This window comes from Nyctereutes procyonoides, unplaced genomic scaffold (genome assembly GCF_905146905.1).
Source record: "Nyctereutes procyonoides isolate TBG_1078 unplaced genomic scaffold, NYPRO_anot_genome, whole genome shotgun sequence".
Lineage (NCBI taxonomy): Eukaryota > Metazoa > Chordata > Mammalia > Carnivora > Canidae > Nyctereutes > Nyctereutes procyonoides.
The window spans coordinates 5,777,674-5,912,958 of record NW_026575020.1 but is presented as its reverse complement, the minus strand read 5'-3'; the positions used below and the strand labels follow the sequence as shown (position 1 = coordinate 5,912,958).

The 135,285-nt window shown below is 38.4% G+C and overlaps 1 protein-coding gene across 1 annotated transcript; it reads right to left on the bottom strand.

Annotated features, from left to right (window-relative positions):
- Positions 1 to 28,749: 28,749 nt before the first annotated feature.
- On the bottom strand, positions 28,750 to 130,547 carry NPEPPS (aminopeptidase puromycin sensitive). The gene is made up of 23 exons (XM_055329311.1): positions 130,230 to 130,547; positions 119,396 to 119,480; positions 74,670 to 74,747; positions 66,440 to 66,561; positions 62,688 to 62,795; positions 61,268 to 61,468; positions 60,727 to 60,823; positions 60,584 to 60,617; positions 59,610 to 59,724; positions 57,332 to 57,496; positions 56,180 to 56,284; positions 55,689 to 55,749; positions 53,345 to 53,454; positions 50,519 to 50,582; positions 48,473 to 48,612; positions 45,388 to 45,522; positions 43,586 to 43,805; positions 38,415 to 38,557; positions 37,933 to 37,989; positions 34,276 to 34,383; positions 33,614 to 33,769; positions 33,265 to 33,312; positions 28,750 to 30,427 (listed from the first exon to the last, which is right to left on the bottom strand). Exons 1-23 carry the CDS (start codon positions 130,485 to 130,487, stop codon positions 30,275 to 30,277), a joined length of 2,763 nt encoding a protein of 920 aa, XP_055185286.1. The 5' UTR covers positions 130,488 to 130,547; the 3' UTR covers positions 28,750 to 30,274.
- Positions 130,548 to 135,285: the final 4,738 nt, after the last annotated feature.

Sequence of the window (135,285 nt, the reverse complement as noted above, 5' to 3'; positions counted from 1 at the left end):
CGTAAAAATGGGGCTAGGAATTGTACATATTTTATCTAGGGCTTTTGAGAGATCTTAAAGTAAGTCAATACATGTGAAGTTCTAGGAACACTGCCTGGCATGCTATATATGTCATATATACATTGGCTATTATGTCTTAACCATGTATTTTGTACTAAGTGAGTGGTTCTTGGTCTTTGGCCTGTTAGGAAAGAAAGATTTTAATTCATTAATCTCGCAAGCAAATGTAAAGTTTGACAGGTGCCAAAGAGTGACCCAATCAGGGCTCAGGGAACGTTTACCTGAGAAGGGGAAGAGTTATTCAGGTGGAGAAGGGAGCATGTGCAAAGGCCCTGTGATAGGAGGGAGTACAAGGATCATAAGGAACTGCAAGAGGATCAGTAGCTCCAAAGCACAGAGAACAAAGTTGGAATGTTGAGTAGATGAAAGAGCATATGAGACTTTGCATTGCCACGTGTATGATTTTGTCTGTCTATATCCTAAGAGCAAAGGCAGCTACTCAAAGCTCTTAAGATTGGTGTTATAATGTGGAGATTAGACTGGAAGGAGGGAAGAGGAGATGAGGGAGACCATTTAGGAGGCCATTGCAATAAGAGACGACACATGGAGAAAGGAGAAAGGTAGAAGTAATAGTGGAAATGGGAATAGATATCAAAATGAATTGAACCTGGTGATTGGAGGTGGCACTCATGCCTACTGGATTCCTGGCTTGCACTATGGAATGGAGGGTAAAGTGATACCCTTGCAGTGTTTCCCAAGTAGGAGTAATAGGCAGCCATGTGGTTTGATAGCATGGAGAGGTACACAGGGGCTTCAAGTTATATCTCTTGAGCTGTGTATGGTGTCCATGGGTTTCAATATGTTATTCTCTGTATTTTTGAATGTCAAGAATATTCACATATAGAGGACAAATTCTGAAATTAAAGAGAAAAATTGGATTTCAGTCTTACTCTGCCGCTTCTTGCTGTATGATTTGGAACCTTTTGGGTCTGTGAAATGAGAGAATGTGTGTCCCGCCATTGGGTGATCTGAGCGTAAATGAGAGCCTCTCCATGGAGTGCTCAGCACAAGTTGGGAGATGTTCACTGATGTCTTTGCTGCAAGTGTATTGGTGAAGGGACAACACCTGCTGGCACCTCCCTACCCAGTTACCCATCCCACGGGGCATTTGAATGAGAAGACCCACTGCAAGGGGAGAGCAAAGCAAACGTACCCAAGAGGGGTCAAACCCTGGCCTCTTCAGTGCTGGGGAAGAATGGAGGTGAATATGACACCTGGAGAACACAGTGCCCCCCTGCTCAGTGATGGGGCAAACTCCATTGCCATTTTCCTGACTTTCCATACCACACGCCTTTCAAGTAATTTAGAAAAGAGATCATTTGAGGGGCGCCTGGGTGGCTCAGTCAGGTAAGCATCCAACTCTTGATTTTGGCTCTGGTCTTGATCTTGGGGTCATGAGATGGAGCAGCATATTGGGCTCTATGATAAGTGAAAAGTCTCCTGGAGGATTCTCTTCCTCCCCTCTGTCCCTCCCCTTATTCGCACACCCACACACTCTGTAAAGTAAATAAAAATAAAATCTTAAAAAAAAAAAAAAGGATATGATCATTTGCAGAAAAGCAGCTGAGATTTACTGCTCTTTCCTCTTCAATCCCCAGGGCAGAAATACCATCCTCATAAAGCAATCCTCTTGCTTCCCTACAGCCCTTCCCTTTGCTCACCAGGCTCTAGCCTTATTGTTCCTTGAGCACACATCGATTTGTGAGTCTCTGGGACGTTGGTGTTTGCTGTCCCTGACGCCCGATCACTCTTCCCACAGTTGTTCCTTCCCATTCCTCTTCGTTCGGATGTCACTTCTTCAGAAAAGGCGTCCCCTGAGCACCCCATCTGAGGTGGTTTCCCCAGGTGCTCCGTGTGACAGGTTGCTATTCGATGATCTTTAGAACTCCTCAATCTCCAAAATAATCTGTTGCTCGTGACTGTCCCCACTCTGGCTAGAACGCGCGTTTCACAAGAGCAAGATCTTGTCTGTCTTGTTTGTTGCTTAAAATTGTGCTTCACACCATAGTAGGTGCTCAAATATGTGTAAAATGGATGAAACAGTAAGCATGCAACATGTCCCTATGGCCTATGAGAAGTGACTGTCTAGTTGTGTTAAAGGTGTTTTATAATTTACCTCACCCTCTTTTCCAGTGTTATCCATACTGGCCTCCATGTGTACCGTTGGTCCAATCAAGCCAATCGTGTCACAGTATCCTGCAGAAGTAGTTCATCACTCTCCTAGGCCTGTCCGCCACCTGGAATTCCCTCTTTAATCCTGTCTTCAAGGTGATACTCTTATTAATTTGTTCGACTATATTAATTTTGGGTCTCCCCTCCCCCAGCCATTTCAGATATAGCAGGCGACTATGATAATGGCTGTAAGAAAGGTATGAACCTGGGGATCCCTGGGTGGCTCAGCGGTTTAGCGCCTGCCTTTGGCCCAGGGCGCGATCCTGGGAGTCCCAGGATCGAGTCCTGTGTCCGGCTCCCGGCATGGAGCCTGCTTCTCCCTCCTCCTGTGTCTCTGCTTCTCTTTCTCTTTCTCTCTCTCTCTGTGTCTATCATGAATGAATAAATAAATAAATCTTAAAAAAAAAAGAAAGGTATGAACCAAATGCTGGAACTAAATCTCAGAGTCCTGGAACTAAAATCTTAGAAGAACGGTGCCTGGGTGGCTCAGTTGGTTAAGTGCCTGCCTTGGGCTCAGGTCGTGATCCCAGAGTCCTGGGATCAAGCCCCACGTTGGGCTCCCTGCTCAGCAGGGAATCTGCTGCTCCCTCTCCGTCTGCCTCTACCCCTGCTCATCCTTGTCCATGTATGCTCTCTCTCTCAAATAAATAAAATCTTTAAAAAAAATAAAAAAATCTCAGAGGAGGAAGAGACATGTGGTTCCTGGCTTAGTTAAGAGAAAGCTTAGTAGACAGGGAGAATTTGAGTTGAACCCTGGAGTATTGGAGAGGATTAAGGATTGCAGGAAGGCTTCTCCAACCCAGGTTAATCTCTCTGCTTACTCATGTTATCTTGGGAAGGTTTATTTCCCTATGTCTCAGTCTCCTCATCTGCAAAATGGGGAGAAGAGTCAGCCAGGGTTGGCTTATGGGGATGAGACCTATACAGTCACATAGGCACTTAGAAGAGCTGGCGCCTCACTTGGTTTAGTGTTCTGTTGGCACCATATGAAGTTGTTAAGAATTTTTTAACAAGGGGCCCTGAAAGTTGTGTTCTGATTGTGTTTCAAAGGGTTATTGAAAAGTCCTAGGAAGTTAATACATGAACGTTTTTTAGAACAGTGAGGGCCTGGCCTGTAATGAGGGTTTGGTAAGTGCTAACTATCATTTTTGATATTGGCATTGGTGTTCTCAGAACTCTTGTAACAGTACTGCTCACAGTGCACCTTGGGTTAGCATTTGAATGACCCACAAATATTTTTGAGTGCTTGCTCTATTAAGGTACCAGATGGGTCACAAAGATGAATAGCACAGTGCTTCCTAGCCTAGCTCAAAGAACAAAGCATGTGTTTTAAACATACTAATTAGTAATAAATAACATGTCAAATGAAGACTATAGTGATTTTAAAAGTTGGTTTTGGGGCCGTTCCTTCAGATAGTATTAGTAGTTTTGGGGGGGTGTGTCCCAGATTCTGTTCCCCAGGTGATATCAGTGAACAGGCAAGCTTTGTAACCCCCCGGCATGAGCTCTAAAGAGGCCAGGTGGAACAGAAGGGAAAAGGTTGGCATTGGAGTGGATCAGACAGGGATTCAAGTGCCATCTACTAGCTCTGTTACGCTGTTTAAATTCTTTAGCCTCTCAGTTACCTCATTTGTAAACATTAAAACCATACTTTAAAGATTAAATTTTTGGGGTGCCTGGGTGGCTCAGTGTTAAGCATCTGACTCCTGATTTCGATTCAGGTCATGATCTCAGTGTCTTGAGATTGCCCTGTGTTGGGCATGGAGCTTGCTTGGGATTCTCTCTCTCTCTCTCTCCCTCTGCCTCTCCCCGCCTGTGCCACCTCCCTCCTTCCCACTGCCCATGTGCACATGCGCATGTGCTCTCTCTTTCTCTAAAAAAATAAAACTTAAAAAGATTAAATTCTTCAATGCTTGAAAAAGCTGAGAACATAGTGGATACCTAATTATGAGTTATTTCCTCTGGCAGGGAAGATGGTATCCCAGGAAGGGGCAGTCACAGAGGGCTTCCTGGAGAAGATAATTTACCCCTACAAGTAGTATATTTGGTTGGAAGAAAGGCTTCTGATCACACAGTCTAGCAACAGTCAAGATATTAGGTGGCCCTATTAGAAGAATGTTAGACCACAAAGTAATTGATGGGAGGAGTTGGTGGCTGATAGTTACAGAGGAAAGGAAAGCTGGAAGGTGAGGCCTGGGTCTCCAGCTTGAGTGAGAGTGGGTCATTTTGGGATGCCTGGTGGCTCAAGGGTTGAGCGTCTGCCTTTGGCTCAGGGTGTGATCCAGGGGTCCTGGGATCAAGTCCTGCATTGGGCTCCTTGCATGGAGCCTGCTTCTCCCTCTGCCTATGTTTGCCTCTCTCTCCGTGTGTCTCTCATGAATAAATAAATAAAATCTTAAAAAAAAAAAAGAGTGGGTCATTTAAAAAACAAGGTCAGGTATGGAAGCTCACTTGATGCAGCAAGGTGGGGTAGAGGCTGAGGGAGGGGTCCTGAATCCAGTTTTAAAAACTTTTAGTTTTTAAGGTCACAAAGAAGCATCCAAGGGAAACTATACCCTTTTGATTGGGACTTTGGGGCAAGGCTGATGCTTTCGGAATAAGAAGTTAGAAGTGAAGAGCAACAACAAAAAAGAAGTTAGAGGTCAACAGATGGGAAACAATCATTGAGTTCCTAAGAGTACATTATGTCTTGAAGGACGTTGTATAAAGACAAAAACAAAAGGTTTGGGGAATGGGAATGGGGTTCCAAACTCATAGGCAATAAAGGAAGAGAAGGAACACCAGAAGTAGGAAAAGAAATGGGTGAGTGGACTATAGTTGTAGGAGTCTGAATAATGCCCACTCTGCCGCCCTGGGATGTCCAAGTGCTAATCCCTGGGACCTGAAGATGTGTCACTTTATGTAACAAAAGAGACCTTGCAGATGTAGCTAAATGAAAAATATTGAGATGGGGAGATTTTCCTGGCTTATCTGGGTAGGACCCAATATAATAACAATGGTTTTCATAAGAGGGAGGTAGGAGAATGAGTCAGGGAAGGTGAAGTGATGACAGTAGAGGCCAGAGTGATGGGCCAGGAGCCAGAGTATGTGGGCAGCCTCTAGAAGCCGCAAGAGGCAAGGAGCAGCTTCTCTCCTGGGGCATCTAGAAGAAACACAGTTCTGTTGACCAATATTAGACCTCTCACTTCTGGAACCATAAGAAGATAATCTGTGTTGCTTTAAGCTACTGCTTGTAGTAATTTGTTATAGCAGCGATAGGAAACGAATGCAGGAATAACAAATAGAAACAACCTAAATCTCTAACAATAATAGAGGGGTTAAATAAGTCATGCTATGTTGGTATGATGAATGCTACAATGGTAGTTAGCCATTATAAATTATGCTAGAAGATCGTCTAATCATGTAGAAAATGTTCACAATAGATTGCCAAGTACAGACAGCAAGTTATAATATTATAGGTATTTATTTTTAAACTTTTTAAAAAAGATTTTATTTATTTATTCATGAGACACACACACAGAGAGGCAGAGACACAGGCAGAGGGAGAAGCAGGCTCCATGCAGGGAGCCCCATGTGGGACTCGATCCCAGGACCCCAGGATCACGCCCTGAGCCAAAGGCAGACCCTCAACCACTGAGCCACCCAGGCGTCCCAATATTGTATTTATATTAAAAATTCATCAAGCTCTACACTTAAGATTCATGCATTTTATGTACTTGACTGTAGATATGTGTCAATAAAAATGTTTTACACATTGAATATATATGTCCTGTTTTGTTCAAAGAAGAGAAGCATGTATTATATCTGTGTATCCATGAATAGGAAAAAGACTGGGAATGTATAAACCAAATGTTAATAATGGATGTCTCTGGATGGTAGTACTAGAGATGATTTTTATATTCCTTTTAGAATCTTCTCTGTGCATTCCAATTTTTCTTCAGTGAACAGATGTTACTTTGATCAGAAAAAAATCTTGAAAATTGGTTTTCTTTTTTAAAGATTTAATTAATTTATTCGAGAGAGAGGGAGAGCACAAGAGCAGGGGGAGGGAGAAGCAGATTTTCTGCTGAGTGTGGAGCCAGATGCAGGCTTGATCCCAGGACCCTGAGATCATGACCTGAGCTGAAGACAGATGCTTAACCAACTGAGCCACCCAGGCACCCCTAAATTAGTTTTTAAAAATCAAGGAAAAGGAGTAGGGAGAGTCTTTTAGTTTAGTTTTTTTTTTTTTTAGAGAGAGAGAGCGTGAGCCAGGGTGGGGGTGGGGCAGAGGGAGAGACAGATTCCTTTTTTTTTTTTTCCATTTTTTTTTAAATTGTTATTTATTTGTGATAGTCACACACAGAAAGAGAGAGAGAGGCAGAGACACAGGCAGAGGGAGAAGCAGGCTCCATGCACCGGGAGCCCGACGTGGGATTCGATCCGGGGTCTCCAGGATCGCGCCCTGGGCCAAAGGCAGGCACCAAACCGCTGCGCCACCCAGGGATCCCGAGAGACAGATTCCTAAGGAGGCTCTGTGCCCAGCGCAGAGCCCAGCATAGAGCCTGATTTGGGGCTCGATCTCAACACCCTGAGATCATGGCCTGAGCTGAAATCAAGAGTTGGAGGTGCTTAACTGAGCCACCTAGGTGCTCCAATGGTAAGGAAAAAGTTTGAAGAGGTTATGTGTAAGCTTACGGACAAGGCCCCTGTGCCACCTGGCACAACTAAGCTTCTGTAAACAGTTTCTGAAAATAGATGATGAATTTTTTTTAAGATTTATTTATTTATTTTTAGATAGGAACAGAGAGAGCATGAGCACCAGTTGGAGGAAGGGCAGAAGGAGAGAGACTATCTCAAGCAGACTCTGCCTGGAGCCTGATGTGGGGCTCCATCCCAGGACCCTGAGATCATGACCTGAGCTGAAATCAAGAGTCAGTCGCTTAATCAACTGAGCCACCTGGATGGCCCTAGGTGATGACTTCTTTTGTATTCTATGCTCCCCCACCCCCAAAGCAGAAAGGGATTCAGTACCAGGGACATGGAAGGAAAGAGAAAGGCATAAATGTAGAGCTAAAAGCTTCATGAACCCCAAGTCAGGAGCCTCTGAGAGAAGCGTGGTAAGTGGAGCAAATGATTTAATCAGCCTTCCCCCTACCCCTCCTGTGTTTGTAGGCACACCAGACACCCTCAGCCACTTTCTCCTTTCACTTATTCAGTCCTCCTTTGTTCCCTTCCTTTGTTCTTTTTTTTTTTTATTACCAAAGTAATACGTGGTCCTCACTAGGGAAATTTTGAAATGCATCTAGAGATAAGAAGCATAAATCACCTATAATCCCAAATTATATCCACCATGAAAATACTGGCATATTTTTGCCAACACAGTTCAATTTCAATTGAGAGCCAAAATATTACTATGTAACATTTGTTGTCACCACCTAAAAATGTACTTTTAAGATTTTTAAATTTGTTCAGCTTTTTGTCAGGTTGCATTTAAAAGTAGTATTAGGGATCCCTGGGTGGCTCAGTGGTTTAGCACTTGCCTTTGGCCCAGGGTGTGATCCCGGAGTCTTGGGATCGAGTCCCACATCAGGTTCCCTGCATGGGGCCTGCTTCTCCCTTTGCCTGTGTCTCTGCCTCTTCCTTTCTCTTTCTGTCACTCATGAATAAACAAATAAAATCTTTAAAAAAATAAAATAAAATAAAAATAGTATTAATTGGGGGCGTCTGGGTGGCTCAGTTGGTTAAGCATCTGCCTTCAGCTCAGGTCATGATCCCGGGGTCCTGGGATCGAGCCCTGCATCGGCCTCTCTGCTCAGTGGAGTCTGCTTCTCCCTCTCCCTCTGCCACACCCCCTGGCTTATGCTCTCTCTTTCTCTCAAATAAAGAAAATCTTAAAAAAAAAATAGTATGAACTAAATGTATTTGAGCTGGTTCTGAATGAGTTTTGACACTAGTATTGTAATGCAGAAGTAAATAAGCCCTTTTAACTCTGACTTAAGCTTTTAATATACCACTAGAACAACCTAAAAATTGAAGATCATTGAAGTATGCCCACTAACCCTGAAGCTCACTGAGGCTTCTCTTCCTGGCCAGGTGTTGTAGGGAATCCTGTATTCTGGGCCCAGACTCTTCTAATCTTTCTGTTCTTCTTTTCTTTATTTGGGTACATACTCAGTTTTGATGATCTGCTTTGTTATTTGGGGGAAAACCCAGCTCTTTTCTTCCTGTATGTCTCTTTTATTCTCAAACGACTGCCACACTCACGAACTTCTAACTCCAGATGTGCACCCCCCTCCCCCCGCAGCAATTCTCTGACACCATCTGGCAGTCCTACAATCTCAGTTCTGACACTGTCTACCTGGAGACAGCGTCAGATCCCACAGGCTAAGGGCTCAGTCCCATAAGACTACCCCCACCCCACATCAGATGCCAATTGCAAGTGGTAGGTCCCCAGGTTATCCACGACTTCTGTTCTACTTGGCTACGAATCAGAGGTCCCCATGACCCCTTCCTCAGGTCACAGAACACAGGGAAATGCATACATTAACCAGTTTATCAAAATATATGACAAAGGATACAGATGAACAGCCAGATGAAGAAGTACACAGGACGAGGTCAGGGAGGGTCACAAGTGCAGGAGTTTCTGTCCCTGTGGTTCATGGATGTGTTCACCCACCTGGAAGCCCCCAAACTCGCTACTATTGGGATTTCTATAGAGTTTGCCTCATATGGGCATGATCAGTTATCAGCTCCATTTCCAGCCCTTCTCCCCTCTAGAGAAGGGAAAGGAGGGTGAGTCTGAAAGCTCTAACCTTATAATGGCTTGGTTTTTCTGATGACCAGCCTCCATCCCTAAGCCCATCCAGAGGTACCTCATTAGAACAAAAGATGCTTCTAGTGCTCCTATCACTTAGGAATTTACAAGGGTTTTAGGAGCCTTATGCCAAGAACCAGGGCAGAGCCCAATATACGTATTTTTTTCTATTCTCCCACATTTGTACATTCTCTATGCACACATCTATCTTTTTTCCCTGTTAGACCATAACCCAGGGTTTCCTCACACTCGGCACTATTAATATTTTGAGTTGAAGTGCTTCTTTGTTGGGTAGGGGGGAGCTGTCCTGTGAGTTGCAGGATTTTTTAGTAGCATCCCTGGCATCTACCCACTAGATGCCAGTAGCACACCCTTCTTGAATCATGACAATCAAAAATATCTCCAGACCTTGCCTGATGTCCCCTGATGGAAAAACCGCCCCGCCCCACCCCCTGCAGTTCGGAAATACTGCTCTAGCTCCCTGAGGTCAGAGTTCACGTCTTACAAATCCCTTTATTCCCTAAAATGCACAGCACATAGCATTTTTATTGTCCAGCCAGTATCATTGCCTCATGAAAATAAGAGCTATTATTTATAAAGCCCTTACTATTTTTATTGTTCTAAGCTCTTCACCTATATTAACTCATTTAATCCTCATGACAACGCTATGAGAGAAGCATGGCTATTATACCCTTTCTACAGTCAAGAAACTAAGGCTCTAAGGGGTGTCTGGGGGGCTCAGTCGGTTCAGTGTTGGACTCTTGATATCAGCTCAGATCATGATCTCTGGGTCCTGAGATGGAGCCCTGCATCAGGCTCTGCGCTGAGTGTGGAGCCTGCTTAGGACTCTCTCTCTTCCTCTGCCTCTGCCCCTCCCCCATCCCCTCCCCCTCATGCTCACTCTCTCAAATAAATAAAATCTTAAAAAACCAAAACAACAACAACAACAAAAAAAGTTTCCAAGAGATTAGTGCTCAGGGCCACTCGGGGAAGGGACATCTGGAATTTGAACCCTAACCTAGGCAGTCTCGTGGAGGTTTTCAACCATTTTTCTTTTTCTTTTTTTTAAGATTTTATTTATTTATTCACAAGAGATACACACAGAGAGAGGCAGAGACACAGGCAGAGGCAGGAGCAGGCTCCCTGCAGGGAGCCCGATGTGGGACTCCATCCCAGGACTCCGGGGTCATGCCCTGAGCCAAAGACAAACGCTTAACCAATGAGCCACTCAGGAGTCCCTCTCAACCATTTTTCTATCTACTGCTTTTAAATACAGAAAATCAACTCAAAAAAAAAAAAAAGAAAAGAAAGAAAGCTGGACATTATCCATCTGCCTACAGAATTTGCATAGGCAAACACATGATAAAAATAACGTTTTCTGTTCTTTTTCACAAAACACGATACAGCAAAGCATTTTGCCATGTCGCTAAAATCTTCTAAGTTGTTTGAATGGTTGCATCATAACCAGTCTCTTCTTACTGGCCTTTTGGTTGTTGTTAATATTTTATTTAGACATTGTTATCAATTTTTTGAAGTATAATTTACATGCAATACAGTGCACCCATTCTAAGGGTATATGTTTTGACAAGTGTATAAACCTCTGCTCCCACCCATACAATAATGATACAGAACCTTTTTTTTAAAGGTTTAATTTTAAGTCATCTCTACACCCAACGTGGGGCTTGAACTCACCACTGTGAGATCAAGAGTCACATGCTACACTGACTGAGCCAGCCAGGCACCTCAAGATAACATTTTCATCACCTTTGTTCCTTTCTGTGTGGTGTGTCAAAACTAGCTAATACCATAGTATCAGCTTGGGAGAGCCAAATTATGTACATCTCTTCTCAAAAACTACGTTTAATGACATAACATAAGTAGCTCAGAATTAGCCATGGTGGAAGTATTCCCACTAAAGAAATCAGCAAAGTGCCACAAATCAGGGTTTCCTTTTTTTTTTCTTTTAAGATCTTATTTATTTATTCATGAAAGATGCACAGAGAGAGGCAGAGACATAGGCAGAGGGAGAAGCAGGCTCCCCATGGGGAGCCCCACACAGGACTCGACCCCAGGACCCTGGGATCATCTGACCTGAGCCAAAGGCAGATGCTCAACCACTGAGCCACTCAGGCATCTCTTGCTTCCTTTCTTTTTTGAGAACCAGTTTGCCAGCCAGTACCACAACAAGTACCACAATGTGCCAGCAGTACATACTTTTGTGGCTAGCTTCTTATGTTTAGCATATTTTTGAGATTGATCAATGTTGTTGTGCTTATCAGTAGTTCATCCCTTCTTACTGTATTCCGTCCGTACAGACATATAACAGAGCCAGAGCCTTTATTTTGGTTAACACAGGAAGGAACGGATGAGGTAGGGTAAACAGGTTTAGGACTGGCTAGTTTAACAATTTCAGGGGACCCTGGGTTCTAGGGAGTGTCTCTAATTGTCTACCTGGCCTTGGAATGATTAGGGCAGGGGAACAGTGACCCTTGTAGAAGCAAGGTGAAGTAAGTAGTTGAGGTAAAAAGACTTTGGATTGGTGGGTTTGTGGATAAAAGGTACACTGGACAAATAGTTTACTACCTTTAAGAATTGGCTAGCCTGGGAGGGGCAGTCTCTCCAGATTTAGCAAGGTCTCAAGATGTCAAAGCTTCAGGAAATACATTAAAAACCCCAAAAACCAAAAACCATGGTTAATACGCCTTACTTTTTTTTTTTAAGATTTTATTTATTTATTCATGAGAGACACAGAGAAAGAGAGGCAGAGACACAGGCAGAGCGAGAAGCAGGCTCCCTGCAGGGAGCCCAATGTAGGACTCGATCCCAGGACCACGGGATCACGCCCTGAGCCGAAGGCAGACACTCAACCACTGAGCCACCCAGGCATCCCTAATACACCTTCTTGAAAGGCTAATCTAGAAAAACTCTGAACTCCTGATGGTAAGCATAACTTAGATAAAGCATTGTACTGAAAAGCAAGGAACTAGGTAAGGACAACATACCAAATGGTGGGACCTCCTGGCCCCCTGGTAACCTTGGCCCTGAGATTCTCCCAGCCAAGCTAATGCCCCACAACCATTAGATTGGAGGATTTTTCTTTGGGAAAACTGACAAGCCCAGGAGAAAATACCCATGGATACTGCATTTGTTGCCTAGGGATGCTATAGCAAATTACCAAGAATTGGTGGCTTAAAACAAAAGAAATTTATTCTTTAATAGCACTGGAGGCCAGAAGTTTGAAAGCAAGGTAGCAGCAGAGCCAGGCTTCCTCTGGAGGCTTGAGGGAATATTCCTTTCCTTGCCTTTTTGAGTTTCTGGTGGCTCCAGGTATTCTTTCGCTTGTAGATGCATCCATCTTCACATAACTTTCTCTTCTCCTCTCTGGGTCTCTTATAGACACTTGTTATTGGAGTTAGGGCCCACCCAGATAATCCATGATGGTCTTATCTCAAAATCCTTAACTTATATTTGCAAAAACTGTTTTTCCAAATAAGGTCATATTGATAGGTTATGGGGATTAGGATGTAGATATATCTTTTGGGGGGCCACCATTCAACCCACTACAGATATTAGGAGCTTAGAGTCCCCTGTAAAAATCAGCTCACTATGGTCATGCTCACCAACTGAGAAGCCCTGTTTCATGAACACAGAACTTTCAGACAATTTTAGTGCCTCAGTCTTTTTTTTTTAAAGATTTTATTTATTCATGATAGTCACACAGAGAGAGACAGAGGCAGAGACACAGGCAGAGGGAGAAGCAGGCTCCATGCAGGGAGCCCGACGTGGGATTCGATCCCCGGTCTCCAGGATCACGCCCTGGGCCAAAGGCAGGCGCCAAACCGCTGCGCCACCCAGGGATCCCAAGTGCCTCAGTCTTAATCATGAATGGACTGTCAAGGATCATTTGGTAATTGAAGAAACTCTCTAACATGAAAGACAAAAACCAAACAAAGAAACAAGATTAAAGGGAAATTGGGGAATATGGTAATGGCACGGAGAACAGAACAAAACAAAATCTAAACTTTTTTTTAAGATTTTATTTATTTATTCATTCATGAGAGACAGAGAGTGAGAGAGGCAGAGACACAGGTTGAGGGAGAAGCAGGCTCCATGCAGGGAGCCCGATGTGGGACTCGATCCCAGGTCTCCAGGATCATGCCTTGGGCCAAAGGCAGGTGCTCAACCGCTGAGCCACCCAGGAATCCCACAAAATCTAAACTTAAAAAAAATAGATAGTGGCATGTGGGTGGCTCAGTACGTTAAGCATCTGACTTCAGCTCAAGTCACGATCTTTGAGTCCTGGGATTGAACCTTGCATCGGGCTCCTTGCTCAGCAGGGAGTATACTTCTCCTTCTCCCTCTTTCTCTCCCTCTACCCCTCCCCTGGCTTATGCTCTCTCTCTTTCAAATAAATAAAATCTCTCTAAAGAAAGAAATATTCTCAAAGAGAGAAGGAGATGTTGCATCCATGAAACAAGAACAGAAGTTTATTTAGAAAGAACATTAGGGGGGATGCCTGGGTGGGTCAGCAGTTGAGCATCTGCCTTTGACTCAGGGCATGATCCCGGGTTCCTGGGATCAAGTCCCACATGGGCTCCCCCATGGGGAGGCTGCTTCTCCCTCTGCCTATGTCTCTACCTCTCTCTGTGTGTCTCTCATGAATAAATAAATAAAATCTTAAAAAAACAAACAAATAAATTAAAGAACATTAGGGAATAAAACAGATCTAAAAATACGAAAACCAATAACTTCAATCAAAATGTTGGAAGATAAAATTGAGGAAATAGCCTTAAAAAAAAAAAGCCAGAAAATAAACATAAGGGGCACCTGGTGGCTCAGTTGATTAAATGTCCCACTCTTGATCTCAGCTTAGGTTTTGATCTCAGGGTCATGAGTTCAAGCCCCATGCTGGGTGCAGAGGCTACTTAAAAGAAAAAAGAAAATAATCATGAAAGGATTTTTAAAAGCTAAAGGTAGTCCAGGAGGACTCATATGCAACTCAGAAGAGTTACAGAGAACAATGGAGAGAAAGCGTTGAAGGCATAATTCAAGAAACCATCTCAGAACTGAATGGCCTAGATGTCCAGAATGAGAGGCCCACTGAGTGCCCAACATAATGGATGAAAAAGAAATCATGACATTTCGGATCAGTGAGTAAATAGAAGAAGGTTATCAAAACCTCCAAGAGATAAGAAACCAGGTCACATTCAAAGGAACAATAATCAGAATGGTGCCATGCTTCTCATCAGCCATGCTGGAAGACAGTGGAGGAACACTGTCAAATTATGTACAACCCATAATTTTACAAATGAGCCAAAGTCTGGATTAGTAAAGTAAGCACATTTTCAGACACGTGAAATCTTAAAAACTTTACTTCCTACCCATGGACGCTTTCTCAGGAAACCTCTTGGAGGATATGGCACACCAAACTGAGAAAAAAAAATCAAGGGGATCCCTGGGTGGCGCAGCAGTTTGGCGCCTGCCTTTGGCCCAGGGCACGATCCTGGAGGCCCGGGATCGAATCCCACGTCGGGCTCCCGGTGCATGGAGCCTGCTTCTCCCTCTCTCTCTCTCTCTCTCTCTCTCTCTCTCTCTCTCTCTGTGACTATCATAAATAAATAAAAATAAATACATTAAAAAAAAAAAAGAAAAAAAATCAAGACACAGGAAGACGTGTGATCCTGGAAACAAAATATTCAACATAGGTGAGAAAGGAAGAAAATCCCCAAGATGATGATGAAGGGACATCCCAGGGTGACAGATGGCTTGGCAGCAGGCCTAGAGAGTAATCAGCTGAGATTGGGGCCGGAAGACAGGAGGCCCCAGAAAGGATGTCTCCAAGAAATAAGATGAAATGAATAGAAGAAAAATATACCCTTTTAGTGATGGTGGAGGATGATTTCATTACAGGGACATGGAAAACTGAGCAAATATAAATGAATTTTTTTATTAATAATTAACTCCAGGAAAGTTTTTTTTTAAAGGCCTGAGAAAGAAACAAAACTTAATCATAGTAGACTAAACAGCTTGACTGGGAATAATATTTACAGAGGCATGATTGTGTAAACTGACTATACTAATCTCCACCAAGCCCAACACACATGGGCTTTCCTCCTTGCAGACTGTATGCCAGCCGGCAGGAACTCTCTTTGTTCCAGGTATCCTGGGGCTTCTTTTGGTTAAACAGGAATTGAGTTAGTTAATTCCAATTAGTGAATTAATACATTCACAAATTGAATCATTGAATCAAAATGGCCATCAGAAAATTGGGTCTAAGCAAAAGGCTGTGGACAAAATTATACATACATACATACCTTTTTTTTTCTTTTTAAAAACTAAACACTTGTAAAAGATTGAAGCTTTAAATTTACGTTCTGCTAACTCATTTGAGAACTTTTTTTTTTGATAACTTTTTTTTTAAAGTAAGCTCCATGCCCAGTGTGGGGCTTGAACTCATCACCTCAAGATCGAGCGTCTCCTGCTCTACCAACTCAGCCAGCCACCTCTAATTTAGGACCTTTTGATTTATCCAAACAACATATCACTGTTTATACCCAATGTTCGTCCCATTATAGGGAAGATAAGTCATATATATTTGCATTCAGCATGTTAGACTGACCCTTAACACGTTATATTGCAATTTTTTTTTCTAGTTCTGTTTTTATTTTTCTACTAGACTATGAGTGATTTGAGGGCAGCCTCTTGTTCTTTCTGTGTAAGGTTCTGGCGCCTAACACAGATCTTGGCTGGCAGGCTGGCTGGCTTGCTTGTTTTCTTCCTTTTTTAAACCTAAGATTTATTGAGTCACCACAGAAAATACAGCTTGAGATGGTGACCATTTATGTCCAGAATGTTTGATTATTCACACAGCCCTGTCCACATCGGTCTGCCCAGCACTGAAGTTGTGTGGGTTTTTAAAAAAGATTTTATTTATTTATTCATGAGAGACACAGAGAGAGAGGCAGAGACATAGGCAGAGGGAGAGGGAGAAGCAGGACCCTGGGATTACAACCTGAGCCAAAGGCAGACTCAACCATTGAGCTACCTAGGTGCCCGAGGTTGGTGTTTTTATTATCATCTCTTCCACCCTTCCGGTTTGCCAAAAAGGATCTGAGTTCCAGAGAGTGCCTTGCTCAAGGTCATTGAAGTCAGTGTTGACGCCTCTAGTGAAACCAAGGTCTCCTGACACCCAGTGATGCACTTCCAATATTAATTAATTAATTAATTAATAAATAATTGATTTTTTATTATTTCATGTAAATTTTTAAAAAAACGTGTAATTGACACAATGTTGCATTGGTTGCAGGTGTAAAGTATAAGTATAGTGATTCGCTAATCTGTGCTCACCACAAGTGGAGGACAGCTACCACCTGTCACCACACAGCGCTACTGCAATACTACACTGACTATGCTCCCTGCGCTGGAACTTCAGTCCCCTCGGGGATTTATTCCATAGTTGGAAACCTGTATCTCCCACTCTCCTTCACCCATTTTGCCCATCCCCTACTGATACTTCCCCCCCCCCCGCCCCCAGCATTTATTTACTTACTTATTTGGGAGATTGGGCTGGGGGAGGAACAGAGAGAGAGAATCTCAAGAGAATCCCAAGCAGGATCCACCCCCAGCATGGAGTCCCATGTGGGGCTTGACCTCACAACCCTGAGATCACAACCTGAGCTGAAATCAAGAGTCAGAGGCTTATCTGACTGAGCCACCCAGGCGGGGTGCCTTCCAGTGATGCATTTAAAAAAATTAATCATGGTTAAAATAATTATCATCTTAGCCATTTTTAAGAATATAGCTCAGTAGTGTTAAATATATTCATACTGTTGTGCAACAGATCTTTGGAACTTTTTTTCTCTTTTTTTCTTCAGGACCTTTTAATCTTGCAAAACTGAAACTGTATCTGCTAAACAACAACTCCCCATATTGCCTGCGCCCCAGCCATTGGCAACCACCACCATTCCACTTTCTGATTTTAGATACCTGATGTAAATGGAATCATACAGTGTATTTTTTTTGTGATTGGCCTATTTCACTTAGTATAATGTCCTCAAGGTTCATCTATGTTGTAGCCTGTGTCAGAATTTCCTTCATTTTTAAAGCTAAATAATATTCCACTGTTAATGTATATACCACATTTTGTTTATCCTTTCATCCCTCAACAGATGGGGATCAAGCCCTGCTGGTGGCCCCCTGCTCAGTAAGGAGTCTGCTTCTCCATCACTCTCCATCCTTTCTGCCAACTTGTGCACTCTCCGGCTCGCTCAAATAAATAAAACATTTAAAAAAGATTGTATTTATTTATTCATGAGAGACACACAGAGAGAAGTAGAGACATAGGCAGAGGGAGAAGCAGGCTCCTCACAGGGAGCCCTTACGTGGGACTCAATCCCTGGACTCAGGATCATGCCCTGAGCCAGACAGTCGCTCAACCACTGAGCTACCCAGGCATCCCAATAAAAAAAAAAACCCAAACCATCCTAAATCCTTTAAAATTTTACTGAAAGTTATTACAGAATATATGCAAATAGATATAATGTTAATTGTCAAAATACAACAAAATTATAAGGCCAATATTATCCAAATTCATTATTTTACTTCAAAATAAAAGTCCAGTATGTAAAGAAAAAAAAAAAAGACTCTGGGGTTGCTTTCACCTTTTGGCTATTGTGAATAATGCTGCCATGAATGAGCACGGGTGTGTACATATCTCTTTCCATTCTTTTGGGTGTACAACCAAAATTGTGATTCCAGTAATGCAATTAATTAGCTAATTAATTAATTAATCTATCCATCCCATGTTGAGTTATTTTTATTAAGGCAAGTGTGTATATGTCACTTATTTCCCTTGCAAGCTGGACTGCCTGGTGCAGTGTCTTCTCTCCGTCTACATGGGCTGCTCCTGGGGGCCTGGTCACAGTGTTGCCACCATAGGTGGGGCAAGTCACCTTCCTTCCCGGTGGGGGCACAGCTGCAGTGTTGGGACCACCAGGTGGGATTTCCTCCTGCAGGCGCGTCACCTCTGGCTCCCAGCTCTCCTGCACCTTCTTCCACCGTTCTCTCAGCAAAGTAGCCAAGATACCTCACCTTCTGGGGGTGAGGGTGGGGGGTGGGGTTGGAGGATGCCAGTCACCCAAGCACCACTCAGGAACCTTGTGGGACTCGATCCTGGACCCTAAGATCAAGCCGCGAGCCAAAGGCAGACACCCAACTGCTGAGCCACCCAGGCAACCCTCAAATGTGACTTTTTAAAAAGATTTTATTTATTTATTCATAAGAGACACATAGAGAGAGGCAGAGACATAGGCAGAGGGAGAAGCAGGCTCCCCATGAGGAGCCTGATGCGGGACTTGATCCCAGGACCCTGAGATCACGACCTGAACTGAAGGCAGACACTCAACTGCCGAGCCACCCAAGTGTCCCCCAAGTGTGAGTTTTTAAAAACTGGCATTTAAGGGACGCCTGGGTGGCTCAGCGGTTGAGTGTCTACCTTTGGCTCAGGGCATGATCCTAGGGTCCAGGATTGAGTCCTGCATCAGGCTCCTTGTGGGGGGAGGGGCCCTGTCTCTCCCTCTCTCTGTGTCTCTCATGAATAAACAAATGAAATATATTTAAAAACTTGGCATTTAAATTTTCAAAAAGATTTAAAACATTATGTAGGTCAAAGAGAAAAGACAAGTCTGCAACCTTTGGTGTGTTGTGCTGTGGAGCATATTATGGTAGTCAGTTACCTCCAGGGAAGAGTTGTGTCTGGTTTGTCCAGCCAGAGCTGGGAAGAGGTTTGTGGTAATGGGGCCTCAGCGCCTGTAGAAGCTCTGCCCTTCTGCACCTGGGTAATAGTTCCTATGTTTCAGGAAGGGAAGAAATGGCCCAAAATGAACCCTGTGGTGGTATATCAGTGCTAGGCACATTGGAGAAGTGACCCCAGGCTTTGCATCTGTCCTGAGGTTTTGCTCTACCTACTTTGCAGAAGTGTCATAGGAATAAAATGTCACAGATTTGGAAAGGTGTTGAAATTTTCCTAAAATGTAACACAGGTGCTAAGTGGGATGATTATTGCCATGCTCAGAGGAGTATGATGTGTTTTAATGATAGCAGTTCCTATAGAAGCTGACCTAGGAGATGCTGGACCCAAGCTCTGATTAGAAGAGGCCAGGGTGTCTGAGTGGTTCTGCTCTGGTGGGTTTGAGGAAGCAGAATGCTGATCTTTTCTGGAAGTGGTGTTGGGAATTGGTATGGAGTTGGGAAATACACATGGCCATAAATGGTGTGATCCTGCTCCAAACAACTGAGCTCATCCCTGGGCTTCATGAACCCCGCGCTGGAAATTTCGACCGAAATAAACTTCTGACCTTTCCATCAGTTCCCTGAGGAAGTCAGGGTTTTATGGACTATTTCATCTTCCCACTTAGAGGGGGGGTTTGACTATTCTATTACTGAAGAAGGCGGCCCAGCATATTATTACTACTACAGATATTATGTCAGTAGTTCTCCTATAGTGCTAAAGATCTTTCACTTGTATTCTCATTTTGTTCCTTGGTGACTCTGTGAGGGAGTATTATTATTCTCATTGTACAGATACAGAAACTCATGGTTTCCTGTTGTCCTTTACCTAAAGTATGTAATCTTTTTCCCTTTTTCTTTTCTTTCTTCTTTCTTTCTTTCTTTCTTTCTTTTCTTTCTTTCTTTCTTTCTTTCTTTCTTTCTTTCTTTCTTTCTTTCTTTCTTTCTTTCTTTCTTTCTTTCTTTCTTTCTTTCTCTTTCTTTCTTTCTTTCTCTTTTCTTAATCTCTATGCCCAACATGGGGCTCGAACTCATGACTCTGAGATCAAGAGCCGTACACTCTACTGATTGAGCCAGCCAGGCACTCCAGTGTAGAATCTTTAATGTGGTCGGACTCCCTCCCTAGTTTGGCCCAGACCTACCTCTCCAGATTTCTCTTCCACCACCTTTCCAAGAGTTCTCTTTGTTTCAGCTATTCTGGATTTCTTTTGGTTCCTTAAATAGGTCAGGTTCTTTTCAGCCACAGGCCCATTACATATGCTATTTTTTCTGCCTAGAACACTGTTCCCTCTCCTTTTTGCCTGGCTAGCAACTCCTCATCTTCTAGGCCCCCGTTTAACATCATTTTTTTCTTTTTTAATAATATTTTTAAAGATTGTATTTATTTGACAGAAAGAGCGTAAGCAGGGGGAAAGGGCAGAGGAGAGAGAGAAACAAGATCCTCACTAAACAGGGAGCCCAATGCAGGGCTCTATCCCAGGTCCCCAGGATCATGACCTGAGCCAAAGGCAGACACTTAACCAACTGAGCCACCCTGGCGCCCCTAACATCATTTTTTCATGGGAGACTTTCCTGAGGACATTCCTAGTAATGTCCCCTTATGTCACCCTGTACTTCCTGTTCCAAAGACTCATCACACTTAGTACTTTCACTGTTTCTTCTTGCTAGATTGTAAGCTCTATGAGGCAGAGACCAAATTTTCCTTATTAGATTCTGTAGCCTCAGTGCCTAGTACAATATCGTTTTGAACTGAAAGCTTTTGTAACCACTGCCTGATGTCTGGATTCCATAGCCATGGAAATAATGGATCAGAATCTTGCCTTGATTATTGCCCTGCAGTCCAGTTCCATTGGGCTTTTCTGACAGGCTTTTTCTGCTATTTCAATAACCAATTTCACTAATATTTCAGGGTATTTCATCATTCCTTTGAGTAGGGATCAAAATGCACACCTTCCTTGAGGCACTTGGGTGGCTCAGTTGAGCGTCTGACTCTTGATCTCAGCTCAGGTCACGGTCTCAGTATCATGGCTTCAAGCCCTGCATTGGGCTCCATGCTGGGTGTGGAGCCTACTTAAAAAAAAAGCGGGGATCCCTGGGTGGCGCAGCGGTTTGGCGCCTGCCTTTGGCCCAGGGCGCGATCCTGGAGCCCCGGGATCGAATCCCACGTCAGGCTCCCGGTGCATGGAGCCTGCTCTTCTCCCTCTGCCTGTGTCTCTGCCTCTCTCTCTCTCTCTGTGACTATCATAAATAAATAAAAAAAAAAAGATTAAAAAAAAAAAAGCGTATCTCCCACATCACATAGCAGGTTGTGAGGTTAGAACACAGTACCACTGTATTATTTGATAATTACTAGAAAAGGCTGGTGCTGTTCTCACCTCTTGTGTTGTTTCCATGATGCTCACATACCTCTGAGAACCCCCCGCCCACCATCGTATTTGGGGTGGGCAACTGTGGATCACCAGATGATAGGGAGATTTAAAGTTACCCAGATTGTCCCTCTCTCAGGTGTCACCTTGGTTTGGTGCACACTTGAGTCGTTTATAGATGGATGGCACATTTATTTGTTGGAAGCAGTGAGGCACAGTCAAATTAACGGTGCAAGCACAAGAGTGGAAGTAACACAGTTGCTCAAGCTCACGAGGCAGGCATTCAGCAGGTAAGCAGGGCCCAGTGGGAGGAACTCATGGCCTCATTTCAACAACTGCAGCGAGCTAAAGTCCCTGTTGGTTGCAATCTGTGAGAAGGGCACTTGTTTCTTCTTTTCCTCCCCTGCCCCCCAAGCCAGTTACATCTGTCCTCAACAAAGCTGTGAAACCCATCACTATATAACTTCCTAAATCCAGTTAATGGTGATAACCAAAATTCGTAACTAAACACCCAGGTGGCAGTGGATAGGGTTGCAAATGTTAGTTCCAAATATAGTGCAGTTCATATCTCCAGTGAGGAAAGAACACCGAGTGAATTCATGAACCACTTAAACTAATTGAGCTAGGAGCTTAAAGCCACATTCCTCAAATGGGTGCATTCCACAAAACTGGCATTTAGCATTAGGCAGTCAGGCTGGAAAACACTCAGGAATCAGTGAATCTAAACAAGGAAGAAATGTGTCTCAAGGTACACATTTGCCAACTGTTCATTTGTTCTCAAGTCATCTCTGGTGATTAGCCTCATGACTTAGAGTATAACATCATGGGTCACAGGTCTGAGCCCAGCACACTTAGCTTCCTAAGGAAAAGGCTGAAAATGCATCCCCCGGGTTACAAAGGAGAACATGCAAAAGGAGCACAGGCTGTCTTCATTATTAAAAGAATTAAATGCGGGCACCTGGGTGGCTCAGTGGTTGAGTGTCTGCCTTCAGCTCAGGTCATGATCCCAGAGTCTCAGGATGGAGTCCCACGTCTGGCTCCCTGCTCTGTAGGGAGTCCCTCTGCACCCCCGTTGCTCATGCTCATGTTCTTGCTCTCTCTCTCAAATAAATATTTAAAAAATTTTTTTAAAGGTCTTATTTGTTCATGAGAGACACACACACACAGAGAGAGGCAGAGACATAGACAGAGGGAGAAGCCGGGAGCCCAATGTGGGACTCGATCCCAGGACTCCAGGATCATGTCCTGGGCCAAAAGGAGGCGCTAAACTGCTAAGTCACCCAGAGGTCCCCTAAAAAAAATTTTTTTTAAATAAGTAATTAAATGCATAAAGTAGAGTATAAAAAATAGCTGAAAGAATATTTCCCAAACTCATCTGTAATCAGGACTGCCTTTGGGAGGCAGGTTTATAAGAAGAAGTAGTCATTTATTTCCTTCAAAATTTATTTTTTCTTTCTAAAAAGATTTTATTTATTTATTCATGAGAGACAGGCAGAGACACAGGCAGTGGGAGAAGCAGGCTCCATGCAAGGAGCCCGATGTGGGACTTGATACCGGAACTCCAAGATCACGTTCTGGGCCAAAGGCAGGCGCTAAACCGCTGAGCCACCCAGGGATCCCCTTTCCTTCAAAATTTAGAAAATGAGTATGTATTACATTTGTAAACAAAATTTTAAGTGGATAGGAGTTAGTGATACAATGTTCTTAGATGAAGAGCAATGTTACAGTGAGGCTGGTAAAGAGGAACATCTATTAGGTAACTATTTTCTACTATAAACAAAAAATACACTTGCATACACTTCATGTAGAACAGGGTGGTTCAACAGAACTTTCTCCAATGATTGAATATGATGTATACCTGTGCTGCCCAATATAGTTGGCCACTAGCCATATGTGGCTAATGAACACTTGAAATGTAAAACTTCAGATTTGGTAGTCAAGAGAGCTGATTGATTAAGTCACGTCTTCACAAAGCTCATGTGTATACTCTATTACTGTTAGAGGAGTGAAGAAACTCTAAATGGCCAAAGCTATCTCAAGAAAGAACAAAGCTGAAGGCATCCTGATTTCAAACTATATTACAAAGCTATGAAAATTAAAACAATACGGTATTGGCATAAAAACAGACACACAGATCAATGAAACAAAATAAAGAGCCCAGGGATCCCTGGTGGCTCAGCAGTTTGGCGCCTGCCTTTGGCCCAGGGCACGATCCTGGAGTCCCAGGATCGAGTCCCACGTCGGGCTCCCGGCATGGAGCCTGCTTCTCCCTCCTCCTGTGTCTCTGCCTCTCTCTCTCTCTCTCTCATAATAAATAAATAAATAAATAAATAAATAAATAAATAAATAAATAAATAAATAAATAAATAACACAAAATAAAGAGCCCAGAAATAAACCCATTTATATATGGTCAATTTATAACAAAGGAGTGAAGAATATACAATAGGGCAAGAACAGTCTGACCAATAAACAGTTTTGGGAAAATAGCAAGCCACATGCAAAAGAATGAAATTTGATGACTTTCACCATACACCAAAATTAACTCAAAGTGGATTAAAGACTTCTTAAAGGTATAACACCTGAAACCATAAAACCAGAAGAAAACATAGTTGGCATAGGTCCTGGCAATGTTTTTTTTTTAACCCAACACCAAAAGCAAAAGCAAGAAAAGCAAAAATAAATAAGTGGGACTACGTCATATTAAAAAGCTTCTGTACAGCAAAGGAAACCAAAAAAACAAAAAGGCAAACTTTATGGAATGGAAGAAAATATCTGCAAATCATGTATTGATAAGGGGCTAATATCCAAAATATATAAAGAACTCATACAAATCAATAGCAAAAAGCACCTCACAAATAATCTAATTAAAAATGGGAACAAGATCTGAATAGATATTTTTCCAAAGACATGCAGATGGCCAACAGGCCCATGAAATCATTAATCATGGCTCAACATCATTAATCATCAGTAAAATACAATCAAAACCACATTGAGCTTTCACTTTACACCTGTCAGGATGCCTAGTATCAAAAAGACAAGAAATAACAAGTGTTGATGAGGGTGTGGAGAAAATTGAACCCTTGTGCACTGTTGGGAATATAAATTGGTACACCCACTATGGAAAACAGTATGGAAGTTCTTCAAAAAATTACAAATAGAACAACCATATGATCTAACAATTCCTCTTTTGGTTATTATCTGAAGAAAATGAAAATATTAACTCCAAAAGATATGTGCACCCCCGTGTTCATTGCAGCATTATTTACAACTGCCAAGATATAGAAACAACCTGTGTCCATCAATGGATGGATGAATAAATTGTAGTGTGTGCACACACACACAGAATATTACTCAGCTATAAAAAAGAATGAAATCTTGCCATTTGTGACAACATGGATGGACCTCAAAGGTATTATGCTAAGTAAAATTAAGTCAGATTGAGAAAGACAAATACTGAGTGATTCCTCTTAAATGTGAAATCTTGGGATCCCTGGGTGGCGCAGCGGTTTAGTGCCTGCCTTTGGCTCAGGGTGCGATCCTGGAGACCCGGGATCGAATCCCACGTTGGGCTCCCGGTGCATGGAGCCTGCTTCTCCCTCTGCCTATGTCTCTGCCTCTCTCTCTCTCTCTATCGTAAATAAATAAAAATTTTTTAAAAAGTGAAATCTTAAAAAAACAAAACAAAACAAAAAAACAAGCTCACTGATACAGAGAACAGATTGGTGGTTGCCAGAAGCCCCAAAGGGTGGTGGTGAAGGGAGAAGAAAAAAAAGAAAAGGAACAAAGTGAGAGAAGGTATTTAACGCATTGGCATTAACTTCATCCTACCACAACCCTCTATATTCCCTTGACCTTTCAGTGCTCTATTCATAGAAGAGGGAACTGACCTACTAAGAAAGCAACAATTGGGGTGCCTGGGTGGCTCAGCCAGTTAAGTATCCAACTCTTGCTATCGACTCAGGCCCTGATCTCAGGGTCATGAGATTGAACCTGTGTCAGGCTCCACACTCAGTAGGGAGTCTGCTTGAGACGCTCTCTCCCTCTGCCCCTCCTGCTCATGCTCTCTAAAATAAATGAATCTTTTTAAAAAAGCAATAATCATCTCATTCATGTCAACTACTTTAAATGTCTTGTACTTTTTCTTTTTATTAAAAGATTTTATTTATTCATGAGGGAGAGAGAGAGAGAGAGAGAGAGAGAGAGAGAGAGAGAGAGATGGAGGCAGAGACACAGGCAGAGGGAGAAGCAGGTTCCATGCAGGGAGCCTGACATGGGACTCGATCCCAGGTCTCCAGGATCACACCCCCGGCTGAAGGCAGGCGCCAAACCGCTGAGCCACCCAGGGATTCCCTGTACTTTTTCTTATAAAAAAAAGTTCTATGTTCTCCATTAGACCATTAGTCCATTAAACCTATTAGCCATTCAGTATAGTTTTCTTCTTAACTTCATTTGTAGAAGTATAAATAATAGGACATTAAAAAAGAGAATATCCAGGGCAGCCCCGGTGGCGCAGTGCCACCTGCAGCCCGGGGTGTGATCCTGGAGACCTGGGATCAAGTCCAATGTCGGGCTCCCTGCAAGGAGCCTGCTCCTCCCTCTATGTCTCTGCCTCTCTCTCTCCCTCTCCCTCCCTCTCTCTGTTTCTATGAATAAATAAAATCTTTTTTTTTAAAAAAGAGAATATCCATAAGATTAGCATACATAATACAAAGTAGATAATCAACTCCTAATAGGGTGGGATGAAATTGCAGTGTAATGTAACATCCCTGCACAATTTATCAAACTAATGATAAAGGTTAGGCAGCCTTGGTGGCTCAGCGGTTTAGCATCGCCTTCAGCCCAGGGCATGATCCTGAAGACCTGGGATGGAGTCCCACATCAGGCTCCCTGCATGGAGCCTGCTTCTTCCTCTGCCTGTGTCTCTGCCTCTCTGTGTGTGTCTCTCATGAATAAATAAAATCTAAAAAAAAAAACAAAAACAAAAACAAAAACAAAAAGATAAAGGTTAAGATTGGTTGAGGGTGGAGGGAATGGCAGGTGTCTCAGAGGACCATACTGGTATGGTCAAACTATGGCAAGATTTATTTATTTTTTCTTTCTGGTAGTCATTTTAATTGGTGTATAGCATGTCTGCTGTCAGCCACTTGCAACTTCCCTGAGAAAGCATAGATTAATAGTAATAGTATGTTTCTCTTCTGTTGCTAATTCTAGCCCAATGTTGGAACCTGAAGTTCAATGGTGAAAGAAAGCTACAGCTGCCAGATACCAGCAATGGAACTGCAGGGGCCACCAGACTTGTTTTTGTTTTTGCAAGTGGCACTAACAACCCAATAAACTTTCCTTCCTCTGACCCTGCCATCTATCACATTTGCCATCATATGTGCTGGTGGAAAAACCAGTCCTCTGATTTGGTTTCTGAGGGAAAGCAGTTGCTTGGCCTAATGTTTTATTAACATCAGGGTCTCCTATCTCATACCTGTGCTTGAAACCAAACACTTTGACCAGTCCGTGTCCATCAAGGGTGGTATAAGAAGGCACAGTCCATCTTGGGTAAGTTTTGTATTATCACTCTTTTAAAAAATTAAACAACAACTCTGAGGCCTAAAGCCAGTATGTAGTGAGAGATTTATTATCCAGTCAAAAACGAGGCTATCTCTAAGTGTAGGTTTAGTGCTAAGAATAGATTACCAAAAGCTTGTTTTTTAATTTCTGCCCTGCTAGGAAAATAATCACTAACCCTACAAATGTGGCTCCAAATCTTTCTGATTATATTCTAGGGCCTGTTTGGGTAAAAGAATCGAAAGAATTATTTAAAGCTACAGAACTCTCATACTCCTTAAATGGCACACTACAGAGATACATTCTTTACAATTAATTTCCAGGGGCTCCTTGCTTCCTGAAACCCATTCTTAGAAACTGTAAGTCTAAGAATTCATCCACTGCATAGTATTCTGAAAAGCTTTACTGCTTCCCATTAATAAAAAATAATATAAAATTTTCTATAGGAAATATCAACACATCCATCTTTTTTTTTCTTGAAAATAAATTTTAGGTAGGTTCTATGCAGAGCTTGAACTCATGACCCTGAGATCAAGAATCGCATGCTCTACTGACTGAACCAGCCAGGTACCCCACATTTGTCTTTCTTTCCAACTTTCGGATTTCTACTAAAAATTTTAACCAAGCTTTAGGGTTAAAGGAACATCATTCAATATCTTTAAAACTGTTGCCTGGACTCAGTCTCACTGTAAGATCTTCTAATTGTGGAGACATGCTAATTGGCAAGAACACAAGTTTCAGGGCCAGTGAGCTTGGGTTGACCACTGGTTCTAAGTTACTTGTTGTAGAACTTCACCTAAATTTTTTGAGCCTGCTGTCTCATCTGTAAAATGAGAGTATTACCTGGTAGGGAGCTATTTGGAAAACAAACAATAAATTAAAACATCTGACACCAAAAAGGTTGAATTAGTCAGATGACCCAACTCATCGGACTCCAGTGCCAGAATCAGTCAAGACATCTGTAGAAAAGACAGAACACATTTGAATTGGGTAACTTGAGGAAGGTTTGATAAAGGGACTATGTACAAAAACATGGACAGAGATTCGGGGTGGGGGAGAGGCAACAAGGAATAATGAGTAATCCAGAGCTAGTAAGGGAATAGTCCTTTCCATCCCTAGATTTGAAGAGGTAAAGTGAAGGAGCTAGAAGCTCAAGAGGGCTGCTTAATGGGAGATATGGTCGATGTGGTCTTTGGTAGAAGGACACAGAAAACCAGTGTTTTCTGGTGATGTCACCGGGCGATGACAAAACCTGGGGAATGTGCCTTTTGAGCTTGAAGGTATTACTGATTGAATCAACACAACCCATGAAGTCAGAGGACAAAGGAGCAGTTAATGCAGTCCATATGGGCCAACTGCTCCTGGGGCACAGAACAGGATGGAGAGCAGCTCTGAAGGGGACATTGAAGATCTCCTGCACAACCTCTGCCCCAGCATAATTCAAACTACTAAACACAAAACTTGCATGGATGCTGAAACTGAAATACCTTCTAGAACTTCTAATTATAAACTTGTGAGATTTTTTTTTTAATGTTTTTTTATTTTAAGAAAGATCCACACCAAACATGGGGCTTGAACTCAGGACCCAGAGATCAAAAGTCACACAATCCAGCCAGGTACCTTTTGAGTTCTTTAATAAAGCAGATTTTTCCCCCTCCATCTTTCTGGTGTCCCTCCTTTGCTGGTGCTTTAAGCTCATGCCTAGATGGCGTCCACCAGTGCGGAGAGTGGTCCCTGGACAGGAAAGCCTCAAAAATGAGTACTGGTAAGTCTCAAGTTAACTCCTGAATCCTGACTCTAAGGATCTCTAAGAGATTTCTGAGCATCCAGAATGAATTTAGAAGGAATCTTAGGATTTTTCTGTTTAGGTATTAATCATTAAGGAATTCAGAAACTGGATTTTAAGACTCAAAAAAATCCCACGGTGGTAAAATTTCTTATAATTCTAGTAAATGGAAGAAAAATTTATAGTTTCTTATTAAAGAGAATAAAAGAAATCAGGACATCAATTTCACATTGACATTTTTATTAACGCCAACTGTTTTTTAATTATTATTTTTTTAAAACAATAGCACAAAAATGTTTCAAGGAAGCAGTCTCACAATCTGATGACCTTCTGAAATACAGTTAAGCCACACCAAATATGAAATACCTGTTAATAACACAAAACAAATATTTTTAAAAAGAAAAATAAAAAGAAGAGGAAAAAGAAAGAAAAGGAAAAAAAGGTTGGGCAGAGGAAAGCAATGAGGTGTAGAGTTAAAACTCACTGGATCAGGTAGGCCAGGCTTGTTAGTAGGATACTCTGTTAAAGCAAAGAGTGGCACACACAGGCTGTGGTCTTTGCTGCTCTATCCAGTCACCACTAATACACGGCCCTGCAGTGGTTGCCACTGGCTTCTCACATGTCCACGATGAAGCAGGAGAAACCAGTGTTGATACTGTCATGAAGAGTTTTAACCATTGGCCTGTCGGATGACTAAGACCTTTTTTTATTTTTTATTTTTTTAAAAAAGCAGAATAATTCCTTCAGGACAGCCTGGCTGAAAACCCTTTCGTTTCTATGTCTCACCTATCTGCATCTCAGGGTTCTTAAAAGTTGTCTTAAAAAAGAAAGAAAAAATAATGTATATCAGTTTCTCTTATTTAATGTGGCTATAAAAGATGTTTCCTTATTATTTCTTTATCTCTAAGAAGGACACCGGGGGTGGAGGTTGGGGGTGGAACTAAGAGGAGGAAAAAACCCAGACCAGGATAGGTTTGGTTTGTTTTTTTAACATTTTTTTTTTCTTTTTTTGGCCAGGGGTGGGTATCACACAGAAGGGAAGGCATGGAGAATTACGATCCTTGGTTCAGATTGAGTTATGCAGGAAAATACATCTTCCTGATCAGTCCCCATGCCAAAAAAAAAAAAAAAAAAAAAAAAAAGGACAAAAACAAAAACAAAAACAAAACAAAACAAAAAAAAAATCCCCAGGGGAAAAAAAAAAAAAAAAAGAAAAAACAACCCCCAAACCAAAAAACACTTGGATTTATGCACAGACTCTATGTTATACCAGCTATCAGCCTTTCACGTTTAACCATTCCCAGCAATGGACACTACCCTTGGCTTGTAGGCTGCTTGCAGAACCCACTTCACAAAAAAATCTTCTTCACCCAGAAGCCTCTAGTTTCCTTTTGGTAGGTTATAAAAACAGAACATCTGTCATGAACAGGAGAGTGTTAAATACTTTTAACCACTGACAAGGCTTTGGGAAGTTTCACAGTTTCGTTATGCTCTATTTTATTACTATCATATTTACATTTTTTATTTTTTATTTTTATTTATTTTTTTGCTGAATTGCTGATTTTCCTTTTTTCAATAGAATTTAATTCTGGAGTGTGAGCAGGAACCAGTTAACTACATTCATTGTCCAACCCCCACTGGTTTGAAAGAAGACTCCAAATTCTCGGCATGTGAATCAGCTGTTCGGTAGCCCCACCTTATCCCCCCCACAGCCAAGCAGCAGAACCGCAGTGGTGGCGCCTAAGGGCTCACGCTGTAGGCGGTGAGGCCTTTCGCTGAAGGAGGTACTGGTGAATGCTCTCAGCATCTCGCTTTAGCCAAGCAGCATTCAGCAGGATATTTTCACAACACTGCTGGATGGTGCGTTCAGCTGAAGGAGCCGGATGACTCTCGAAGAAAGCCTGTTATAAAACAGCCCAGAATGCAGGATCATTACTAGCAATAGTAAGAATGTAATAATATCACAGGTCATGAAAAAACACTCTTCTGTAAGGGATTCAAAAGCTTCAATCAGGGATCCCTGGGTGGCGCAGCGGTTTGGTGCCTGCCTTTGGCCCAGGGCGCAATCCTGGAGACCCGGGATCGAATCCCACGTCGGGCTCCCGGTGCATGGAGCCTGCTTCTCCCTCTGCCTATGTCTCTGCCTCTCTCTCTCTCTCTCTCTCATAAAAAAAAAAATGCTTCAATCATGAAAATATACCACTGCCATTCCAAGGCTAAAAGAAAACAAGCAGCTCCTTGGACCTGAATACAGGAATTCTTCTCCAAATATATGCTTAAAATGGAACCAAAAGTTAATAAAGAGATAGAATCTATCGCCTTTCTTTTAGATTGATTCATCATTAGTAGTTAGTGTAGGTTTTGGAATTAGGCTTGGGACTCAAATCTAGGCTCAATCATGTATTAGCCTATGACTTTGAGTAAATTAACTGCTCCATTTTCTCATTTATGAGAAAATATTTACTCCAGAAGATTTAAGAAAAACCTACACAAACTGTTAACAGTTGGTAGGCAGAGTCCTTAAAGACTCAAAACACATTCAGGCTGCTTCTAATAGTAATTTGTGAAGGATGATAAAACTAGAAAGGTCTGATTGCTGCTCCAGAGACTCACATTATTTCATACAATAAAACTATTTTCTAATAAAGTATACCACATTTCACAGAAAACAAAGCAACTCTTGGGGCACCTGGGTGGCTCAGTTGGTTAAGTGTCTGACTCTTGATTTAGGCTCAAGTCACAATCTTGGGATTCTGGGATCAAGTCCTGAGTTGGGTTCCATGCTCAGTGGAGAGTGAGCTTGAGATTCTATTTTCTCCCTTTGCCCCTCCTCCTATACACTGTCTCACTCTCTCTCTGAAATAAATAAAATCTAAAAAAATGAAAGCAGCTTTTAAACACCAACCAGCAAAAGGATGGGGGGGGGGGTCTTTACTTTGAACTAGTCATCACAGGTGTAAAAGTGAGAATGACTAATTCATCAGATTAATTAAGTCTGTAACTTTTAGAAATCAATAACCTTATTTTATTCACAAAGATGACAATGGCTCCTGCTCCAAGGCTCCTTAGAGCCTGAGTAAGATACAGGACTTCCCCTCATTCCATCTCAACAAATAGCACTACTATTTACATAATAAGAAACCTGGGAATTAGGGAATTATCCTCGACTCTTTCTTCTTCCTCTGCCAGGTATGTTCACAACACAGAGTAAATATTTGTTGAATTAAAGATTAACAAAATCAAGCCCCTGGATTTCATTACAAGCTACTTTATCATTCTTGCTTGAAGAGTTAGCATCAACATCTTCCCTTCCCCATTCCACACTGCAGCCAGACTGAAATTTTTATCATACAAATCACATTAACTCCTCACTGTTTATAAGTAATTCAAGGGTTTTCCACTATTAGGAAAGTTTTTTTTTTTTTTAAAGATTTTATTTATTTATTCATGAGAGACAGAGAGGCAGAGACACACAGGCAGAGGGAGAAGCAGGCTCCTCTCGGACAACCTGATGCAGGACTCAATCCCAGGACCCCAGGATCATGTCCCAAGCCAAAGGTAGATGCTCAACCACTGAGCCACCCAGGTGTCCCATGTTAGGAAAGTTTTAATATGGATTACTAGGCCCTCCATAGTCTGGCCTCTATCTATCTAACCAGCCTCAGCTTGGCCACTCACTGCCCTTCCCGTCCAAACCCAATACATATACTTCTCCTTCAGAGTATGTATATCCTTTACGATAAAGGAACTGTTTGCATAATATACGATGTAAACTAAATGAAGGCAGAAATCAAGTCTTTCACTGTTTTCTCAAGATCTGAAATCTTTTTTTTTTTAAAGATTTATTTATTTATTTATTCATGAGAGAATGAGAGAGAGGCAGAGACACAGGCAGAGGGAGAAGCAGGCTCCATGCAGGGAGCCCAGCGTGGGACCGGATCCTGGGACTCCAGGATCACACCCTGGGCCGAAGGCAGACACTCAACCGCTGAGCCACCCAGGCATCCCAAGATCTGAAATCTTAAAATCTTATTCCTAGCAATGGTTTGCAGAGTGAATGAAGTAACACTATAGCTCTCAGAACTTCTGAATTCACACCTCATAACCCCATTGCCTCCAAGAAGGGGAAGGCGAAAGTGACACTTCAAAAGTACTTCCCAATTAAATGCAACAGAAGGCTTAAAGTTAAGATGTTCCTAATCAGTGTAGATTTGTTCCTCAAATGCTGAACTTTATCACATAATTATTATCCTTTGTAAAGGCTAAGAGTCCCTACGTAGCACCTGGTCTCCCTGTGCATATGACAGACGTATGAAGGTTATTAGAAAGGAAACAAGAACCATTATCAAGGACCTACTATTCTGTTCCAGTCCCACTATGTTAGTTACTTTAAATAACAAATTTATTATCATCCCATTTTATGGATGAGGAGACACAGGGAGCTCATAGAGGTTAAAAACTTGCTTGAAGTCACATAGTTAACATAGGGTAGGGCACAGAATCCTATTCATATCAACTGATTCCAAGGTCCACGTTCTTTCAACCATATTTTGATGCCCTCAAAGATGACTCCAAACCCATATTCTTCAAGCATTAAAGACACAACCCTATCTGTCTTTCTCCAAGCAAAAACAAGGATTAATACAACATTAGCCCAACACTGTATGATTACAATTTGGTTCATTAGTGTTTTTACTTACTAGCTTGAAAAATAAAAAGTAAACAGCACTTTGCTTACCTTAACTTCTCCAGCCATTTTATCAACTGCAAATCCCTCAACTGATAGCTGAAAAAACAACGGTGTATAGTAAATGCAAAAGAGGCTAGGAATTAAATTCTAAATCATTTACTCTAAAAATGAATCATTCTATTCTCTCCCAACTTTAAAATATTCTAGAGGATGCAGGATGGGTGATGGATAAGCCCTTTAATAAAGCTAATAACTATTTAAAGAAACCTTTTTTTTTTTTTAAAAAAAAGAAACTCTTAAACAGCAAAGAATGTAATCTATAAACCTAGTGAATCATGGATGTCTCTAAATAACATCCATGATAAACCAGCTATTCAAAATAAAAATCTTCACATACCTTTATTAGTCTGGATATTAAGAATCCTCCCTGGTATCGATTATAAAGTTCTTCCCAGTTGTCTTTTATAAATTTCCAAGCAGCCTTCCTTCCATGCTTGCTGCCTCCAGCTACTCCACCAATTACCGATACAGTGTCCTGTGGACGTACCTCTTCCTAAAAATAGAAAGGGAACTAAAAGTCTACTTGTATTCAAAACATCTTCTGATACAAGAAAGAGCAGATGCTTTTGAGGTACCCAAGCAATTACACTGAAGACCCTCATTCTCTGTTTTAGGAATGACTAGCACCAGAAGCTTCCAGCAAAGAGGCAAATGTTTCACCTAAAGACCAGCCAAATTGAGAATGAAGCACTGAGAGAAGTATAAACAGGCTGCTCAATAGATACTTGCTTGGGTTCCTACTGGGTAAAGAAAGGAAGAGACAAAGTAGTTACAGGGATAAATAGCCTTTCCAGTTTATTTCTGCTTCCAAGTATTCTGATTCTTAACATTAGAGGGAGATAGGTCAGTAACAGAAGCCCATTTCATTTTCCCCAGATGAAAAGGAAGCCTTAGTTTAAGGTTAAAGCAGATCAAGAAGACACTGAATCAAAGACAGTTGCCACAGATCAGTGGCACCTCCATAAGCACCCTCCATAAGCAGTTTTCATTGTGACTTACTGAAAGTGCAAACGTGAGGACTTTCTGAATCAATTCAGGTGAAAGAGTAGCCCCAAGGACTCTTTCAATTCGGTTTTTCTCTTCTTGCATATCTGCTTGTTTGTGGAGCTACAATGAAAAAATAAGGATAGAGACACAGTTAACTCTCCCCTAGAAGTTATGCAAATGCTTATGTGAGCTTTTCCCTCAATAAGGTGATACTTTTGCTCTATGTTCTCACTGGCTGTGATTGCAGAGTATGAAATTAACAAAATATAATAACTATTCAAGATGTTCAGGCAGGCACTATAGTTGTCATATGCCATTACAGTACGTCACTAAATGTAAGTGATGTGAATGGCTTGTCATCAGTTCTGAGCAGTTTAATACATTCTTTTTTTTTTTTTTTTTTTTTTAATTTTTTTATTTTTATTTATTTATGATAGTCACACACAGAGAGAGAGAGAGAGAGGCAGAGACACAGGCAGAGGGAGAAGCAGGCTCCATGCACCGGGAGCCCGACGTGGGATTCGATCCCGGGTCTCCAGGATCGCGCCCTGGGCCAAAGGCAGGCGCCAAACCACCGCGCCACCCAGGGATCCCCAGTTCTGAGCAGTTTAACATCAAGATCTGACGGGTATGATGTCTGCCTAATGTTCTATGTTAGATGAACAAACTAATCATCACTAATATCACTGAAGGTCATCAACTTAATTTCTAATAGTAAAAAATAAGTGTTAATATTAATTCATTCAGTGGGATTCATTAATCCCATCTGATCAGTGGGATTCTGTATCATCACATTTTTAAATCAGCACATGCCAAATGTAGAAAATGAGGAAAACAGAGAAGCATAAAGAAAAAACTAAATTATTATGAGAGGTACATTACCAAATTGGAAATAAGATCATCTTATATCTGCTGTTTTGTGACCTTTAAAAAATTTTTAAATTATAGGTAAGTTTTATTTTCTACTTTTCTAGTCTCTAAACCTTCCGTAATGAATATATCAAGTCTTTTTTTTAATCATCAGAAGCAAAACATTATACATTTAAAAATTAGAATTAGAAGGGAATATGAGATACCTTTCTAAGACAACTTAATCTATAGACTTTCTTGACCTTTTGTCCCACTGAAGATTTTACACTGACCAGTGTCTGTAGACCTCATCACAGGTCCCAGTTTCCTCTTATTTCCTTTGGACTCTTTTGAGAAGCAGTGAAGTAAAATGAATAGGAATTCAGGAGACTTGGGTTTTCTAGTCCTAGTTTTGCCTCTAACTAGCTGTGTGATCTTGAATAAGTCCTTAACCTCTCCAGATCTCCGTTTCCCCATCTGTAAAATGAGTGGGCTGGACAGATAACTTCTAAGGTCCTTTTCAGCTCCAGTATTCAAGGTCTGAACTCTGGCTTTCAGGAAGCATGGTTTTCCCTGAGGAGAACCTGTTACACTAGTCCACTAGATGGCACCATAACACTATGTTCCAAATACACTTTGAAATACAGGTTATTATTATTTTTTTTATCCTGCCTCATTATTCCTAAATTACCGATAGAAAACAATCCTCCTCATCTCCCATCAACTGGTTCCTTGAAGAAATCTAATTTGGCCTTCATTAGAGCTCTTCCTATAGTAAAGCAGAATTAGTAAAGCCAACTCACTTGTGTTAAATAGATGCAAACACTTATTAAATATACATACTAGTGTAAGTTCTTTAATGTATGCCAGGACATGAAAATGTCAAGGTTATTTGTCACGAGAATTCCAGAACCCCTACTTTGTTCCATAGTTTGATGGAAAAGACAAAACCCACAAATACTGATTTCATATGAATGATTTACATTGCACAGGTTCATAGAATATTAAGAATGAGAAGGGACTTCAATGTCATTTAATTGAAAGGTAAAACCAAAGTATGATTTTTATATTATTAGAAAGGAAAATCTTGTACAAGATCAGTAGTTAAAGAGGTACATTTTGAGTTTCTTAAAGTTTATATTTTTCAAAATATTCTAATCATTTAAATATGTTTAAAACTAAAAAATTAGAAATTAGATTTGCAATTCTGATCCACTTGAGATTAGAAAAGTATTCATTTTTTTTTCTTTTAAAGATTTTATTTATTTGAGAGAGAGAGATAATGAGAGAGCCAGTGGGAGAGATCAGGAGCAGGGGGAAGGGGCACGGGACTTGATCCTGGGACCCTGGGACCATGACCTGAGCCAAAGGCAGATGCTTAACCAACTGAACAACCCAGGCACCCCAGAAAAGTGTTCTTAATCCATTAAAGATGAAAGTAAAGAACATCCCATCCCATTTTTGTTGTTTGTTCCCCCCTTAAACACAGGTCTTTAAATGAATGGGCTTTATAGGTTTGACAGATAATTTAGGTATCTAGGCACATTTTGCAAATTTTAGTTGATGGTAATAGATTCAGCTCCCTTCATCTCTCATGCAACTAGAATAGTCAAGTGATTTCTTAGATTGGTAACTACATGGGCAGGGGGACTGGAGACAGCACTTGTTCCATAGCATTAGTATCAGAGAGAATTATTAATTAATAATTAATTAATTTATTTATTTAAGATTTTATTTATTTGAGAGAGAGAGAGTGAGGGAGCATGCATGAGTCAGGAGGAGGGGCAGAGGGAAAAGCAGACTCCTTAATGAGCAGGGAGCCCAAAGTGGGACTTGATTTCAGTACCCTGGGATCAGACCTGAGCTGAAGGCAGCCGCTTAACAGACTGAGCCACCCAGGTGACCCAGTACTACAGTTTTTTTTTCTTTTATTTATTTTTTTAAAAATTTAAAAGATTTTTTTAGATTTTTAAAGATTTTTATTTATTCTATTTATTCATGAGATAGAGGCAGAGACACAAGCAGAGGAAGAAGCAGGCTCCATGCAGGGAGCCTGACGTGGGACTCGATCCCAGGTCTCCAGGATCTTGCCCTGGGCTGAAGGCGGCGCTAAACCGCTGAGCCACCAGGGCTGCCCTACAGTTTAATTATATGCCAACCACCCTGGGAGAACTACAGAGCCAATGCAAGCAGGTCAATTAATTTCTTGTCCATTCATAAAAGGCACTGGCAAAGCTCAAACCCTTGAGATGCCTGATCATTTATCCCCTAAGTACAGACACAAACCTTTTCTTTAAAATGGGAAGAACCCTAGTAAGTTTACACTGACGGGAAACATTTTAAGAATGTGTTAATCAAAATGAACACTTCAGTTTTTAGGTTTAAGATGCATAAACTTATGAAAGTGAAAATATTAGATAACTTTTGGCATCGTATTGATATAGTATGTATGAACAGACATTTTATATTTCTCCCATAGTTTCTTTTCTTTGAGAGAGAGAGAGAGAGAGAGAGAGAGAGAGAGAGAGAGAAAAGCGAGAGAGAGAATCCTAAGCAGACTCTTGCTGAGCATAGAGCCCAACACAGGGCTCCATCTAACAAGCCTGGAATCATGACCGGAGCCAAAAATCAAGAGTCAGATGTTTAACCAACTGAGCCACCCAGGTGCCCCTCCCATAGTTTCTTAGTATTTGCCTGTCTGCAATATGCATATCTGCATGTATTTCTTTTGCTCAGCATTTTAACCACCTAAAGCTCATAATCTCTGTGTCAATCCAAGTTCAATAGGAGAAAATGGGAGCCCTTTCCAAATTTACTCACCTTTAGCATAATGTCTAAGGTAGTGCCATCACCATGCTTCAAAACGGTCAGATAGACCTACAAGAGAATACACGAACAAAAAAGAAGGCATCTGATGAAATGTATCTTGTTTCAAATAGCCTAATGTTAAGAACAGACAGAAAGCTATGTGTGGATATTACATACAAATTGTGGCAAAGAGCTTAGAGCCCACATTGAAAACCAGAAAGGTAGATGGCATGTAGTAAGTAACAGCAGCACACATCACCTCTCTCAGGGAAATGTGCACTGATGATCACCTTTCAGCACCAGAGTGTGGTCTGAAAAACTTTAAACAAATGAGAAGCTGGCTACAAACTTAAACAGCAGATACTAAATCAGAGTCAGACAAGATTTGTGGGTCAGTACTTAGGTCATTTTTGGTTACCATTAAATACATTTCACACTATACATAGAATGATGCAGTCACTTAGAAATCAAGGTTATTTATCATGAAAACCTACAGGACTCCTCAGGTCAGCAGAGAGAATCTGTTTCCCTTCTACGTGGTCCTTAAACCGACGACGGGCTTCTTCTAACGTTGCCTTATGTCCTGCTTTTCCTAGTTTGCCCAGAACCAAGCCCCTCAGGAGTGCATCTAGATGACCTGATCAAGAAGTAAAAGAGACACGAAACTGCTTAAAAATCCTGTTTCACAAATATACCACCTGGCTATTTTATAAATGTGTTATACCATGTCTACCATTTTTTTGAAAAAGATTTATTTAATCATGAGAGACACAGAGAGGCACAGGCACAGGCAGAGGAAGAAGCAGGCTCCATGCAAGGAACCTGACGTGGGACTTGACCCTGGGCCTCCAGGATCACACCCCAGGCCGAAGGCGGCGCCAAACCGCTGAGCCACCCAGGATGCCCCATGTCTACCATCTTGAACAAACACAATCAATTACCTTAGTACTTGAGAGAACACCTGATTTATATTATTCAAGTCATAAGAGTGAAGTGCTAAACAGATTAGATAAGCAAATACATTTGTTGACTTTGTCTATAATTGCCAACTACCTGAATTTGTCAAATGTTCACTACATCCAGGTAATTACACTGCTAAGGATTATATGTGAAAGAAACAGGTTTAGATCATGCAGTTTTGACCCAAGATTCAGAGAATACATACAGAACTAGTATGCTATGTATAATAAATTGAGATCTCAGATTTTAAAAATCAACCTCTGATGGATCTATTTACTCCAAAGATGTGTAATACACAATAAGCACACAAAGACATGTTCAAGATTGGTCATTAGGGAAATGCAAATCAAAGCCACAGTGAGATGCCACTTCATTACCACTAGATGACTGAAAAAGGCAGACAATAACAAGCATTGTCAAAGATGTGGAGAAATTAGAACCCTCATACGTTGCTGGTGGAAATGTAAAATGTTGGGGCCCCTTTGAAAAACAACCTGGCAATTCCTAAAGAGGTTAATAATAGAGTTACTGTATGATCCAGCAATTCCGCTCTTAGGTATATACCCAAGAGAAATGAAAGCACTATGTCCACACAAAAACTTGTATACATTATGTTCATAGCAGTATTCACAATTATCAAAAAGTAGAAACCATCCAAACATCCATAAAGTGATGAATACACAAAATGTGGCATATCCATACCAGAGAATATTATTCAGGTAAAAAGAAATGCAGTACTGATATACATTGCAACATGGATGAACCTTGGAAACATTCTGCTAAGTGAAAAACTGAGACACAAAAAGCTACATGGGGTAGGAGTCCACTGATATGAAATGCCCAGAGTAGGTAAATCCATAGAGATAGAAAGCAGATTAGTGGTTGCCAGGGATGGAGGCTGCCAGGGAATGGGGAGTGACTACCAATGGGTATGGAGTTTCTTTTGAGGCTAAAGAAATTGTGCTGGAATTAGATGGTGGTGATGGTTGTGCAACCTTGTGAACAAACCAAAAAAGACTGAGTTATATACTTTTAAAAGGTCCATTTTATGATCTATTGATTATATCTAAAAAAAAAGTAAACAAGAAATGATGGATTGCAATACCAAAATGGACAGATGAGTCGCGGTATATTCATACAATGAATACCACTATGCAGTAAAAAGGAATGAACACCTGGATGTATCTCAAGCACATTAAATTGATCAAGGGAAGCTAGATGTAAGAAAAATATATATCTATCAGGATTCCATTTATATAAAGCTCTAGAAAAGGTAATATTAATCTAGGGTGAAAGAAGGCAGAACAGTATTTGCCTGCAGGGGATGGGTCGGGGGTACCTGAGTGGCAGGGACTGATTGGGAAGGGGCCCTGAGGCAACCTCCTTCGGTGTATGCGTTTGTCAAAAGTTGCTAAACTGTAACATTTAAATTGTTCATTTTGCTACACTTAAATCATAACTCAGTAAAAGTTTAAGGAAACCACAGGAAATCAATAGATAACACAATAGGACATTAGTGAAGAACCAAATTATAATTCTGGCTTGGGTACTGACTTGCTATGTGATGCAAGGCAATGTTTTGTTATTTTGCTGTTTGACTTTTCCATCTATAAAACTAGAAAACTAAAGATATTCTCCCTATTTAATAAAGGGTTTTTTGAGTCCAAAAAATTTTACGTATTATCACCATGAAAAGAAGTACAACATCCAGTGTTTGCCTGTATCTGTCTCCACATATCCCCTCCTGTCCTGTTTCTAGGGGTCTGTGCTCCTGTCTACAGCCAACTCCTGACTCTTCTTGGTCACTTGGCCATTGCTTCTAACAATTACTCTCCCCTCTTTCACATCATGAATTTTTCTATTACTACTCCATCACTGTCATCAGCACAAAAACATGTTATAAAATCTCCCACTTTAGGTGCCTGGGTGGCTCAGTCAGTTAAACATCTGTCTGCCTTTGGCTCGGGTCATGATCTTAGGGTCTACATCAAGTTCTCTGCTTAGCAGGGTCTGCTCCTCCCTCTCACTCTCCCTCTGTACTCTCTCTCTCTCAAATAAAATCTAAAAAAAAAAAAAAAAAAAAAGCCCTTTTCACTTTATTTTAAAAAAAAAAAGCCTCCACTGACCCCTCTCTCTCCAGACTGTCCCCTTTTCAGCAAAACTCCTTTAAAAACTTGTTCCCCTACAGTCTGGAGACTCACAACTGTTCTCCACCACTCCACAAAATCAGCCAATGTAATCATCAATTCTCCTTCATCTTGCCTGACTCAGAGCAGCATCTGTCATGGTGAATAACTCCTGCTGCATTGCTTCTTAATATTATTTATTTATTTATTCATTCATTCATTCATTCATTCATTCATTTATTTATTTATTTATGATAGTCACAGAGAAAGAGAGAGAGAATGAGAGGCAGAGACACAGGCAGAGGGAGAAGCAGGCTTCATGCACCGGGAGCCCGACGTGGGATTCGATCCCGGATCTCCAGGATCGCGCCCTGGGCCAAAGGCAGGCGCCAAACCGCTGCGCCACCCAGGGATCCCTGCTGCATTGCTTCTTAAGACATTGGGGACATCTTCTCCCTCCTGACTCTCCACCTCACTGGTCAGTCAGTGTTCCCTGCTGATCCTTCCTCTTCCATCCAATCTCCAAATCCTAGTCTAGTCTAGGACCTAGTCCTCAGACCTTTTTTCTCTCCACCTGCATTCAGACCCTATGTGATCTCATTCAGTCTCATGGCTGCAAATACCATCTACACATTAGCAGGATTTATTCAGCCTAGACCTCTAGGCATGATACTCTCCACCTGGATGTCTAAAAGGACCTCAAATTTCACATGTCTATAACCCAACTCCTGACTCCCTCTGCCCCCCAGCCTGCTTCTATGGCAGTCTTCCCCATTCCTGTATATGACAAATTCACTCCTCCAGTCTTCAGGCCAGAATGTGGTGGCTCCTCTTACTCCACCACATTCAGTCCCACCACTCAATAGTTCAATTCTACCTTCAAAACACACGCTAAATTTATCACCTAGTTGCAAGCCACAATTAGTGCCTCAATTGGATTACTGAAACAGCTTTGTAACTTGTCTCTCTGCTCTTCTTGTCTCCCCACTCCAGTTTGGTTTTCACACAGCTGAGTATATCCAGTCATGTTCTTCTGCTTAACTCTCAAATTTGTTTCTCACACCAGTAACTATGAAAATCCAAAATGTTGTACTAGGTCCCATAGGTCCTACAGGAGCTGAACTGCTTCCCACTCCCTGTCTCCCTCACTTACTCTGTCCTGGCCTAACTAGCTAGTTGTTATTCCTTGAACAACCCAAGCATTCTTTTGCACTGGCTGCTGTCTGGACCATTTCCCTTTAGGTAGCCTTACAGCTCTCTCTCAAGTCTCTGTTTATGCTCATATATCACCTCATCATGAGTGACTGCTGCCCTGACCGCTCTTTTTTTTTTCTTTTTAAAAATATTTTATTTATTTATTCATGAGAGACACAGAGAGAGAGGCAGAGACACAGGCAGAGGAGAACCAGGCATCATACAGAGAGCCTGACGTGGGACTCGATCCAGGGTCTCCAGGATCACGCCCTGGGCTGCAGGCGGTGCTAAACCGCTGCACCACCGGGGCTGCCCGTGCCCTGACTGCTCTTGATGAGCTATAGGCCTACTCCTCTTTGCCTACCTTACCTAACTACATTTTTCTTCATGATGCCTGTTGCCACCTAAAATATCATATACTTAATAGTTTGCTGTGTCTCCCACTAGAATGTAAGCCACACAGGGCAATGCTTTCTTCACTGCTGTACCACTAGGTCCCAGAATAGTACCTAGTATTTATTAGATGCATAAATATTTGTTGAATCAATGAAGGGAAAACATAGAGCTCTAGGTAATTGTTTCTTTTTTTTAATATCATTTTGGTGTTTTTTTTTAAGATTTATTTATTCATTCAGAGAGAGAGCGAAGAGAGAGACAGAAACACAGGCAGAGGGAGAAGCAGGCTCCATGCAGGAAGCCCGTTGTGGGACTCGATCCCGGGTCTCCAGGATCACACCCCGAGCTGCAGGCGGCGCTAAACCGCTGCGCCACCGGGGCTGCCCCGTTTCTGTTTTTCTTATTGCAAAGACTTCCTCCTAGATCAAGAATGCTCAGGAGGAAATACCATCTTTAGTTATTTGCAGATGGTAGAAAATAATTATATATAAAGCCTTAAGATCACCATTCCTAACATTTATATGACAGCAAAAGAGTAAATATATGATTACAGAAGTAATCAGAGGAAAGAACAGATGTAGAAAGGAAATAACTTCCTTAGTTCAGGTACTGTCTCTCAGTATCTTTACAAGTTGTACATATAAGGTGCCTGGTATTTATGGTAATAATAAATAAAATAAGCCAAAATTCCCTTTAGCTTTTCTTAATTATAGATGGGCCTTTGGAAGTGTGTACAAGATTTTTTCCACCATGTTTTTGTTGTTTATAAATCATATTTAGCAGTGAATACACATAACCACAACTGTTTCAATGTTGTGACCCATGTAACTTTACCAGTAAACTTAAAAGGCCTAAGATTTAATTTCTAGCGAGCTGAATATTTAGTAACATCCAGCAGATACAAAGATGCTACTGATACTCTTAACCACAACTGAGTTGAAAAGGACCAATTTCTCATCAATTCTTTCCCCATTCAGTACATCCATTACCTTCTCCGGGTTTGGGGTCCCAGCCCAGTCTCTCCCCTATAGGTGAAAAGACATCTTTCACAAACTCCTGGATTTCCTCATAGAAGTCTGTGTGGGACAAGAGAGTTGAGAGAATCCCCAGGTTACAGCTCAGGTCGCTCCATACAGTATAATTGGGCTCATTCACAAAAGCCTCCATGACTTTTAGAACCTCTACAGTGCTAATGATTCCAGCTCGAGCCTGGGATAGGAAAAAACATAAATTAATCTAGTCTTCAAACAAAAACAAAACAAAACAAAACAAAACCACAAGCATGCATTTTCAGCATTATCTACTGCTAGTTACTCATCTCTTTCATTTAAAGGAAATGAAACTATATAAATTCAGGAAAATTATTAGAATAAAAATCCTATCACGACAACATTCCTTATTTACTTTTTCCCTATTTATAAAAGAGGCACGTAAAAAAGTACAGTTTGTTTGGTGACAGATGGTAGCTATACTTGTGAGCACAGCATGATGTACAGACTTGTGGAATCACTATGCTGTACACCTGGAAACTAATGTAACATTGTGTGTCAACTATACCTCAATGAGAAAGAAAGAAAAAAGAAAGAAGAAAGAAGAAAGAAGGAAGGAAGGAAGGAAGGAAGGAAGGAAGGAAGGAAGGAAGGAAGGAGAAAGAAAGAAAGAAAGAAAGAAAGAAAGAAAGAAAGAAAGAAAGAAAGAAGAAAGAAAGAGAGAGAGAGAGAGAAAGAAAGAAAGAAAGAAAGAAAGAAAGAGAAAAGAAAAGAAATAAAAGAAAAGTAAAGAGAAAGAAAAGAAAAGAAAAAAAATAGCTTCCTATTTCTATCCAGTTTCTGGGGCCTTCTGGGGCCTTTTATTTTTAAAATCCTTATACTTTCAGAAAAGATGCAAACATAGTTAGGGCTTTGGTTTTTGACAGAGGCTCTTTCAAAACTGGACCTGCAAACTGTGTCAACTTCAGCCTGTCCTTTACTCATTTCTAAAAGAAGGCAAACTGGAAGGCACTACAAATTCAGAGTCCTTTCAGAATTAACTAATAGAGCTAGGAAAAAGAACTTCTGTTACAGCAGCCAACTGCACAAACACACCACTCTCCTGGGACAGGTCTCTCTCAGCAATGAGATCAGCAGATGTGAGGTTTTGTGCATCAATGCTAATCTGTGTTTATACAAAGGAGGAATCCAAAACCAGTTACTGCAGAGGGGAGGGAAAGTTTCAAGTCCAATTTAAAGGAACACTAAGAGGAATCTGACAATTTTATCACAAAGACATCTGGAAATGATCTAACCTAAGTTGGAGTCATAAAAATACTACTATTTATTGCTGATTTAAATCCTCTCTGGAACAAAGCCAAATATAAATATAATTTTAAAGCTAATGGGTTATTATTATTTGAGTAGCAATGGAATACTAAAAAATCTAAACATTTCCAGCAAAGTACAATCACTATTTTAGAAAAATATAAATCACTTTGAATTATTTAAAAAACCACATCAGTAGGAAATTTCTTCAAGGCTCATACCTATTTCTACTGAAAAGAATTTTTGCCTTACAAAGGATGGTTTTAGTTGCAAAACCTGGCTTAGGAGTAGTGAGATGGGATTTGTTTCTGGTAAATTATATTAAGGTTCAATCTTGTCGTGTTAATTAATAATTAGTCATTTGCTCTAGTCCCAAAAGGCATTCAACCTTCAGGAAGAACCATATTCTTCTAATTATGTTTCAGTCAAACACTCCAGGAAAAACAAAATCCTTTAATCAACAAAATCCATCATACTACTTGAGAGAGGCTCACCAAGGAGAAGAGGTCATTCTGTAATCCAAGTCGATCCACAGGGGGCAGAGAAAGGTCACGAATGCCTGGTAATAAACTTTCCAGCATGGCTGAGCTGTACTGGGTCCGATAAAACCCAACTGTTCCCAGGTTTAACTGAAAAGATACCCAAAGGGCATTATTAATAAAATCGTTGCCTTTGTATTTTTAAAGCAATCTTTAGCGGGCATGAAAGGAGTTCTAGTTTTCGATATCTGGAAGAAAACAAAGCTCACATATGCAGGCAGGGATGAATAGGAAATAATACGTAAAGATAGAAATTGGTTATGGGGTGCCTGGGTGGCTCAGTTGGTTAAGTATCTAGCTCTTGATTTCGGCTCAGGTCATGATCTCAGAGTTGTGAGATCAAGCCCCATATAAGGCTCCAAATTGAGCTTGGAGTGTTCCTAAGATTCTCTTTCCCTCTCCCCCCACCCTCTAAGCCCTGTGTGCTCTCTCTCTAAGGAAGGAAGGAACGAAGGAAGGAAGGAAGGAAGGAAGGAAGGAAGGAAGGAAGGAAGGAAGGAAGGTGGAAGGAAGGAAAAGAAAGAAAAAAGAAATCATTATAAAAATGAAAACAGGCAGAGGAAAGCAGAAATTTGTCATAGTGGGAGCCGGAGAGACAGACAGGAGGAGGAACATAGGGAGGAAGAGTCACATGGGCCAGTTTCTATTTCTACTCAAAGTGGACAGTTTTAAGTTTACAGAAAATATTTACTGTATGTAAGAGCACGTGGACACAGCAGAATCTATGAGGAAGACTAAGCCTTTACAAACATTCACCTATTCAGGTCAGAGTCTCAACAGAATAACAATGCTCAGGTCCTAGATTTTTAATTTTTATTCTTTATTATTATTATTATTATTTTAAGATTTCGTTTATTTATTCATGAGAGACACAGAGAGAGAGCGAGAGGTAGAGACACAGGCAGAGGGAGAAGCTCCTGCATGGAGCCTGACACGGGAGTCGATCCCGGGACTCCAGGATCATGCCCTGGGCCGAAGCCAAACCACTGAGCCACCCAGGGATCCCCCTATTCTTTATTATTTTTAAAAGATTTTATTTATTTGAGAGAGAGGACAAGAGCAAGAGCACAAGCAGGGAGAGTGGCAGAGGGAGAAGCAGACTCCCTGCTAAGCAGGGAGCCCCAACATGGGGCTCAATCCCAGGATCCCAGGGTCTGAGCCAAAGGCAGACACTTAACGACTGAGCCACCCAGGTGCTCCTCAGGTCCTAGATTTTAAGGAATTATATGGATTTAAAAGGTAATTTCATGTGATTTGTGGAATGAAGTAATCATGGACTGTCATTATTCTCTATAGGCTATTTATTTACCAACAATATATGTCCATATATATAGCATATATATAATATATATATTAAACATTTTATTTATTTATGAGAGACACAGAGAGAGAGGCAGAGACATAGGCAGAGGGAGAAGCAGGCTCCCCTCTGGGACCATGCCCTGAGCCAAAGGCAGACACTCAACTGCTGAGCCACCCAGGTGTCCCTATTTTTGATATTTATATACAAAATGCTTTAAAGATAAAATAAGGGCATCCGTGGGTGGCTCAGCTGCCTTCAGCCCAGGGCGTGATCTTGGGGCCCCAGGATCGAGTCCCACATCAGGCTCCCTGCATGGAGCCTGCTTCTCCCTCTGCATCTCTGTCTCTGTCTCTCTGTCACTCATGAATAAATAAATAAAATCTCTTAAAAAAAAAAGAATGTCTTAATAAAAAAAATAAAGGTAAGGGCAGCCCCGGTGGTGCAGCAGTTTAGTGCCGCCTGCAGCCTGGGGTGTGATCCTGGAGACCCAGGATCGAGTCCCGCATCAGGCTTCCTGCATGGGGCCTGCTTCTCCCTCTGCCTGTGTCTCTGCCTCTCTCTCGTTCTCTCTGAATGAATGAATAAATAAATAAATCTTTAAAAAAAAAATAAAGGTAAAATAATAGTAAAAGATATAATTATTTTACTGTATTTATTAAAAAGATTTTATTTATTTATTCATGAGAGACAGAGAGGTAGAGACACAGGCAGAGAGAGAAGCAGGCTCCACACAGGGAGCCTGACGTGGGACTCGACCCCGGGTCTCCAGGATCAGACTCTGGGCCAAAGGTAGCGCTAAACCGCTGAGCCATCCGGGCTGCCCTCTTTTTTTTTTTTTAAATAAGATTTTATTTATTTATTCATGAGAGTCAGAGAGAGAGAAAGAGAGAGAGAGGCAGAAACACAGGCTGAGGGAGAAGCAGGCTCCGTGCAGGAAGCCTGATACAGTACTTAATCCCGGGATCCCAGGATTACTACCTGAGCTGAAGGCCAACCTCAACCACTGAGCCACCCAGGTACCCAGCTACATAATTTTCCAGATGTAACTTCAAATGGTAATATAGTATTCCATCAAGTATATTTTAAAAATATGTATTAAAACAATGGGAGAAATGGTTCTTCTTTCAGAAGAGCACGTATGTCTGAGACAATATATAATTCCTCTCAGGAACCTATAACTGGGAGAAAAGTGTAGGAGATACTTTCATTATGAATGGTACAGAGTACATAATAATGAAAAATCCTCTTTACCATCTGTTATTTTTTGTGAAATGTTTTTCCAATACCAGTTATAGGAATCTTACATTTCAGTGACACAAACTTATTATTATATGTCTGCTCTCACTTGATTATAGCTGTGCATATATAATGACAAAACATCATCAAAGTTAACACCGCATTACAAACAATGATAGTGCAGTTTGAAGTTGCAAGACTACACATCTTTTGATTAATGTGACTTTACACATAATCTACTATTTTTTGCCCTTTGATCCTACCCTTTAATACCTGCTGATCTACCACTCCCTTACCTGACACAAGGGAAGATATCTAAACCATATTATTTGAAAACTGGCCCTAAATTTCACACGGGAAAGTTTAGTAATGTTTTTGTCTTTGCAAGTCGTGGCCTAAACAAAAGCAGAATTTAGAGCCAACCATAAAGCACATAAAGGGAGTGAGAGAAATCAATTAATTTAGATCAGATAAAAACGGTTAGGCCACTTCTGGACTTACCTTTACCCACTGGTCTGGTTTGACATTTTTCAAAACCACATTCATCTCTGGCTTGTCCATCAGAATTTTCAGTTTGGCATGGTTAGGATCTTCGCTAGTAGAGATTGTGATAGGAACCATCCACTGGGGACAGTCTTCTCCTTAAGCAAGAGAAGAAACGAAGAAAAAACTTGAAAAATAATTTGTTACTAGAAGAAACAAAAGGTAAGGTGGAGAGAGAGGACTGGTGTCCCACCTATGAGCTTGAGTCTAACTATTAAGTATAGAGCTAATTTTCAATGGTACATAAATTCTTCTGTCATTTGAATAATATTAGTGCAAAGGAATAGAGAATTTATTAACAAAACCACAATAGCTTGAAAAAACAGAACAGTTTATTCAGTTGTAGTATCACAAATATAGTGATTTTAACTTAACTATTGTTTTCCCTTTACAGAGCAATAGAGGCCGTAATGATTTTACTGTTAAAAGAATTTTCAAGTAGGCGAAAGCTCTCACATAGCATTCAAAAACATTCTAAGGTGCAGCCTTAACAGATATACATACTGCTGAAACACTGAAGGGTTGATTTTATTTCTGTGATAAACATGATATTCCCTGGAGCTGATGGATTCCATCACTAAAAAGTTATAGCTAAAAGTTAAAGCTTTTGTAAGGCAGGAAGCATACTGTCTTTAAGGTATAAGACAGCAAAACAGACTTTTAATTAAGATGTCAAACAGAAGAGAGTCATTGCCCAATGCATTTATGTAACAATTTTAATAAGTTATATAACTTTATGCTATTAGGCTAAACCACAAATTAAAATTTCCTCCTAGCGGTGGGATATTTCAGGTTTTAATACTGCCTATACTGGTCACAAAGTATTTGAAAAAACTACAAACTTGTCAGTCCTACCATGCAGACTGGTATGAGGCAGCAAACAGAAACTGTGATACCTGGGGGATTTATTTTTGGATAATAAGCCTGTCATCTGATTGTCAGACATATGTAGAGTAATTCTAAATGCTAAGGAAGGTTAGGATAGAAGGCTGTACCTCTTAACCCTAGGACAGAGTACCATATTTTGGATGGCAGAGCATGAAAAGATACTGGTGATTCTGATATACAATTCCCTTTATTAAGAATTATTGTTTTAAAGGAGGTGAAAAAGTGTAGAGAAATATTTTTAATTTCCTGAGCAATGGCCTGTAGAAATATTTGAAAAACCAGAGTTAAGTGGTGGCTAAAGGTATAAACTCATGGACTCCAACCATTTTGTGTGAATTCCCACCCTTTAGCTCATTAGATGGGTGACCCTAGCTATGCCTCAACTCCCTCATTTGTAAAAAGGAAATAATACTATCTACCTAATGGGGTTGCTGAGACTGTAATAAGGATTAGTTATATTGCTTAGTACACTAGTTAGTACATAATAATGCTAAACAATCACTGGGCTTTATTTATTTACTTGTTTACTTACTTAGCACACCCAAGAATTAAAAAAGTAAATAAGAAAAATTAGCCACCCACAAAAATGTGCACCAATGCTTATTTTCGGGATTAAGGCCAAAGACATTACTTCTTGGGTGTTCCTATCCTAATTCATTCCTTATAGCTTCTAATATCACACAGAGACAAGGAATTTCAAAAATCAAAGAATGTCAAAACACTGCAAATACCTCATGAATCTCCTTTTTTGATTTCCTAGATTTCATTTATAGTTTATTACCATTTCCTTGTTTTTATTTAATTCTATTAAAAATATTAAAAAATGGGGGTGCCTGGGTGGCTCAATCAGTTAAGTGTCTGCCTTTGGCTCAGGTCATGATCCCGGGGTCCTGGGATGGAGCCCCACGTCGGGCTCCCTGCACAGCACCAAAGTCTGTTTCTCCTTCCTCTCTCTCTCTCTACCATTGCTCGTGTGCTCTCTCTCTTTTGCTCACTCTCTCAAATAAATAAATAAAATCTTTTAAAAAATATATTAAAAAATGGACAATTATTAAAACACTACTCATATGGCATCCAAATTCATTCATCAGCTCCTACTTATAGCCATTTGCTTACCAACATATGGTCCGCTGGCACAGAACTTCCTTTGGGACAACCTCAATAATCTGTCATCTTCTACCTAAAGAAGGAAAACAAAAGCTAAAATAGTAGTATTGACCTTTTTTTTTTTTTTTTGAGGGGGCAACACTTTTGCGACAAAGTAGAAGGTGAAATCAATACAGCCAAATGTCTCATGAGAACACAAGTGCAACAGTGATGAAGATGATGATACTACTGAATGGGAGAAAAGGCACTGCTTTTCATTTAGGCCTCAAAATAACAATACTTTAAATAACAGGCCAAGTTCTATGAAATGACGGGATATATATGTGGGTAAGAACTTTAAAGTGATAGCGTTTTCACAAGGATACATTAAATTAATAATTAATAAATAATGCTATAGCAAGTTGTTTTAATCTTTATGAAGAGAGGTTATGTCTTCAGACTCTTTCACTTCTAAAAAGGAGCAACCTTAGATTAGCATGTGCACTTGATATTAGGAATTCAAATTTTCAGAGTGACTGATAAACATGAGAAAGACTGATAAACATAAAAAAGGCATACACCTTGTTTCAAAGGCTGAGTTTTGCAATGAAACACAAAAAAAGTGGCAGGGGGAAAAGCTGCAAAACACTAAAAAGCCAGAAGCAACAAAGAGAAGCACATACTTAAAGGAATACTTCAACAATATAGTCATTTGTTTTCTTTATCATTTGTTAATATGTCCTAGGATGTCTTAAATAACATAAGACATAACAGATTTAGGATTATCTAAATCAAATGTAAAATTAGGCCATGACCTTTATGGATAAACTGACTACACAAGACAGAACTGAAAAGCTAAAAGAATAATCTGAGTAAAGAAGCAGTAACCATTTTGATGCTACAAAGAACTTGCTAATGAACTTAAACACCTCATCACTGATTAGTTATGTGTCATAAAGATTTCCTCGAGGGGCAGCCTGGGTGGCTCAGCGGTTTAGCGTCTGCCTTCTGCCCAGGGTATGATCCTGGAGACCTGGGATCGAGTTGCTTCTTCCTCTGCCTGTGTCTCTGCCTGTCCCCCAACTCTCTGTGTCTCTCATGAATAAATAAAATCTTAAAAAAAAAAAAAAAGATTTCCTCGAAAAAGTTGAAAAGTGACTTTTAAGTTGATTCAGAAATAAATAAAAAATGTTTGCATTTAGGGAATATAAAATGAGAAATCAATCATAATCAAGATATTATATATTGTAGTGCTCTTCCAGTTTTAAAGAAATTGAGAATCCTAGATAGGCTTTTTATTCTAGTATGAAATGGAAGATGAGTGTAGGTATGTCTGTGGACAAAAAACCAAAAGTAAGACCTCAAAAGCAGTTTGATGGAGAAGTTAAATTAGCCTCAGTAACACTAGAAGGAAGTCAGATTTTAGTTTTTTTTTTTAAGATTTTATTTTTTTCATGAGACACACACACACACACACACACACACACACACAGGCGCAAAGACACAGGCAAAGGGCAGCCCGGGTGGCTCAGCGGTTTAGCGCCGCCTTCAGCCCAGGTTGTGATCCTGGAGACCTGGGATCTAGTCCCATATAGGGCTTCCTGCATGGAGCCTGCTTCTCCCTCTGCCTCTCTCTCCTTCTGTGTCTCTCATGAATAAATAAATTAAAATCTTAAAAAAAAAAAAAAAAGACACAAAGAGAAGCAGGCTCCACACAGGGAACCTTATACAAGGGCTAGTTTAAATGTCACCTAGAATTCCGACAGTACAAAAAACCAAATTTACTAACTTAACTTAGAATGCCATATTGAGAAAATCTTTGTAAAACATACTTAGTTTTATGAACAATGCAGAACCACTATAGCAAACACATACCAAAAAAGAGCTATGAATCTTCCTCTCTAAAAATGAACAGTAATTAATTCTGTATGCAGGTTAAAAAACCATGGCAAAGAAATATAAGTGAGGAATTTCACAATTTCATATAATTAAAGTAAGTTAAGATAAACTTTCTGGTACACATTGAAGGTTGACGTATAAACTCTCAGTCCTATTGAAAGGACAACTCATTTCAAAGTATACTTCTCTGAATTCAGGTAACAATTCAACTAATAATAGTGCAATTCTAATCAAAATCACTCAACCAACATTAAAACTAACTTTAGGGATGCCTGGTTGGCTTAGTCACTAGAGCATATGACTCTTGGTCTCAGGGTTGTGGGTTTAAGCCCCATGTTGAATGTAGAGATTACTTAAAAATAAAATTTTAAATAACAACTAATTTTAAAGAATATTATAAATAGGTGTAGAATTTTAACAAATGCTATTTCTGCATCAATAGAAGTGATTATGCGGTTCTTCAGCCTATATTCTGTTAATGTAGTGATTATGAATCAATATAGTGATATTTATTTATACATACATACATACATACATACATACCTCCCAACTTTGTATTCCTGGAATAAACCCCACCTGCTCATTTTAGAATTGTACCAAGAGGTACCTGGCTGGCTCAGTCAGAAGAGCACACAACTCTTGATCTCAGGGTCATGAGTTCAAGCCCCACGTTGGGTATAGAGATTACTTAAATTAATAAACTTTAAAAAATGAGCATTATATCAATAAGTTTACAGAGTTTTCCTTGGGGACAGTAAGAGTAGACAACATTTTGCTTTCTGCTGTAAGTATGTATGATTTTAAGGATGTGGGGGGCAAACCATTTAGTATGAGATAATAAATCACTGAGAAAATGCAAGGGATTGTTTAAATGTTACCTACAAAAAAACAAATTTGGTAACACTGAATTTCATTTAATATAGTAGGAGATGAATTGGAGGACGTTTATAAGGTTACCTGTTCTGCTTCCACATAAATGAGAGGGAATCCCATTTGTTTGGTCCAGGTATTCATCACTGCTGCTATAGGTTTACCACTAGCATTTTCTAAACTTTCCCAGAGATCCTCTAGAAGAAAAACACAAACAATGAAAATCTAAAATGTTTACATTTTTATTTTCCTATACAAACCAGAAATTTTATAGAACTCCTGACACTACATTGCTAACCAGTTCTTTGGTTCTTTAGGTTCAGGAGACAAACAGGGGATCAAACTAATGTCCCCTTGCCTCCCCATTAAATAAACTTTATTACAAAAACTGGACTTGGTCTTATAGGCTAAGATTTCCTTCATGGTTCCAATTTACTAAAAAAAATCACAAATTATAGGGGTGCCTGGCTGGCTCAGTCAGTGGAGCACGTGACTCTTGATCAAGGGGTCAGGAGTTCAAGTATCACACTGGGCCTAGATTTACTTAAAAGAAAAAATCACAAACTATAATAAACAAAAGATAAGCAGGTGAGTTCAAATGAGAAGAAATAGAAACAAATAGAAACATATTTAAGATCACCCCTAAACAATCATCCACAAACTTAAAACCATTATACTCATTCAATTAACACAGGTTAAAAAATACTCAGTATTCTGAGATTGAAGTAAAACTCACGTGGTCAAATGGCACTGGTGGCCAAGTAAACAAAAGAGCAATACGATGTGATCTATACTATAATGGGAACATGGACAGAGGAAAAGCCCTTAAAGAAAAATCCAAGAAAAAGAAAGGCTTCATATGAGTTGGCTTTTGGTCTGCACCTTGAAGAGGAGTTGTTCATTAGGCTGACCAACGGAAAAGGGTATTCCAGGTAGACAGAATAAATGGTCTATGTACAAAGACGAAAGAAAGAAAAGACAGAAAATATCAGTAATGGCAAATGTTCAACAAACTGACGACAGAGGAGGCCCAGGTGTGGGAGCACCAGGCAATGAGCCTGAGACCGCAGGCCCAGGGCTACATTGCTAAGACTGTACGACCTGACTGTAGAGGGTAGTGAAGAATCTCGAGTGTTTTTAATTAGTAGGTGATGCAATCAAAGATTCGCTTTAGAAAGGTAACCCTGGCTAGTGTCAAGGTGAAAGAGAAAACCAAAGAGAATGGGGCAGGAAGAAGTACTAAGCTGGCAGGCAAGTGTGGAATTCAGGAGAGAGATCGTGAAGGCATGAATTAAGGAAAAGGAAGTGAGGTGAGACAGAGTATCAAAACCACAGATGTACTGCCACTTGTCTTTCATCACATATACAAACCAAGAAGAGGTACATGGTAGGCCTTGCTATTTAAAGTGTAGCCTATAAACTAGTGGCACTAGCTTCAACTGGGACTGTGTTAGATAGATCTGCAGGTCTCACCCCAGACCTACCAAATTAGAAATATTTTCACAGACCCTGGGTCACTGCATGTACATTACAGTTTATGAACCATATTATTATTTCCTCATGTATTATATGTATGCATGCTAAAGACTCAGAAAACATACAAGAGCACATTTTTCTGTAGCTCTCCTTTAAGGAACAGATTAGAATGCCTCTCTTTTTTATAAACTGAGATGGAAATTTACAGTGAGGAGATGGAGGGGAGAGTGTCAGGGTTACATCATGTCCTGACACATGTCCCTACAGAGAGGGAGATATACAGTATTTTTAATTCACAGGTCACAAATCTCAGGAACAGCCCATGGCCAGGCCTCTCTGAACTTCTGTCATTCTATTAGAATGACATTAGTCATTATATAGACATTAGTCATGATATAGTCATATCATTAGTATGATATTACACAAATCTTGTTTTTAAATTATTTTTGTTCACTGAAAAACTCAAAACTCCAACTCTGGGTCTTTTTCATATTGAGTCAACTCATACCTTTATTCTTTCTTTTGACTCCCATGTACAATAAATTATAGACCACTTTACACTGAAAATCTTAAACCTTCACTGAAACTCATTGAACTAGTTCCACAAGTTCACTACAAAAATGGCTAATTTGCAGGAATTTTAATGGCCATTGGTCAATTTAGGGCAATAAAACCAATGGGTCACCAAAAAGAACAAATTCTGGTAAGGTAAACAGAGCTCTTCAGACTCTCTGGTGACAGGACACTGAGCTTTGGAAAGCAGACTACTGGAGGGGGACCAGAAGGATAATGGGTTCTGATTCATGATCCATGGCTTAACACATGGCACCAAATAGGTCAACTTTACTTCCTATGTATCACACAGAAGATTAAGCATTTAGAAAAAAGTAAATGTTCCGCTCTGGATAGAGTGCCAACATCTTCTCTTCTACTATCTCAAGCTATTAAAGATTACCTGTGGCAGCATTCTTCTGTTGGAACTTGGTTAAATACATGTTCATTCCTTTCTTAAAGTCCTGAGAAAACACAATTTTTAAAATCCGGGAGATTAAGACCTTGGAATTTATAGTGTATTTGCATATTAGTACTCGAAAGCTAATTTACTCAAATTAGTTGAGTGTCAGACTTACTGAAAAACATTTATCCTTCTAACATCTACTGTCTTTTATTTAAGAATGCATACTCTTTGCCTTCTACTTTTGCTTTCAAGTTTTATGTCAGCCGCCCACACATCCCCCAAACACATTTTCACATCATTCATCTAAGAGACAAGAGTCAATATAAAAAGAAAAGAAGATAACCCAGATCGGAGTTAATATCCTTCCAAAGTCTAGAAAAATTACTTAAGAACTCAATCTAAATAAAAGCAGACATATTTTTCCATGCAAAACACTACGATTTTACCATAAAAGAATGAAAGATTTTTTAAAATTGCTTTTTTTTTACCTTGTCCCCAATGTAGTCATGGAGCATTCGGATGACAGATGCACCTTTGCTATATGATATAGCATCAAATATCTCATCAACTTCAGAAGGATGGCCCACACTGACCTGGCAGACAGTGTGATTCAGGGTTATGACAGGAAGCAGACAGCCTGTAATACTGAATTACATAAAAAGCTTTCTAGGAAAACCCTCCTAACTCATAAGATACTTTTCTGCCTTTAGCTCACTCATAAATGTACTATGATGATTCTTTTTTTTTTTTTTTAATTTTTTAATTTATGATAGTCATACAGAGGGAGAGAGAGAGAGAGAGGCAGAGACACAGGCAGAGGGAGAAGCAGGCTCCAAGCACCGGGAGCCCGACATGGGATTCGATCCCGGATCTCCAGGATCGCGCCCTGGGTCAAAGGCAGGCGCCAAACCGCTGCGCCACCCAGGGATCCCTACTATGATGATTCTTAAAAACACTGTAGTGACTAACACTAATAAAGTAGAATATACAACATGATCCCCACCATTTCTAAGGGTCTTCGCTCAGTGTTGCTGGGAGGCAAATCACTACAGATCTTTTTATTTGGGAATTGGAGAGGGAGGAATGGAGAGATGAAAAACATTTGATTTCTTGCAATTAACTGTAATGGCCTACTTATAATTACATAGGACCCTAGTTAAATATGTCAAGTAGACTAGAAGTCTAGTCCTTTGGAGGCAAAATTTGTTCATATAAACTAGCCAAAATAAGGATAAGTTAATTCGAGAGAAAATATATATAAAAGCAGACAATGACAACAATAAAAGAATATGTTCAGACTTTTCTTTGAAACAAACAACAGAATCATAACGTTCCCCTGTGCATACTGCCCCAATAGGCATGGTTTTCCTATAGTATTCAATAACAATGTATTCAGTGAATGCTTAGGGTATATAGCACTTGCCTCTACAAAGATAAAATTTTTATACCGCCTACCTTAAAAAGAAACATAATTAGTATTTAGCCTTGTGACATTTTCAAGACTGAAAATATGAGCTATACAAACAGGTGAATTGCCTGTGCAATTTTCTTTCCTTTCAGGATCCCAAGTATCTGTGTAACAAATTACTTATGTCATTAAAAATGAGAGTAAAGGCCAATGATTGAAAAGTATGGCTCACTTCAATAGGATGACTGTTATCTAAAGCATCAAGTTCCTGGGCACGGGTGTAATCAGCAGATACAAACTGAGTCCAGATATCATATTCTGGGAAGCAGTGGTCTACACACAAATATTCAATCCATGATGCAAAGCCTTCATTTAACCAAAGATGAGTCCACCATTCCTAAAAACAAAAGAAAGAAATGTGTAAAGAAAACAAAATAGTATCATTTCACTAATCTGAAAAACTCACATGTCCCTTCCACTATTCAACTTACAACTTAATAAGCCAAAATTCAGTGAAAAATATTTAGTAACTCACTCACATGTCCGAACAAAAAAGATGCTTAAAAGAGATGCTAAGAAAGGCCAACTGGTGACTTTGGCATCAAAAAACATAGCTCAGTAACTTTTTATTACCAAAGCTAGAAAAGATGGAAGGAAAAAGAGAGTGGGGGAGAAAGTCCTTATACGGAAGAGGGGAAGAGAGCAGATAAATGTAGGTGAGAACCTGTAGTGTCAGGTAAAATTTAGTTTAATAAACCAGAAAGATACCAGGACCAGACAAGGAAAACTGCAAAGGATGTCCAATAATGACTGGGAAAAATCACTGTTGACTGACAAGTTAAACTTTCTAAATAAACAGAAAAGCAGTACTGCTTATATAAAGACTAGGTAAATTAACAGAATTATCATAGCAGTAAGTAGATTCAGTGATGAATGGTGTTTAAGTATCTATACAAAATTCTCACCTGCTAATAAGAATAGTAGAACGGACAAAGAATATAAATGAGCCACAGATTAAAACCAACTTTAAAAAAACCCACAAATTTTTAGAAGAGATTTTAATCTAAGTTTTATTAAAGTTGACTAAATCTCTTACAAAAAGAAAGCAATATAAGAATCCAAGATAGATGCTAAAAGACTAATGTAACGGTAAAAAGCAAAAAGGCACTTAAAATTCTGAAAAGATCAAATATCTTTAATACTAAGTGATGAAAGGCTGTCTATGCTTTGGGCACCTACTTAACTAGTAGCTTCCACGAAGATAGGCTGGTACACAGCTAGTTTATTCACCAACCTATTATGAGTCCTTAAATTTCAGAGTTTGTTTTAAAGAAACAATTGACAGCTAATAAATAGAACAGTTACTCAAATCCAGTAAAAAGATCTTTATTGTTTTGTAAAAAGTTCTTTAGAAGCTATATGAAAATATGCACATTTCCCCTATTAAAATGTATGGCTGGTAGTTTAAAAATAAAATCATAAAAAATGAAGACTGCTCAGAGCTAACAAAAATTGTTTGGTAGCAACAAACTTGCTACATTAGGAGAAGAGAATATTTCTGTACATATTTGAATACAGGTCTTAGCATACTTAATTCTACATGAAATTATATTTCAAACATTTTTTTCACACCTAAGTAAAATTTTAAATATCCAAAGCAAAAGGAAATGGTTTAATTTCAAGGGCTAGTTTTCTTTAAAAACTGTCTCAGACATGTAATAGTTGCTAAATGTCTTACTTTCTTGCTTATTCCTGTGACATATGGACTCAACTAACATCCAAGTCAGGTTTTGCTCTTTGGCAGCCTAAAATGCTATCAGGGAATTTGGCTGGCTTCAGAAGCCCCAGTTCTTTCTTTGCAGAGGTATTTCTAGTTCACTCATTAAACTCTGTGCTCCCAAGCTCTAACACAGCTAGCCGACATAAACAGTACTCATTTGGAGTAAGAAGGAAAAAAGGTCCAGGCTTAAGCAGAGATCATTCAACCATTATAATAAACAACAATTTCAATGGGAGAGCTGGAAATTTTAATATAGTTTACAGTTATTTCCTGGTTTCTTTGTTTTCATTTCTAACAAATTTCAACTTAACATTTCAGGCAATGAGAAACTGATTCCTAAAAACATTTCAAGCTAATCAAAGACCACATTGTTATTTATCAGGTTTCTTTTTAGTGACTGAACTACATAATAAATATGCTCAAGAAACTATAGTTAGCCTGAAATCTCTATACCTAATCTCTCTCACCCAAATTAGTATCAAGACTTCCCCATTTGCGGGCAAATTCTACAACAATTTAGGAAGTATTTTGTGTTGAATGGACTGTCCACATGCTCTTGACTGACACAGATTCTGATAAATACTGTTCAAAGTGGACTTTCTAAAACAAGGATTTTCTGTCATTCATTTTTTAGCACTATGTTCCAGTCAAACCTGAAACACTATGTAGCCAAAATAATGTGCAGCAGGATGAAGATAAATATATTTGAGCACTTAAAAATATTAAATACCATAGTAACAAGATTTCCAAACCATTGATGGGCGAGTTCATGTCCCACAACCAGAGCAACCCACTGGCGTGATGAAGAACAGGAGTTTTTTGGATCAATAAGCAATGCAGTCTCCCTGTGTTTAAAAAAACAAAACAAAACAAAACTTGTTAAGCAATGTTAAGTATTTCAATAAAAGCAGGCATGCACAAATGGGGAAGGGAGATTCAAACAGTAAATAAGATGGTCAAGTTAGGCTTTAGAAATGTCAAGAAAACATTTCCTCAGAGTACACAGAATAGAAAAAGTTCCAGAAAGATTAAAGACTATTCCAACAGAATTCATACAAGAGAAGATCAAAGGTGTGATAGAAGTTTAATCATCAGTTTGTAAATAGGACAGCTGCCTGAAAGTTTTTAAAAACTTTGTCTAAGGGATTAGGGATTATTGTGCTAGACAGAGAGAGCAGACAGTCCTTCCATTAAAAGAAGGGGAGTGGCAAGTGGTGGGGGGCAGATACATTCCATAGTCCCAAAAAGAACACTGAGCAGGCTGTCCAAAATGTAACTCATCAAAGGCAGGGCAAAAACTTGTTTACAGATCCTGCTTTAAAAATTATACAACCCACATGTTTGTATTGTGGTGACAGATATGTAAAAACTTGGCTAGAAAATATTAAAGCAGAGTCAGTTCTTCAAGCTGGAAAAATAACTATGAAACTCCTGGGAGGAAGAGAAGGCACCGAAATGAGAAACTTGGCCAAAAATAGATTTAAAAATGTACTAATGCCAGATGCTCACTTTAAAATCTCACAATCTCAGATAGTAGCACCAGAGGGTGTTCATCTGCATTCCTGAAATGTGCACAGAAGTGGGGGAGGTAGGAAAATTTACAGCAGATCACAAAGCAGAAGTTACTCAACTGTGATTAGGAGTGAAGCTCTTATGAAATCAGTGATTGAAAAGATAAGGCAGGGTAATGTATCATTAACATACCTATATGTAACAAGGCCCCAGTTCTCCATGGCACCTTCATAAAATAAATATAAACATTTATTGATATATGTACATACTCCTTCCTCAAAATCACAAAATTCAAAAGTTATTACAATTCAGCAATAAAATGAAATTTACTTTACCAGCTGCAAAGTCTGCAATAGCAATGAGATCAATTTTAGGTAGAGGATAAGGAACATTGAAGTAGTCCTTATAAAAAGGCAGGGTTTTAGCAGCAACCTACAAAAGTATAAACAAAAGAACCATCTGATAAATATATTATTGTAATTCATATAGAAATCCACAAGGATTCCTGTCGCAAGCCAAAGCATCTCAAATTACTAGAAATCGACCCTGGGGAACCCTACCTCCAAGTCTTTGGCTTTTGCTGATATTGACCAAATTTTAATCCACTTATAACTCAGTATGAAAAATATATTACATCTTTTCCCACCCACTCTGTGGACAAATAAATTCCACGCTAATATTCCTTAATCATTATCTTGTAAAATATTAATGTAACACCAAGGTTGGTAGTTTCAAAATTCTATTAAAAATAAAACCAAAGTACACAACAAATTTCAGTCTAAATTATAAATAATTGTACTAATAATTGATCAGAAATGTAAATTCCCCAACCTGGAGTTATGGACTGTTGGAACAATCCTCTTCAAGTACATTTACCTCTAACGCAAATTTTCCTTGCTCTGCTTTGCCAACAGGGGTGTAAACACGGACACACACACCATCTTTTGATCTTGTTTCTACAAAGTCATATTCACCCACAACAAATGCCACCAGATATGTAGACATGACAGGCGTGCGGGCAAACTTCACTTCTACTACATTTTCATCATCAGGGTATGGTTTCCGATCAATTACATTCTTTAAAAAAAGAGAGAGAGAGAAAGAGAACATATAAACAGACTTACGTTAAATACCTTAAAGTAGATTCTAGCCAAAAACTGTGCTGCCTCTCCCTTCCCCCTCTCCAGCACTGCTTACTTATCTACCCCAATTCATTCATTCACTGCTCTTATGCTGTTAAAATCCTTCCTCTTAAGAAGGACACATGAAGTTGAGGGCTCAAGTGTTAAAACTACCAAGCATCTGTGAGAGAAAAGACACAACTTTTCTTGAATTCCTATTACATGCCAAGCACTGGGATGTCTAAAGTAAGACCTCAATACCTTTCAAGTGAAATAAGGATAGAAGGCACTAATTATTAATAAAGGGTCATTGTGAAATCTACATGTCAAAGGGTACAGATTTCTAAATTTAGAGCACTCTCTAAACCAAGGCTGGCTCTAGGCAAATTTGTGAAGGAATCTCCACTTTACCTACAGAGTCCCTAATTATTCTTTGTTGTTACCCCTTCATTTCCTACTCAGGCTCTCTACTTCCTCAAAATCTCTGTATTCTTTCTTCCGAGGAAGACTTATTCAAAAACAAACCTGATAGATTCATTCATACTAAATTGTAAAATAATATTTCAGTTTATTTATTAGCCTCCTTTTCAAGAATATTTGAGAAGAGAATGGCATTCTAACTATGAAATTTTCTCCACCAATAAAGGAGGCAAAAGGCAGTTATTTTCAGGTTACGTTAGGCTTTTCCAAGTTCTCCAGATTCATATTAGAGGTTATATAGAGTACTCTGTTTTAAACAATATATTTCAAGCAGTAAATGTTTCCTCTATTTATGAAAGGGATAATGACATCAAAATTTGAGGAAACAAAAAAAAATTTGAGGAAACGTTATATGTCTATCTTTCAGGCAGACATTATACATAAGAATACAACCAACCAAAAACCTAGATATAATTCATTATATGGCTATATCTCTATATCTTTTGGCATTTAATGAGAAAGTCAGATTTTTTTCAGACAATATTTATTAAACTTGTCACTTAGTTTTCCAAATTAAAGTTTGTATGAAATTTCTTCCACGAGGAAGGAAACTCCAGATAAGGCAATTTAAAAAAAGAGGGCTTACTGAAAATAAGAATTGTGCTAAGTGGTTTCATCCTATTACATCTAACCAGCAAACTAAATATTTTAAACACTTATTCAAAATTTAAATATACTTACAAACACATACATACCATGTTGGATAAAGCTACTCTGTCTTTAGGAACGACCAATGAGATATCAAAAGTTGCTTTGATAGCAGGCTCATCCCAGCAAGGAAAAGCCCTCCGGGCATCAGTAGCCTTAAGAGAAGAATATAAAAATATAAAAATAAATCCTACCGAATTAACCGACTATTTCATGAAGTAACTGTCATCGTCTTATTTCTATCATCCATTCCTTCACTTGTTTACTTCTTACTCCATGCCAGGCAACACACTAGGCAGTGACTACAGGGAAAACCTGAGGCTTACTATCCTTGCCACATCAACAATGCAAAAACAAACAAAAACAAACAATAATCCAAGAACTAGGTCTGCTGTAGATCTTAACAATATATAGTATTAGAATAATTCAGAATTACATTTTTACTTTTAACAAAACATTCCAACATTTCAAAAATTCAATGTAAATGGCTTCAGCAGTAACGTTACAAAACACAGAGCACAGGAAGGTCAACGAGTACACTGTAAGGATAGGTTGCCTCCTATCCTTACTGAGAAGGATAGCTGAGAAAATAGAATAGGTTGCCTCTCTGGCTTTTATTTCAAAATCAAAAATATTTGCAGAATCTCTGATGTACTTTGTTCTTCATCTGAAATGATAGCAGAGGAATAAAGACAGATGCTCTTTCAATTCTAAACACGTCATTTGTTTAATGGCATTTCCATATATACTACACATAAAACTATCACCACTTGACCTACTTAAAGAGACCTCTTTTTTTTTCTTTTAAAGTAAAGAAAGAGCAAACTCATTAAAGCAAAATAAAGTTTAGTGGTTCAGTAGAATACCAGTTATAAAAGAAAGAAATTTTATTTTTTTAAAGATTTCATTCGTTAGAGGGAGAGCATGTGTGCACGCAATGGGGGGTGGGCAAAGGGGAAAGGGAGAGACTGAGCAGGGAGCCCCTGCAGGGCTCAATCCCAGGATCCTGGGATGATGACTTGAGCCAAAGACAGATGCTTAACTGACTGAGCCACCCAGGTGCCCCAGAAAGAAACTTAAACAAAATAGAACAAAGGAAAAAAAATTCAAGATTCTGTACCATGAAAAGCAGGAGTAAATTATATAGAGGTAGAGGAAGCACATACTTCTGGAAAAAAGTTTCTCCTAGGAAAATGTTAGATGGTTGCCTGCACTCTCAAAGAAGTTGAATGAATAATGAATTCATTCAGAGAATACATAAAACATCTGAAAAGTAGAGGGTAAGGAAAGAAATGATAGCACAGAAAAATTGAAATTAGGAGCAGCAGCAGTAAAGAAATGAATTTATACCAAAGGAAATTAAATGAGTAACATGGATAACAAGATTTAAAAGTATCTTTTTTTTGTTTGTTTGTTTTTTTGATTTAAAAGTATCTTAAAAAAAAAGTTTCTAAGATATAAGAACAGAGTGATGAAAGCCATCAAAAACTTCATCTGAGCAACAGACATTAGATATACACCTATTATGAGAGAGCAGAGCACAAACCACAGTGAAAATGTAGGAGGAGAAAAAACTTGGCTATACTGAAGATCTGAATCTCAACATCAACAGGGTTCACCAATTATTATGCAGAAGCTAATGAAAAGTTAATGAAAAGTGAACCCCTTGTAAAAATTTTTAATTTTTAAGTACAAAGAAATAATATAACAAGCAATCAGGAAGAAAACACAGCAAAACAAAACAATATGTGACCCTAAAAGGGGCAAAAAGATATTCCAGTCTGATTCTTTCCCTTGACAAAATGAGGTAGGAATGACTGTGGAACAACATTCATATACCTTTAAAAGAGAAAAACTGTAAGCCAACTGTATGTACTACTCTTATGGTTGAAAAGTTGGGTTTATTACTCATTGTAGCAAAAGAAAACCCACACTAAGGAGAACCATGTGTGAGAAAGAACCTATTATGTATAATTTGGGAGTTGGCAGGATGAATTGAGGGGATTCACTCTAAATTGGGTGCTGTCATAAAATGGAGGCAATTCTGTGGGATGGCATCTAGGCAAATCTTACCTATAGAGAGAAGGGCTGTTTAGCAAGACTAAACTGTAATTGGTAAAGTAGTTAGTAGTCATTCATTTTAACTAAGAGAGGAGGGTGTGTTCATTATTTCATGGGTAGCACAGTGACCTTGATTTTATGTGACCTTAGATGAAATTATGAAGTACCCTTGTTTTGTTTCACTTTATCATCGTCTCAGTAACCTTGTCTAAGGCTGGTGTTCTATGATGCTGTTTATGTCAAACAAGAGACTAGCTGGGAGTGCTAGGACAACGTTTGGATGTCAGGGGCTGCTGTTCCTTCTCCCCACCCCCCACCAAATCTATTATACATTCACTGGCCATGTATTAAAGCAAATGAAAGATTTCAGATGTGCAAAGGCTCTGGTAGTATATACCACCCACATATCCTCCCTTTAAAGAAAATTATTTGGAGACATACTCCAGCCAACCATTCCAGGATGCAGAAGTGCTCAAAGGGCTAAAGATAAGCAATGAAATAACTGAAACACAGGTTTAAGCCTAAACAGCTGTGGCAATACTTGTTTTATTTTTTTTTAAAGACTATGTATTTATTTATTTGAGAGGGAGCACACAAGGGGAGGAGCAGAGGGAGAGGGACAAGCAGACTCAACATTAAGTGTGGAGTGCAATGCACGGCTCGATCCCATGACCCTGAGACCATGACCTGAGCTGAAATCAAGAGTCAGAAGCCAGGGACACCTGGATGGCTCAGTCGATTAAGCATCTGCCTTTGGCTCCGGTCATGATCCCAGAGTCCTGGGATTGAGCACTGCATAGAGCTCTCTGCTCAGTGGGAGTCTGCTTGTCTCCTATATTTGTATGTATAAATATGTATGTGTATGTAACAAAGTATGTATGTAACGAAATTATATATGCATGTGTGTGTACATATATCTGTCATACATACATGTCACAGAATTTCAATACCTGAATTGCTTTTATATTATGTATCTTTCTTACTTAAAATTATACCCTTAGGGGATCCCTGGGTGGCTCAGCTGTTTAGTGCCTGCCTTTCGCCCAGGGCATGATCCTGGAGTCCCGGGATCGAGTCCCACATCGGGCTCCCTGCATGGAGCCTGCTTCTCCCTCTGTGTCTCTGCCTTTCTCTTTCTCTCTGTCTCTTTCATGAATAAATAAATAAAATCTTAAAAAATAAAATAAAATTATACTCTTAGTATTTGACATCTGTGGCTTTTCCTACCAATTTTTTTTAAGATTATTTGTTTATTTATTCACGAGAGTCAGAGAGAAAGAGACAGAGAGAGAGAGAGAGAGAAGGAGAGAGAGAGAGAGAGGCAGATATACAGGCAGAGGGAGAAGCAGGCTCTCCATGGGGAGCCCCATGTGGGACTCAATCCCAGGACCCTGGGATCACGACCTGAGCCAAAGGCAGAGGCTCAACCACTGAGCCACTGAGGCATCCCTCCTACCAAATTAATAGTAATGCTATTTTGTGTGTTTGTGATGTACGTATTCATCCTCCAGTCCATTTCCCTAATTCTCTCCCTCTATTAAGGAGATAACTGGCTGAATATAAAATAAAAATTCCAAAATCATGAATATAATTATGGCCAAAGGCACCTAGCCTGAAATAATCATGCAAATAATGGAACACACTTTGTCAGAATATCTACTTTAAGATCATAACATTTTATTATTTTTTTCCTTTTTATTTTTTTAAGATCATAACATTTTAGAGAAAAATACTATACCTCAAACTGTGTGACAGCAGCATAGCGCACCTCTCCAGAAGGGGTAGTATATTTACTTCTATAGAAACCTTTCATTTTGTCATTCAGCTCTCCAACAAAATCTATCTTTAAGGTTCCTGTACCTGTGATTGAAGATGAATGAAAACCACTTTAATATAGATATTAAGTAGAAGTTATCAAAAAATATGTCCTTAAAACACTTAGTTGACTACTTAGAATATGCAAATCATTCTTTCCTTTCTCAAACACTTCTCCAAGCAATGAAGAGAATACAGTATTTACTAAAGTAAATGGCAAACTAAGCCTAAAGTAAACCTTAACATCATATTTAGGGTGACTGCTTAGAAAGTTCTTTAACTTTATGAACTTAATCTCTAATCACCAATACATAAAGATAAAAACAGGAAAGGAAATTAACATTTATTATTAAATGTATAGCATGCTACGGTACATGGTGTTTTAAAAATATTTAGAAACTTGTAAGTAGGTATAGTCTCCATTTTTTCAGATAAGGAAACTGAGGCTGAAAAGTTAAATAACTTGCTTAAGGTCACACAATTAGTAAGTAGCAAGAATGACATAAAAATTCAGGCCTGTTTAATCCAGAATTCATGCTCTCTGCCATGATGCCATACAAACTGGTTCATTTAGAGGACTTCATGCCAATTACTCTATCATTAGGATAAAACCTTATCTGTTCAATACAAATGGAACACTGATTCCATACTTTTGTAAGGAACCATACAGGGAAGATCAATGATTTTGCTGGCAAAGGGGAATAAAAAACTTAGTCACCTCAATCATTTGAAATGATAATATTAAAGAAATACATTTATTCAATAATTACTAAATGCAAATAAAAATGCAACCTGAATATATATTCTATTGTTGTATAAGGGCAAAACCAAATTAGACAAAATAGGAGTTTTATGAGTATACATACCTACTTTTGTCACAGAAAAATGATTATAATATCTATTTGTCATCTACTAAATTCAGATGCATGACAAAATAATAATACCATTCTAATTTTACAAATTAAATCCTCCCCTCCAAAAACAACCAGAAAAATGTTGGCATTTAACTGATCCTTTTAAAGTGCCTATTTATAACCAGGATCTAGAGCATGAGAATTTAATCAAAGACATAGTATGACTATAAAGTAAGTAGGCAATCATTCTAAAACTTTTATATCCCAATATTTTAAACTGTCATTTTGGAATGCCATAAAGCAATGACACTGACACTGTTCAAAATGTTCCTGACTCTCTCTGATATATCCTTTTGGATGTTCTCAAAGTAAAATAAAATCTTCACCTTTCAAAACTGAATTGACTTTTTTGAAAAGGTCCAAAAGTCTTGAACAGTCCAAGCCTACAGAGTAAGTGAATGACAAACTGCAAACTGTTTCTAGATAAAACATTGTGGTCTACTAAGTATGTTAATTAAGTAATTAAACTGATTTTCATATGTGCCTCAAACTCATTCTGAAAAGTAATTTCAAGTGAAAATTTCAGACCTTTGCAGCAAAGTCATCATCACTAAAGAAAGTGCCATTTCTTTTTCTTTAAAGTAAGCTCTGTGCCCAGTGTAGGACCTGAACTCAACGCCAAGATCAAGAGTCACATGCTCTAAAATGGACTGAGCCAGCCAGGCACCTGAAAGTGCCAGATTCTTAATGTAATCATGCTGGGAGAAAAAAATTGAAGCTCACTTGAATAAATGTTTGTGACTCTTACTTTTAAAAAATTAGACTGTCTGAGGGGGACAATGAATATTTTCTTAAAGAGAATGATAGATCACTGGAACAGTAAATAATATGGTAAAAGAATATGAAAGATTTCTGAATTGACACTAAAGAATTTAACTATAATATAAAATTTCTCCCTATTTTCTTTAGGAATTCACTAATCCTTAAAAAAAAGAAGATATATTCACATTAATAAAGTTTACAAGGAATATCTAATTATAGAAACCCACTACCTTTAAAGTGTTTGATTGAATTTTATATTGAAAATTCCACAAATGGAACACACCAGTCTGTTTTCACTAAGTCAACTGTTAAGATATCTTTTATATAATTCATATTCCATGAGGAATCTACTTTTGCCTTCTCCTATTTGGAATAAAATGATTTAAAACTTGTAACTAAATAAGAAAGGCTGCTTACACTTTTACTCGGTTTTAAATCTCCAAGGCCATCAAAACATAATAAGATATTGATAGTGACCACTTCCAAAAAGTGGCATACTAAACAAAATACAAAGTATTGGGAAAGGTTATTACTTGAAATTCAAACAAAACACATGTTAAAGTTTTAAAAAATCATTAATAAATTTAATTAGTGTTATATAATATGAATTATGAAATATTTACTATTAATATAGAATTTTAGGGTAAAAACAGCAGAAAAAAGACTTGTTAAATAAATGTCAATTTATCAAATTTACACCATTTACACCAACTGATTGCCAGATTGTCTAATTTTATACCTGTTTGCCTACATAATTTACATTGCCTCCTCCCATTAGACACTTTATTTCAATATCCAATATTTATCTGCTTGGGATGGTAAACCTTTTAAAACATACAATAAGCTCTTTATAAATTAAACAACCAGAAAATTGCAACTTCTGCCTAAAACCTTATTTGTTTAAAGCTTAGGAGAGTATAATTGTTGTAAAACCTGAAGTAGATCTTGAAATACTTCAATAAAAATTTAATGAGCATACTAAATGCTAAAAAAATTAAAGACAGATTAATCTGTATATAAAGGGAATAAAGGTCTCTGCCTTTGTGTCACCAGGTCCTGTGATCCTGTTTTTTCAGTCTTTGAAATGTCAGTATCACCTAGTGTTCCTCCAAATAAACACCACTCTGTAGGATCCTTAACAAATGATTCTGAAGTTTCCGTCAGCTTACAATGATCATGGTAATTTAACCACTATTCTAGAATGGTGCCAGCTTCAGAAAAGAAAATGTTTTGCTTAGCTATCAAATAGTGGCATGATTGTGAAGTCTGGGGAAGCTAAACACAAAGGTTACCAATGTTCTTTAAATATATGCTCCATATTTATTCCATTACCAGAAGACAGAATGACAACCTATTAAAACTTGAAAAAATAAGGATGTCATTAAAAAAAATTCATTTATTCATGAGAGACACAGAGAGAAAGGTAGAGACATAGGCAGAGGGAGAAGCAGGCTCCACAGGGGAGCCCAAAGCGGGACTTGATCCCAGGACCTCGGGATCATGCCCTGAGCAGACAGACGCTCCACCACTGAGTCACTCAGGTGCCCCAAGGACATCATTTTTAAAGCAAAGAATGACTGGGTAACTGTGCTCCAGAGAATCTTGGGAAAATGTGAAAGCCAATGATTTTCAAACATATTTACAGATGTTTAATAATCAATGTAGCCTCATAAATAAGAATTTCTGTTCCTAAAAATATTTTATTTACTTATTTATTTGAGAGAGAGAGAGTGCACGAGCACGAGCAGAGGGAGAGGGACAAGAAGACTCTGCGCTGAACACAGAGTCCAAATGGGGCTCCATCCAACTCCCAAGATTGTGACACAAGTTAAAATCAAGAGTTAGATGCCTGAGCCACTCACGGGCCACTCAAATAAGATAATTTCTTAATTCCAATATTTATATCAGTTACTTATTTATACTGTTGTAATCATTTAAAACCCCCCAAACTTTGTCAAGTTATAGTATACAAAAGGTCATAACCTTCTCTGATTTGCTCCTGCTTTTATTAGAAATGACTTCACAATTTACCACATCTGCTGTAAACAGTCCTCATCAAGGATGATGCAGCTCTTATATACTGATAACTGACTTATTTTTTAAAAAGATTTGAGAGAGAGAGTGACTGAACAAGAGAGAGCACAAGCAGGGGGGGAGGGAAAGAGAGAAGCAGACTCCCTGCTGAGCATGGAGCCTGACTAGGGGCTGGATCCCACAACCCTGAGATCATGACCTGTGCTGAAACCATGAGTCAAATGCTGAACCAACGGAGCCACCTAGGTGCCCTGACCTCTTTTATTTATACACACATGTAAGGGGAAAAGAAGGGTGCAGAATATAATGCATGGCATGCTAATTTCTGTGTTCTTAAAAAGTATACGTAGAAATGCTTATAAAACCATGGAACAGGGATCTATGGGTGGCGCAGCGGTTTAGCTCCTGCCTTTGGCCCAGGGCACGATCCTGGAGACCTGGGATCGAGTCCCACGTCAGGCTCCCTGCATGGAGCCTGCTTCTCCCTCTGCCTATGTCTCTGCCTCTCTCTCTCTCTCTCTCTGTGTGACTATCATAAATAAATAAAATTAAAAAAATAAAAATTAAAAATAAAACCATGGAACAGGGCAGCCCGGGTAGCTCAGTGGTTTAGCACAGCCTTCAGCCCAGGGTGTGATCCTGGAGACCTGGGATCGAGTCCCACGTCAGGCTCCCTGCGTGGAGCCTGCTTCTCCCTCTGCCTGTGTCTCTGCCTCTCTTTCTCTCTGTATCCCTCATGAATAAATAAATTTTAAAACAATTTTTTAAAAATAATGTAACACTGTGTATCAACAATACTTGAATGAATAAAAAAAGGAACAGCAGTAGACTAACCATCAGGAACAATGGAAATTAGACTCTAATGAAATCCATTCCTTTAAAATTATGAGTGTATATGATTTTTAACCTAGAATTAATTCTATGCTTAGCCAAATTATAAATTTAAAGAGGGTAAAAGAAAGATATCTTCATATTTGCAAGGTTACAGAAAATTTAATTCTTTGTAAAAGATGTAGGAGTGGGAGATATAGTTTGACTAAAACTTCACTTTCTGTAGTAAGAAGAAAATGTGTAAAGTTGAAAAGTGAAGAAATAAGTATATTAGCAAAGTATTTAGAAATCACAGAGTTGCTGCTGGGGCAGTGTGAGGAGTAGGATAGCATTGGTCAGGGGCCTACAGCTTATATATAAACCTTTATATTACCTTATGAGTTTTAAAATACGAACTATTACTTTAATAGAAATAAGATAAAATTTTTAGAAATTTAAAATCTGTATCATTACAGACTATATTATGTGATAATGCTATGAGAAGATTAAAAACTGCAAAAGAGAAACAAAAAAAAAAATTCCTCCTCATATATTTGGGAAAATTATACCTCTGAAAATTAATGTCAAAGAAGATCTTTTATGGAAATTAGAAAATATTTAGAACTGGATAATGAAATTACTATATAACATGTAGTATACAAGTAAAACATAACTCAGAAGGCATATTTAGTTAAGTAGAAAGACTGAAAATTAATGAACTAAAGCATTAAGATCAAAGTTAGACAAGAAAAATGGGTAACTTGAAAAAAGCAGAAGACAGAAACAAAAATTTAAGAGCAGAACTTAAATAAAAAATGGAGAGGAACAAAAAATATTTCAAAACAGGTTTTTAAAATCATCCCAAAAGATACATAAACCGTGTGTGTGTGTGTGTGTGTGTGTGTGTGTAAAGGTAGTAGATCCAATTGTTCAGCATTAGAAAATGACAGTATTATCAAGTAAAAAATTTCAAGATACTAGATTTATCAAAAGAAGCTAGAAAGTACTTGTTAGAATTCAGCATGTAAGAATTGAAAAGAAACTCCTAGAGGGTGCATGTGTATTATATACATACATATACATGCATATGTAGATATGCATATGTATGTATATATGTATGCAGCATGTATCTATTTTATCACAAATACTAATTTATTTAATCCTGTTTGAAATAGTTTCTGTTATCTGCACTTTATAAATAAACTAAGGCACAAACATGGTTTAATTAAATAACTTGTCCAAGGTCAATAGCTAGTAAGTGACAGAGCCTGGATTTCAAACCCAAGCAGTTTAATTCACAAGTCTATACTTCTAACCACCACATTATGCTTTTTATATTTTAAATTGTATTGTAAACATATAATATATGGTTTAAAATTCAAATGATATATAGTGAAAATTTGTCATCCTAATCCTTCTCTCTGCTCTTCTCAGAAACAACCAGTTTCCTGTGTAACCTTTCAAAACTGTTCCATGGTTTTTTGTTTTGTTTTTGTTTTTGTTTTTTTTTATTCATGAGAGAGAGAGAGAGAGGCACAGGCAGAGGGAGAAGCAGGCCATGGAAGTGGCAGGGGTAGAGAAATCTTAATTTTTATGATCTATTCTTTGGTATCTTTTAATACATACTCATAGCAAAACATTTATTTTTATAATAATTTCATATAAGAAATCCTAGTCAGAAAAAGGCAAAAGAGGGGATCCCTAGGTGGCGCAGCGGTTTGGCGCCTGCCTTTGGCCCAGGGCGCGATCCTGGAGACCCGGGATCGAATCCCACATCGGGCTCCCGGTGCATGGAGCCTGCTTCTCCCTCTGCCTATGTCTCTGCCTCTCTCTCTTTCTCTCTCTGTGACTATCATAAATAAATAAAAAAAATTTAAAAAAAAAATAAACCAAAAAAAAAAAAAAGGCAAAAGAGCACTGAAATAAAAGATAAAACCCCAAATTTTTTTCTAAAAATACTACTATATTAAGGCAATATCAGTATAAAAATTATGGAAACTAAAAAAAGATATAAATAACAAAAATAATCAATTATGTCAACAACCAGACATATTTATTCATATCATTTTAGAGGTATGATTCACCACCCTGTATATATAATTTTGTATTCTGCTTTTCAAGTTTACATTATAATAAATACTTCACAGTGTTAAAAACTCATAAAGCTCACTTTTAATTACTATATATATATTTCCACCATACTGATATCATAATTAGCTTAATTACTCCCTTAGTGTCGGACAAATACATTCATTCTAATTTTTTACTACCTTAAGTAATGTCTCAATAGACATTTCCAGGCATAAAGTATTTCCTGCATTTATGATTTTTCCTTAGGACATATTCCTATCTCCAGAATTACTGGGTCAAAAGACATGAACATGTTTAGGCTTTTGATACATATTGCCAGATTGCCTTCCAAATACATTGCATAGATTTACATTCCCACCAATAATATCAAGGTAGTCACATCATTGAGAATCATTTTTTAACTTTAGCTTACAGAACAGGCAAAAACTGGTATATTAGTAATTGCTGTTTTCAATTTTTTTTAAAGACTTTATTTATTTATTGAGACACAGAGAGAGAGAGAGAGAGAGAGAGAGAGAGAGAGAGAGAGAGGCAGAGACACAGGCAGAGAGAGAAGCAGGCACTATGCAGAGGGCCTGACATGGGACTCGATCCAAGGTCTCCAGGATCACGCCCTGGGCTGCAGGCGGCGCTAAACCACTGAGCCACCGGGGCTGCCCAGTAAGTGCTGTTTTCATATTTCTCATTACTAGGAAGCCAAGTATCTTTTCACATGTTTCCATCATTTGCGTTTTCTTTCATACAAATCATCTGTTGCTGTTTTTTTAAAATTCTTAATTCCAGTTAGTTAATGCAAAGTGTTATTATTAGTTTCAGGTGTACAATATAGAGATTCAACACTTTCATACATTACCTGGTGCTCATCATGACAAATGTACTCCACCTGTTGCTTTTCTATTGATCACTAATCAAAGTCTTAGTGCTTTACTAATTGATTTGTATATAATTTCTTACACTACATTAAGCTCAGAAAGTCTTTTTTTTGTGCTTTTATATCTAATAATAGTATCTGTATTATTATTATATTATTATTATTTTATTAAGTAGGCTCCACACCCAGCGTGGAGTCAACACTGGCTTTGAAAACTTACTAACCTGAGATCAAGACCTGAGCTGAGATCAAGAGTTGGACACTTAACCAACTGAGCCACCCAGGTGCTCCTACCTAATAATAGTATCATATCAACAAATCTTTCCTTCCATGTCCTCACTAGCACAAATTTTTATACATCAAAATCATCTGTGGGACATTCATCTCAGAGATGTAGACTCAATTACTGGAAGATGGAGTTACTGGGTAACTGTATTTTTAAAAAGCTGAGACTGAAAAAGTAAAAAACAATGTATTATGTTCCAGGGTAGAATGATTATTAGTTTTGGTCTTCTTTTTTCCTGGTGCCCCAAAAGCTGCAATGAACCTCTTTCAAAAGCTTTGTCTTAATCTGCTTAAAACGAGAAAAAGAAACTGGCATACGACAAATTTCTCTGGAAGAAATAAGATGTCACTTTTCATCATGGAATTTTACAAAAGCCATGACTTACCTGTTTGGAGAGTACTAGGAAAAGACAAAGTGACTTTTTCATCTTCATTCTGGTAGTTAAATCCTGTAGCATGTATTTCTGGAATGGAAATTAAAAAACATTACTTCACAAATCTGACTGGACTAAGACAAAATCCAGACTGCAGCAATTAACATTTTTAAGACCCAAATCTCTACTAAAACTAAATTCTTTTTTTTAAAGTAGGCTCCAAGGGCCCCTGGGTGACTTGGTCAGTTAAGCATCCTCCTTCGGCTCAGGTTGTGATCCCAGGGTCCTGGGATTGAGTCCTGTGTCGGGGGTCTCTCTGTTCAGTGGGGAATCTGCTTCTTCCTCTCCCACTGTCCCCACTTGTACTCTCTAGCTCACTGCCATGTAAATAAATAAAATATTAAAAATAAATAAATTAGGCTCCAAGCCCAACGTGGGGCTTGAGCTCATGACCCTGAGATCAAGAGTCATACACTCTACCAACCGAGCCAGCTTGCTGCCCCTAAAATTAAATATTCTTAATTAAAAAAATTAAGTTCCTATTAACAAAAGTGTCATTTCAAACTAACCTATTTTATTCCACATCCTAGGTTAAATATGCTCCTGAAACACAATTATACAACCTGTATTAATTCATAAAACTTTTTTTCCCCAGAAAATTTTTATGATACAAGGGAAACAGGGCTACTATAAATATGAAAAGGTTTTCTGCCAGATTCCCAACATGCTTCATTCCCACCTTTGTGCAACTAAGATGTTACTTTCTTTGTAGCAGTTTTACTCATGAACATTTGAAAGAGAAAACTGCCAAGACTTCAGTGTTAAAGACATATCAATGAAAGTTCTGCCCCCCAGCCAAAGACAGGTAACAATTCCAACTAAAATATGGGTCAGATTTAATTCCAATAAAATTCTTCATTATTGGGATCCCTGGGTGGCGCAGCAGTTTAGAGCCTGCCTTTGGCCCAGGGCGCGATCCTGGAGACCCGGGATCGAATCCCACGTCAGGCTCCCGGGGCATGGAGCCTGCTTCTCCCTCTGCGTATGTCTCTGTCTCTCTCTGTCTCTCTGTCTCTCTGTCTCTCTCTCTCTCTCTCTGTGACTATCATAAATATATATTAAAAAATAAAAAAATCTTCATTATTACATTTTACAGAAATAAAGGTGAAAACAGATGTATGGATTAAATAAATTATGGCTTTGATTTGCTCTCTAGCAGGAGTGAGAAGACATTGCTTATTTGATACTTCAGAATGCTCAGTTGACACTTTAGGGAAAGAGCTAAGGCAGATCGACTTCCAACCACATCACATTCACATCCCAGAAGTCAGTCAAAGAGGCAGTCGTAATAAGCACACAAACAGATGTTCAACATCCTTAACCATCAGGGAAACGCAAATCAAACCACAATGAAACACCACTTCATACCCACTAGGATGACTATAATCAAAAAGCCAGATAATACTAAGTATAAGGAAGGATGTAAAGAAATTGGAACCCTCATACATGGTTGGCTGGTAGGAATGCAGAGGCTGATAGGAATGTAAATGTAAAATGGTGCAGCCACTTAAGAAAACAGCCCGGAAGTTCCTCATATGATTATTAGACTTACCATAAGACCCAGAAACCCAGATAGATAGATAGATAGATAGATAGATAGATAGATAGATAGATATAGATATCTAGGAGATATAGATATATCCAAGAGAAATAAAAATGTATGTCCACACAGAAACTTACACACAAATGTTCATAGAAGCATTATTCATAGTAGCCAAAAAGCTAAGCATGGACCCCATCTCAGGGCTTGATCTCATAACCCTGAGATCATGACCTGAGCTGAAACCAAGAGTCAGATGCTAACCAACGGAGCCGCTCATGTGCCCTGAGTTCTACACTCTTTAAAAAAAATGATTTTATTTATTTATTTGAGAAACAGAGAGCATGAGTGGGAGGGAGGGGCAGAGGGGAAGCAGACTCCCCACTGAGTAGGGAACCAAACTTGAGGCTTGATCCCAGGACCCTGAGATCATGACCTGAGCCGAAGGCAGATGCTTAACTGATTGGGCCACCTAGGTGCCCCTGAATTGTACACTTTAAATGAATGAATTATATGGAATGTGAATTGTATCTCAATGAAACTGTTATTAAAAGAGAAAAAGGTAGCTTTATTAGTCATGGACTTAAATCTGATATGCATAACAGTGATTCAGATTTAATAACATCCCATGAGCTAGGCAAGATGCCCACAATCAATTTATTTTTATGAATCACCCTAAAATTAAATTTTCAAGGTTTCTAATACCATTATGGTTCAAACATGTCTTTATAGGGCTAAATCTTTACAAAACCAATAAAAAACTATAATTTCAGATTTTAAATTTTTTATTTTTATTTATTTATGATAGTCCCAGAGAGAGAGAGAGAGAGAGAGAGAGAGAGAGAGGCAGAGACATAGGGAGAAGCAGGCTCCATGCACCGGGAGCCCGACGTGGAATTCAATCCCGGGTCTCCAGGATCTCGCCCTGGGCCAAAGGCGAGCGCTAAACCGCTGCGCCACCCAGGGATCCCTAATTTCAGATTTTAAAAGAATTTTTAAAAGATTTTATTTATTTGAGAGAAAGAGAGAGACTGAGAGAGAGAAAGAGAGCACGAGCAAGGCAGAAGGCGAGGGACAAGCAGATTTCTCAGCTAAGAAGGGAGCCTGATGTAAGGTTTGATCCCAGGACCCTGAGATCATGACCTGAGCCTAAGGCAGACACTTAACCAATTGAGCCAGCCAGATGCCCCTCAGATTTTAAAAGAACTTTAATCAATTATTCCTCATTTACAGATGAAGAAAATGAGATATATAAAGTTAATGATTTGCCTACATTCATATAGCTGGACTAGAATTCAGTTCCCATTGCCAAAATCTTTTCTACTATCATAAATTAGCTCCTATAAATTTGAAAAGAAACTCAGAACTTGGCATATATACAATAATGATGAAATCACTACTGAAACAATGACTTTTGTCTGTAAAAACTTGAGATTTTCTCTGATTCCCACATATAGAATCATACTTAAACTATAGGGCAGTCAAGAATCACCTTAATGCTCAAGAATGTACCTTTCTGACAAAGATATAAAACAGCCTTATGGTCTATGATCCACAACCATCTCAAAAAGGATTATTAAAACTAACTTGTTTTTATAAATGCACAAAAAAGGCTTCAAATTGGCAATGAAGGGACGCATGGGTGGCTCAGCAGTTGAGTGCCTGTCTTCGGCCCAGGGTGTGATCCTAAGAGTCCCAGGTTTGAGTCCTGCATCAGGTTCCCCGCAGGGAGCCTGTTTCTCCTTCTGCCTACATCTCTGCCTCTCTCTGTGTTTCTCATGAATAAATAAAACCTTTAAAAAAATTACAGTAAATGAAATTTATCATGAAAAAAAGTATTATATTGCTAGATTCCATTCTAGCACATGCTTTCAAATATGCATATCAATTAAACTACATGTACAAAAAAGAATAAAATTTCCTCTAAAATTCTCTTCTAGAGGGGCACCCAGATGGCTCAGTGGTTGAGTATCTGCCTTCAGATCGGGTTGTGATCCTGGGGTCCTGGGATGGAGTCCCACATCGGGGGCCTTCTCCCTCTGCCTATGTCTCTGCCCCTGTGTCTCTCATGAATAAATACATAAAATATTTTATTTTTTTTAAAGATTTCATTTATTCATGAGGGAGAGAGAGACAAGACAGAGAGAGGAAGGGAGAGAGAAAGAGAGAGAGAGAGGCAGAGACATAGGCAGAGGGAGAAGCAGGCTCCATGCAGGGAGCCTGACACGGGACTCGGTCGGGGTCTCCAGGATCAGGCCCTGGACTGAAGGCGGTGCTAAACTGCTGAGCCACCTGAGCTGCCCCATAAAATATTTTAAATAAATAAATAAATAAATAAATAAATAAATAAATAAATAAATAAATAAAATTCTCTCCAGAAAAGAGGGCTGTCATCTACATGATTTTTTTAGAAAAGAGAGCTGTCATCTATATGATTTTTTAAAATATTTTATTTGAGAGTCTGCGCATGCACACCTGGGAGGGGAGCAGAGAGGGAAAAAGAGGATCAAGCAAGATTCTGCAGGGAGCACAGCACCCAACTTGGGGGCTTGATTCCATGACCAGGAGATCATGACCTGACCTGAAACCAAGAGTTATAGACACTTAACTGACTGAGCTCACCCAGGTACCCCATAATCATATATTTGAATTTCTTAAAAAAAAAAAAACTTTTCCAATTACTTTATATTGAATAACATGCTACTTGACAGATGTATTAAGGCTTTTGAAATAACCTTTGTCAACTGCAGCTTTGGATATTCTGTAAATGGCACCACTATTTATCCAGTGGCTCAAACCAGAAATATGGAAATCATCCTGCTTCCCTCCATGACTATCTCTCATAATACATTCCAAATGAACAAATTCAGTAGCCTCTATCTTTAATCCCAGATTTTTCAATCCCTCCATCACTACAACCCCAGTCCAATGCACCATTATTTCTCTCCCATACCATTATAGTAGCCTCTTAACTGGTCTGTTTCTGCTCTTGCTGCTTTATAGGCTATCTTCACATGGCAGCCAGGGTAATCTTTGAGATCAAACCTCTAAGAGAGTCCCAAAATATTCAGAATGAAAAGCTAGGTCTGCTTGAGGTTGCTAAATATTTCTTAGGACCAAAAAAATACTAAGTATAAAAGAAAAAAAATTGATCAGAATTCATTAATATCTAAAACTTGTGATTAACAAAAGACATTAAGAAAATTAATAGGCAATCCACAGACCAAGAGAAAATATCTTACAGAGAATATACCTAAAAACTTCTACAACACTATGATAAAAAGACAATTCTATTAAAACATGGGCAGAAGACTCAAACAGTTTCACAAAGGAAAATATAGATCAGTGGCCAAAAATCAAACAAAAAATGCCCAACATCATTTGTCATCAGGGAAATGCAAATTAAAAGCACAATGACATACTACCACGCATCCACAAGAATGGATAATCTAAAAAGACTGAAAACAAAAATGTTATCGAGGATACAGAATAACTACAACTCATATTTTGCTGACAGTGCCTTTGTTGTTCCTCAAAGTCTGCAAGTATTCTCCAGCCTCAGGGGTTCTACAATGGCTTAGAAGGTACTTTTCCCACGTATTTACATATTTTAGGTCAATCACTACTTTAGAGATCTGTTTCATTACCTTAAAGAACAATCCTCACTCCACATCCTCTTATTGTGATTTCTGAGCACTTATCACAACTTTACATATTTATTATTGTTATCTTTCCAAATCAAATATATGTATCAGGAATGTTGATTCTTGGTTTTGTCCTCTACCTCCAACGCTACAATGGTTTCTGGTTCTTAAATGTTTCACATAACCTTATTTAGAATGCATATATGTATATTAAGCATTATAAGTAGACATTTTACTATATCATTTATAAATGTTACAATTAAACTTGATCAAACTTAACCTTGATCGAAACACTTTTTTTTTTTTTAAATAATGTCTACATCTGATGTAGGGCTCAAACCCACAAGCCCAAGATCAAGAGTCACATGCTCTCCCAACTGAGCCAACCAGGCACTCTGATCAAAAACCTGAAAAATATTTTTATTTTTATTTTGGGGGTGTCATATGACATATGAGTGGTCATGATCTCATGGTACTGGGATTGAGCCCCATGTCAGGCTCTGTGTTCATCGGGGAGTCTGCTTGAGGATTCTCTTTTCCTCTCTCCTGCCCCTCCCCCCATTCAGACACACTCTTTCTCTCTGTAAAATAAATAAATAAATCTTTTAAAAATATTTTAATTTTTATTTATGTTTTAAAAGCATTTTTTAAGTGGGAAGTAGGAGAGAATATATGGCTATTCAACAATCTGAGCCTCTCTCTTCACACATATAAAATTATTACCTATTTCTTAGTCATTTGAAGATTATACAACATTGTCTATGTAAAATGCTTAGCACAGTGTCTGGTCATAATTATTACAAAAATAAATACTCCTTTCCAGATAATATATCTAATACAATCCTTTATTAATCTAACTGCAACTAATCCATTATATATGTATACATAAGGCTCATGCTGAAATCACTTAGGGAGTGCTACATTTCAGAAAAAAAATTAAGTATAATTACTATTTTCAAATTTATGGATAGAAATACACACATTTGGGTATAAGCATGTGCACATGCTTGTGTGTATGTTTATGTTAGCAGTATACCAAATAGAAGCAAAACTTGAATGTAACCAAAGTATGTATAAATTTGTGACAAGAAAAATCTTATACTCAAAACTACTAGAAATATTCACTTTGACAATAAAAATTTATTCATGACAATACAGACCTACAGATTTCATAACTAGATAGGATCTATAAATTGAGTTTTTAAATGCCTTATTTTAAAAAAGTAAAATTTCGACTCTAAGTAAAAAAAACCCAAAACTATGTCTTATGTTTACAGTTTGCTATCATTTGTGAGCACACACACATACACCCATACACATGTACATGCGTAAATATATATATATATGCCTGTGAACACAGAGAACATCTGAGGAAGGAGACTTATAGAACTGGTAACTTTATCTCCTTTACAGAGGAAAGAAAGGACGCTTAATTTGTACTGTATACACTTACTGTAAACCCTTTGAATTTGACATTCTGTACATATTCACTAGGAAAAATATTTTATTTTATTTTTTAAGATTTTATTTATTTATTCATGAAAGACACAGAGAGAGAAAGGCAGAGATGTAGGCAGAGGGAGAAGCAGGTTCCAGGCAGGGAGCCCGATGTGGGACTTGATCCTGAGACAGCAGATCAAGCCCTGAGCCAGGGGCAGGTGCTCAACAACTAAGCCACCCAGGCGTCCCTAGGAAAATATTTTAAATGTTAAAAAAATCTTTTAAAAGATTAGGTTTTTTTTAAAGATTATATTTATGTATTCATGAGAGACACAGAAAGAGAGACATAGGCAGAGGGAGAAGCAGGCTCCATGCAGGGAACCTGATGTGAGACTTGATCCTGGTACTCCAGGATCACACCCCGAGCCAAAGGCAGACACGCTTAATCGCTGAGCCACCGAGGCATCCCTAAAGATAACTTACTTTGAGGGATGGCTGACTGGCTCAGCGGTTTAGCATCTGCCTTTGGTTCAGGTATGATCCCGAGGTCTAGGATCGAGTCCAACATCCAGCTCCTTGGAGGGAGCCTGCTTCTCCCTCCCCCTCTGTCTCTCTGTGTGTCTCTCATGAATAAATAAAATCTTTAAAAAAATAAATAAAGATACTTCTTTTGAAATCCTGATAAAATTGTTATAGCAAACCTATTTATCAAATAAATCAAATGAGTACGTATTCCAATTCTGAGTTTTCCATGTGTGGTTTATTGACAAGGAGACACACTTGTGTAGGTCTCTAGGATTTGGACTAGCCATAATTTAAAAAAATACTCTTCCTTAGAGAACACAGAAGTGAGGTGGCTCATCTTATTTGTAAAATTGGCCACTCTTTCCAGAAGGGTAACGGTCCTTGATGTGCAAAATGTTCTAACTATAACAAAAAGAAGGCAAGCACTCATAATCATTCAATCATTTAGGCCCCACAAAATTTCAGAACCTCTCTCACAGGCATTCTTCCAGACTATAGTTTGTTTTCTATTCAACATTTATGTAACAATACTATTTGATCCAGCATATTTCTTTTTTTTTTAAATTTTATTTATTTATGATAGTCACAGAGAGAGAGAGAGAGAGAGAGAGAGAGAGAGAGAGAGAGAGAGGCAGAGACATAGGCAGAGGGAGAAGCAGGCTCCATGCACCGGGAGCCCGACGTGGGATTTGATCCCGGGTCTCCAGGATCATGCCCTGGGCCAAAGGCCGGCGCTAAACCGCTGTGCCACCCAGGGTTCCCGATCCAGTGTATTTCTTTTAAATTACTCCCACTCCCTTCCACAAAGAATGCCAGGGTCCACAGGCACCAAATGTTTCAGCTTCCATTGCCCCTTCAGGCATCTGCCTTACTTACTGTAATTATACCCCTCTCTGCTGACCTTTTGCAGTTTGTCACTTAGTATGTTAATTGTGGTTCTTCCCTTCTGCCATGACAGGCCTCAAGAAGAATACTTTTTTTTTGTTATTGTTATAGCACAACTTACGTATTTCTAATGGAAAAAAAATAGTATCATTTACAGTATCTTAACATAAATTGCCTTTGAATAGGAGCGTTCTTTTCAATACTCTGACGTCTACAAGATGTATCTAGAAAATTTGCTATTGTGAAAATGAAGACTACTTAAACTGAATATTAAGGCCGCAGTTTTTCTTTCTGATCTATTGCTGTAACACTGTTCTTCCAGTGGCCAAGGGAGTTTCATGTTTTCTTTAGACATCATCAGGCGCTGAAGCTCTTACAGACAACTCTGGTGCTATGTGAATGCTGATATTTTGCTAGCACTAATATGGCTCTTAGGTCCACCACTCCATTAGAATTCAACTCCATTCATATTAATTTTTGTTACAAATTTTACAAATGGGGGTGCTTCTGGGTATTTATATCTACATTTTATTTTAAGGCTATATTCAGTTTTCATAAATTGTCTGAGCCCATGGTGGCTGCCATCTTATGTAGCTAATACCGGTTCTTTAATAAGTACATACCTCCAAGAGAGAACTTCGGTTATTATTAAAGCCAATCTGTATTATCAGCGAATAATACAATCGGTAAAACAAACAAAAAACAACACAATCGGTAATTATAAGGTAACTCCTGCATTCCTTAATAAAATTTAGCTCAGTTTTTCCTAAATGAAAATTGGATAAATACTTGTATATGCTAACAATCCTATATCTCAATTTAAACTTTTATTCAACCAATACTATGCTACATATAGCAATATAAAAAACAAAGAATAAATATGGGGATCCCTGGGTGGCACAGCGGTTTGGTGCCTGCCTTTGGCCCAGGGCGCGATCCTGGAGACCCGGGATCGAATCCCACATCGGGCTCCCGGTGCATGGAGCCTGCTTCTCCCTCTGCCTCTCTCTCTCTCTCTCTCTCTCTCTCTCTCTCTCTCTCTCTCTCTCTCTGTGACTATCATAAATAAATAAAAAATAATAATTAAAAAAAATAAAAAATAAAGAATAAATAAAACAGTATTTCCCTTCCTGTGAACCACAGGCCTCCTGTAGGTCTCACTGAGTCTCTGATCTTTTGCATTCACAATGTGAGCATAAAACATTATTTACATACTGAAGTATCTCATATTTTTCTTCATTTTAAATATTAGTAGTCAAAAAAATCAAGTCTATTTTAACTCAACACCCAAAAAACAAATAATCTAATTCAATAATGGGTAGAAGACATGAATAGACATTTCTCCAAAGACATACAGATGGCCAACAGATACATGAAAAGATGTTTAACATCCCTCATCAAAATGAGGAAATGCGGGATCCCTGGGTGGCGCAGCGGTTTGGAGCCTGCCTTTGGCCCAGGGCGCGATCCTGGAGATCCGGGATCGAATCCCACGTCAGGCTCCCGGTGCATGGAGCCTGCTTCTCCCTCTGCCTGTGTCTCTGCCTCTCTCTCTCTCTCTCTGTGACTATCATAAGTAAATTAAAAAAAAAATTTTAAAAAAATGAGGAAATGCAAATCAAAAGTACAATGAGATGTCACCCCATACTGGTCAGAATAGCTAAAATAAAAAACAAAAGAAACAAGTGTTGGTGAGGGTGTGGAGAAAAGGGAACCCTTGTGTACTGTTGGTGGGAATGCAAAGTAGTACAACTAGTACTGAAGACAGTATGGAGGTTCCTCAAAAAGTTAAAAATAGAATTACCAAATGATCTAGTAATCACATTACTGGGTATTTACCCCAACAAAAACAAAAACACGAACTTAAAGGGATACATACACCTCTATGTTTGTTGGAGCATTATTAAATAGCCAAATTATGGAAGCAGCCCGAGTCCATTGATGATGAATGGCTAAAGAAGGTATTATTCAGCCATAAGAAAATAATGAAATCTTGCCATTTGCAATGACACAGATGATGCTAGAGAAATAAGAGAAAGACAAATACCAAATTTCCCTCATATGTGGAATTTAGGAAACAAAACAAGTGAGCAAGGAGAAAAAGAGAGAAACCAAGAAACTGACTGTTAACTACAGAGAACAAGAGAACAAAGTGATGGTTACCAGAAGGGAAGTGAGGGGTGATGGGGATTAAAGAGTACACTTCTCATGATAAACACTGAGTAATATATAGAATTGCTGAATCACTATATTGTACGCCTGAAACTAATAGAACACTGTATGTTAAGTGTGTTGGAATTAAATTTAAAGACTTAATTAAAAAATCAAATCTATTTTAATGTAATACTAACCTCATAGAAAGTTCACTAAAATCTTAATCAACAGATACTAGAAGTATCATTACTATTACATGAACTACCAAATAGAGAATGACAGAACAGTGGGGAAGGGATAATGTTCTAATAAGTGATACTGGGACAGCAGAATTTCCTTTAGGGGATAAAAACCAAGCTGGACCTGGATTCACACCATACCTCAGAAGTAGATTATAAAAGTCAAAACAAAGCTTTTCAAAGATAATACAGATGATATCTTCATGATGTTGGAATAGAAAGTTTTAAGACAAAAAAAGCAATAAACGTGAAGAAAAAAATGATAAATTAGATTCCATGAGAAATAAGAACTTTTGCACATTAAGAGGTAGCATTAAGGAAGAAAAGATGCAGAAGACATCCGTAACACACAAGTGGCAAAGAACTTGTAAACGAGAACATAAAAGGAATTCCTTTAAATCATAGGAAAATGACATAGGACCCAAAATAAAAATAAGCAAAAAATTCTGATACAATAGAGGAAATGTGCACGTGCAATATACATATAAAAAGGTAACCAACCTCATTAAAATCAGGTAGTGAAAATTAAAGCCTCAATCAGATACCAGTACATACCTACCAGATTAGCTAACAGCAAGGAGTCTAAAAACACCAAGTCTTAATTAGAATGTTGAGCAGCTGGAATTGCTTGGCAGTAGTGTAATTGCTATACCCTGAAATACTTATGTACCCTAAAACACAATACACCTAGGCATATACTTCATGGAAAAGTATGCTTATATGTACCCAGCTGAACATTAAAAAAGTATGTAGCAGCACTGTTCCCAACAGCCCAAAACATAAACAAATAACACCAAACTGAAACAATTCAGGTGTTCATCAATGTCCACCAATGGGAGAATGGATATATACATTTTGGCATATTTCTTTTTTTTTAATTTTTTGGCATATTTCTATAATGGAATACAGGGTAGTAACAAAAAAAGAATAAACTCCAGCTACACAAAATAACATGGGTCAATCTAAAAACAGTACTGAGGAAAAGAAGCCAAACAGCATTTTATTGTGCAATTCCATTTATATAACCTACAAAAAAACAAAACACAAATTAAGCTATATTACTCTTGAATGTGCACTTACATTGTTATACTATAACATAAAATAAAAAAATCAAGGCAGCCTCAGTGGCGCAGCGGTTTAGCACCGCCTGCAGCCCAGGGCGTGATCCTGGAGACCCTGGATGGAATCCCATGTCGGGCTCTCTGCATGGGGCCTGCTTCTCCCTCTGCCTGTGTCTCTGCCTCTCTCTCTCTCTCTCTCTCTGCATCTCTATGAATAAATAAATAAAATCTTTAAAACAAACAAACCAATAAATAAACCAATAAATAAACCAATAAATAAATAAATAAATAAATAAATAAATAAATAAATAAATAAATAAATAAATCATTACCTAAAAGGGAAAGATGGGATGAAATGAGAAGGGGCATGGTATGAGGTCTTTAGGATTATAACACTAAACTGTACAATTGCTATCAGCACTTTTTGAGGTACACGGTATTTTTCACAAAAGGTTAAAAAATATTTTTTTTTAAGGTTAAAAAATATTAAAGAAAAGAAAGTCATACTAAAAACAAGTGAGTCTAAAATAAATAAATAAATAAGTAAATAAATAAAAACAAGTGAGTACCATCTATCTTCAAAACATTTCTTACAGTGGTTTTATTTATCTTTAATTTTTATTTATTTATTTTTTTAAAGACTCCACTCATTCATTCATGAGAGACACAGACACAGGCAGAGGGAGAAGCAGGCTCCATGCAGGGAGCCCAACACGGGACTCCAGGATCAGGCCCTGGGCTGAAGGCAGCGCTAAACCGCTGAGCCACCCGGGCTGCCCTCTTACAGTGGTTTTAAAAACAACTAAACCAATTCAGTAAAAACAGGTTAAGAGAAAAGAATAGTTCATAAATGCTGAAAACATGGTATAAGTTCATCAGCCACTCTTAATAAAAACTTACTAAGCATACATAAAAGCTCAAGGCTTGCAAGTAATGAGACTGCATTTCAGGAAAATCCAAGAGAATCAACTGAAAAACTACTAGAAATGATAATAAAATTCATTAAGGTTAACAAGATACAAAATTAACATAGAAAAAGGGTGCCTGGCTGACTCACTTGGTAGAGCATGTGACTCTTGATCTCAGAGTTGTGAGTTCAAGGCCCATACTAGGCATAGAGTTTACATTAAAAAAAAAATTAATATGGAGAAACCAAGAGCCTTGCACATCTCATAACTAGAAGATATAATGGAAGACCTCCCCTGTAACAGCAACAAGTATAAAACACCTAGAAATACATCTCGTAAGATATATGTAAAATCTTTATGAAGATAATTTTATTTTCTTTTAAAGATTTTATTTATTTATTTGAGAGAGTGAGTGAGAGAGAGAGCACAGGCAGGGAGAGGGACAGAGGGAGAAGGAGAAGCAGACTCCCCGTTGAGCAGGGAGCCTGATGTGGGGCTCAATCCCAGAACCCTGAGATCATGACCCTAGTGGAAGGCAGATGCTAAACTGACTGAGCGACCCAGGTGCCCCTCCTTTATTTTAAAGAATGAAGATAATTTTAAAAAGTACTCAACAACACAAAAGATAAATATCTAAAGGTAAATAATACTCTTAAGGGTAAATCTTAATGTTAATTGTTGTTAAGTTACACATCATATGATCCCAATAAAAATACCAACAGGAGTTTTTCTTTTTTTAATTGGATAGTCTGATGCTGATATTCATATGTAAAAATAAGTAAAAAACTCAATGAATTCTGAAAAAAGTATAATGAGAGGGCTTGCTTTACAGATATTAAAACATATTACAAAGTTACAATAATTGTGAGTATGGAACTACACTCAGGAATATAAAACATTCAAAAAGTAAGAAGAATTAAATGTATACGATTTAGTATATGATAAAGATGGCATTTTGAATGTGGGGGGAAAGAGAGATTACTCCATAAATGGTGTTGTGGCAAAAATTTAATTTGGACACTTATCTAATATGAAAATAAATTGCAGGTGGAACAAAGATTCATATTTAAATACCAGAACTATAAATACTGATTTTTATTTTTAAAAATTTTTTAAAGATTTTATTTATTTATTAATGAGAGACACACAGAGAGAGGCAGAGACATAGGCAGAGGGAGAAGCAGACTCCTTGCACAGAGCCCAAAGCAGGACTTGATCCCCAGACCTGGGATCACGCCCTGAGCTGAAGGCAAATGCTCAACCACTGAGCCACCCAGGTATCCCAAAATACTGATTTTTAAAAGTAATCTCTGCTTGGGAAAACCTTTCTAAACATACCTTAAAATCTAGAAGTCATAAAAGAAATAAATTTAATGCAGAAAAACCTTAGCAATATAAAAATGGCCATAAATAAAATCAAAGATGTATTACAAATTGGGGGGGGGGGGGAATGGTGAAATTCATTTGACAGAAAAAGGACTACTTTCCCTGACATGTAGACTTGTCTATCTGGGTTTTTTTGGGTTTGGGGTTTTTTTTTTGTTTTTTTTTTTTTAGATAGAATGCGTGAGCATGGGTGGGAGGTTGGGTGTAGGGCAGGGGCAGAGGAAGAGGGAGAGATAGAATCTTAAGTAGGCTCCATGCCCACTGAGGAGCCAGACACCGGGCTCAGTCTCATAACCCTGAGATCATGACCTAAGTCAAAATTAAGAGTCAGATGCTTAACTGATGGAGCCACTCAGCTGCCCCTAGGTCTGTTTAAAAAAAAAAAAAAAAAAAAAAAAATCAGTAAAAAAGGGCAGCAGCATCCAATTAAAAATGGGCAATGACATGACCAGGCACATTACAGAAAACTCAAATACAATTTTTTTAATAAATTTATTTTTTATTGGTGTTAATTTACCAACATACAGAATAACACCCAGTGCTCATCCCGTCAAGTGCCCCCCCTCAGTGCCCGTCACCCAATCACCCCCACGCCCCGCCCTCCTCCCCTTCCACCACCCCCAAATGGTTTTTAAAATACACAGATTCTTAATTTTGTAACATAAAGAAATACAAACTAAAGGTATTACAAGATTACCATTTTTTAACCTATCAGATTAGCAAACATAAAAATTTGAGATGAGGGGTACCTGAGTGGCTCAGTCAGTACACCATCTGCCTTAGGCTCATGATCCTGCTGTTCTGGGATCTAGCCCTGCACGGGGCTCCCTGCTGAACAGGGAGCCTCCTTCTCCCTCTCACTCTCCCGCTCCCCCTGCTTGTGCTCTCTCACACTAGCTCTCTTTCTTGTTCTTTCAAATAAATAAAATCTTTAAAAAAAATTTTTGAGATGATATGGTACTGAATAGGGTGTTTAACAAGATTGTGGGGATTGGTACAGGCTCTATAAAGTGCAATTTGATAGTATCAATCAAAATTACAAATATACACACCTTGTGACCCAACAATTCAACTCCCAGGAATTCATCCCATATACCTTCTCATATATGAAAAATGATGTGAGACATATATAGTACTATTCACCGTAGCATTCCACTTAAATATCTACCAGTAGTGGATTGGTTTAATGCATTATGATAAATTAATTCCATGCAATACTGACTAATCATAAAAAAATGAGGAAGCTCTTTATGTGCTGCTTTGTAACAAATTCCAAAATAAGCAAAGTATAGTTTTTTCATCAAATGTTACATTCTTCCTCTCTCCATTTAACTTTTTTTTGAGGGAGAGAAAGAGACAGAACATGGGGGAGGAGCAGAGAGAGAAGAAGAGAGACTCTTAAGCAGGCTCAATACTCAGTGCACAACCCAACATAAGACTCAATCTCATGACCCTGAGATCATGACATGAGCAGAAATCAAGAATCCAATACAACTGACTGAGCCATCCAGGCAATTATGTGCTCTCTCTTTCTCCATCAAAAAAATCTTCCTATATTAATATTTGAGTATCATAATCATGCACTGAAAGGTAAACCATTAATTGAGACATGAAATTTTTTTCCCTTTTTATGTTTAAGCATATGAAATTTAGTCACAGGAATGGAAGTACAGAGAAAGGCCGCTTTTTAAAAAAAGTATACTCAGAAGTCTACATTTTTAAAAAGATTGAAATAGGAAAAAAATATATAAAGTCAGCCTAAGTTGTTATAGACTACATCATTTACACAAGCTTCTAGTAGATTCTGCTCTGGTATTATACTGAGATACAAATACACAACTTCTAAAAATTCTAGTAACACAAGTTCTAATTCAATTGTACTTCAAAAGTTCTTTTGCAAATGGTCCATTTGGAGACATTCTTCCAAAGAAGACACACAGATGGCCAACAGACAAATGAAAAGATGCTCAACATCACTCATCATCAAAGAAATACAAATCAAAACTACAATGAGACGTCACCTTACACCAATCAGAACAGATAAAATTAACAGCACAAGAAACAACAGGTGTTAACAAGGATGTGGAGAATGGGGAACCCACTCAGAACATAGGTGGGAATGCAAACTGGTACAGCCCCACTAGATAACAGTACAGAGGTTCTTCAAAAAGTTAAAAATAGAACTACCCTACCTCTTAGCAATTGCACTGCTAAGCATTATTTACCCAAAGGTAATAAAAATACTAATTTGAAGGGATACATGTACCTTGATGTTTATAAGCAGCATTATCAACAATAGTCAAATTATGGAAAGAGCCCCAAAGTCCATCAACTGATGAATGGATAAAGAAGATGCAGTGTATGTATATGTACACACACGTGTACACACGTATGTATGCACATATGTACATATATGTATACACATGTGCGTGTGTATACATATGTATATGTACACGCATATATACACACATACATAAATTCACATTGGAATATTAGCCATAAAAAAAGAATGAAATCTTGCTATTTCCTAGATGAAGCTAGAGAGTACTATGCTAAGTGATATAAGTCAATCAGAGAAAGACAAATACTCATATGTGGAATTTAAGAAACAAAACAAATATGGGGGGGGAAAAAGAGAGGAAAACAAAGAAACAGATTCTTAATAACTATAGAGAACAAACTGATGGTTACCAGAGGGCAGCTGGATGGGGATATGGGTTAAACAGGTGCTGGAAATTCTGAAGAGCACCAGGTGTTGTATGTAAGTGTTGAATCACTAAATTTTACACTTGAAACTAATATTAAACTGTATGTTAACTAACTGGAATTTAAATAAAATTCTTAAAGAAAAAAGGCCTATTTGGAACTCAGAATGTCATTTCTTCTAAGCCACAGCTGTATATAACAGGCAATCTAGCCCACATAACTCCAGACAACCCACAAAGGCCTGTGTTGTTCAATACTACATGAAATAAGTGATGAAATTTTGTTTTGTTTCATTTATTCAGATGGCAACCTACCTATCATAGTTTTAGATAGGAGCTCATGGTGCAATAAAAAAGAACTCAAATTTCAACAAAGGCTTGCAAGAGTCACCTGCTACCTGGAATCAAAATAGTTTTGCAAAAAAAAAAAAAAAAAAAAAAAAAAAGTTCTGCAGCGGTAAAGAAAACACACCATTCTGGAGGAATTACAGGGAGAACATGAAACCAGGAACTCAGAGAGTGAGGGAAGGACTGTTGCTAAAGAAATAATAACCTAGGGCTGACTCTGTAAGGGTAACGATGGAAGGAAGATGATGGTGGAATAAAATTGCCAACTTACTGAAAGAAAATAATTACCAGTCTAGAATTTTATAGCAAGGAAAAATAATCTTCAAAAATGAATGTTATGGAGCACTTGGCTGGCTAAGTTTGTATAGCGTGAGACTCTTTTGATTTTGGGTTATGAGTTTGAGTCCCATATTGGGGAATAGACTGTACTTAAAATTAAAAAAAAAAACAGATGAAAAAAACAGATGTTATAACACTGGTATGCACATATGTCAAAACTCACTGAAATGCAAGATGGATACTAAAAATTAATACATACTATTGTATGTGAATGATACTTCAATAAAGTTGAAATTTAAAATGAAGGCTAAAAAATAAAGATAAGCTCAAAGAAACAAAAACAGAGACTCTGCTGTCAAAAGACACCTACTAAACAGGATACAGAGTATTCTTCAAAAAGAGAATGAGGGATCCCTGGGTGGCGCAGCGGTTTGGCGCCTGCCTTTGGCCCAGGGCGCGATCCTGGAGACCCGGGATCGAATCCCACATCGGGCTCCCGGTGCATGGAGCCTGCTTCTCCCTCTGCCTGTGTCTCTGCCTCTCTCTCTCTCTCTGTGTGTGACTATCATAAATAAATAAAAATTAAAAAAAAAAAGAACTTTAAAAAAAAAAAAAAGAGAATGATTCTAGGATTGCTAGAATAATGAACAAAAATAGCAAATATCTGGGTAAAGCTAAATAAAAATTATACAACACAATAATAATGTCTTATGACGTAAAAGTAAAAAAAAAAAATAGGAGTGCCTGGGTGGCTCAGTCAGTTAAGCATCTGCCTTCAGCTCAGGTCATGGAATTGAGACCCAAGTGGGGCTCCTTGCTCAGTGGGAAGTCTGCTTCTCCTTCTTGCTCACCCTCTGCCCTTCCCCCCATTCATGCCCTATCTCTCTCTCAAATAAATAAAATATCAAAAAAGTAAAAATAAAAGGAAATAAAAATGAAAAATATATAGAAGAAAATTAAACTATACCACAACAAGAGCATGTAAGTCAAATGGCGATTAAGTGCTCCTAAGATCTTTATAATATCTAGAAGAAGGGTAAAATGATCAATTAGCACTGGATTTTTTTAAGTCAGAGATGGCTGTTATAATTCCTGGGGAACTAACATACCTCTAAAAAAAAAGAAAACAAAAAATTGATTTAAACACTTCTAGTTAGGAGTGCCTGGGTAGCTCAGCTGGTTACACATTGAACTCTGGATTTTGGTTCAGGTCATGATCTTAGAGTTGTGAGATTAAGCCTTGCATCAGGGTCGGCACTGGGTGCTGAGTCTGCTTAAGATTCTCTCTCTCTCTCTGTCTCCCCCCCACGCCCCTCCTCCTCTCTGAAAGAAATAAAAATAAAACAAAAATTCTTTATAATTAAAAGAATATGAGAAAGCACATAAAATATGGTAGATTTAAAGGCAACAGCAATTACATTAAATTTAAATGGATTAGATGCTTTATTTAGAAGACAACGATTTTCAGATTGGAACTATAAGTTTAAAAAACGTACAATGAGCTGTTTATATGAGATATACCTAAAACATAATAATTCAAAAAGGTTAAAAGGTAAAGAATGAGAAAAATGTGACATGCAAACACTAGCCAATAAGTCATAAAATAAACAGGGAAAAGTTAGTAAAAATGAAGATGTAAACAAAATTAACAAACTTGATTTAGTAAGATGTATATAAAACATCACATCCAACAAATTATAAAAGCACATACAAGCATTTTTAAAATGACCAAATCTTGGGCCATAAAGCAAAAGCAAGCCTTAAATTCCAAAGGACATGGGATGCCTGGGCAGCTCAGTAGTTGAGCATCTGCCTTTGGCTCAGGTCCTGATCCCTGGGTCCTGGGATCGAGTCCCACATCAGGCTTCCCCCCAGGGGAGTCTGCTTATCCTTCTGCCTTTGTCTCTGCCTCTCTCTGGGTCTCTCATGAATAAATAAATAAAATATTTTAAAATTAATTAATTAATTAATTCCAAAGGACTGAAATCATATACAGGCATACCTCATTTTATTGTGCTTCATAGATAATGCATTTTCTTTACAAATTGAAGGTTTGTGGCAACCAAGTGTCAAACAAGTCTACTGGCACCATTTTTCCTCAAAAGCATGTGCTCACTTGGTGTTTTCTATGTCACATTTTGATAATTCCCAAAATATTTCAAACTTTTTCATTATCATTATATTTGTTACACTGATCTCTGATGTTACTATAGTAATTGTTTTGGGGTACCATGAACTGTGACTAAGTAAGACTACCAACTTAATACATGCTGTATATGTTCTGAATGCAGATGTAATAGAAATAGCAAAAGAACTAAAAGTGGAGCCTTGAGATATGAATAAACTACTACAGTCTCATGAAGCAATTGTTCAAGAACAGTTGAAGAGTTGCTCCTTAGGGATAAGCAAAGAAAGTTGTTTCTTAAGTTGGAATCTACTCCTGGTGAAGACTCTGAAGACTGTTTAAATGACAACAAAGATTGAGAATATTACATAAAACTCCACTGATAAAGCCACAGGATTTGAGAGGACTCCAATTTTGAAAGAAGTTCTACTGTGGGTAAAATGCTATCAAACAGTACCACAAGCTACAAAGAAAAGTATTCATGAAAAGAAGTCAACTGATGCAGCAAACTTCATGGTTCTATTATTTTAATAAAATGCAACAGCTGGGGTGCCTGGGTGGCTCAGTCAGTTAAGTGTCCAACTCTTGACTTCCAGTCAGGTCATGATTTCAGGGTTGTGAGATCAAGACCCACGTCAAGCTCTGCACTCAGCATGGAGTCTACTTGAGATTCCTCTCTCCCCTTTTCCCTTTGCCCCTCCCCCTGTTTGCACTATCTCTCTCTTAAATAAAATAAATAAAATCTTTAAACTAGAAGAGCTCCAGATACATCTGAATATCCCCTGGATCAGAAATCAGAAAATTTTTAGACTGATTAATAAAGATATTTTATATCAAAAAATGTGGAAGCAGATCAGTAGTTGCCTGGAGATGGGGGAGAAGGGGAAGAATGAGAAGAATAGATCCCAAAGGGGCATGAGGAAACATTGTGGGGGTGATGGATATATTCATTACCTTGGTTGTATTCACAGGTCAAAAAGTACCAAATTATACATTTTAATATATATGCAGTTTATTACATGACAAATATTATATAAATCTCATAAAACTGTATTAATGAAAGGAAAGAAAAAAAGATGAGGCAGCAAGGGGCTGTAGTAGCAGCAGTCACAGCAGCTGCCTATATAATTTCCTCCTAAACAAGCCAGAAAAAGTGTGAGCTGTAGCTAAAAGTGATTTGTTTTCTGCAGAAAGATTCATAGTTGGGATCCCTGGGTGGCGCAGCGGTTTGGCGCCTGCCTTTGGCCCAGGGTGCGATCCTAGAGACCTAGGATCAAATCCCACATCGGGCTCCCGGTGCATGGAGCCTGCTTCTCCCTCTGCCTATGTCTCTGCGCCTCTCTCTCTCTCTCCCTCTGTGACTATCATAAATAAATAAATAAATAAATAAATAAATAAATAAATAAATAAATAAATAAATAAATAAATAAATAAAATTTAAAAAAAAAAGAAAGATTCATAGTTTTGCTTATTTTTTTTAAGATTTTATTTGTTTATTCATGAGACAGACAGAGAGAGAGGCAGAGACACAGGCAGAGGGAAAAGCAGGCTCCATGCAGGGAGCCCGATGTGGGACTCAATCCGGAGACTCCAGGATGATGCCCTGAGCCGAAGGCAGACACTTAACCACTGAGCCACCTAGGCGTCCCAAAATTTTATAGTTTTAAATAAATAAACTATAGGGACGCCTGGGTGGCTCAGTGGTTGAGCATCTGTCTTCAGCTCAAGTCATGATTCCAGAATTCAGGGATCAAGTCCCACATTGGGGGCTCCTTGTGAGGAGCCTGGTTCTCCCTCTGTCTATGTCTTTGCTTCTCTCTCTGTACCTTTCATGAATAAATAAAATCTTTAAAAGAAATAGAAAATAAACATTCAACTGAGGATTTAACATCAAAAGTTGGTTCTTTGAAAAGACTAATAAAATTGACAATGATCTGGGGATCAAATGAGTAAAAAAAAGATACAAATAAATAAAATATGCAGTTGACCCTGAACAACACAGGTTTGATCTGAGCAGGTTGATTTCTACATGGATTTTTTTTTATAAGTACAATACAGTACTCTAAATGTATTTTCTCTTTCTTATGGTTTTCTTTTTTAAATTTATTTTTAACTTTAAATTTTATTTTAATTCCACTACAGTTAACACAGAGTGTTCATTAGTTTCAGGTGTATAATATAGTGATTCAGCAATTCTATACATTTCTCAGTGCTCATCAAGTTAAGTGTATTCTTAATCCCCTCTACCTATTTCACCCATTCCCGCATCCACCTCCCCTCTGGGAATCATGTTTGTTCTCTATAGTTAAGACTCTGTTTCTTGGTTTGTTCCCCTCCCCCTTTTTCGTTCATTTTGTTTCTTTAGTTCTACATAGGAATAAAATCATATGGTATTTGTCTTTATCTTACTGACTTATTTTGCTTAGCATTATACTCTCTAGCTCCATCCATGTTGTAAAGGGCAAGATTTCATTCTTTTTTTTTATGCCTGAGTAATTTTCCACTATAGATACATACTACATCATCTTTATCCACTCATCTATTGATGGACACTTGCACTGCTTCCACAATTTGGCAATTGTAAATAATGCTGCAATAAACATAAGGATGTATATATCCTTTTGAATTAGTTTAGGTAAATACCTAGTGGTGGAATTACTGGATCGTATGGTAATTCTACTTTCAATTTCTGAAAAGATTTATTTTAGAGAGAGCATGCAAGCAGGGGGGAAAGCACAGGCAGAAGAGGGAGAGAATCTCAAGCAGGATCTCTGCTGACCATGGAGCCTAACATAGGGCTTCATCCCCCTGAGATCATGACCTGAGCCAAAATTAAGAGTTAGATGCTTAACTGACTGAGCTACCCAGGTATCCCTCCATTTTCAATCTTTAAGAAAGATTTATTTCTATTTTTAAATTTTTTATTTTTTTAAGATTTTATTTATTTATTTGACAGAGAGAGAGGGAGGGAGCATAAGCAGGGGGAGTAGCAAGCAGAGGGAGAAGGAGAAGCAGGTTCCTTGTTGAGTAAGGAGCCTGATATGGGGCTCCATCCCAGGACCCTGGGATCATGACCTGAGCCAAAGGCAGACACTTAACTGACTGAGCCAGACAGGTGTCCCTATTTTTAATTTTTTGAGGAACCTCCATACTATTTTTTTTTATTTTTATTTATTTATGATAGTCACACACACAGAAAGAGAGAGGCAGAGACACAGGCAGAGGGAGAAGCAGGCTCCATGCACCGGGAGCCTGACGTGGGATTTGATCCCGGGTCTCCAGGATCGCGCCCTGGGCCAAAGGCAGGCACTAAACCGCTACGCCACCCAGGGTTCCCAGAACCTCCATACTATTTTCCATAGTGGCTGTTCCAGATTGCATTCTTACCTTACGGTTTTTCTTCTTCTTCTTTTTTTTTTTAAAGATTTTATTTTATTTATTTGACAGAGAGAGAGCAAAGCAGAGGGAGTGGGAGAAGCAGGCTTCTCGCTGAGCAGGGAGCCTGATGTGGGGCTCACTCCCAGGACCCTGGGATCATGACCAGAGCTGAAGGCAGGTTCTTAACTCACTGAGCCACCCAGGCATTCCAGTTCATGGTTTTCTTAATAACATTTTCTTTTCTCTAGATTATTGTATTACAGAAATATAGTATGTAATACATATAACGCACAAAATATGTGTTAATTAACTCTTTATGTTATCAGTAATGCTTCCACTCAACAGTAAGCTACTAATAGTTAACTTTTGGAGAAGTCAAGTTATATACAGACTTTTTTTTATAGATATGGACTTTTAACTACACAGGAGGTCTGTGCTCCAACCCCTACATTGTTCAAGGGTCAGCCATATATAAATAAATGTAATAAACTTATAAAGTTATTATTTATATAAAAATATATATGTAAAAATAAATAAGCAAAAAGCAAAATGATATTTTGTTATAAGAGATGTGGTAGCTAAAATCCTTTGTAACGCTAATATGTCAAAACTATTTACAGCAGAATTTTCCCAGTGTTCTCTGGCATCTCCAAACATGAATTACAGGTCTGCCAAGATACTGTTTCCTTGGCCTTTGGGTCAGCAAGATAGCACTTGAACAATGAGATACTTCTGTCACCTTCCCCTGTGAGGCTCTTCTTTCCAATGTACCAAGAAAACATAATTTTCTATGAATGTCTTGGGAAGAAAGTTAAGAAGTACTTATTTGGAGAATAACTCTACCAACTTTGCATTTAAGAACAGCATATATATTATCAAAAAGAAGATAATAAACAGGGTGGCAAGCGTTGTATAATGCTGGTAGGAATGTAACTGGTACAGCCATTATGGAAAACAGTTATGAAGGTTCTTCAAAAAATTAAAAATAGCACTATTTTAGGACCCAGCAATCCCATCTCCAGATATTTACACAAAGGAAATAAAATTAGTATCTCCCACGTTCATTGCAGCATTATTTAAAATAGCTAAGACATGGAAACCATAAATATCTGCCACTGGATGAACGGATAAAGAAAATATAGGGGTGTGAATGAATCTGTGTATACATAACAGAATATTATGCAGCCTTAAAAAAGGAAATGCTGCCATTTGTGACAACATGGATGAACCTGGAAGACATTATGCTAAGTGAAATAACCCAGACACAGAAAGACAAGTACTGCACGATTATCACTTGTACATGGAATCTAAAATAACCGAAGTACAATAACCACTCACAGAATGGCAGATGCCAAGAGCTAGGGGGATGGGGAAATGAGGAGACAGTCAAAGGGTACAAAGTTTCACTTATGCAAGATGATTACTTTTGGAGATCTAATACATAGCAATGTGACTATAGTTAACAATACTGTATTGTATATTTGAAATTTGCTAAGAAAATAAATCTTAAGTGTTCTCACCACAAAAAATAGAAAAATAAAGAAAATTAACTATGTGAGGTGACAGATATGCTAATTAGCTTGTTATGATGATTATTTCACAATGTATATGTATAGTAAAACATCAAATTGTTTATCCCAAGTACATAATTTTTATTCGTTAATTATACCTCACTAAAACTGAGGGGGGAAATCTGGCACGATACAATATTATATCATGGAATCTGTTTTTCTTTTCCATTTAATCTAAAAATTACATAATTTGTAATTTTTATGCTCTTCATTTTCTTAATGCTTAAAACACTGCACAGAATCTTTACAATTAGTAAATATCTTGATTATATCCCTCACAGGGAATAAAATACAAATTAAAGTTAATGACAAAATAATCCCAACATATACAATTTTGTTTGTATAAAAGTCAACAGGATGCACATATGAGAAATTCAGGCTTTACAAAGAGGAGAGACTAACCCCATCTCTTTAGATTTTTACTTTATTTTACTAAATAAATATTTACTGAACACCTACTCTACATCAGATACCACCAAAGACCACAGGTGAAAAAGAATGAATCATGGCTCTTGGTCCTTAGGGAACTTAGATTGTAATAAGTATAGACACAAACAAATAATTACAATATGGTGTGGTAAAATCAATAACAAGCAATAGGGTATGGTGATTAGCAAGTGGACCTTAGAAGCCAAAGTACCTGGATTTGCATGAGTTACCACTCCTATGACTTATAGTAAAGTTACATAACCTCTCTGTACCTAAGGTTGTCGTCTATACAAGCAATATGTAATGCACTTAGTTCCTAGCAATGAATTCTTCATTATTTTTATCTTTATTATGAAACATTATGAATATTATGAAAAATGATACACAGGATTGAGTCCCTAACCCATCTGAAGGTTAGGGAACCAACTTTGGAAGACCAATGTATCTTCTATAATCAAATAATAAGTCATCTAAATTCGTAAAAACAATCAATAAAGCAATCCATATCATCTTAAAGCTATTTAGTGTTTAAAAACTTACTAAGTACAGGGGTGTCTGAATGGCTCAGTCAGTTAAGCGTCTGACTCTTGATTTTGGCTCAGGTCATGATCTCAGGGTCCTGGGATTGAGCCCCAAGTCAGGTTCCACACTCAGTGGGAATCCACTTGAGGTATCTCTGCCCCTCCCCCTGCTCTTCTCTCTCTAAAATAAATAAATCTTTTTAAAAACACCTTACTAAATACAAATAAGATAATTCTTAAAACCATTATCCACTCATATACTTTATATTTTATATAACCTTATGGAAGTTTAACTTCCTTATCAGAATCTATTGTTATCATTCAAAATCAATTAAAGTGAAAGTAAAAGAATGCAAACATGTACAACTGCAAACTTCATGTTATTTTTTTTTATCTCTGACTTGTACTAAAAAGGAATAAAAGGGCTAACAGTATCATTTGTTCCTTCTAATGCAAGGGTATATTCAATCTGATGCCAGTTTGAGCTAATCATATTTATATATTTCTTATTTTACAATGCATACATCCAGCAGCCCGGTTGGCTTGGCAGTTTGGCACCGCCTTCGGCCGAGGGCATGATTCTGGAGACCCGGGTTTGAGTCCCACGTCAGGCTCCCTGCATGGTGCCTGCTTCTCCCTCTGCCTGTGTCTCTGCCTGCCTCTCTTTCTCTCTCTCTCATGAATAAATAAATAAAAACTTAAAAAAAATAAATAATAAAAGAAAACAAAATGCATACATTTTGCATGGAAAGCAGCAGAGTTTCATAGATAAACTTAGAAATCCCAGTAAGATCAGGAATTAGAAATTTAAAATTTTAATCTTATAAATTGCATCAAAAGAGTACTGTTAGGGATGCCTGGGTGGCTCAGTGGTTGAGTGTCTACCTTCAGCTCAGGGCGTGATCCCAGGGTCCCGGGATCAAGTCCCACATTGGGCTCCCTGCACAGAGCCTGCTTCTCCCTCTGCCTGTATTTCTGCCTCTCTCTCTCTCTCTCTCTCTGTCTCTCATGAAAAAATAAATAAAATCTTAAAAAAAATGTTTTAAAGAGTACTGTTAAATTTTTAACACACATCAAATTATCTCTTATAGATATGATTATCAAATACTCTTCCTAAAAAGTTGCATCACTTTACAAGCCCAATCAAGAGTATGAGACTATGTTCTGCTTTCTATGAACCTTTTATTAATAGTGTCAAATACCTTTTCATATAGTACAAGCCTTTTACTTTTTTTGTAACAATTGTATGTTTGTAATATCTTTGTCCAATGTTACATTGCTTGGAACATACATTTTATATATTGTAGTGATATAATAACATTTTCAAATACAACAATGTATTTTTCATTTCTTAGATTAGAAAGATTGATAATAACAATGGCAGTATAGATTGATAACACCCAATATAACTGGCAATATAAGGATATAAATAGACATATACTCTTTTTGTTTTGTTTTGTTTTGAGAGAGAGTGCATGCATGTGGGGGGTAAAAGACAGAAGGAAACAGAATCTTAAGCAGATTTTAAGCCCAGGGCAGAGCCCAACACAGGGCTTGATCTGGAGACCCTGAGATCACCTGAGCCAAAATCAAGAATCAGATGTTTAAGAGACTGAACAACTCAGGCGCCCATGAATAGTCTCATACTCTTGATGATCATGTAAAATGACACAACTTTTTAGGAAGGATATTTGATAATCATATCTACAACAGATAATTTGATATATGTTAAAAATTTTAAATAGTACTCTCATTTTTGATGCAATTTATAACTATACTCTCATTGGTGCACAAAAGATGTCCTTTGCACTACTGTTCATAACAGTCAAAAAAGGGAGGGAAAATGTGCATTAGGAACTGGCTTTAGGTTGGGAAGGGCAGCCCCGGTGGTGCAGCAATTAGCACCGCCGGTAGCCCAGGGCGTGATCCTGAGACCCTGGATCGAGTCCCACGTCAGGCTCTCTGTATGATGCCTGCTTCTCCCTCTCCCTGTGTCTCTGCCTCTCTGTCTCTATGAATTTAAAAAAAAAAAAAAAAAAAAAGAACTGGCTTTAGGGATGCCTGAATGGCTCAGCAGTTGAGCGTCTGCCTTCAGTTTAAGGGGTGATCCAGGAGTGTGGGGATCAAGTCCCACATTGGGCTCCCTGCATGGAGCCTGCCTCTCCCTCTACTTGTGTCTCTGCCTATCTCTCTGTGTCTTTCATGAATAAATAAAATCTTAAAAAAAATATATAACTGGCTTTAAGGGAAGTAAGTGCCTGGCTGGCTCAGCTGGAAGAACCTGCTGCAACTCTTGATTTCAGGTCATGTGTTCAAGCCCCAAGTTGGGTGTAGAGATTATTAAAAAAAATAAATAAATAAATTTGGAAGGAAGGGAGAGGAGGGGGGGGAGGAGGAAGGAAGAGTGGTGGGGCTTTAGGATTGCCTGACTGGCTCAATCAGGACAGCATTCGACTCTTGATCTTGGGGTCATGAGTTCGAGACCCACCCTGGGAGTAGAGCCTACTTAAAAAAAATACAAATGGCTTTGTAAAATGACACATTTTTACTAGGTCTTTATGAGACAAATCTATGTGTACTCTCTAAAAAAATGAATAGCACATTAGGTTAAAAAAGCAAGTTGCAAAACACTATATATCATAATTTCACTTCTGCAATTAAAGGGGGAAATCTGCATGTATGAAAGAATTCATATCAAATTATGAATAGTGACTATTTCTGGGATGCCTGAGTGACTCAGTTGAGTGTCTGCGTTCACCCTGGGTCATGATCCCAGGGTCCTGGGATTGAGCCCAACATTGGGCTCCCTGCTCAGTGGGGAGCCAGCTTCTCCCTCTGCTGCTCTCCCTACTTGTGCTCTCTCCCTTTCTCTCTCTCAAATAAATAATTTTTTTTTTTTAAATGGGGCACCTGAGTGGCTCAATGGTTGAGCATCTACCTCTGGCTCAGATCGTGATCCCAGGGTCCTAAGATGGAGTCCCACATCAGGCTCCCTGGGATAGAGCAGGGAGCCTGCTTCTCCCTCTGCTTATGTCTCTGCTTCTCTCTCTGTGTCTCTCATGAATAAATAAATAAAATCTTTAAAAATAAAACACAAGGGGATCCGTGGGTGGCTCAGCGGTTTAGCGCCTGCCTTTGGCCCAGGGCGTGATCCTGGAGTCCTGGGATCAAGTCCCACGTCAGGCTCCCAGCATGGAGCCTGCTTCTCCCTCCTCCTGTGTCTCTGCTTCTCTCTCTATGTCTAACATATATACATACATACATACATAAAATAAAATAATAAAATAAAATAAAATAAAATAAAATAAAATAAAATAAAATAAAATAAAATAAAATAAAACAAAACACAAAAAAAACAGGGGCTACTTCTGGGACTGTTGGGGTAGGTAGTACAATGAAGGGAAGGGAAAAAAAGGGCTTTTTATCTTACATTCTATACTGTTTGATTTTATGACAATATATATTTCTCCTGTAATTTAAAAAATAAGCAAAATAATATATTAAATACCAAGTAATAAAGATAATCTATAATTGTTTTATATATTATTCACATTTTAAAAATCATCCCTATGAAATGTTTACAAAAGTACCTTAAGCTTTAGTAACAATCTTCAGATCATTAGACCATCATCTTAATACTTACTAATGATAATGTGTATCTGGTTAAGACCAGTAGCCTCGAAATGTACCAACAGCTGAATGAAATACCATGTTCTATTACAGATCTCATAATGAATTATGTTTCATCTTTTTTGTTTCTTTTTAAATAGGCTCTAAGCCCAACATGGGGCTTGAATTCACAACCCCAAGATCAAGAGTTACATGCTCTATGGACTGAGCCAGCCATGCCCCAATTATGTTTCACATTTTTAAATGATGCATCTAGACTTCTGCTTTTGGTTATGACAGCTTAGGTGGTATCAAAATAGTTATAAAAACCAGATTTTTTAAAAAATGTAAGTTTTTGAATAGGAAGCACAAAAAGATCAACTCCATATTCATGGTTTCTTTATTCCCTTGTTGCATTTTCTGACTTCTAAGAGGAACACAGAGGCTAATGAAGAAAGAAGAGTCATATAGCTTGCAGCAGTCTTGCAGCTGAAGGCACAAAAACTGAAATTCAGGACTAACAAAGCTGCCAGGGTTAAAATGTTTAACACTCCAGAAAAATGGAATAACAGATAAAGTCTAACATTCTTCATTCAATTTTCCCTCAAGACATTGGCTGACTCCTGGATTTCAGCAGTTTTATGATGGGAGGGAACTAAATACTGGATTTCAGGGCCCAGAAGGGAAGGGAAGACCTTAGAAAACACCCTTGACCAAGCTACATTCCAGGAATAAGAACAACTTGGAAAAAACAAATTTAACTGGATCAAGAGGATCTCACTTAGTGAAAGGCTGAAAGCTTTCCTTCCTCTTAAAATCAGGAATAAAACAGGATGCTCACTTTTGCTACTTCTATTCAACATTGGACTGGAGGTTCTAGCCAGAGTAGGCAAGAAAGAAGAAAAAAACATTTAAATTGGAAAGGAAGAATTATCTCTGTTCATAGACAAAATGATTTTATGTGTAGTAAAACCACAAGGTTCCACAAAAAGAAAAAAAATCTGTTAAAATAAATGAATTCAGCAAAGTGGTAGGATATAAAATCAGCATAGAGAATTGAATTTCTATACACTAACAATGAACAATTTCAAAAGGAAATTAATGAAACTATTCCATTTGCAATAGCATCAAAAAAATAATAAAACATACTTAGGAACAAATTTAACCAAGGAAGTGAAAGACTCATACAATGAAAACAAAAAAAATGTTGCTGAAAGATCAAGTTAAAGAAGACACAAACAAATAAAAAGACATCCATTGTTTATGGATTAGAAGTTAATATTAAGATGTTCAGGGGGACGCCTGGATGGTTCAGCAGGTTGAGCGTCTGCCTTCGGCTCAGGCCCTGATCCGGATATCCTGGATCGAGTCCCGCATCAGGTTCCTTGTGGGGAGCCTGCTTCTGTCTCTGCCTCTTTCTCTCTCTCTGTGTCTCTCATGAATAAATAAAATCTTAAAAAAAAAAAAGAAAGATGTTCAGGGATGCCTGGGTGGCTCAGCGGTTGAGCATCTGCCTTAGGCTCAGGTCGTGATCCTGGGGTCCTGGAATTGAGTCCCACATCGGGCTTCCCCCAGGGAGCCTGCTTCTCCTGCCTGTGTCTCTGCCTCTCTCTGTGTCTCTCATGAATAAATAAATAAAATCTTTAAGAAAAAAAAAAGTACAGTAATTTTTTTAAAAAAGTGTAGTACTGGCAGAAAGACAGACAGACAGACCAACAGAATAAAATGGAGAGCCCAGAAATAAACTCTTACATATATTGTCAAATGATTTTCAAAATGAATGCTAAAATCATTTAATAAGGAAAACGCAATCTTTAAAAAAGAGTGCTGGGAAAATTGGATATCCACATGCAAGAGAATAAAGTTGGATTTGTTGAATTACTATCTTGTACACATGAAACTTATATCCCCCTCCCCTGCTTTTTTTCTTCTTTGGAATCTCTACACCTGACATGGGGTTCAAACTTAAAACCCTGAGATCAAGAGTCACATGTTCTTTGGACTGAGCCAGCTAGGCATCCCTATCACTGTATGTTAACTATCCTGAAATTAAAATTTTAAAAAATGAACTCAGGGCCATCTGGGTGGCTCAGTCGGTTAAGCATCTGCCTTCAGCATAGGTCATAATTCCTAGTCCTGGGACTGAGTCCCATGTCAGGCTCCCTGCTCTACAAGGAACCTACTACTTCTCCCTCTCTCTCTGTCTCTCATGAATGAATAAATAAATAAAATATTTTAAAAAACAGAATTCTTACATTAAAAAAATGAACTCAAAATGGATCAAAGACCTAAATATGAAAACTAACACTACAAAACTCTTAAAAGAAAATGCAAAAGTTTTATGACAATTGGACTTGGCAATTATCCATCCCTTGGATATTATAGCAAAAGCACAGGCAACAAAAGAAAAAAATGGACAAACTGAACTTCATCAAAATTAATAACCGCACATCAAGACACAATCAACAATGAAAAGGTAACCTACAAAATGGAAGAAAATATCTGCATAATATATCTGATAAGGGGTTAATACCCAGAATATGTTAAGAACGCCTACATTCAACAATAAAAAAGCAAAAATAAATAAATAAATAGGCAACGGGGCATCTGGGTGGCTCAGTCGGTTAAGTGTCCAACTCTTGATTTCAGCTCAGGTTAATGATCTCAGGGAACTGTTATCCAGCCCTGTACTGGGCTCTACGGTCAGCAGGGAGTCTGCTGCCTTCTCTCTGCCCCTCCCCCTGCTCCTGAGCACGCTCTCTCTCTCTCAAATAAATAAATAAATCTTTTTTTTTTTAAAGTAGGCAAAGGGCTTAGACATTTCTCCTAAGATAAAGAAATGGCCAATAAGCCCATGAAAAAATGTGTAATATCACTAATCATTAGAGAAATACAAATCAAAACTACAATGAGACACCACTTCATACCCATTAGAATGGCTACTACCAAAAAAAGAAAATAACAAATTATAGTAAAGATGTGGAGAAACTGGAACCCTTCTGTACAATTGGTGGGAACATAAAAATGGTGCAGCTGCCCCACAAAACAGTATCTTTAAAAAATTAAAAATAAAATTACCATATGATCCAGCCATTCTGTTTTGGGTATATAGCAAAGGAACTGAAATAATCTCAAGGAGATATTTGTACACCAATGTTGATAGCAGCATTAATCACAACAATTAAAAGTGGAAGCAACCAGCAGTGCCTGGGTGGTGCAGCCAGTTAAGTGTCTGACTCTTAGTTTCAGTTGGGTCATGATCTCAGGGTTGTGCTCAGCAGCGCCTGCTTGAGACTCTTTCCCTCTCCTTTTGCCCCTCACCACTGTGCTCTCTCTAACATAAATAAATAAATCTTAAAAAAAGAAAAAAGGTAGAAGCCACCCAAGTGTTCCCTGACATACAAATGGATAAATGAAATACGGTATATACATACAATGGAATATTATTTAGCCTTAAAGGAGAAAGAAATTCTGAAACATGTTACAACCTGGATGAATCTTGAGACCATAATGCTAAATGAAACAAGTCAACTATAAAATGGCAAGTATTGTATGATTCCACTTAAATGAGATACCTAAAATAGTCAAATTCATAGAAACAAAAATCAGAATGGTGAATACCAGGCACAGAGGGATGGGGAGAATTAGGTATTTTTAATGGACACAAAGTTTTGGTTTTATAAGATAAAAAGAGTTCTAGAGATGGATAGTAGTGATGCTTGCTCAATAATGTGAATGTGTACCCACGAACTGTACAATTACAAATGGTTAAGGTGGTAAATTTTATGTTATGTGCATCTTACCACAATTTAAAAAAAAATTAGTCTGTCCACTCCCCCCAAAAAAGCAGAAAATTAATTATTCTCTAGAATGTGCTAGAGTTAAGTAGAAACTCCTACTGACTGAGAGAAATGAAGAAAGATTTAAGTAGAAAAATATATATTCTTCATGAATGAGATGATTCAATGTTGCTCTCTCCAATGGAGTTGATACAACTCCCATAACAATATACATAGGCTTTTGGGGACTTGACAAGCTGATTCTAAAATTCATATGAAAATTAAAGGGACCTATAGAATAGCCAAAATCATTTTTAAAAAGAACAAAGACAGAGGACTTATATTACCTGATTTGAAGTCTTAAAATGAAACAGAATAGGAAGTGCAGAAATTCAATAAGAGTAATCTTTTTAATACATGGTGCTAGAAAAAGTGAACAGCTATATACCAGTAAATAAATTATTAAGAAACAGAACTTCTACCTTTATATCTCATATTGTATACAAAATTTAACTCAAAATGGATCAAAGGCCTAATTGTAAAAATGTAAATCACAAAACTTCTAGAAGAACACAGAAAATAACCTTAATGTTGTTAAATTTTACAGTACCTTAAACAGTTCACAAAAAAGTATGACTATAAAAGAAAATTTCAATCAAATAGAATTCATCAGGGTGCCTGGCCGGCTCAGTCAAATAGAACACGTGACTTTTGATTTCAGGGTCATGAGTCTGAGCCCCACAATCAGAGTAGAGTTTGCATACATACATACATAAATTAGACTTCACTGAAATTAAAAAGTTATGATGATCAAAAAACACTGTAACAAAAATGAAAAGCAAAACACAAGACTGGGAGAGAGTATTTGCAAAACATTTGTCCAACAAAGGCTTGTACTTGGAATATATATAGAACTCTTAAAATTCAATAAGAAGATAAACAAAGCCCCCTCCAACCCCACCCCCCGGGACAAATGGCAAAGGTCTGAATAGATAGTTCACCAAGGAAAATATAAGGATGGTAAATAAGGGCATAAAAAGATGTTTGACATCACTTAGCTATTAAGGAAATGTAAATTAAAACCATAACAAGAAAAAAAAAACATAACAAGATACCACCACACAACTAATTGAATAGTTAAAATTAAAAAGTGTTATCACTTAAAGATAACAAAGATGTGGAGCAACTGGAACTCTTGTACATAGTTAATGAGAATATAAAATGGTAGAAACATTTTGGAAAACTGGCAGTTTCTTCAAAAATTCTCCATTTACCATATGATGCAGCCATTGTATTTTCAGGTATCTACCCAAGAGAAATGAAAGCATATGCCCACAAAAAGGCACAGATCGCTTCCATATCTTTAAAACATAACCTTTCATATTGGAAATAAAAATAAAATCACTAGGAGAATTTCTGGCCTACCATATAATAAGCCCAGAAGCTGCCACTCCATCCTAACAAGTAAAAGCTAAAGAAACTGAGAAATCAACAACTCTCCTTAGATATATTAGAGAGGTGAGGTCACAGGGTAAAGGATTGGAGACTGGCAGATACAAAGAATCAAAACTTACTTGGGCAAAAACCCACAATCAGACACCATCTCTAGCAACCAGTGCTGGGGTAGAAAAACTTGTGTTATAACTGGTGAAGTGCAGGAGGTTCAGTGTGGACAAGACTGAGAGCTAAAAATTTTCAGGAGAACTCAATCATAGGGGTCTTGTGAATTTTACCTCTGGGAGTTACCAGGTCCTAACAGTGAATATCAAAGAAAAATCCCCTCATGCTTCTGGCAGGGGGAGAAGAAAAGGAGCTATCTTGAAATATGCTAGAGCATCCTGTTCTTAACAAAACCAGCCCCCTAAGAGAAACTATTTTACCAGAGTTTAACCTGCTGGGTTTTATCAGAACCTAACCTAGTTGGGGTAAGGGAAAGAACAAACACCAGCCCCTCTAGGTAACCTGTCCCACCAATGGAGGAGAAAACCTGAAAGTGCTAGTGAAGTTCAGACTAGGGACACTGAAAGATTGAGACCTAGTCATAGAATTATACAATATTTTCCCTACCCCTTCACCTTACCATTGTGTTATTAAAGGCCTACTTTATTGTAGTTCCTTTAACCCAGTACATCATATCTGCCTCTCAAAAAATACTGGAAAGCATACTAAAAGGCAGAAAATGCAATCTGAAGACACTAAACAAGCATCAAAATCAGAGTCAGTTATGGTGGGAATGGTAGAATTCTCAGACTAGATTTTTTAAACTATGTTTAAGGGGCACCTGGTTGGTTCAGTGGTTGAGCAGCTGCCTTTGACTCAAGTAGTGATCCCGGGGTCCTGGGATCTAGTCCTGCATCAGACTCCCTGCAGGGAACCTGCTTCTCCCTCTGCCTGTGTCTCTGCCTCTCTCTCTGTGTCTCTCATGAATAAATAAATAAAATCTTTAAATAAATAAATAAAACTATGATTAATATACTAAGAGTTTTAGTGAAAAAAGTAGACACATCAAAAATGGATGGATAATGTAAGGAGAGAGACAGATATTCTAGAAAAGAATTAAAAATGACAGAAATAAAAAAATGACAGAAATTAAAAGTATAGTAACAGAAATGAAGAATGCCTTTCATGGAGTGATTGTTAGACTGGTCAAGGATGAGTAAACAATCTCTGAGCTTGCAGTAATGACAAAAGAAAGACACCTCCAAAACTGGAAAAAGAAAAAGAAAAAAGACTGAAAGAAAAAAAAACAAAAACAAAAACCCAGAATAAAATATCCAAGAGGGATCCCTGGGTGGCGCAGCGGTTTAGCGCCTGCCTTTGGCCCAGGGCGCGATCCTGGGGACCCGGGATCGAATCCCACGTCGGGCTCCCGGTGTATGGAGCCTGCTTCTCCCTCTGCCTGTGTCTCTGCCTCTCTCTCTCTCACTGTGTGCCTATCATAAATAAATAAAACAAAAAAAAATTAAAATATCCAAGAGCCATGGGAAAACTACAAAAAGTTTAATCTGTACATGATGGAAATACCAGAAGCACAAGAAAAAGAAAGGAACAAAAGCAATATTTGGAGCAATGATGGCTGAAAATTTCCCCAAATTAATGTCAGACACCAAACCATAGACCCAAGAGATTCAGAGAAGACCAATCAGGATAAATGCCAAAAACCCCCTAAACCTAGGCATATCATATTCAAACTTCAGAAAATCAAACATAAAAAGTCTTTAAAGAAGCCAGAGGGAAAAAACACTTTATAGAAAAGCAAGATAAAGATCACATTCAACTTCTCAGAAACCATGCTAGGAAGAGGACAATGGAATGAAATATTTAAAGTGTTGAGAAAGAAAAACTAACTAGAATTCTGTATCCTTCAAAATGATCCTTCAAAAGTGAAAGAGAATATTCCTCTCAATCTTGCTGTGAACCTAAACTGATGTGAAAAAATTAAGTCTTAAAAAAAGGTGGAGAGAGGGGTAACTGGGTTGCTCAGTTGGTTAAGTATCAGACTCTTGGTTTCACTCAGGCCATGATCTCAGGGTGCCCTACATGGGACTCTGTGCTCAATGATGAATCTGCTTAAGATTCTTTCCCTCCCTCCCCCTTTGTTCCTCTCTCTGCTCACATGTTCTCTCTCAAATAAATAAATAAAATCTAAAAAAAAAAGTGGAGAGAAACAACTTTTGTCAAACAAAAATTGAGAGAATTTGTTGCAAGTAGACAGGCTTTGCGAGATATGTTAAAAGATGTCTTTAGAGAAAAGGAAAATAACATAGGTCAGAAACTTGGATCCACAAAGAAAGAGCATCAGAGAATGAATAATTGAGGGTAAAATAAAAATATGCATTGTTATTTTTAATCTAAAAGATAACAGTTTGTTCAAAATATTAATAGTAATGTATTTGATTATGCTGGCTTCTGTGTATGTGTGTGTATGTTTATGCATAAATGAAATTAATGACAGCAATGATACAAGGGATGGCAGGAAGGAACTGGAAATATTTTGTTATTATAAGGTACTCATACTACTTGTGAATCACTATGGTATTACTGAAAAGTGACTGGATTAGTTGTAAATATATATTGCAAACTCTAGGGCAACCACTAAAAAAACTTTACAGATTAAAAGTAAAGGGATGGAAAAAGATACACTAGTGCTAATTAAAAGAAAGTAGGAGTAGCTGTATTAATTTCACAGAACAGACTTCAAAGTGAGAAAAGTAAAAAGCAACATTACATAATGAGAATGGGGGCAGTACTTCAGCAAGACATAATTCTTAATGTGTATGTGTCTAACACCAAAGCATCAAAATACACCAGACAAAAACTGATAGGATGGGATAGGATGGGACAAAGAAACAGATGAATCTACTATTAGAGTTGGAGACTTTAAACACCCTTCTATCAGAAGTAAACAGATTTAGCAGCAGAAAATCTGTAAGGATATAGTTGAACTCAATAGCACCATCAATCAACTGGATGTAACTGACATCTATAGACTATTTCATCAAATATTATGTTAACAATACACAATATTGTTTACTCGAGCTCATATGGACCATTCACCAAGACAGACCAAATTCTTGGTCATAAAACACACTTCAACTAATTTTAAAAAACAGAAATCATAAAATGTCTGCTCCCTGAGACCACAAAGGAATTATTTTTTTTTATAAAGATTTTATTTAGGGCAGCCCGGGTGGCTCAGCGGTTTAGCACCATCTTCAGCCGAGGGCATGATCCTGGAGACCCGGGATCGAGTCCCGTGTCGGGCTTCCTGCATGGAGCCTGCTTCTCCCTCTGCCTATATCTCTGCCTCTCTGTGTGTGTGTGTGTGTGTGTGTGTGTGTGTGTGTGTGTCTTTCATGAATAAATAAATAAACTATTAAAAAAAGATTTTATTTATTCATGAGAGACATAGAAAGAGAGAGAGGCAGAGACATAGGCAGAGAGAGAAGCAGGGACCATGCAGGGAGTCCAATGCAGGACTGGATCCTGGGACTCCAGGATCATGCCCAGGGCCGAAGGCAGACGCCCATCATTGAGCCACTCAGGCATCCCCACCACAAAGGAATTAGGACTAGAAATCAATAATGGAAAAAATAGCTGCAAAAATCCTCAAATACTTGGAAATGAAAAAAATTTAATACTTCTAGATAATACCTCGGTAAAAGAGGAAACTTCAAGAGAAATCTTTAAATATTTTTAACTAAATAAAAATGAAAATACGATTTAACGAAGTTTGTAAGATTCAGTGAAAGCAGCACTTAAAGGAAATTTATAGTACTGAAATCATATATTACAAAAGAAGATCTAAAATAAATAATCTAGGGGTGCCCAGATGGCTCAGTCAGTACAGCATGCAACTATTAATCTTAGGGTCGTGAGTTGAAGCCCCACATTCAGCACAGAGTTTACTTAAAAAAATAAATAAAATAAATCATCTAAGCTTCCACCTTAAGTAGAAAAAGAAGAACAAATTAAATCCAAAATAAGCAGAAGAAAAGTAATAATTAAAATTAGAGCAGAAATCAATGAAATTTAAAATAGAAAATCAGTAGAGAAAAAGCAACAAAACCTAGCTGATTCTTTGAAAAATTATAAACAAACAAGACAAATTAGGAGAAAAAGAGAAAAGACAGGGCAGCCCCGAGGGCTCAGTGGTTTAGCGCCGCCTTCAGCCCGGGGTTTGATCCTAGAGTCCCGGGATCGAGTCCCACATCAGGCTTCCTGCGTGGGGCCTGCTTCTCCCTCTGCCTGTGTCTTTGCCTCTCTCTCTTTCTGTGTCTCTCATGAATAAATAAATAAAATCTTAAAAAAAAAAAAGAAATTGAATAATAACCTTCCAAAATAGAAAGCACAGGCCCAAATAGTTCACTTGTGAAATCTCCCAAACATTTAAAAAGTTATATGCATTCTCTACATTCTGTTCCACAGCATAAAGCAGAAAGAATACTTCCTACTTCATTTTACGAAGCCTGCATTACCCTATTATCAAAACAAAAGACATATAAGAAAACTACAGACCAATAACTCTTATGAATATAAATGCAAAAATCCTCAACAAAATATTGGCAAATCAAATCCAGCAATATATCAAAAGAATTATATGCCATGACCAAGTGGGATGTATCCTAGTATGCAAGGCAGTTTTAATATTCAAAAATCAATTAATGTACTCCATCACATCAACAGTCTAAAAAAGAAAAATCACACAATTATCAGAAGATGCAGGAAAAGCATTTGACAAAATCCAATACCCATTCATTATAAAATCTCTCAGCAAAGTAGGAATAAAGATGAATTTCTTCAACTTGATAAAAAACATCTACAAAAACCCTACAGCTAACATACTTAATGGTGAGAAATTCTAAGCTTTCTAGCTGAGATGAGGAATGTAGCAAAGATGTCTCACCATTGGTTTACAATATTGCACTGAAAAGTCCTAGCTAACACAGTAAGACAAGAAAAGGAAATAAAAGTTATACATATTGGAATGGTAGAAATAAAACTGTCTTTGTTCACAGATGATGTGAACTTAAAAAAAAAAAGTCTTGGGAGCATGCAGAGCAATAGGAACTGCACTCATTGCTGATGGGAATGCAAAATGATACTGTTATTTTATTTTTTTATTTTATTTTTTTTAAGATTTTATTTATTTATTCATGAGAGACAGAGAGAGAGAGGCAGAGACACAGGCGGTGGGAGAAGCAGGCTCCATGCAGGGAGCCCGGGCGCGGGACTTGATCCGGAGACTCCAGGATCACACCCCGGGCTGAAGGCAGCGCTAAACTGCTGAGCCACCAGGGCTGCCCGATACCATTATTTTAGAAAACAGTTTGGCAGTTTCTTACAAAACTAAATGAACTTTTTTTTAAAGTAATCTCTACACCCAACATGGGGCTTGAACTTACAACCCCAAGATCATGAGTTGGATGCTCTATTGACTGAGTCAGCTAGGCAACTCTAAACACACTCCTATCATAGCATCCAGCAACCATGCTCCTTGGTATGTACCAAAAGGAACTGAAAATACATCCTCACAAAAACCTGCACATGGATATTTACACCTTTACTCATAACTGCCAAAACCTGACATAACCAAGAAGTCCTTCAATAGGTCAATGGATAAACTGGTATATACAGACAATGAAATATTATTCAGAACTAAAAAGAAATAAGCTCTCAAGCAATGATGAAAAGACATGGAAGAAACTTAAATGCATTATTAGTAAGTGAAAGAAGCCAAATGAAAAGGCAACATATTACAGTATAACACCAACTATAGGACATTCTAGAAAAGGCAACACTATGGAGACAGTAAAAAGATTAGTGGTTGCCAGGAGTTAGGAAGGAGGGTTGGATAAACAAAGGATCTTTAGAGCAGTGAAACAACTGTGTATGATACTGTAATGGTGAATACATCTCATTTTACATTTGCTGAATCCCATAGATTGTATAAGACCAAGAGTGAACCCTAATATGAATTATGGACTTTGAGTGCTAATGAGGTGCTGATATAGGTTCATCGACTGTAACAAATGTACTCTGGTTCAGAATATTGATAATGAGGGAAGGGGAGAGGGGACAGGAAATCTCTGTACTTTTTACTCTGAGCTTCTCTGAAAAATGAAGTTTTTAGTATAAAAAATAAAATCACCATTTAATTCAAAAAACAGAATGCCCTGAAAGTTACCAGAGACCTGGGAAAATATTTGGTTCCTCAATATAGCCTGGAATAATGGTTAACTTATGTATTAATATACCCATTTTTCAGAAGAATAATAGCACATAATAAACTTTATGTTCAAATTCCCCAAAACTCAATATACTCAGGAATTGTAAATAAAGCAGAGATAAAATAAAAATAAGAGCAGAGTCACTGTAGTGCTTGAAAAACTCTAAAAGCTACCTAAAAAGAGGTATTCTGAATCTTTAAAAAGGATATACCACTGGAATATATACAGCAAGTTAAAATAATTTGCTGAATATATTTAATAGTAATATGGCATATTATACATCAGTTTCAATTAAGAATCTAGAAAAATCTCATAAGGGTTTTACTCTTTTTAACAAAACATCCAGGCTCAAGTCTTATCTTCATTTCCAAGTGATAATGAATATGCATCATACACCACAGTTCCGTGAAAGGTTGCAAATTCAACTGAAATCAATACAGCTCAAAAAATTGTTCCGTTGGCTAGAGAAGTTCTTTAAAATTTGAATACATTTATGTGAGACATACACTATTCCGTCTGGTCTCTGTCCCAACCTTCTTGTTTTCCTACATCCAGTTCAATTCATTCATGTTTGTTATTTGCTTAATTCCAATAGTAACTTTGGTTTGAGGCCCCCTACTCTATATTGTTATTTGTATAGCTAAACTTATACTTTGATTCCTTTCACTTAAAATCTCCTTAAGAAATTCTGTATCATATTTCAATACATTTATATTAGAAAAGATTATTTTCGGGCAGCCTGGGTGGCTCAGTGGTTTCGTACTTTGGCCCAGGGCGTGATCCTGGAGTCCCGGGATCAAGTCCCCCCCTGGAGTCCCGGGATCAAGTCGGGCTCCCTGCATAGAGACGGCTTCTCCCTCTGCCTGTGTCTCTGCCTCTCTCTCCCTCTCTGTGTCTCTCATGAATAAATAAATAAAATCTTAAAAAAAAAAGAAAAGATTATTTTCTCTCCTCTTCAATTTTCCAGATTTAAGGGCCAGCACTTAATTAGTCATGCATGATGACAAAAACAACTCTATTGCAAAGAGATGGTGGTTTATTAATGTTATTCCTACCCACACTTAACTGCATGACAAAATATATATCACTGATAGGTTTATAAAGCCCTACTGAAGCTTATGACAAAGACTTATGATCAAGTATGAGGAACCATTCATTTTTCTCAAATTAATAGTTTTCCTCAAAATTATTAATATTTGGCAGTATTTCTGACTAAGTGGTTTTATCCTTTCATTAAACACATACATGTGCTCATCAGCACAAGCTGAAAAATATAACTACTTCAAGAATAACCTTATTAAAATTTACATGCCTTATATGGATAAGCCAAGGAGATGCTGGTGTATCTGAAGCTATGAATTAGAACTTTGTATGAAATAGGGAAAATTTTTTCCTTCACAGCTAATGCTACAAACACACCTGACAGAAAATACTAAGGGAAAAATTGGTACAAAACTTTTCAACCATTCTCTACATGGTTATGACCAAGCCATCTATTAATGATAAATTAAAAGTCTCTTTACCTGTCAGGACCTGAGTTCAGGCACTCTTGCAGAAGCTGGTGACAATACTAACCCCTGCACTGTGTAGGGAGGTGCACTCCTTGCACTGGGGCTTAAGTGCTAGTGATTTCACCAACCCTTGAAGTGCAGAACAGTAAAAAAACAGTTTTCAGCCGTTTTTCTTACTGAGTTCTCATTTTTTAAAAATTACAAATATCTCAATTAGGTTTTAAAATGAATTGTTTCTGTTGAAAAGGCAGTGCCTTTGTTTAAAGAGACATATGCCAATAGGTCTTTCTGGGTCACTGCACAAATCACAAGATGGCGCTTTTTCCATTAATTAAAAACTTACACAAAGCAGCAGCAATTTGGTGCTTTCGAATGATTTTCTGATTTTACCTGAAAGTACCACGATTTAGTGGCTACAGATGTGTAACTCAGTCTTGCAGAAGGCAATCATAAGTATGAATAGGTACTGTACTAGATGAGATTAGCTGGGTTAAAAAATGGTACTTTTCCTATTGACTCAATTATTCTTCTGCCAAACCATACAGCCCTGGAAGAAGCTGGCAGTCAAATTTGCAACTACTAATTTCTAAAGAAACAACACATTGTACTCTTCCATAAGGTAAAAATCAAGAAATGCTACTTTGCCCAAGGGTAAAATTACACTGTGTATGTATCTGAAGGCCAAATCTGTTTCTGACTGAAACCTTAAAATTCCACATTAATATAATTTCCCATTCTCTTATATTCTAAAATTAGATGAGCTTACACATGAATCTAGGTTTTTCCGTTGCTACAGGAGAAATGAGTTGAAAAATATACCTTACCTAGTTTTGAAGAAAATATTTTATGTACCTAAAAAACAGTAATGTTTTATTTGAATCTAAGTCCTCTTCACTTCTGTAAGCTTTCATTTCTCTTCTGACCCTCTTAGTGAGAACACAAACACTGCTTCCTTGATATTCAGACTATTATGGGCTTGGCACCATTCAGTTATGTACACTCAAAGCATTTGAGTTCTCTGAATTCTTTCCTGGCATTTTAGCAGAGGAAGATAAAAACAAACCTGAGCTGAAACCATGCCAAATGGAGGGATGCACATGTATTTACTATCTTCCTATCCATACTGGGCACCATTTTAAAACTCTATACCAAATTTATTCTCTACCTACAACAAAGCAAGCTTGTCTTGATATACTGGCTAAGGTGCTTATATTTTTCTTCACAGGTAAAGAAATTAAATAATCCCTCTTTTATTACCACACAACTTTTTTAATGTTGGCACTCACTCAAAGTCCATTTGAAGGATCTGTTCCTCTAACTTAAAAATCACAGCAGTTTGATCTCACCTACAAACAATCAAACATAAGTACTTCTTGGCAATAATCTGCTCAACTTGCTACTGTTTTTTGGTCTTTCTACGGACAAGATAATTTACGAAAAATTCACGAAATAAATATTTTCCAGTTACTTATATGCTTCCTTTCAGTGTAAAAGAGAGGGGAAAGAGCAAATACAAAATGTGAACTAAAAGGTCAAATTTCTAACTTATTTGATATCAATAAGAATTTTTCTTTCTTTTTTTCTCTCTCTCTCTCTCTCTCTCTCTCTCTCTCTCTTTTTAAGTAAAATGTGGAGCTTGAACTCATGACCCTGAGATCAAGTGTTGCATGCTGTACTAGCTAAGCCAGCCAGGCACCCTGACATCAAATGAAAAGATTTCTAAGAGAAAATCTCAGAGTAGTGGAGACTAACTAAAAAAATCATTTTGTCAAAAATATAAAGCACTTCAGTTCCAATTCACTTGTAAGTTCGTGCCAAACTTGACAACTTTTTAAAATGTAGCTTATGTGGGAATAAGATTTCAGGCCAAAACTGACTACTCAATTTAATCCTTATTGTAATTACAAGGTCTAAAATAGTTCTCATTTTAAAGATGCTGAGTTTCCACACACTCTATGTAATGTTTCTTTTTAACATATTCTTACTCTGTAACTAACTTGGTCATCTAATTTCTAACCTCCACATTCCATAAGGCAAATATTTTTTCTCGATTATAAGTAAGATTCATTCTCCCAAATTTAATCTATAGTTCAAGAAGGAAAAAACACTTTAAGAAAACCACATTTAGGGTGCCTGGGTAGCTCAGTGGTTGCGTGTCTGCCTTTGGCTCAGGTCATGATCGCGGGGTCCTGGGATGGAGCCCTGCATTGGGCTCTCTGTGGAAAGCCTGCTTCTCCCTCTGCCTATGCCTCTGCTTCTCTCTCTGTCTCTCATGAAAAAATAAATAAAATCTTTAAAAAAAAGAAAGAGAAAGAAGAAAGAAAGAAAGAAAGAAAGAAAGAAAGAAAGAAAGAAAGAAAGAAAGAAAGCCTCATATGAACTAAGCCATTTGATGAACCAATCTTTCATGTTCAAAACACTTATTTTTAAAATAATTCTTCAGCTTAGGGCACCTGGGTGGCACAGTAGACTGGGTGACCAACCCTTGGTTTCAGCTCAGGTTGTGATCTCAGGGTCGTGGGATCAAGCCCTGTGTTGGGCTCCACAATCAACGTGGAGTCTGCTTGGGATTCCCTCTGCCCCTCCTGTTCATGTTCTCTCTCTCTCAAATAAATAAGTCTTTTAAAAAAATAACCCTCCAGCTTTATATGCATGGTATTCTATTCATTTTACATTTATGAAAATGTAATCTGCCTAGCATCACAAAATATGTTAATGTTTGAAGCAGAATTAGACTGTGGCATTTCCTTTATCTCATAGTACAGATTATTAAAATATTTCCCATGAACATCTAAAAATGCTTCCTATTTCTAAAGCAACAAAAACTGATATCTTAATCTGAAAATGTATATATCACCACACACACATCATACACACACAGACAGCAAATTAAATGGAAAACAACTCTTACCTTCATCTCCCTCTGGTGCATATGAAGCTGTAATAATGTCAATATCAGCACAATTCATCACAATCTGATTGGTTGCCTGCCTCACCTAAGGGAAAAAGAAAAACCAGCAGTGTCAGAAATAGCCTAGGTTAATAACATGTGCATCTTCATCTTGGCCTAATGTATGTCACAGGGAATTTTTTTAGACCCAGCATCACTAAAACCTAGACTGAGTATTTATAGATCAATGGCAAAAATAAATAAGTAGTTTTAAGTATTCCAAGGTGATTCACATTTTCCAAATTATATTAAAAGCAACAATAAACACTTAAGCATTTTAAAAATTTAAAAATCTGGCCAATGAGCTAAATAAAAGCAATTTTTTTCTACTTAAACTTTTATTTAAAAAATTACAAATTAATTAGGAGCATTTTTCATATGTTGCAACTAATTATGTATTTCAACCTATACATCAAACCCATCATAAGACCTTCCGTAAGAATAGAGGAAGAAAAGTGATATTATAAACCATTGTCAAAACTTCATAAAACATTCTTTAAATGTTTTCTCTTACCAAAGTAACATTTTGGATGTAACAGACACTTATGACTCACTACCAAAATTAAATAAACCTTTTAAGATTTTGTCTTGTTTCAGATCCCCCCCCAAAAAAAAGAAAAAACAGATGTAATGAAAGCTCCATCCTCTCTTCCTCATTCATAAAGATAACCACTCTCCGAAGGCTAATGTAGCTTTTTCTCATGTAGGTATAGTACTTCTGCTATATATATATATATATATATATATATATATATATATATAGAGAGAGAGAGAGAGAGAGAGAGAGAGATCAGCAAACAATGTTTTTAATTTTATACAAATAGTATCAAGTATATATAGCCTTTGCAACCTGCTTTTTTACCATATTTCTGAAATGGATAAATGCAGACAGATATAGATCTAATTCATTATTTTTAACTCCTATATAGAATTCCATTCTATAAGTGAACTGCATTTATCCATTTCCTTCCTAAAGGAAGTTAGATTATTTCCACTCTTTTGTTATTTAAAATAGCATTATAATAAATATCTTGGTCCATGATTTTTTGTGCATTTTTCTTTACCAAGACTATCCCAATTATGCTCTAGTTTCAACTAACACTCCCATGAGCAAAGAATAAAGAAATCTCACTTTCATCATCCTCAAAAAGACTTGAAAAAAATTAAGATTTTATTTATTCATGAGAAACAGAGTGAGAGAGAGAGAGAGACAGAGAGAGAGAGGCAGAGGGAGAAGCAGGCTCCATGCAGGGAGCCCAACATGGGACTCGATCCTGGGTCTCCAGGATCATGCCCTGGGCTGAAGGCAGCGCTAAACTACTAAGTCACCCAGGCTGCCCGGAGACTTGAAGATTTTTGACAGTATAAGCATTAAATGATATTTCGCTGTTGCTTTTTTTTTAATTAATTTTTTTGAAGATTTTATTTATTTCTTCATGAGAGACACACACACACACAGAGGCAGAGACACAGGCAGAGGAAGAAGCAGGCTCCATGCAGGATGCGCAATGTGGGACTCGATCCCGGGATTCCAGGATCACACCCTGGGCTGAAGGCCAGTGGCGCTCAACTGCTGAGCCACCCAGGCCTCCCCCACTGTTGCTTTAATTAGAATTTCCCTGATTACTAGTAACACTAGTTAAGCATCTTTCTCTTCTTTTTCATTTTTCTTTCCTTTTTTTTTTTTTTACAGGTCATTGTTTTTCCTCTGTAAATTGTTCATTCATAACCCTTGCCTATTTTTCAATTTGGTTGTAAACTTGATTTTATATACTTGTTGCATTAAACAGAACCTCAAATTCATTTTCAGATCATTCATTTGAATGGCCTAAATTTAAAATAAAAATACTGGAGCTCCTGGGTGGCTCAGTCGGTTAAGCATCCAACTCCTGGTTTTGGCTCAGGTCATGATCTCACAGTTGTGAGACGGAGTGCTGCATCAGGCTCACTGTTCAAGATGCAGTCTGCTTCAGCTCCTTCTTCCTCTCCCTCCCCCTTCCCTCTCCCTGTGCCCCTCCCTGCTCACTGAGAGCTCTCTCTCCCCCCTCTCTAAAATAAATAAATAAACAAAATCTAAAAATAAACAGATGTCCTAAATCACAAACAAATGTCTACAGAAGACAGCCAAGTGGGTGAGTAGAGTAGGCCAGGTGAAGACTACGCATAATGGAAGGGGCAGGTAACCACTGCGTAGAGCCAACCCATTATTGCTATACTTAAAAGCTGACTTAGTATTGACAGTCTTCCAATTAAAAAAAGTCACAGGGGCTCCTGGCTGGCTCAGTTGGTAGAGCATGCAACTCTGGATCTCAGGGTCTGAGTTCAAACCCTACATCGGACAGAGAGATTGCTTTTTTTAAAAAAGTCACAAATTTCTTATTTCATTTGCAATTTTCCAAATTGTAATTGATGGTAACTAATACAAAATTTGCACTATCACTGCAGTCCGAATTAAAACCCACATGTAGGTCAAGAGTGCCTCAAGATCACTAAGAGAACAGAGAACTAGGTAAGGAGATAGGACTAATTTAATTTAATATCTATATGAAAAAGCTATGCTAAAGAGTAATCATTTTATTAATAATCAATAAATAAACATGATTAATCTCAAACTAAAATTACCCGACCTAAATTATAGACAGTATGTTAGTAAACCTGTAACTGTCAAAATCACTAACACACAACATTTGGCTCCATTAAAAAAATCCTTTTCAGGAACTTGGCTAGTTCAGTTGGTAAAGCACGAGACTCTTGATTTTGGGGACAAGCTCCACACTGAGTGTAGCACTTAGCTTTAAAATATAAAACCCAGGATGTCTGGGTGGCTCAGCGGTTGAGCACCTGCCTTCGGCCCAGGGCCTAATCCCAGGGTCCCGGGATCAAGTCTCACATCGGGCTCCCTATGGGGAGCCTGCTGCCCCTTTGCCTGTGTCTCTGCCTCTCTCTGTCTCTCATGAATAAATAAATAAAATCTTTAAAAAAATAAAAATAAAAAATAAAACCCTTTGGGGGATCCCTGGGTGGCTCAGCGGTTTAGTGCCTGCCTTTGGCCCAGGGCGTGATCCTGGAATCCTGGGATCGAGTCCTGCATCAGGCTCCCTGCATGGAATCTCCTTCTCCCTCTGCCTGTGTCTCTGCCTCTGTGTCTCTCATGAATAAATAAATAAAATCTTTTTTAAAAATTAAAAAAAAGTTTTCATAAATCCTTCTGTTTCTAAACAAAAATGTCATTTAATGAACTTAAAAAAAAATTTTTTTTTAAGTGGTAAGTAAGCACACCTGGCTGCCTTAGTAGAGTATGCAACTCCTGATCTTGGGATTGCTGAATTCCAGCCCCAAGGTAAGTGTAAAGATTACTTTAAAATAAAATCTTAAAATAAATAAATAAATTTGTTAAGTGGTAATAATCCTTCACACTGTTTATTTCACCAGGAACATTCCTAAACAGCACTAAAACTTTTCTGTCCCAATTGGATGTTTATAGCATTACATTTGAACAAACAAAAAAGATCCCTTTGTCTATTTATAAATTCACTTTTAGAAAATTCAACAACACAGAGAAATGAAGCACTTAATGACCCTGGGGTGGGGTGGAGGGAGGTGTCTCCAAAAAGTAAAATGAGTAAAAACCTTCCAGAGTTTGAAGTTTATGCCAACAGGATAATAGCAGTTTACTTACACATTTTCATCTTTATCTAAGCAACCATATTTTTATCCATCAACATCTACAGTGAAGTTAATGATAGCCAAGCAGTTAATCAGTCAATGTCAAGATACCTGTACAACACTACATATGCCAAATGACATTTACCTCACTACTACTGTAGCATTCTGAGGGAAAGTGTTTGTATACTTTGGAAAGGTACAGTCTACAACATCCACTTATAAGTACATTCTAATTCCTCCTGTGTTTAGGGAAAACCCACCTGTTTATACTAGTGAATTAAGCTGCTTGTTGAATAGCTACTAATTTTTTTTTTCAAGATACTGCCATTTCTGGAAGGGTGGGAGGGAAGAACCAAAGGAATAAAAAGACTTACCTTAATAATAGAACGCTACTCAAATTTTTTAAATCTGACAGTATACTCTGCCTTATATTAGACATGCATTTTAAACAGGATAAATGTGCTTGCTTTAGCCCTTAGTGCCTGATTCACAGTAATAGTTAATAGATGTTGTTATTAAGACACACACACAGAAGAGCATATGACTGGCTCAGCTGATAGAACATGCAACTATTGATCTCAGGGTTGTGAGTTCAATCCCCACGTTGGGTGCAGACTTAAAAAAAAAAAAGACATACACAGAAACTAAGATTAAACATGTTGTAATCATAAAGATGTTGCTCTGAATATCATCTAACAGCATTTATCTAACAATCTATAAAGTGCTTATCAGAATGATATAAAATTTTAAAACTATGTGCTATATTACATAGTACTTTGGATGTCAGCTATACATGTACAGACTTAAGATACCTACATGGACTTAAGTGCCTGACTACCACACTGTAACATTGCTCTTTTGTTTTCCCAACAACAGCACTGACCTGATGATTCAGTACATGATTTCTCACATATTAACATCATCATGTTAGTGATGTTTTCCACTATCAAAAGTAATAGGGGCACCTGGGTGGCTCAGTGGTTGAGCGTCTGCCTTTGGCTCAGGTGGTGATCCTGGGGTCCTAGGATCGAGTCCCATATCGGGCTTCCTGCAGAGTCTGTTTCTCCCTCACGTCTCTGCCTCTCTCTCTGTGTCTCTCATAAATAAATAAATTAAATCTTTAAAAAATATATACAGGTAACAATTCAAAGGAATTTCAGCATTAAGATCTTCACAGTATGCAAACTTAAAGTAGAAGCAAAATGTTAGAGTTGACATATATTTTGTGTCAACTGATACAATATATGGAATGGAATAAAATAACAGTGTTTCCTTGTTTCAAACCCAGGGTTAAATCTTTTTGGAGCCCCCAAAAGACTTTACTTCAACTGAACCAAACACTAAGTAATGGCTCTACTGAAGAGGCAATTTGACCTTTGGTAACAATTTTACAATGGAAGTTTCCTTTGAGCTAGGAAGGCAAGAATATGAGAGAACTTTTTTTCCTGAATGAATCTTTATTACAATCACTCAGAAATACATCTACAGGTACTATCAGACCCAAGAGGTTTTTCTCTGATTGCCAAGGCCCTCAGATTTTAGTAAAAGAAAATCTCCAGTGTGACAACTCCAAATACCAGTCAGCCTGAAGCCTGAGTCACTTTGCCTTACAAGCTATTTCATCGTTAAAATTTGGTAATAATCATTGCCTTTGTGGAACAGGGCTATAATTTCTAAAGACAATAGGAGCAAATAATTAGCAGCCACAAATTGAGCCAAGTTTTCTAACAAAAGAGACACTGAAAAGAGCAAGTTGCAGAAAGTCAAATGTAGTACTACTAACATAAAAATTTTAAACATACAGAACATTGCTATTTATTGTTTGTGGCTACTTACATATGCAATAAAACTTTAAAAATATAGGGGCACCTTGGTGGGTCAGCAGCTGAGCATCTGGCTTTGGCTCAGGTCACCCAGCATCCCAGGGTGCTGGGATCGAATCCCACATCAGGCTCCCCACAGGAAGCCTGCTTCTCCCTCTGCCTATGTCTCTGCCTCTCTCTGTGACTCTCTCATGAATAAGTAAATAAAATCTTTTTTTTTTTTAAGGTTCTTATTTATTTATTCATGAGAGATACAGAGAGGCAGAGACACAGGCAGAGGGAGAAGCAGGCTCCATGCAGGGAGCCCGATGTGGGACTCGATCCTGGGACTCCAGGATCATGCCCTGGGCTGAAGGCAGGTGCTCAACCGCTGAGCCATCCAGGCGTCCCAGTAAATAAAATCTTAAAAAAAAAAAAAAAAAAACTTTAAAACTATATATAGGAATAATACCTATACCTAAAAAGAGAAGCTACCTTTGGGATGGGGGTGAGAAGAGATTGAAATGGGTTTTAGTGGTATCTGTGACATTTTACTGCCCAAAAAACAACAAGCACAGTCTGAAACAAATGAAGGAAAACATTAATATCTGTTAAACCTGTGTGGTAGGTTACTCTTCTGCATTTCTAAAATACTTCCTAATTTAAAGTAAAATCTTAAAGTAGTTACAAGTGGCTAAATAAACTGAGAACTACATACTTAAATGATGTTCAAAACTGAATTGCCAAGATTTGGAGAACTAATTTCAGTTAACAACAAAACAGCCACTGGAAGACTCAATCTTTTGCCACTGATTCACATACAGATTACAATAAGATCTACCTCACAATAAGAATAGGCTCATTTATGTAGCAAAGTTCAGAGAAGTTTCATAGATAATTTACTACTCAAGATCGTATTTGTCCAGGTTGTACTGGACAATACCAATTACCTAGAACCCGGAAGTTTAAAAAAAAAAAAAAGACTATATAAAAGCCAGAATAGATGATACAAAGTCCATACAATAAAGCTCATTCCCTTCATTCAGAAGAAAGTCCATCAAACCTTCACTTAGAAATTTCTTTTTAAGGTCAGACAAGCTTTTTATCTGGTTACTTATACCTCCTCAGATCAAGTTCAATAAGCTAGAAGAAGGAATAAATGGCACAACAAGCAGCAACAAGGCACAATAAGCTGCAAGAAGTAAAAAGCGAACAGTAAAAAAAAAAAAAAAAACAATAAAGAACAGATACGAAACTAATAAATTATAGTGCATAGTTTTGGGTAATCTGTGGTTACAAGTCAAGTATCAATGACAGATGTTCAGAATGATGTTCAGTATTTTAAAAAAGAAGAAAAGAAACAAACCTAGATTATGAGGAACTAAAGTTTAAAAAAAATACATTTTTGGAATATTTCCAACCAAATCAGTAAATATTTTTTTAAAGTCTAAGTGCCTCAAAGGGTAATAAGTAAGCTTCATTTATCTGGAAAATTCACTGCAAAATTCATTGCCAGATGATAGTAGATAAAGCTTAACATATAAAAGTTTCTTTTTTTTAAGATTTCAGTTATATATTCAGAAAGACACAGAGAGGGATCCCTGGGTGGCTCAGTGGTTTAGTGCCTGCCTTCGGCTCAGGGCATGATCCTGGAGACCTGGGATCGAGTCCCACGTCGGGCTCCCTGCATGGAGCCTGCATCCCCTCTGCCTGTGTCTCTGCCTCTCTCTCTCATGAATAGATAAATAAAATCTAAAAAAAGAAAAAAGAAAAAAGAAAAAAAGAAAAAGAAAGACACAGAGAGGCAGAGACCTAGGCAGAGGGAGAAGTAGGCTCCCTTTAGGGAGCCCGATGCAGAACTTGATCCTGGAATCCCAGGATCACACCCAGACGCTCAACCACTGAGCCACCTAGGCATCCCTAAAAGTTTCTTATATTGAGGTGTTTCTTCATATATACATTTCAAGAAACATTAGAAGATCTGAACAAGTTCAATTTCTTATCACCAACCTTTCAAATTTAATTTCATAAGACCATTTTGTGATCTAGCACAATGCTACACAAATTATTAATTTTACCACTTACTTCAATAATGAAAAAACAACCAAAATGACTTCATAGAAAATATGCAAGGGGCACCTCAGTAGCTCAGTCTGTTAAGCATCGACTCTTGGGTTTTGGCTCAGGTCATGATCATGTGATCAAGCCCCACATGGGGCTCCATGCTCAGTGTAGAGTCTGCTCAAGTTTCTCTCTCCTTCTCCCTCTGATCCTCCTCCACCCCACATACTCACTCTCCCTCTCTCTCCATTAAATAAATAAACCATTAAAAAAAAGATTAAAAAAAGAAGAAAATATGCAAAATTTGGGCAGAAAATTCCATAACATCGGGTTGACAATAACATCCATTTAGGTGCCAAGTTTTAGCCTGCCAAACAAACTACTATATCTGTAACTCTCCTCTAAGTGCCAATTTAGTCATCACCAACATGAATATTTTGTTGGCAAAGGCCCGGGATTGTCTACTATATCCTGACTTCTGGCCTTGAAGGATGAATTTAATTTCTTTGGCACAGATTAAATATTTCCATAAGAGAAAGCCCAATTACCGTATAAACCACAATGCACTCATAACAAGGCATTGTAGCCACTCACATAAACATCTTACCTATTTTTTAATTAATTATCCACAAAGCAAGAGAGTCACAATTCAAAACAGCTACAAAAATCCATTGCTCTCAAATGTCCTAATGTAAAGGGGCTGCAGGGGGAGGGGTAAGAATGTCCCTTTTCTCTAGACCTATGACAACACTTCTGCAAAACCTGCTGACCTAGACCACACTCAGTTATGTAAAAGGCAACTACTTCTAAAGTCAGTGCACACTGACTAATTTCTTCATCTTCCCCAGGAGTGCACACCCCAGACCAGGTTAAAAATCCACTAAGTTTCTAATATGTAACCTGTACAAATACTCTGGGCTTATCATAAAATTTTGCAACTAAAGCAACCAAGAGACTTGCATACTTTGTGTAATATGACTCCCAACTGTTAGGAAACTGATCCAGTAACAGTTATAAATCTAGATTTCTAGAGATATAGTCCTGTCCGCATTTTTAGATTTCCACAATAAGATACCATCTAATGCCACAATTTAAACTTATTGCTCCAGTCTATGGATCTCAAAAACACAAATATATGCTTTTTATACTACTAATGTTAACTTTTACCAACATTTGCTCCTTTACTCTTTCAAAGGCGGCAATGTATACAATTAAAAAGTCCAATTATTCTTTAATAAAATCTGTTAGAATTCACTATCGTACCATCTTTCATTTGTGTTGCCATAGCCTGAAAAGAATTTCTGAAAAGAATTGCTTTAAAAAGCTCCTATTACTAAAAAAGATTTATTTCCTTGTTACCAAATTAACAATTCCCTGTTAATACCTAGTACATTACTATGTACTCCCTCAAAGACCCAAAGCAGCCATTCACATATTTCTCATCACTTTGGAAAAACAAGTAGAAAAGGGATAAGGAGAAGCAGCATGTCACTGCATCTCGTTCTGTCCTAACACTTAAGTAAAACCGTCACTTCCTAATAATCACTTAAAAACCTGCATGGATAGATTTTTCCTGAAAAATTTTCCCAAATATATACAGCTCTCAAAAGTATGAACCCATGACCCCAACTAATGAGGTAAAAAAAAAAAAATGGTTTTTTTTTACATTTAAGTCTTCTCGTATAATGCGAACTCATTCATCAGAGGTCCTTCTTCCCGCAGGTTTGCCAAGTCACAAGACACACTACTGTTTACAATCCCTCCCATCTGCCCCCTGCCAATATATATCAAACGTTCTAGTCACTTGGCTTAAACAAACAGTCTCCCAAATAACACTCTCAAATCCTAATTTAGATCAAAGATACACTCATTCTGATTCATATTCTTAATGGAATTTTTTTTAAATCACTTGACTTTCCAAGGGATAAGTTTTGCCTTTTGATGCAGCCAGAACCTAGGGCCCTCATGCTTTCACATAAGCACTCCATATATGACAGTGTACTTTGTAATTCTACACTTTCAGACATATTTTCAATCTGAGTACTCAGCTTTCAAAGACAACTTCAAACTTTCAATTCATTCCAACACTGTACAGTTCTTTCATTTCGCTGCTATATATACCCTGTTCTTTACGGTTGAGGCCTACTGGTTTTTCCTCTCTGACTGCAGTGAGAAAGAAATGAAAACAGAACAGATCGACCACCATTCTTTTAGAAAATAACTACTAAATAATTCCCATTTTTCATCACAAACTTCACATAATACATCATATAACATGGTATGTCACAGATGTCTATTGTTCAGGACCTTTGTAGGGCATCGGTACAAAGAGCCTCCAAAATCAAACAGTACTTCAGATAATGTTTGGGGGTGCGGGGGGTGGGGGGTGGGGTGGGAAGCATGATTCACCAAAAACTGCAATGAAGAGTAATGGAATATTTTCAACAGTGGTATGCTAAAACTAGCAGCTTCTTTCAGAGGAGAGTACTGCTAAGCAACCACTGCTGTAACAGTAAATCCACCTGCTTCACAGGCTGCAAAAGCCAGGAAGATGGGAGGGAAAAGCGGAGATGGGGGGTCCTCCTTCAGCTTCTCTAGAGGTTAGGAGAGAACAAAGTCACTGCTGCACTGTCACTTGAGGGGAAGGGGAAGGGGAAGGGGGAGGGGGCGGATCATCGTGGAAACCCAGCCCTCGGGCCGGAGCAGGCGGGGAGAACTCGGCCAGGCTGCCTGGGATTAGCATTCTCCTTCTCACCCTCTCCCCGCTGGTCGAATCTCCCCTCCTCGCTAACGCGCCGCGGGGCCGGAGTCCCAGATGACCGCCCCCTTCCAGGGTGTCCTCCGTGGGGCGTAGGGGGACCCGGAGAAAAGCACTGAGTCAGGAGGTGGAGACAGAGCGTGGACGCCGATGACCCCTCTGGCCTCCCCCAGAACACTAGCAAGCCCGGGAGGGCCGGGGCCCGGGGCGGGGGCCGCACAGGTGTGCTCGCCCGGGGGGCGGTGGTGGAGGCGCTCTCGGGCAGGCCCGCCAGCTCCCCGGCGCTCCGCGCAGCGCGGCCCGGGCCCCAGCGCAGCCGGGCAGAGCAGCAGGGCAGCGCAGCGCGGCCCCGGCGCCCCGCGGCCACCCCCCCCCCAGGGGCGCGCCGGCCCCCGAGTCGGCCCCCCAGCCCCGGGCCCGCAGCGCCCAGCCCGCCGGCCCGCCCGCCCTCCCCGCCGGGCCCCCAGCCCAGCCCGCGGCCTAACTGCTGGCCCCGGGGTCGCCGTACCTGGGCGGCGGCCTCCAGCTTGCCCTCGAAGGTGAAGTCCAGCAAGTCGGGCTTGAGGCAGAGGCTGTAGTTGATGGGGGAGACGTCGGCAGGCAGCCGCTCGAAGGGCCTCTTCTCCGGCATCGCGGCGAGGCCCAGGCTGTGGAGGCGGCGGCGGCGGCGAGAGGAGCGGCTGAGGAGAAGGAGGAGGGGAGGAGGCGGAGGGCCGAGGAAGAGCAGGCGGCGAGCGAGGGAGGGGGCGGCGGCGGCCAGCCACATCCACCGAGCGCGGGCGACCGCCTGCGGAGAGCGACCGGGGAGCCTGGGGGGGAGGGGGCGGGGGAGAGACCCAGCCGGAGCGCTCGGGGCCGGGAGGGAGGCAGAGCGGGCGGGCAGGCGGGCGGGCGGGCTGCCTACGGGGAAGGGGGCGGAGGGGAGGGCAGGGGAGGAGGGCCCGCAGGGAGGGAAGGAGGCGGAGGCGGAGGCGGCGGCGGCGGCGGCGGCGGCGGCGGCGGCGGCGGCTGCGTGCGCGGCCCCGGCGGCCGGGCGCGCCCCCGCGGGGGTGCGCGCGCGCCGGGCAGGGGGCGGGGCCGCGAGGGGGCGGAGCCGCGAGGGCGCGGCCGGCTGGACACGAGAGTGCGGGGTCGCGGGCGCGTGCTGGGGGCGGGAGGCGGCTCCGGGCGCTGCACCTGTCGGCGCCCCTAGGGAGAGCCCACGAGTGGCCAGCCGGAAGGAGCCCAGAAGGGGTTGGGAAGCGGAGGGACGGCGTGTGAGGACACCCCTCCTCCACCCCTTGCTCTATGGGGAAGTTGAAGCCTATACAATTGGCTGGTACGGTCAGGGTAAAAACGTTAAACCATCAATTCAGAGCAAAACCCCTAACTGGATTTTTACCTCCAGATCAGCAGAAAGCCCTGGCTAGAGGCTCTTTGGCAGTCATTTTTCCTGTTATTTTAAGAAGCAACTTCAGGAGATGATTATGAAAAAATTTGGCAGAAAACCTTTAATAATCCAGGTTAGTTAACCAATGCGATCTGGACATCTGAGGGAGTGATTTCAAAAGTTAGGCATATTTTTGTTTCCATGATTTAATGTTCAAAATAAGGTATGTTTCACCCTTTTCCCGTTTTCATCTTTGTTTCTGCTTTTTTAAGCTAAAAGACCCTTTACTGATTGTGGCCTCTTTAAAGTTAAAATTAGGGATGCCTGGGTGGCTCAGTGGTTGAGCATCTGCCTTCTGGTCAGGGCATGTTCCCCGGGTCCTGGGATGGAGAGCTCCCCGCAGGGAGCCTGCTTCTCCCTCTGCCTATGTCTCTGCCTCTCTCTCTCTCTCTGTCTCTCATGAATAAATAAGTAAAATCTTTTTTAAAAATTTAAAAATTAAAAATAAAGTTAAACTTTAACTCTGGTTCTGTCAGTTCTGTAGATACCTTACAAGTTGGGGTTAAATATATTTTAATATAAATATATTGTATATACACATGCATATACCTATATATTTTAAAGTGTCAAGGGCAAAGAGATTTATCCATTATCCCCATATTCCTTTATAAGACCTTCACATGTAGAACCCTTGAATTTCCAAAACTCAATGCTGAATGATACACTGGATGAGCACTGTACAAAGAAACATAATCAAGCCAACTAAGTCACTTTAAATTTTCTAGTAACACATCAAAAAAAAAAAAAAAGGAAGGAAACAAGTGAAACTGATGCATCTTATTTAAGACAACATATCCAAAATATCATTGCAACATGTAATCAAATAAAAAATATTGAGATTTTTTTTCCCCCCACACTGAAGCTCTGAAATCCAGTGTGTAATTTACATTCATAGCACATCTCAATTCTGAGTAGCCACATTTCTGGTGCTCAGTTGCCCTGTGAGACCAGTGGCTGTTGTCTTGGACACTGGGCCTCCCCTCTAGTCCTCTGAATCCTGCATACCTTTTAGGACAAACTGAATGACTGCAGTCCTTTCAAACTAAGATGTGAGATGGAGCCTTTTGTTAACATGCAGGCGTCTCTATGACCATTTATTTATAGGTCATAGAAATTATAATAATAATTTTAATATGTTAATAATTGAATTAATAATTGAATAGTAATATATTGAGTGTTTACTAAACTTTTTTCATACTTTAATTCATTTAATCCTTTCAACAGCTCACTTAGGTGGGTGCCATTATTCCCATTTTACAGATGAGAAAACAGGCACACATAGATTCAGTGACTTCCCCAAGATCATACAGCGAATAAATGACAGGACTGGCATCAGGACCCACCCTTTTTTTTCTCTCTCTCTCTCCTGAAAAATTTGGTACCAGCTTCCCTATTTTTCTAACTCTCCAGTTTTGTTTTATTCCAGTCCATGTGTATCTCAGCTTCTTAAAAAGTTATTCTCATTATGCAAGCACCCATAAGGCTCCCTTTTGTCTGTTAAGGCAAATTTGATGTATAACCATTTAAGGCTTTCCATGAACTGTCCTTAGACTTGTTTTTCTTAGCTTTTAACATGGATTCTCCAGTTTTAGTAAGCTAACCTGTTTACCATTCGGCCATTACAGTTTGCTCATTCTCTCTTCTCTACCATTGTCATGCATTATTGCTAGAAAGACCCTCTTATCCTCTTTGCCAAACCCATACCCCTGCCTTCAAAACTCAAAAAGCCCTCATTGAGTTGACTCCACTCAACTCTAACCCCTTTCCTATCAGCTCCCAAGTACTGGCTTTTGATGATTTATTTGTACTTGTTCTGTAACCTTACCTTTAATTTTTTTATATGGACATCTTTTCAAGAAGTACTTGTAATTCCTTTATAACTGTCAGAACTAAGCCCTGAACAAAGTATATCTCAATTGCTACTGACTCAACTAACCCATTGATCAAGAGAGAATATTTTACTCAGTCTGTAGCCTTTATGTACAAGATGTGTGTCCCACAGAGAAATTGTGAACCTGAGACTAGAGGTAACATTTTTAAAATATATATAAAATCACAGAAATGACTTTTAAAACAGAAAGAAAACCTAGAGGCAGACCCCTGGGTGGCTCAGTTAGTTAAATGTCATGATCCTAGGCTTTGGCTCAGGTCATGATCCTAGGCTCCTGGGATTGAGCCCCAATCCTGTTCCTCCCTCCTACCTGTGCTTTCTCTAGCTCTTTTGCTATCTCTCAAATAAATAAATAAAATCTTAAAAAAAAAAAAAAGGAAAGAAAGAAAGAAAGAAAGAAAGAAAGAAAGAAAGAAAGAAAGATAGGATCCCTGGGTGGCGCAGCGGTTTAGCGCCTGCCTTTGGCCCAGGGCGCGATCCTGGAGACCCGGGATCAAATCCCACGTCGGGCTCCCGGTGCATGGAGCCTGCTTCTCCCTCTGCCTGTGTCTCTGCCTCTCTCTCTCTCTCTCTCTGTGTGTGTGACTATCATAAATAAATTTAAAAAAATTAAAAATAAATAAATAAATAAAATGTTAATGTTGAAAAAGTTTAAAAAAAGAAAGAAAGAAGAAAGGAAAGAAAGAAAGAAAGAAAGAAAGAAAGAAAGAAAGAAAGAACCCAGGGTTAAAGAACCCATTTTTTAACCCATTTAAAAAATGAAGTTATTCTAATCTTAGGCACTTTTCTCTTTAGTTTTTAGGTAGTAACTAATCTGAGCATCCCAATTTTGCTACTCCTCACTTTATCTATGGCCTAGAACAAGTCTTATCATTTCCCTGCCTCAGTTTCCCCATGGGTAAAGCAGTTAAGTGCATGATGCATGCTTTTCTCAAAGAAAAAAAATTGTTACCTGTAGTTTAGGAATTTCTAAAAGAAGTCTATCATGTTCTTAGTGTCAGAATGGGCTTCATAGCGGGAGTGTTAGATAAAGAGTTGGAGTAAAGGATATGTAGAACAAATGTAAATCACTGAAAGAGATGTTTTAAAGCAAAGAGAATATAAAGGAATTGGGACAGGAAACCAAAAAATTCAGAGAGAAGGGAAACGCATCCTGGCTGTGGCACATTGAAAAGGGAAGAGAAAGACGTGGAAGAATTTGGGAGACCATTATAAAACCCACCATATTAGATCAAAACTAAGCATAACTGTTAATATATAGCATCCCTGACTTAGAAATTGTGGCCTTCAGTGTCAATTTCAAGCATGGAAATTATAACTGTAATTTCACTAATATAAGTCTTACCTGCAGAAGATAGTGAGGGGGTTCAAAAAACCAGGGATACAAAAAGCTAGAAAGCAATCCATAGGAGGCTGAAGCCATGAGATCCCAGCTTTGATTCTTTGTAACTTAAAATGGCTGTTGGAATGACTGTTGAAAAAGTAGGGAATAGATGGAATGTTGCTACCCATCCTTTATTTTTCATGAAAAGAAAGCAGATTAATTCCATATGCTTTAAAATGTATATTATACTAAAAAATTTATATATATAAATATTTGTAAGTATATATAAATATATATTTATATTATAATATTTATATATATACATATGGATACTATATATAACAGATGATGTGCATATCTGCATATGTATATAAATACAGCTGACCCTTGAACAATGAATGCCGGGGATTGGGACACAGACCCCTATAAATTGAAAGTCTGCGTGTAACTTTTGACTCCCCCCCAAACTTTTTTTTTCCCTCAAAGATTCCATTTATTTACTCATGAGAGACACAGGGAGAGAGAGAGGCAGAGACATAGGCAGAGAGAGAAGCAGGCCCCATGGCAGGGAGCCCCATGTGGGATTCCATCCAGGGATCCCAGGATCACGCCCTGGGCTGAAGGCAGACACTCAACCGCTGAGTCACCCAGGCATCCCAACTCCCCCCAAACTTAAGCAGTAATAGCCTACTGTTGCCTGGAAGCCTTACTGAGATCAGTCAACTAACCTGTATTTTGTATGTTGTGTGTGTTACATATTGTAGTCTTACAGTAAAGATGGAGAAAAGAAAATATTTTAAAAAATCATAAGAGAAAACACATTTACAGCAGAGAAAAAAAATCCATGTAGGAGTAGATCCACACAGTTCAAACCTGTATTGTTCAAAGGTAAACTGTATATATATTTGAAGGTGGCAATG

Bases quoted from the DNA above. Each gene is read 5' to 3' on its own strand.
- NPEPPS (XM_055329311.1), bottom strand. From the start codon at position 130,487: ATGTGGCTGGCCGCCGCCGCCCCCTCCCTCGCTCGCCGCCTGCTCTTC. The intron at 48,613-50,518 runs GTAAGCAAATGG...CTCTTGCTTAAG, and splicing joins TGCCAGCGGACCATATGTTG to GAGAAGACTGTCCCCAGTGG. The intron at 37,990-38,414 runs GTAGGTTTTCAT...ATTCTCTTGTAG, and splicing joins CTGCTGACCTGAGGAGTCCT to GTCTATCTGACCGTTTTGAA.